The sequence below is a fragment of the Astatotilapia calliptera genome, chromosome 18, assembly GCF_900246225.1.
Source record: "Astatotilapia calliptera chromosome 18, fAstCal1.2, whole genome shotgun sequence".
NCBI lineage: Eukaryota > Metazoa > Chordata > Actinopteri > Cichliformes > Cichlidae > Astatotilapia > Astatotilapia calliptera.
Genome location: NC_039319.1, coordinates 1,810,441 through 1,930,392, shown reverse-complemented (window position 1 = coordinate 1,930,392; position 119,952 = coordinate 1,810,441). Strand labels below are relative to the sequence as shown.

At 46.1% G+C, this 119,952-nt stretch overlaps 1 protein-coding gene and 1 long non-coding RNA gene across 8 annotated transcripts; one reads left to right on the top strand and one right to left on the bottom strand.

Moving 5' to 3' along the window:
* Positions 1-4,315: 4,315 nt before the first annotated feature.
* LOC113010398 (uncharacterized) lies at positions 4,316-8,259 on the bottom strand. The gene is made up of 3 exons (XR_003270338.1): positions 8,113-8,259; positions 7,215-7,321; positions 4,316-4,451 (listed from the first exon to the last, which is right to left on the bottom strand). It is a non-coding gene; the product is annotated as an uncharacterized LOC113010398 (long non-coding RNA).
* Positions 8,260-18,866: 10,607 nt separating this feature from the next.
* On the top strand, positions 18,867-119,202 carry dlg1b (discs large MAGUK scaffold protein 1b). 7 transcript variants are annotated; one of them, XM_026149166.1, is made up of 27 exons: positions 18,867-19,675; positions 23,111-23,242; positions 40,773-40,936; positions 45,397-45,468; positions 79,763-79,927; positions 85,078-85,224; positions 101,914-102,009; positions 102,646-102,699; positions 103,415-103,465; positions 104,485-104,609; positions 105,292-105,461; positions 105,931-106,067; positions 107,071-107,215; positions 108,835-108,964; positions 109,175-109,331; positions 109,553-109,655; positions 110,044-110,158; positions 110,242-110,418; positions 110,812-110,878; positions 113,082-113,178; positions 115,155-115,196; positions 116,306-116,356; positions 116,467-116,568; positions 116,650-116,822; positions 116,915-117,024; positions 117,101-117,192; positions 117,849-119,202. In XM_026149166.1, the coding sequence occupies exons 1-27, from the start codon at positions 19,657-19,659 to the stop codon at positions 117,953-117,955; spliced, it is 3,000 nt and encodes a 999-aa protein (XP_026004951.1). In that variant the 5' UTR covers positions 18,867-19,656; the 3' UTR covers positions 117,956-119,202. The 7 variants fall into 7 exon arrangements, with proteins under 7 accessions (XP_026004951.1, XP_026004946.1, XP_026004952.1 ...); XM_026149161.1 differs by lacking the exon at positions 113,082-113,178 and adding an exon at positions 113,478-113,511 and having other exon boundaries at positions 18,868-19,675; XM_026149167.1 differs by lacking the exons at positions 45,397-45,468; positions 85,078-85,224 and having other exon boundaries at positions 18,869-19,675.
* Positions 119,203-119,952: the final 750 nt, after the last annotated feature.

The window sequence follows — 119,952 nt, the reverse complement described above, 5'->3', positions numbered from 1 at the left end:
ATAACCAATAAATAAATTGCATTATCCTAAAGTTGTCATGTTTCGGCTGTGTGCAGGCAAGAGAGCAGGACCCAAACGCAAACTTGCAGAGACGAAACGTAAACTCAAAAACACAGCTTTATTGCTGGCGTAAGGTGAGACACGAAAAACAGTACAAAACTAAACTGGGAAGACTAAAGCACAAGGAGCCACAGGGAAAAATCACACAGCTATGAGGGAGACTACGACACTGACAAAGAGAAACATAGAGCTTAAATACACAGAGGGATAACGAGGGAATGAGACACAGAAGGGGAGCACAGCTGGGAGTAATCAGGCTGGACGAGACAGGGACGCAAAACTAGAAACACTGACATGAGACACGGACCTTCAAAGTAAAACAGGAAACACACTGACTGAACTCTAGACATGTAAACTTAACAGCAACTGGGGAGACAGAACATGGGAACCTGAAACATGGTACAAAACATCACAGTGGACATAACATGGAACACAGGGAAGCCATATGACAAAGCCAAAGAGCAAAACCTAAGATAACCATAACTGAGATCTAGGGAAACAAGAAACAGTACAACAAAGGACTCAAAACATAATCCATAATATAAAAACACGAGATCTCTCCAAAATGAAACAGGAAACATGAGAGGCAGACATGACAACATAAGACAACAGACATGAAACACACGAAGGGCAAGGGAGACTTCACAGGGGTTGGAAACACAAGGGGGAGCTAATAAGCAAATGAACATAGGAAACCTAATAAGCTTAAACATACACTATGAACATCAAAAGAACTAAAACTCAAAACACTGGGTCATAAGACCCAGGATCGTGACAAAAGTGTTATCGTCTGTTTTTGCCTCTAACTGTGAACGTCATTATAAATTGTTGTGGTAGAAACAGAGGTGGGAGGGTTGTTGTTCGATGTGAACTGTCTCATTGAAGACCTTTTACACTCCTTTTTTAAAATATTTTTTGGCCTTTTTCAGCTTTATTTGATAGACACAGTGACGAGACGATAGGAAAGCGGGGGCAGAGAGAGAGGGGGGCAGACATGCGGCAAAGGGCCACAGGTTGGACTTGAACCCGGGCCGGCCGCTCTCAGCCGTATGGCATGTGGTCGCCTGAGTTAAACCGGCGCCCTTTTCACACTCTCATAGACATACATGCCAGCCCTCGTGATTTTTCCAGGAGAATCCCGAATTTCAATGCCCCTCCCGAAAATCTCCCGGAGCCTCCATTCTCCCAAAAATGAAAAACCATATCCCAGAATTCATGGCGTCTCAATTCCAGTTTCCAAAAATGGCGGCAGCTATTTAGTTTTAATATTACTCTTATTACTCTTTCTGATCGCAAAATAAACTTTTAACATATTTTCAGGCGAGAATGTAGCTGTGTAAACTTTAAATATCTGAGCCAGCGAGAACAGCAAACTCCCAGCACATCGTTTTCAAACCCCCGCAGTGTTTCGCTACTCGGGTTAAACATGATATATAAGTCACTTTGATAACTTAAAATGTTCTTGTTTGGCTTTTCCAGTGTTTTACTTGTTCGTGAGTAAATCGGTTTGGCTGAGATTAAAGTTATTAGATTAGCTTAGATTAAATAAAGCTTTATAAATCATCGGGTGGGTTCCTCCGGGATTTTCACACAGCTGAATAAACGTCAAACACAAAACTGATTAAACAGAAGTGTGAGACGGTCGAGAATCTACGCCAGCGTCCGGTTATATTTTAGATAGCGAGGAGCAGACGGCCGAGTTTCACTCCACCGAGACAGCTCGTGACGTAATTCTGAAGGCGAGATCATCACAGTCGCTCACTTCCAGCCTGGCTTTCGGAGGACCCGGCCCACTTAAAATTATTTATTTAAAGTAAGTTAAAGTAAATAAACACTGTAAAATTGTGTCTGTAAGGTCGGGGGGGGTCCCATTCCACTGCAGGGCAACCTGCATGTGGCGAATAAAGCTTTGATTGATTATAATTCCACTATTCATTCACTCTCACATTCTCACACACTGGTGGAGGCAGCTACAGTTGTAGCCCTGGGGTAGACTGACAGATCGTGCCATCGGCCCCTCTGGCCAACACCAGTAGGCGGTAGGTTGCCCAAGGACACAACACAATGACCAGGACAGAGCCCGGGGATCGAACCGGCGACCTTCCGGTTACAGATGCGCTTAGAGACTGTATCACTGTTCCTCCGCCGCGATCCACTCTGACTATTTTCTGAAGGATTTGCTAGATTGTTTGGAGGATGTTAAGGCATGTATGGCTTTTAACTTCCTTAACCTAAATGAACAGAAAACAGAGGTGATTGTGTTTGGTCCCTGTGACCGCTGTGACTTTGGCCCCTTAGAAATTTATTTAAAAAAAAAAAAAACCTTTCGCGAGGAACCTACGAGTGATTTTTGACTCTAATCTAACGTTTGATAAACAGATTAATGCTGTAATCAAGACCAGGTTCTTTCATCTTTAGCTACTTGTTAAAGTGAAGCCATTTCTCTGTTTTAGAGACTTTGAGAGAGCTATCCACGTCTTCATTTCATCTTTGCCTCGACTACTGTAATAGTCTTTACTCTGGTGTTAGTGTCATCAGTTAGCCACCTGCAGCTGGTCCAAAACGCTGCAGCACGGTTACTAACTGGCACATGCAAGCGAGAGAACACATCTCCCATACTGGCATCATTACACTGGCTGCCAATTAGCTTTAGAATTAATTTTAAGATTTAATTATTTGTTTTCAAGGCGTTGCACGGGTTAGCACCCTCATACCTTTCGGATCTTTTAAATTGTTCACTCCTGCAAGATCACTGAGGTCTGTGGATCAAATGCTCCAGGCTGTCCTGAGGTCCAGATTAAAGCACAGAGGAGATCGGGCCTTTGCTGTAACTGCTCCTAAACTGTGGAACAAACTGCCCGTTCACATCAGGACCTCCCCAACACTGGACACTTTTAAAACCTGTCTGAAAACACACTTTTACTCCATGACTTTTAAATCAGAATGAGTTTGTATTCTGCATCTTAAGGTCAAAGGTCACTCTTTCGAGGATGCCAATGTTCACATTTTGGACAGAGAGGACAGATGGTTTGAAAGAGGAGTGAAAGAAGCATCTATGTCCACTGTGAGCGACCATCTTTGAACAGAGGCGGGGCTTACGACACCAACTCTCTGCCATCTATAATCCAGTTTTGAGATCCTTCCCAGACGCCTTAACGCCCACTCACATCCTGGGCCATCTGATCTCAGGAATTCGCATGATAAGGTGGGGCCAGGTTTCACAATGAACTCACCCGAAACCCTGGCTGATTGGGACCCACACCCAGTTTAACACCTTGGCTCAGGCGATTAGAGGATCATCAGGGGTCCTTTTGTCCCTCTGTGGGGGGAAACTCCCACTAGGTTTAAATCTGGGACTCTCCACCATTTGACCTTAGAACTGAAGAAGCTTCTCGGATGAGAGGTGAAACGTCTTCAAGCAACTTAAAGAAGTCCAGACGCTTTTCTTTGCAAGCTCCTTTGACCATGTCTCCCTATGTTTTTATTTCTTTTGATCATCTTAATTGTCAGCACCTTGGTCAACATTTGTCGTTTTAAATGTGCTATATTAATAAATTTGACTTTGACTTGTTGACTTACTCCCAGGTTTTGTTGTATTCTGTCTCTTGATGTTGACTGCGGCCTGTCTCTTTTAATTTAAATATTATTAAAATGTGAGTCATGCCGACTTGTCTGCTTTTTTCCCCCCATTCTTTTTTGTCATTTCTTCACATCACTGATCTTTTAAATGAGTGTAACAGTACCTTAGACTTCCTAAGGATATCATCTGATGTGATGTCCATGAAAGCAGACACCCACGAATCCACAAAAATCACCGTATAAAAAAAACACTTGAAAGACAGCAAATATTTTACGTTTTTTTTGCTGTAGTTTTGCTTTTGGACCAGCAGAGGGTGCTCTTGAATACAAATCCTCTGTTGGTCTGTGAGTTACCTGACCGCATCGATAGAACTGTAGCTGTAGAGTACAAGGACGCAGGATGCTACTACTCTCCAACCACAAAGACTCACCTGATGATATATCTGATAATATCATAGATCCCTGCAGGTGATGCACAGAAACACTCCAAAGCCAGCAGCTCAAACAGAAAGAGTCCTGGAAAATCATCAGTCTGTGTTTGGCTTGTGTCTCTAAAGCCATATGGATGTTTTTCCCCATACAACATAAATATAAGAATTAAGCATGAAACCAGGTTAAAAAAAAAAAAAAAGCAGTAAGTATCATAAAGGTTTTATAAAACCATAACAGTCGGTGGCTGTGTTTCCATCAGTCAGCGTAACGGGCACGTTGTACACGTCCTCATATGAAGCGACAGGAGGTCAGGACGTCTTCAGGCGTCCCAGATGCTGACTGAAGGTCTTTCTGCCTCTTTCAGGCTTTTTCATGTTATTCTGAAACCAGAATTATAGCACAAGTGTCCATTAAAAGTTAGTAAAACTCTGGATCTTCAGATTGTGATGTTTCAGCTCAGTTTATAAAAAAATGTAACCTAAAAATGTAAAACTTACTTTAATTATGTGAATTAATTAAGACCTGTAGGAATCTAACCAACCTAGCTAATTACCTCCTGGTTATTATAATAACTTCCATCACTCTATACATTGTAATCAGAGACAGTACATTATCTAATGGATTTAAGTTACAGAGAAATGTAAATGTAAGACATCCAACCATCAAACAACACATGCTGCTCATGTCTGAACGAACAGGTAAAGACTTTGACCTCCATTCAGAGGTCAAAGTAGGTAAAAAGTCTGATTCGGATCACTCAGCTGCACAAAGGACGAGGTCAGAGGTCAAAATATTTCAATAAAATACATTTTTGCTTAGTGCAAGGGCAGAAATAACAGAGCTCCTAAACGCAAGCTAACACTGACTCATTGCATTAACTGTATATGGCTGAGCTTGAAATAACAACACATTCATTATTTATAACCAATGTTTCAAGGTCAAATTAATCACAGCTGTTTACTTTGTTAAACAACACAACTCGTTTCATTGAAAACACCTTTTTCATTCACAATAAAATAATATCTTCATACCGTCATCCTGTGTCCAGCTGCTCTCCTGCTGCTACATCTGCTCGTTTCATTCATCCAAATAAAGTTGATCGATCACCAGCAGACTTGCAGCCTGACTGTGTGGCTCCCCCTGGTGTATATACTATATGTATATATATATATATATATATATATATAATGTTCTTCCTCTACACCCCCCCCCCCCCCCCCAATTTTTGCACATGTCGAGGAGCGTGTCAGGCTACATTTCACTGTGTGTTATACTTGTATAACTATGCATGTGACAAATAAAGAACCTTGAACCTTGAACCTTGGTGGTTGTGTCCTCAAACAACCACAGGGAGTTTATACCTGCTGCTGACCCGTCCCCTTTCATTAAGGTCACAGTTTCGTGTCACCTCGCAGGTTTTCTCCCACTTTAGCTGATGAGGGTGATACGATACTGATGGATCAATGAGGCAAAAATGTGAACTGACAGCGTTTGATTAATGTGGCAGAAAATCAGGTGAACGAGACGCTTTTGAGTAAATCGCTGAGAGCAGAGCTCGATGCTGCAGTACAGTTAATATTAATCATGTATCCTGCTGTCTGGAGACAGTTTGGAGGATTTGAAGAATCACAGTTAGAAGATATTTTTTAAACTGAAATTTTAAAGCTATATTTAAATCGTTTGTTCCTGCAAACCTGTGAAAAATCAAAGGTTTTAAACGCTGAGCAGCTTTTTGTCCTTGAAGCCGTCACATTTAAAAACATCCAGGAACAGCTCGAGTTTGTGGAAGTTGACCTGATGACCTGCTGGTTGGTGTGAGCTGTGAGTCATGGTGCTGATCTGGGTCCTGGTCCTGGGGTTTGGTGGTTTTTGGTCCCAACCTTCTGTTTTAAATTCATATTTTTAACGTGCCTTCCACAGATGATCCGTACGGTCTGAGACTCACCTGCAGGTCCATCAGATGGTTTCGTTCCTCGTGTATGCAGTCTGTGTTCTTCTCTCACTCTTCACAAACATCTTCTGAGCCGAGCGTCCTGAAACTGCCCGACGCTTCAGCGTAACAACATCGGTGTAGTCTGAGGATTAAGGCTGGTGACGACCGTCGCTGGGACTGAAGTTTATTTTAAGGTGTTTCTTTTTTCTTCTCCTTCACATCTCTGAAGTCTGTTTGTGTTTGTGAGACTTCCTGGAGCAGCAGAGGGAGCTCGGAGCCTCCACATCTCCTCCGGCCTGCAGGCCTGAACTTTATTAAATTGCTGTTATTTGGTGCAGGAATTTCCTGCGATATCACCCAGTTTCCCAGACCTGGATTCAGACTGGTCCCAGACCAAAGGAAGTTCACTGAGGATGTCCGAGGTAAAAAGACTTCTGCCTCTGAAACAGGTTTAAATGTTTACGTGCTGGATTTGCAGAAATCAGCTGAATGAGATGAAATTCATGGCACAGAAATAAAATCTAATGAATCAGGTTCAATGATGGAAACAGAACTAAACTGATGAAAGATGGAAACGAGGATTCAAACTTGTAAAACTAGACTCAAGTTTAGATCTTTAGAATCAAATCTGGTTTCTTTTAAAAGTGAAATCAAACATGTTTATACTTCTGTCTCCAAACAGTTTGTAAAGTTGTGAACGTGTTGTTGTTTCAAACACTCAAAGCAGAAACTGATCCTCTTCTTCCTGCACGAGCAGATAATGACCGACAAACAAAACGCCGCCATCGCCACACAGCTGCCTGACCCCCACGCCCCGCGGTGTGACAGAGGTTTGTGGCGTTCAGGTGACAATGGGATTAACGGACGATGCTCTCAGCGAATCTGCAGCCCCGGCGAGAGAGACACAGAGAGCGAGCGAGCATGGTGATTCTAGGCGGCTGTTCGTGTCGTCAGCGGTGACAAAAGCGTCGTTGTTGATGCTCCAACACGCTGACACAGCGATCAGCTGACACAGCGATCAGCTGACACAGGCAGGGCTTGTTTAACAACACACACTCCATACCCACGACACACACACACAAAATCAAATCATTCGTATAACGGGCCAGTGTTGGTTTAGAATGTGTTGATTCATCTGAACCACAATGGTACAACAGTGTGTGTGTGTGTGTGTGTGTGTGTGTGTGTGTGTGTGTGTGTTCACACTGACCTGGTGCTCTGCTCGACATCCAGCCAACGTGAGACTTTCCTCGACAAAAATCCACCACAGCTCCTCACAGGTGAGCCGTACGTCCGACGTTCCCACGGTGAGAACGTCTGATGTCAAAATACACACAACGAGCTTTAAGTAAAAATACTTTGATTACTGTGACTTTTACTGCAAACTATTCCACTGATCTCCAGTCACACTGAACCAAATGCACAGACATGTGACTCCATCAGTTTTTGGACTGTGACACGTTTTGTTTCATTTCTGTTCAAGATCAAATATGCTGTTCAGAAATTTACTTTCAAAACAAATAACTTAATAATAAAAATGAATAATGACAACGAACAGCAGAGGAGACATTCAGGTAGTAAATGCAGTAATACCACAATATAGAAAATACTCCAGTACAGATAAAAGTCCTGCATTAATGTACTTTTAACTTTTTGTATGTTGCTGCTGAACACGTTGCAGGTCATTCTCCTTGTAAACGCACTGTTGTGTGCTCTGATTTACAGCCTCGGGTTCAATATTTACACATTCTCATGTAACTAAAGTAAATGCAGTGCAGCACAAACTGAATTTATTCCTCAGGCCGAGTCAATAAAAGTTACTTTCACTCTGCAGTACTTGAGTAAATGTACTTGTAGTGTTATTACAGTGAGCTCAATGAAAATCCAAACTATGTAGAGCTGATGGGTTTTGGTCAACCCTGAGGTCACAGTCACAGCGAGGGGTGCGTTTGTTTCCTGACACTGGGACGTGATAAAGTGATGAAGAGAGTGAAACTAGCAAAGCTGAACTGAAAACTGCAAGTAAACCTGCTGAAAAGCCCTCTGCAAACCCGCTGCACCTGCTACACACCACAGAAACAAACTACGATAACTGTGATGCTCATTACCTGCAGTGATGACGCGATGAAGCTGTGTCCCGCGGACTCCTCTGTATCATAATTCATTAAAATTATAAACTATAATCAGCCCAAACTCAGCAGCAGCCTCGCGTTTCTGCGCATGCGTGTAAGAATTATAACCGATCTCATTAAGTGGAAGCGCGTTTGTGCAAATGCTTGCGTTTGATGCATTGCTTTTTGCGTTTTGCCACTAGGACCCGGCATGCAATGCGCGAAAGTCACGTGGTCTGTCTATGCAGCTACCGTTCCAACCTCAGGGAATTATCCACAGTGCGCATGTGTAGAAAATTCAAAAACTGCTCCTCCGCTCTTTTTCTCAGCTCCAGTCTTTGCTAAGGGGACAGTGGCCACGCCCACAAATTAAACGTAGTGCAGAGCCGTAACGGTATGGGATCAGAATGATGCCGCCTTGAAATGAAACTGAAAAAAAATTTACTGAAAAATCTTGTATTGAAAGTGAAAAAAAAATTGATAGTGAAAAACGATTAATTCAAACTGTAATTTTTTTGTTTTTGCTTACAATTTTTTTTCAGTTTCATTTTAAGGCGGCGTCGTTCTGATATCGTATAACCGCTAGTAGGCTAGTTTTCAGAGACCGCTAACATACTGCCACAAGAGGGCAGCACGCTCCAACATGGACATAACCAGAAACACTTACGGGAGAATCATGTGACAGGGAAGCACGTGATATAACTACACCATGACATCATTGTACACACCTGTGCTCCACAGCCAGTTGAATCAAATAAAAACTGTTTCAAAGTTTTGGCAGCTTTGTCCCAAAATAAAGTTTAAACATTAGAAAAGAAGCTGACAATAAACCAGTGATCTGAGAAGTAATGAAGACTTCAAAAAATCAGTGTTTAAAATTTCAGCTCAGCTAACAGGTACTGGCACAAGATGGTGCTGCACATGTTCTCACAACTGATTTTAAATACTTTTTGAAATCCAGCTTCACAAACAGCGAAATCTGTGACAGTTTTGAGAGCAGGCTGGTAAAAGTTTACCCGTATATGTATTTCATGCCCACTTTAATATATTTCAATGATAAGAAGCAAAGCATAGTCCCGGGCATTTCTTCTCTCCAGGCTTTGAATATTTAAAGACATTTGCACAGCAGCAGTGAAACAGGCGCTCCTCACCAACCACATCATCTCTGAAGCATCCAGCTCGATGTCGAGGAGCCAACGCTGTCCTGCTGCTGCTTCCAATCACATTTCATTCTTGGTTTGTTTATGTTTTTACCAACAGTTATTTGTTGATTTAACCATTAAACTCCAACAAATCTTCACAGCATTTCCTCATCATCAAAGTTCATCTGTGGCTTAAATCTGCTGTCAAATATCAGACGGGCTGTGTTTGACTCATTCTGTAGCCCTGAGTCACTGATGGGGTTCTTCTTAATTCTAATTCAGGCTTTTTATTGATTCATCACCTCATGCAAAGTTTCTTCTATTAGGATTATTTGTTGTGAAAATATAAGTGAAAATATGTAACCATGTCATGTAACAACATGTTTTTATGTTATGAGTAAAGGCGATGGCGTGATGATGTAAGTGGGAGCCAGACTGGCGGCATCAGTGATTATCAGGAGTGTCTGAGCTGCATGCTGTGTGCGTATTTGTATTACTCATGGTGTTAGCACTTCACTTTCATTTGAGAACAAAATGTATCCATGATGTAAAAATGTCATATAAAATATTTCAGTTTAAACTTTGGTGTTGAAATCTCCAGGAGATGAATGTAAGTCAACGTGTCGTCCTCAGAGGTGCTGAAACCCTGTGTGTGTGTGTGTGTGTGTGTGTGTGTGTGTGTGTGTGTGTGTGTGTGTGTGTGTGTGTGTGTGTGTGTGTGTGTGTGTGTGTGTGCGCGCGCGCCAGGCTCAGGCTGCCAAAGTCCCGATTTATGCCAAGATTAATTATGAGCATGTTGTCCAGATCGGGATGAAAACTGACATGACATGTGCAGTAATCACATTACAGTTCACACACGGCTGTGTGTGGTGCAGATGGGAGGATAAATCCTGCTCGCCACATGTTTTACACGAAGCATCTGAGCCGCCGCCGCTGAAGGTCTGAAGGCTCGTATGTGTTTCAGTCGTGGTGTCGAACTGAGAACATTCCTGCAAACATGCAGGAGGAATTCTGGAAAAATGCTTCATGTCCTTCACAGAGGAGATGAGGATATTTTCCCCTCCACATCCATCCTAAACATTCACACAGCGTTCAGAGAGATGTGTAGTTGCTGGAGGGAGCATTTTATTAAGTGTGCAGCTGCTCATTTCCATACAAAGTCAGTCCAAAACCAGTTTGAAGTGGAACATGAACTACAGCTCCCGATTTACCCATGTCGGTCCTGTCGTAAGTCAAAATCAGTATTTTTGTACATTTCTCTGAGTTTTTTACAACAGTATTTTCATTTGTTGTCATTTGTGTTTGATAAAAATGGCTTTGCTTTTGTTTCTCTGTGTTTGAAGTCATCAGGAACTCATCCTAATAACCCGTCACATGATCGCTGTAAGGCTGCAGTGGAACATTTCACAAGCTTATTGATCATCTTCCCAGAGTGGAAAATATTCCATTGATTACTCTGATGATGCTGTGCTGTTTCTTTCTAATCCACTTCACAGCTCTCTTTGATCCCTCATGTATACATTTCCTGACACTAAACGATTTGCAAATCAAAACATCACAGACACTCACAGACATCTTGACTCTATCTCATCTACACATATTCATAATATATCAAGGAAACTCGACCAGAAACGGTTTAAATCAAGTTCATACTATGAATGACAAACATATTTTTAAGCATCCATCCATCCATCTTCATCCGCTTTATCCGAGGCCGGGTCGCAGCAGCCTAAGCAGAGAGGCCCAGACCTCCCTCTCCCCAGCCACCTCCTCCAGCTTATCTGGGGGAACACCAAGGCGTTCCCAGGCCAGCCGAGAGATATAATCTCTCCAGCGTGTCCTGGGTCTGCCCCGGGGCCTCCTCCCGGTGGGACATGCCTGGAACACCTCTCCCAGGAGGCGCCCAGGGGGCATCCTTGTCAGCTGGCTCCTTTCGATGTGGAGCAGCAGCTGCTCTACTCTGAGCCCCTCCCGGATGGCCGAACTTCTCACCCTATCTCTAAGGGAGAGGCCAGCCACCCTTCGGAGGAAGCTCATTTCTGCCGCTTGTATCCGCGATCTCGTTCTTTCGGTCACTACCCACAGCTCGTGGCCATAGGTGAGGGTAGGGACGTAGATCGACCGGTAAATTGAGAGCTTCGCTTTTACACTCAGCTCCCTCTTCACCACGACGGACCGGTGCAGCGTCCGCATTACTGCAGCTGCAGCCCCAATCCGTCTGTCGATCTCCGGCTCCTTTCTCCCATCACTCGCGAACAAGACCCCGAGATACTTGAACTCCTCCACTTGGGGCAGGAACTCATCCCCGACCCGGATGAGAATCTTTTTAAGCAAAGATTCTTTAAAAATGTCTCATTATCTGCTGTCGTGGTTTCTCACCATTAGATTGTTTAACTTAAAACAAGATTATGTGGCTTCACATCACAGTGCTGCACCTCCACATGTTCGGACTTTTCCTGTATTTTTCAAAATCTGAAAGAAACATTCAAAATCAACAAACTTTGCACTATAAAAAATTACATCTACTTAATCATCAGACTGGCTGGAGGTTGATTTTTCGTCATTTGATGAATCAGATAAGAGTTTGTTTCATGTCTGAGGCTCGCCCTGGTTTCTGGATACCTCAGCAGCCACCTGAGCTCAGACGTTTGCTTTGGATCCCTGTGTGGGTTAGCCTGGCCGTGCCTTTCACTCATGTGGTTTCCTCTCAGAAGGTTTGCTTGACATGGACTTTAATCACTGAAAAATGATTATGGAAGCAAACAGATGTGTGTTTTTATACACATCAGTAATGTTATGGTCGTATTTGTGGAGGATCCTGAAACAAACTGTGCAGAAGTGATGCTCTGGGTGACGACTTTGAGATATCAGAAGTGGACTTAGTGCTGCTCAGTGTTGTAAACATCAGGTCATCACAGGTGATTCATCGGCTTCTGCTGCTGCTTGAAAGAAAAATGTGATGATGATGAAGAAGACTGTACAGTAACAGTGTGGTCCAGAGGATATGATTCATGGTTCCTCTGCTCTCTAACGTCATTAACAATAAGCTGACCCAAAGTCATGGGCGCTGAGGATAAGTCATATTATAGAAATCAAAGAGAGGAACCTGGTTTGAGTGGAGGCAGACGGGAAACAGATCTTCAAAAAAAAGTGAAAATTTATGGAAATGAAATGAACTCCTGCAGATCGTATCATCGCCTCGCTGACAGGAACATCTGCTGTGTAAAAATCAACACAAACAACGTTACGTCAGTTTAACATGGAGCAGCTCAGAAATGATGGACAGGCACAAATCAGCATCAACAAAGGAGGGAAACACACCTGCAGCCTGTTTCCTCCACTGTCTGCAGTTTCATTTTCTCTGACCTTCTTCACTGTTTCAGCTTCTTTATTCTTTAAACTGAACTTTAATCTCAGCGAGTCAGAACAAAAATGCAACCAGAGCCGGAAATCATTTCTACCCACTACAGAACAACATTTATAAACTTCTCATTTCTGATGTTTTCATATGATACAGACTTTAATTTGGTTAATGGTCAGCCTGCAAACTGAAGTATCCACACCAGGGGGCGCTGCAGAGAGAGAGGTTAACCAGGTGCAGGTGTTAACTTTCACTGCTACAAGGACACTGATCCATAAGAAGCGCAACTTTTTATCTTCAGTACATGTTATAAGCTTTTTATTATTATTTGCAGGAGCAATACAAGGAATAAAAGTGATGCAGTCAAAATGAAATGATGTCTTTTGTCCAGTGATCGTGGAGTTTGTTAATCTGCTGTTATAATCAGCTCTACAGTTCTGCTGGAGATTATTTCTAACTGATAAGAACGTCTAAAAGTCGCATTAGATAAGGTTCCAGAGAAATGAATATTTATTTATTTTAAATGTTTTTTAAATATTTAGTTTGATTTAGAAACACGAACTAACAGCTGCTGGTTTTACTGAGTCAAAGACAGACTTTGCTTTGTTTAAAGAAAGAAATCTTTGTGTGGATCTTTCCCTCTGCTGCAGTAAAGAAACCTTACACTGAGTTTTAAACGAACATATTAAATATAATATAAAATTATAAACATATCTTGCTTTAGCTCAATTTAAACGGTTATATGGCAGCAAACAGGCCTGCTGGGCCACAGTCCTGGATCACAAACACAAAACAATCTCAGCCGTCTGTCCCCCAGCGCATCATTTTTCAACGTCAGTGTTAATGTAAGAGAGACGAAACCTTTATTATCCCGGACCAAACACCTCTAAGAAAACTAAGTAAAATGTGGAAGTGATGACGCAGTGAGATCAAAACAGTGATTTTAGTTTAAACTAAACAGTTCAAAAGTGAAACCAAACAACAATGATCCAAAAGATGCTGGATGATAACCCTCCATGTCCAAGTGCTCCAAAAGCACAAAGTGCTGTTATGTGACCTCATCGTTGCTGCTCCTGTGAACTCTGAACATCATTTCTGACCAAGCTGGAAACACGAGTGTTCAGACAGGCTGGTATCCAATTAGCATCTCCAGAGACAGATACACGCAGAGACTTTCAGGTGCTGGAGAGGAGCTGATGAGATGTTCGCAGAAAACTCAGCGACTGCTTTGTGTCTGTTTGGACGGCTTTTGTTCCCTCATCAGAGCTGATGCAACGTTTGCTCCAATTTTATCATCGTCACTGTTTATAGTTCAGAAGACGACTGTGCTAGAGGGCCGTGAAGATGTGCACAACAACCAATAACTGGATGGACAGATGCACAAAACGATCACACAGACACTGAAATCAATCACAAAACGACCGTAAATTTCAGGTCTTATTAACAAACGAGCAGACATAAATACTGAGCTGCTCTCAGGATGCCAAATAATCATTTTGGAAGTTTCTCAGATATGTCAGGGCGTTGTTTGAAGGTTACAACATGATTTAACCCAAAACATCTGTTTTAACCCTGGTTGGGTCATTTTGAGCAGCTAAAACAAACCAACAGGGTGAAAGTGGAAGTAAAAAAGGAAAAATGAACCACAGGCTCATTGTGTGGACTTTGTGTCTCGCTCTGATATGTGCTGTTATTGTATTTATTGGTGGTCAGTAATGTCGTGGCTGTGGGTCAGAGCGCACAATGAGACACAAAAAACATCTAAAAGATGTAAAAATAAAATTACCAGAAGAGGCTCAGGAACCCTGCAGCTCATTCATAATGAAGGACGCTGTTAGAATAACGTGACTCCCACATCAGAATCACGTGATCTGCTCCTCTCTTCATCACAACAGTCTGAAGGTATCGGACCACGAGTCTCTCTGATTGGCTGGAGATCAGCAGCTTCTCTGGTTTCGGGTCATCGCTCCGTCTCGTCGTGTTTGAGGCGTGTGGATTGGCGGTGAGAGCACAGCGGGCTCTCCTTCTGTACTTTCATACGGCGAGCCCAGGACTCGCGGCGAGGTCATTCATTAAACATGACCGTCTAAAAATAAAGGCCTCCTCCTTTCACCAGAACGGCGCTCTTTAATCTGGGCCAGAGCTTCGAGTGGTTTGCATCAGCACACGAGAGGCGACACGAGAGACAAAGAGAGACAAAGAGGGATGTTTCACAGCGGGAGGCGGAGGAGGAGGAGGGTGTTTCATCTTCACAGTGACCGGCCGCTGGATTTGTACTTCAATGGGGACGCAGCGCGACCTCTGACCTTACTGTGTGGAAATCAAAGGCTTCATTATTCAGCTGTCGGCTCTGTTTTCAGTCTTTATGCTGAAACATCTTAAATACCTGCTGAGGACTAAATCAGACCAAATCAGACCAAATCAGACTCAATCAGACTAAATCAGACTAAATCAGACCAAATCAGACTAAATCAGACCAAATCAGACTAAATCAGACCAAATCAGACCAAATCAGACCAAATCAGACTCAATCAGACTAAATCAGACTCAATCAGACTAAATCAGACTAAATCAGACCAAATCAGACTAAATCAGACTAAATCAGACTAAATCAGACCAAATCAGACTCAATCAGACTCAATCAGACGCTCACAGAGGGAAAATCTTTGTGTATTTCACTTAATGACAAACTGCTTTCCCTTTACTTAAAAACATGTTTGCATGATAACAGATGGAGGTCCGTGAGAGAGCGCAAACTTCCACAACACCAGCGGTCCCACCGGCAGCGTCATCGGGACTGTCAGGATCCTGTAATCAGCACAAATACTGTAAAATGCATTTGTGGCAAAAATGCACCTGAGTCCAGTTTCAGGTTGGGGCTGCTGCCCAGGGCCGTGACACAGAACTCTGGGGCCATGGTCACAGAGTCTCTGTGGGCCCCCTTCACCTCGTTCATCCAGCTGTGCGGACAGCTGCACTGATTATTAGGACATGAACTGTTAACTGCTGACAGATCTGTAGCGCGTCCATGAGTCTCAGCACATTTTGACCTCCTCTGTTTTTACCATAGAGCCGTTCACAGCTTAACCACGGTTACACGTGTTTTACTTGGATTATTGAGCTGAAGAATGAATTCTTTTCTTTGTTTTCATTGATTTTTTTATGATTCCTGTGAGATAAAAAGCTCTAAAAATGTGAAGTCTGTTTTCTAAACCTTTCCTAACACTCAGTCCTCATCCTTCCCATCAGCCTCAGAGCAACCTTCACTGTCCCTGCTTCCATCATCCTGCAGCACTCAGACATCCAGATCATCACGGCACATCAGAATAACTGTAAACAGGGACATCTCAGGCCCTCCAAGGTATGGAGGCCCATCTCCACCACCACTTCCCCTGCCAGTGGCGGACTCCCTCAGACATCGGTGCATTGGTGGTTCTTTGTGTCTGGGGATGGGTGTCCGGGTACACACCGGATCACTCTGCTTGTCGGGGCCTGGAGCCTGGGGCTCGCTCGGGCCACTTCGGAGGTGGGGTGCCCCCGGCCTCTCGGCCTGGGGCTCGGTCACTCAGGCGCAGCTGGCTGCCGGCGGAGCTCACGGGCGCGTCACTGCAACTCCCCCTGGCTTCTGCTCCGCGGCTGCTGAGTGAGCCCTCATCTGAGACTCTCCTCAGCTCTTTCTGGGACAGTGGCGCGGCTGCCCCTCTGTTGGTCTTCCTTGGTCTCTTGTGTTCTGGGGGCCTCTGGATGTCTGGAGTTTTGATCTCCTCCATACCTGCTTCATGCCCTGGAGGACGGGGCTGTGCCCCCCCCACACCCTCTAGCAGATTATTACATGAAGGAACCTTTTAAAAACAAGCGCGTCCATGCTCACAGGTGTACACACGGGTGATCACACCCACAAACTACACCCTTTTTGGCTCCTACCTCAAAGCACACTGTGTTCTGTTGATCTTATGTGCTGCACAATAATGTTTAACATTTAGTATTTACTGTCATATTCCCATATATCATTGTGATGCTGTTTATTCTGTTGCTCTTGTTCTTTGCTTGTTTTCTCTTTTTTCTTTCTCAACAGGTGACCCAGGTTTTGTTGGTTTTTGCACTTTATCCCCGTCCCTCTTCCTCGCTCTTTTTCTTTCCCTCTTTCTTTCTCCTGTTTCTTTTCCCCAGTCAAGTCTGTCCCGTGTTCAGCAAATGAAAATAAAATAAACAGTAAAAGGTGAATCATTTGGTCCATTTGGTAAAGTAAATCCGTTGGGCATCTTTCTTTACCTTTAGACAATAATTCTGATGAAAAAGAGCCAAACGGGACAGGCAAAAAATAAACAACTGTAAACAATGTCATTATCTTTATATGGAGTGAATTTTAAATATGTATCCAGATATTTTTATGTTTCTGAAACCGTAGCAGCAGAGTTCCCGCGCTGTGGGCGAGCAGGTGTATCTGCAGCGATGTGATTGATGTTTTTTATTGTTTCTGGGACGATATCGAACCCACGAGTTGCAGACGTCACACGGAGCAGTGTGATGGTCCTGCAGATGTAAGCTGCTGATTCACTGATGCAGAGAGTGTACACGGGTACGCCAGTGTGCTGCCTGTGCTTCATCACAGTGAACTAAAGCTAAGGAAACACATGTGACTCCCTGCACACATTCCTCTTTGCTTCTTATTGAATCAGGAAGTGCTGTCGCTGTGATGTTAAATGTCCCGTTACCTCAGAGCAGGTCTGGAGACAGTGAAGCTGAAGGCTGCCTGATGTCAGCAGATCTCACAGCTGCTGATAGCCAGACCATCCTTAGCCTGTTCGCTGTTCTTCCTTCAGAAAGCCTTCCATCACGTTGCCTTCTCTCCTTTCTCCCTTTTCTTTTTTGATGCTCTCTTTGGGAAAGCCGTGACTCACAGTGTCCATTAGCACTCAGAGAATAAATGAGCTGTGCTGTAAAGGTCAGTGTGAGTGCGGTGCAGTAAGCCACTGTATGAGCTCAAAGTGGGGTCAGCCTGATGCGTTCAGGTTATTTAGGACAAATTACTGAGAAATAAAATAATACAAACAACAGCAAAGTGGGACTTACACTTGACCTCCTCGCCACTGGCGCTACAACCACATTAAATATGGACGTAACCCTCTCGGCGTCGTCCACCGGGTTGTTTTGGCAGCTGCCGTGTTGTTTGTTTGGACTCAGCAGTGATCGTGTTTGGATCACTGCTGCTGCTGAGCGCCGTGTCAACACCTGCAGTTCCTCTAACGTCCACCAGAGGCTCCAACAGTGAGTCCGCATGGAGTCATGTTAAAAACTTAGAGCAGAAATAAACGTGTTTACAGCCTGATACAAAACGGTTTCAGTACTTCCGCTTCGTAACACCTGTACTGCCATAACTCACCTGTTTAAATTGTATTAAGTCATAAACCTGCATTGTTGGGGGCGTGGTCTCTTTGATTGACAGCTGGATGGCGACACAGGCTTGACCTCAGCTCACCCCTGACCTGGACCTGTGGACTGTGTTTGGGCAGTTGGAGCATCCATCCACTGTTTTAACAGCTTCATCAGCTGCGGGAGGGTGGAGCCCATCATGTGAAGCACAGGCTGGCTAACGGAGCCTGATGGGGTTGTTAACATGTATGTAAGTGAGCGCACATGTTAGGGAGAACATGCCATCTGCACACAGCATCCGTTCATCCTTCTTCTCTGAACTCAGTGAGAACTGAGTGAAACACAGAAGCCTGAAGCAGCCGCTGCAGATGCTTCAGGCTCTCTGAGCATCAGTGAGTTCACAGATGCAGGTAAATGGGTCGTCCAATAAGAAGCTGCCCAAACCAAGGTGTGCCACGCCTTCAGAGACTCGTGCTAATACAGGAGTGGCTCGATGGACAAAACGCCAGTTTTACCAGGTTATAATTAAACCTTGAACACAAAGGAGACACAGTGAGAGTCCTCGGGGCGTTTTGAATTCTCGCCTCTTATTTCAGCTGATTTATTTTTAATCCTTCCTATGATCTACATTTTCTTTATCTCATTGTTTTCCACGTGTGTTTGTTTTCGTTTCTATTTGGTTTAAATAAAAACAGAAGCCTGACTCTGTGTTTTCATCCATCTGTCCCGCTTTCACCTCCATCTCCTGTCACCTCTCTCTGCTTTCCTCAACTTTCACTCCTCTTCCTTCCTCTCACTTTCCCCCCCTTCACAAAGTTTATCCCCCCCGCTGCCTCTTCCCTGCCTCCTTCCCTCCTCTTCCTCCTCCTTGGCCTTGTAGGTGAGCTGCATGATTGGGCGGCAGGTCGGAGGGGTAGGCTTTTGGAAATCACATGGTTTACGTTTCCAGCTCCCTGAGTCGCCATTTTGGAGGAAAGTTTGGGAATTTGTAGACCTGGGGAGGTGCTGGAGAGGGAGAGGAGAAGGAGAAGAAGAAGAAAAGAGGAAAAAGGAGGGAGGAGGGATTTCACAGAAGTTTGACACGAGTGCACGTCGCAGGCGGGGACACGGCGGAGCGGTGCGGACCAGTGCGGGATAAGTGAGTGTAGGTGTGCCGCCAGCCTGGCTTTGAAGTTTTTTTTTTATTTCTGGACGAACCCGCAGAGCTCCGGAGCCGCTCCTCCTCCACCCAGCAGCAGCGGGCAGCTCATGCATGCGCCGCCTGCACAGCAGCGGGTGTTTCCCGGACTTTGGCACACTGCAGGTCCCGCTCGGTCCGAGCCAGATCTGCACTTTTCGGAGCCAGCTCCAGAGTCAGCCTGCGCGGTGCACGCCGGCGCACACAGCCTCTCCGGCGGGGAACTACATCTGTGAGAGTCGGCAGCTCAGCGGAGCTTCACTTGTTAGCGGGACTGCTGGCTGAGCCGTCCCCGGAGGCTCGCTGTTGTTGTGCCAGTCTGCCCCCCGACGCTCCGTCCGGAGGGCTTTTGGCTCGGAGGGATTTTCTTCAGCCCTGACTTGGAGCGGTGACAGCGGCGGGTTTATCCGGCGGAACCGCGAACAAAAACCGTCCTGTGTGAGGACTGCATGCGGCTGAGGCGGATCTAGCCGAGCCAGACCACCACCATGCCAGTGAGAAAGAAAGGTAAGCCGCTTTCACTTCACATATTAACTAGCAAGCTAGCAGGCTAGCCGTTCAAACTCCGGCTGCTCCTTCGTTTTTAAAGACACACAGGACTCGAACAAACACGGGACACGCAGCGGCTCACACGCCACACGAGCCGAACACGGCCCACACGGCTCGCTTTGGCCCTGCTGAGCTGAGCGGAGCCGTGCCAAGTCAGGTGAAGTCAGTTAAAGTAGGAGCTAGCCGGTTAGCCACTGCTGCTAACCAAGTTGTAAATGGGGCACCTTGTGTGGAGAACTAAAAATAAACTCTAATATGAATAAAATATTCACCTCGTCCTCAGCAGTCAGCGCGCGATTTAGGAATATAATGAACTGTAAAAATTTAGAAAAATATTCTGAGTTAGTTTACACGTTATTAACCGTGTATAACTGTACTTTTATCCCGGGAAAAATAAAGATTGTGCCCGGGGCGGTGGAGGCAGTGAGTTAAAGAAAATCCACTTATTTAAGTCAATGAAAGATTCACCTCGTTCCCAGCGCTAAGTGCACATTTCATGAACTAGATGAACTGTAAAAATTTAGAAAAATGTTCTCATTTAGTGAACTCATTCATAAGTACGGAGACCTCCACTTTAATCCCAGGAAAAATAAAGATAATTTCAAAAGCCTTGCAAATGGTGCGTCAAATGCCTCCTTTATTATCTATAGTAATTATGTTTAGCCTCCCTCAGTATGAAAAGACAAGAAACATTTTAATGATCGTTTTTTTTCTGCAAACTGCAAAAACAAACCTAAACTGTGCCATCAGTGTGGATGAGTCACTGCACAAAGTATTCAGTGTTTCAGTGATTGCAGTTCAGGTACAGCCCAGTCTGAGCTCAGGTGGGCTGCACCAGCAAAACCACTGCAGTTTAAAAAACGTTGCTTTTATTCAGTGTAAAAGCCTGAACTACGAAGACATCACTGCTGTATTTGTCCCTCTGCATTAAAAACCTTCACCGGTGGAGATTTTCTAACTAAACAGCAGCATTTTGTGCCTTTAACAAATATTTAAATATAGAAATATTAAATCCACACACACCCACTCCTGAGTGAAACGACACGGACATAAAACGTGTGTTTTATTGGAAAGTGTGAGCTGTTAATCACTGTCTTGAATAGGACCGTGTCCATTCTGGTCCTCGGGCCACATATTTGACAAACCTCATGCAGCTGAAGGACGGAGAAAGACATCAGCTGATACTTAAATGAAGTCTTTTAAAGTTGGCAGCTTCCATTGTAGCTCACACCACATAACGTACCAGCGTTCACCATCGTGTATTTAAGCTCCACGTTTTAGCGCTCACAGCGACGCGCGCAGATATGTTGATCTGGGTCAAACCTCAAAAACCGACACTAACGGAGAGAATTTAATTTAAAGCTGTTAATTGGCTGAGGTAATTTTCTGCTGTTTAGAAACTGACATGTGGGCTGTGAGGTCAGCTGTGAGGTCAGCGTATCAGGCTGAAGCATCAGGTCAGCTGAGGGTTTGTAGGCCGTCACAATCTGTCTCAAACTTTCACTTCCTAATAAACCAGAAGACGGAGGAGTGTGATATTAAATGTCTTCTGCGCTGTGACACAAATCGCCTGGTTTATGTTTTGTTGTATTTCAAGTTCATACTTTCAATTAATGTGGCTTTTAAAATGAGATCTGTGGCTTTCCACCTCAGCTACAGTGTTACACCTTCTAACTCGGGCGTGTGTGCAGGTTTTCAGCAGCCCTTGAAAAGCTTTATTTCTTAAAGCTCTCGACCATAAAGTTATTAAAGTTGGTGTCTTTGATTCGAGAGGTCTTCATTCAGTGAAACATTCGCTCTGAGCTTGAGTTAGACAGTTTTTGGCGCTTTGTGAACGTAGACTTGGTTCCTTCCTGGATGTTATCAGTGAACAGGACCCCGAGGCTTTGTGTTTCGGGCAGTTTAATGCTGGCAGAGTCTCTGAGACACACTTTGGCAGATATCAGGATCGTTACAGACACTCGAACATTCGTGAGCGAGGGGACATTTATCGACATCGTGTTCCTTTCATCACGTCACTTTCGTGATGGCTGAATGTTCAAACGCGTATCGATAAAACCGTTCAGTCACACAGGCCTGGAGACGGGAAAAATAGTATTCCTAAACTGACCAATCCAACGTGACGAAGCAACCACAACCATGTTTCCGGTGCAGCGTCCTCTCTGTGACCGACTGCGACACCAGCAGCCTGCCGCCAGCACTTCCAGCTCCACGTTGTTTTATGGTTTTGATGGTTTTATGTCTTAGTCGGAGTTTTCTCTGCTGGTTCCAGCGTGAGCCGAAGGATTCAGGCTTCTTGCCTAAATTAGGCTTGAAACAACAATAATGAAACCAAGACCAGAAGCAGGACGCAGCGAACTGCCAATTCATCTAAATCAGTGCTGACGGAGGCGAGAGGCCCAACGCGCCGCCTCCTCGGGCTTTGTGTGTTTTATTTACAGGCGAGACTCACAGCCAATCAGCAGCAGGCATGAATCAAAGTGAGAGAGCAGGTTAATGATGGTAGAAACAACAATGTGATGGTAAATGTGTCGCTGTGTGCATAACTGTCCAGGAAGCTGTCTGTGTGAGGTTCTTCTGTCCTGTAAATGATCCAGTTAATTAGAAGTCGTAAGAGTCACATGACATCGCTCAACAATAACGACCTCGGTAGATTCCTTCGGGTTCTGACTTCCTGAAACTCTGCGCCGAGCCGACGCTCTCGCTGCCGTGCTGCAGTCACGCACTGACCTTTATTTAAAGCTGATTCACCAACAAGTAAACCAGCAGAAATGTGACCATCCAACAGGGTTACAGTCAAAGTCCTGAATCTTCTCCACGTCCAGCTGCAGCGATGTTACGCTGTTTGCATGTCTGTGATCGATCGGTGTTATTGGACGATGATCTGCATTAAAATGATCTTTAGTTGAAGCCTCGAATTTAAAACAAAGCTCTGAATGAAGCCTTCGGGTCATGATTTGAGGCGACTTTCTATTTACTACTTTCAGCTTAATCATTTTATCAGATTTGCTTTGGTCTGAATGTGACTGTCAGCAGCAGAGATGTAGTAAATCTGTCCTTAATGCTTCCCTCTGAGCCGAGCCTGATACTCTGACCTTTATACTTATCCGCTGGGGAGAGGCCTCTTTAACTCATTTATACTCCTTTAAAACCTGCCCGCAGTCTTAAATGCATGCATGTTTGGATTTTTAAAGTATTATTTCCCTCTCCCGGTGCGTGCTGGCTGCCAGTGCAGCTCAGCGTTTCAGCACAGAGGGATTATTTGTGCCCGTCTGACGGTTTGAAGCAGCCCTCTGCTGCCATCTTGTCTCAGATCAGTCCTCGTTAGTCGCTGAGCCTCGGCTCTGTCGTATCCCCGGCTCACCTCTCTCGCTGCTTCCTCCTTTTGCACAGACGCACAGCGAGCGCTGCAGCTGCTGGAGCAGTACCGGGCCAAGCTGAACCACACCGAGGACCGGCAGCTCCGACACTCCATCCAGAGGGTCATCGACATCTTCCAGAGCAATCTCTTCCAGGCTCTCATAGGTACGGTCGCCTCTCTGACCACAGAACACCTCACACGGTTACCACACATCCTGGAAACAGGACGTCTCTAGTCCTGGAACATAACCCTGGAAAATAAGGACCTGGCCTGATAAAGGTTTCTCATCACAAGAAGCAGTCTTTGTACTTCAGCAGTTTGTCACAGTCTTGACATGAGAACACTGAGCTTATCTGTAGGTGACACAACCACAGAGTTATTTAACCCTTTAAGCCCATCGAAGCGCGCACGCTCCCATTTGTGTACACAGCACATAAGCTAGCGCAATCATTTTTTTTTTTTTTTTTTGCATATGAAACCGGAGGAGTTGTACTTGCATAACATGCATTCAACTTGTCCCAGGTCGCAGTTTCCTTTTACATATGGCTTTGCAAAAATCGCATAAAAAGCGCTTGTGACATCAAAAACATCACAATCCAGAAGCGCGCTGCTGATCCCATCAGCTGTTCATTGTTTTTTTTTTTGGTTTATTTTGATGCACATGCTGTTTTTCTTTTTTCTTTGCAAATTGTGCACAATAATGTTCATTTTAGTTTTTGCTGCAGTTTATAAAAATGAGTTTGCCTCAAAAATGAAACTGAAGATGCTCAAAATAAATTTCCTGTTGTTGGAAACTATTTTGTGCAACGTTTGCATTTACAGGTTTGAGGGATAAACCTCTGAAGTTTCTGTAAGGACAACGATTTTCAATTTTGTTGTAGTTTATTGCACTTTTTTGCAATTTATCTAGTTACTGGTGGACTTAATCGTTACATCTTATTAAAATTTCCGATATAACGGTTGTAGTAATGTATAACATTACTCCCAAAAATGTCTCTACAGCATCTAAAAATATTAAGATGAGCTCTGGTGGACCTGGGTCTATGGTGGGCTTCCAAACCTGGGAAGAGTTTTGGGGTATTTTTGGTATTTCTTGTTCACATGTTGTGTAAAAATGTGTGTTTACATCATGGATCTGAAGATGTTTCAGTGTCTGTTTACCATCTGATGTGTCATCAATCCTTATTATTGTTGTCATTATTATGATGATGATGTTATGGAGGCACTTTTGCCACGTTCATTGTCCTCCTCAGTGTCAGAGCTGTTTGATGAGTCACGCTGAGGTTTCCACTAACAAAGAGCTTTTAAAGGATTTGTTGTTTTGTGTTTTATTAAGTGAACAAATATCAAACAGCTGAGTCTGTCTGTGAGGACCTGACATCATGTCTCTGTATGTTTTTGGCGGCGCAGACCGTTATTGACGGTGACGTTTCCCTGAGCTCTGATTCAGCTCTGCGGGTGAAAGTCAGAGACAGAACGACACGGACGGGAGGAGCAAAGCAACAATGCAGATCAGTGTTGGGTCCTCGCAGCATCGTTTGCACATGTGCAGCTCGTTCGTGTCCAAGTCAGCTGGCCTGCAGTTAAATGAACGCGCTGCGGCCGCTCGCTGAGGAAAGTAGATCCAAAACATTACACACGAATGAAATGTGAGCCACACATGAACAGCATCCCTCACACACCGCGTCTGATTGGACCGCTCTGACCACGTCCACGTAACCGGAGTTGATTTTTGAGCTCTAATGTGGAGAAAACCACTAATTAAATCCTTTATTTAAAGTCAAATATCACATGATAATTATCACTGAAGCGATAATGTGCTTCCACCTGCAGGTGACCTCTGACCTCGTCACGTTTGTGGGTCTGTAGGGTAGAAACGGCCTCGTGACTCGTGGCTGCCTCTGCTGTGAGGCGTCACAGTGGGGCGAGAGGCCGTGAAGTTTGTGTTCGTGTGCAGAGCTGTTTTCTGTAGACTCGCACAGTTTTACTGGATCAGGGTCATCATATATCAGCTCTGCATTGTTGCTAATTTACCACCTTAACAAGCCGACCTGCAACAATTTAGCTGCGACTAAACCCTGAAAACTGAGTGCTGACAGCCGAGTGCAGTCTGAGACGTGTCCACATTCATTTCATCCTGACATTATGCAAAGCGATGAAATCAAACAGACTGATGCTGCACTGAAACCTTGTCGGCTGATAAGATGTTTATGCTTATTGTGTCGAATCCACTTAACGGCTACCCTGAGGTACCCCTGAGCAAGGTACCGTCCCTACACACTGCTCCCCGGGCGCCTGCTTAGTGGGCTGCCCACTGCTTCACTGAGTGAATGGGTCAAATGCAGAGAAAAACAAGTAATTTCCCCATGGGGATCAATAAAGTATCCATTATTATTATTATTATTATTATTATTATTATTATTATTATTATTATTATTATTATTATTATCAGCTTTGTGCTGATACATCTTCAACTGTGTGATGAAGAGCTTAACGACTGATTTCAGTCCTCTGATGACCCGTGTGAAAGAATCGCGGTGACATCGTCGCTTTTGGCTCCAAAACAATAACTCTCTGTGCTGCGGGAACATTTTTTATTTTTTGTTACAAAACTCGTATTTTGCCTCGTTTGAAAGGCACCTCTGTCCATCACAGAGCCGCTCCTTCACCTCTCCCAAAAAGTCCACGTGCACTCGTGGTTCAGTTTGGCTCGAGATGATGAAAATAGCCTTTGATTAAAAAAAGAAAATCCGTGTAGAGCGAAAGCTGTGAAATGTGCCCGACTCCCTGCGTCCTGCCCTCAGGGTCACCTGGGTTCCCTCTAATTTTCGAGGAGATCCTGTTAAACTAAACCAAACCTGCTTTTTGTCCGTCGGTTTTCCACGGAGTCACATCCTGATACTCTGAGCCAACTCGGCCGGAGCAGCAGGAGCTCAGCTCTGAGTGACCGAGCCCAGACACACAACACAGATCACAGTTAATACAACGTGGGTTTGGTTCTTGAGCAGCTTCTGTTCGCAGTCCGAACATCAAAGTTTAGATTGACCGTGTCACACCGACGCCTCCTCCGTCCATCCAGCATGGATGAACCCAAAGTGTCACGTCTTTCACAGGGACGCCAGGTTGACGTGACTCACGAGCTTCACATAATCAGCTGTCAGGCTGTGATAATGAGACGGCTGAGCTCCTGGCCGTGGACGTGTTTCTCCACAGTGCACCAGCGTGTCAGCCTCTGCTGTGAATATCGATTAGTTTTTCCTGCAGACGGTCGTTTCATTGAGAAAAACAACAAATCTGTTATTTAACTGTTCGCCTCTCCTCTGTAATTACGGCGAAGCAGAAGTCGCCCTGCAGGTTTGCAGATGTCTGCGTTTCTCTGATGTTCTGCCAGCGTCATGTTTCTCTGATTGGCTGTCGCCTCGCTGCCGGCTAACGGGACTCTCCGAGTAAACGCAGAAGCAGCTGCAGGGTTAACGGACGCCGAGCAGCAGGAATGTGGTCCGATGTGTTTGAGTTTCCCAGGAACGACTCGCTGAAAGACTCAAACACTGAGTGTGTTTGTGCCCCGGGACTCGGCAACAACAGGAAGTCTTTCTGGACGTTCGCTTTAACTTTTTAAACTTTCAGGCTTCGGTGCTGCCTTTCTGTCGGCTCACACGGCTCTGAGTGGGCAGGAGCAAGCTGTTTGTAGAGGTCACCCTCAGTGTCCTGCTGCTGCATCAGTTTGGACAGCACTTTCACCTCCTTATCATAAAGCAGCAGACAAAAGCGTTCAGTTTGAAGCCGAGCATCACCATCTTTGTGTCACGAGGAAAGAAAACTGTCACAGATTAGTCTATCGTTCCTCCTCCGTGTTTCCTCCTTTCATCAGCAGGAAGCTGAAATGCTGTCGTGTGATTGGTGTAAATATTCCTCAAGTATAATTCGAGCACGGCGGCTCGTTTCCCTCAGTCCTGCGTGTCCTGCAGCGCCGCTCTGTCTTCATCACTAATACATGAGTGGAGATCATCACTGGCCTGGATCCTGCCTTCCTGCGTCCTCCGCCTGCACGTTTGCTCTGCAGCTTACAGCCGAGTCACGCCACGCTCACGACTTTCTCATTCAGTGGGTGGAGGTGGTCTCGTCGCTGCTGGGTGCTCAACGTGCGATCACCTCCAGCTCCTCTGAGGATGTTTGTGTTCAGGTGTGAAGCAGAGGCCGAGTCTGTGGTCGTGGTTTCAGTCTGAAAAGGGTGGAGTCCCTGCTCCAGGGCGGGGATGAGCTGCTGCCTCAGGTAGAGGCGGGTTGGTGGACGCTCTCCTGATCCGCTGTGATTAAGACAGAGCTGAGTGTGAAGGCAGAGGTGCTGATTTCCTGGTCGATGTTCCTAAAGAGGAGGAAATAATGGCCGGTGTTAGAGGCAGAAATGAGCTCGTGTTCTTAGAGAGATGAGCTGAACAGGAGCCTGTTAAGGTGGACTGACAGAGATCATGTGTCCTGTATGTCGCTCTGCACGTCCAGAGGAGCTGGAAGATGTGGCTGATTAGATGATGTTTGAGTCTTTATGGCATCAGAAGAGTTTTCCTCGTCTTCATGTGTCTCGTTTGAAACCCGCCTCATCTTGTGATGAACTCCAGCTCCTCCGTCATGCAGCTGGGGGTCCTCGTTCTGGTCGATGTAGCGGCTCACCAACCAGTGCCTGCTGCAGGCAGAGAAGAAGAGAGGGTAATGGTCCCAGTCCAAGGTGGAGCTGAGCACGCCCAACCATGGAGCGAGACTCTGAAGAGGAACCTGAATCACATCGAGGATCAACCAACCAGAGACCGGCTGAGACTGCTGGGACAGGCAAACACTAGACAGGAAGTGCAGGGCTAGAATGACTAAGGGCTGAACTTTCAAAATAAGAGTGAGGAGATGACATCATTCTGTTGCTTGGATATAAAAATAGGAAGTGAAATGTAAACTGTGGTAGACGATGGCTGGACGAGCAGCCCGAGTAAAGTCTGTTTTTACGAAACATCTTTTTTTAATTTATTAATTTACAGTATGAGAATACAAAACTTTAGGTCAGCATGGAAGACATACACAGTCTCAACATTAGTATCTACTTACATCATGGTAATATTTAATTGTTCAGTACAAAAGGACTACACAATAAATTTTTCCCAGAGCTTCTTGAATTTCTCAAGCTCAAGTCTAAGGACAAAAGTAAGTCTTTCCATTCCAAAAATTTCTTCCACTATCCCAAACCACTGGGCCCGAGTTGGAGGGTCAGCCTTTAGCCATCTTCGGGTTTTGGCCTTTCTGCTGCTAGCCAAAAGTATTTTCAATAAATAATTATCTTTATGTGGAAGCGCCGTAGGTAAATTGCCAAGATACAACGTATCAAATGAATAGTCTATTTTTATCCCGACTATTTTGTGGCCACCTCCCCCCAATATGGCTGGATCCTTGGGCAGGCCCAGAAGACATGACAATGGTTTGCCATGGGGGTACCACAACCTCTCCAACATAGGCCCTGGCTCTGTGAGCCTGTTTGCCGAGCTGTGAATTTAGGAGTGATAAAAAATATCACAACATTTTTCCAACCAAACTCTCTTAAGGACCTTGAATTTGCAGTGGTAGCCTGAGACTCACATATTCCCCACCAGCTGTCCTCTGATATTTGTGAGCCTGATTCTCTCTCCCAGTTTTGCTTAATATACAACGTAGAGTGATTTTTAGAGGCTTGTATACTTCCGTATATTTTTGAGACCAACTTTTTAGAGTACTTTTTTTTGTATGCCTCTTGAAAGATATGAATTAGGTTGTATTCGTTTTCATCTCTGATTAGTAACGTCTTGTTGTAATAGTCTCTAACTTGCAAGTATCTATAGAAGTCATGCTTTGCCAATCCGTATGTATCTGAAATAGTTTTATAGCTTTGAAATCCCCCGTTTGTTGCTAGTGAACAAAAAGAAGTAATTCCTCTCAGTTTAAAGGTTCTGTTTAAAGGTCCCATCCAGCCTGGCAGGCACAAACTCCGGGTCATAAGCTATCCAATTCAAGGTCCTAGCCTGTTCTTCTATTTGTAGTTTCCTCACTACCCTGAACCGTAGTTTCAGGGTGAACCGGGTCAAATGGTTCAAATTTTTGTAAAAATTTTCAGCTTGGTTTTTATTTCCTAAAAGAGACTGTAATGGGAAGTCTAATTGAGTAATTTCCATGGTTTTCCATTTAGCTTCATGATTCGGGGAACACCAGTTTACCAGGGGTTTCAGTTGTGCAGCATAATAGTAATCTTGTAAGCACGGCAAAGCTCTCCCTCCCGTCTCTTTTTTCAGTTGCAACGTTCTGTACTGGACCCTCGGTCTTCTGCTGTTCCAGATGAACCGTGAGATCCATCTATCCCATTCGTCAAATTGTTTTTGGGGTATCTCCGGGGCAGTGACTGGAAGAGAGAGAGAATTTGTGGCAGAATGTTCATTTTAATTATTTCTATTCTATTACTCATATCCATGGGGAGGAGAGACCACCGAGTCAGATCTTTGTTGAGGGGCCATAATTGATTTCATAGAGTTTAGACATTTTATGAAACATCTTATCTGTGACACAAAGTGAGCTGCTGAGTATTTGAGGATTAAACCTGTGACGTGTTTTTGTTAGTCCTCCGTCACACTTCCTCTAATCTTAGCTCTTTGTTTTGGCTCATAGAAATAATTCCTGCCGGCTTTCTCCACACTCACGGGTCTTTGTGGGGTCTTGGTCACGCACACAAGCACCAAAGGTTTCCACATATTCAAGTCTGTGTTATCGTACTTCAAAGGAAATTAATTAATTTTTTCTTATTTATGGTAAAAATGTGATTCCTGCTGCAGTAAACGAAGCCCTGCTTTGAGTGATTAAAATATTTCCCGCTGATTTTCCTGTTGGGGGAACGCCGACGTTTCCCCCGACGACGGCTCGGTTTTGATCTGGTTTCAGGTCGATAAGCTCGGAGCCGAACGGATGGCGTGTTGCTGACAGACGTTCTCCGTCTCCGCTCTTTATCTTCATCAGATTATGGCAGCTGCAGCTTATTAATGTTGATTCTCCGAGTTTCATGCAAAGCGCCTGTTTAATGAGCTTTCTGCAAGCCGCACTGATCAAAGTTAATTTGTAATTTTAAAGACGAAACATTTTGTTTGGAGAAGTCTTCACCACTGAGACCATCGTGCAAAAATAATTGGACCCAGCTGTATTCATTACGTTTCTTTCTGACTGACATTAATATTTAGGTGGTGTGGAAGGATACTGGTGTAGTAGATGCGTAGAAAAACGTCGAGTCAGTTTATATCAGGACAAAAGCCTCAAATCCTGGTTTTAATCGTTTTAATAGTTTGTTTTTTAGTATTTATTTATCTATTTATGTGTGTTTTATGAAGGGGGCTGTGAAGAGTTCCTTTTGGGACATCGGGGCTGACGTGAGATGCTCTGTGGGTCGGTGTGTGTCTGTGTTTTGTCCATCTTTCCTCTGATTGGCTGCCCCTCGTAAACAAAGCATTTGAAGAGCGGGTTGGTGGGGCGACTTAAAGGGGTCGTCACCTGTTCATTTGCAGCTTCATATTTGTCTTCTTGGACACTCCTAGGGTAGCTTTGCATGTTTGTCTTATACTGGGCAGCCAATCAGTTCATCCCTACATTTAAGCTAACTTTATTCTCATTGGCTGCCCCTCGTAAGAATGTGGATGGGGCTTCTGAGGTGAGCTTTGCTCGTACTTTCACTCGCCTCATCATTAGAAGCTTGAACATTCCCACGAGAACAGCAGATACGTGACGGGAAGACGAGAAAACTGCGTCGACAAAAGGCTGCAGCTTTGCTCAGCGCATGAATCCCAGTATAGAAGACGTACGCCTGCGGTTTTAAATTACAGCGGCTCGAGCAGAATTATAACCCGGTATGATCTTATAATCCACAGAGAGGTCAAATGCTAGATCAGGAGCTGCAGTGTTGGATTAACACTCTCTGTGCTGCTGAATGAGTTTTCTAACGTGGCTCTTTACAGGGAATTTCCTCAACTTATAAATAAATAAATGAGTGGAGAACAATGGGGCGGGTGGTGGGGGGCACGGGGATGTCTGGCAGGGAGTTTTGGGTCCTGTGCAGGGAAGGATCTCACTAACCGACCCCCACTGAAGACCTGCAGGCATCACGTCCTCCACAGACAGAGTTGTACTTCCTCTTTGGGACGTCTAGACCAAAATACTTCATTTTGCTCTACAAGGGCCTGATATCCACTTCCAAGGACATTATGCTGCCACTGTGCTATCAAAATTTAAAACCAATGTCCTCATATGTGGATCTCAGGTAATTCTTTGTTTTGACATTCATCAGGTCCCAATCAGCCCAAATAGCAAAGGAAAACTAAATATGCATGCCATGAACGAGTTCGGGTCTTAGGAGGTTAAAGCTCTGTCATCCACAGCAGCGAGTGAGTTTGGACAGAGTCGAAGCTGCTGCAAAGAGGTGCGTTTGATTCATAACACAGCACAAAGGAAACGAGCAAGAAAATAAGTCAGTTTGTCCGGATTGTTTTGCTAATCTTCAGAAGGAAAATAGTCATTGCATGTAGCAGTCATGTTTGTGGAAGTAACGTTAGCATGTGTCACGTGACCTCGGCATCATACAGACTTCCTGTGACGTCGTCTGTGCAGCGCGATGAGGAAACCTCGTGTTAATGAATAAAACTACCGCCGTGGGTTTCAGTTGTTCTCCACTCTTCACGCCGTTTCCCGTTTTCCTGCGGTGCTTTAGCATCGGTCAGAGAATCGGCTCCACCTGCCGTTTGCCTTCATCAACCAATCACCTCTCATTCAAGCAGCTGCGGGCCAATGAAACGAGTGCCTGCATTTGAGCTGGAGTTTACATTTAGAAGCTGAACTCTGCCGTCGTGACTCATGACTTTAAGTAATAATCACCTTCATCCGTCTGACTGACGCTGCCGAGCTTCTTCCCAAACTCCTTCCTCTGGCTCTGCGTGCCCGAGGCCTGGGCGTGTTTGTCACGCTCACCCTGACGTCCCAGCATCCCTGATGAAAAATAGATTTCTGCCACACAGTTTTCCAATCTGCCAACCCCCCCTTCACCAAAAGGAGACGTGTGCAGCAGGCCGAGCATGGTGTAATCCCTCTGTGGACACGACGATTACCCCCGGTTCATAATCCACCCCCCACCCCTGCCGCCGCTGATTTGCAGAGAGCGCGAGCCGCCAGCTTCAGTCTGTTTTCCTTCTCATTCTTTCTGTTCAGACCGGCTTGATTCCTCCGTCAGAAACAGATGGCGTCCCGCGAATCTTTTCAATTTAATAAATCAACATCGGGTTTTCAGCCCAGAAGATTTGGATGTTATTCTGCTAATTGCTGCCGCTCTGAACTCGGCTGCTTTTGGCTGCCCCAGAATTTAGGTTTCCAGCGCTGAAGGTCAAAACTGCGACTCATAATTATTATAATTAAACCAAGATATTCCCGCCTCAGAAAGGCTCAGGTGGAAGGAAAAGCATCCAACTTGTGTCACGTTATAAGATGTAAACTGTGGATTTTCTGAGTATTTCACAAACTGGAAAATGGAGCTTTGACAGACCAAAACTAAAGTAACTTAACCTACCAACCACTGTAGGTGAACCATGACAGTAGGACGGGGCAGCGAGATGTGCTGTAGTTTTTTAAAGTCACTCGGACTCTAACATCAACATCACGTTCCCAACAACACTGCACAGAGTTTTGTTTCCTGGACTTTGAGTGGAAACATTTTAAATGCATCTTCTGTGTTTTATAACTGATGTGAGTTAACCCTTTAAGACCTTAAGAGCTTATCTTTATATTCTTTATATTCTTACATGCTGTGGAGCCATTTGTGGGAGTATTTTAAGTAGCTACACAGCAACACAACCGTTATAGCCCAAATTTTGATAATATGTCTGCATTAAGTCTATAATAACTACATAAATTGCAAGAAAGAGCAATAAACTACAGAAAAGTTAAAATCTTTTTTTTTTGTTTTGGTTTTTTTACACATATATTTCTATTTAGAGAAATTTTATCCCTCAAAACTGTAAATACAAAAAAGTTGCACAAAATAGTTTCTAACAACAGCAAGTTTATTTTGAGTGTTTTCATAGTTTTATTTTTGAGATACACCAATTTTTATAGACTGCAGGAAAAATAAATATTATAATGCAAATTTGCCAAAAAACAGCAACACAAATAAACTATTTCCAGCAGCGCAATGTGAGTTCTAAGCATCCCAGAAAATCATGAAGTCAACATGAGTTTTAAAAACACCAGTACAGGCTTATAAGGCCTCGAAGGTTAAAAAAACTGCGTCACTTCCGGTTCAGCCAGGTCATGGCGGACATGGGATAGTTCGGGCTGACGTCTGTTCCAACGTAGGAAATGTTTTGAACAGCTGATCGGATCAGCAAAGCGTGTTTCTGGAGTATTATGTTTTTGTTGCTAGAAGGGCTTTTTATGCTGTTTTTACAAAACTATATGTGGAAGGAAACCGTGACCGAGGACAAGCTGATGGCATAAGATGTAAGTACAACTCCTCCGGTTTCATATGCAACAAAATTTATTGCACTAGCTTACGTGGTTGCAGAGCTACTGGGATTTAAAAATAGTTACACAAAACGGAGCGTGCTGCTCCGACCGGCTTTAAAGGGTTAATGTCGGTTTGCTTTCATCTTTGCATTGATGATATTTTAGGTTCCCTCCAGGAAAAAGTGTTTATACGTTTGGTTTGATGTGCTGCTGTTTGTTAGCAGGAATAATGGAAACGATCGGAGTCATTGATCCGGGAATGTTTGGACAGATTGTGCCGTAGCAGGATTTGGCAACATCGGAGACCAGATGCAAAACAGCCTGAAATACGAAATGTTTGTACAACTTTGAGTGAATGTGGAGCTGCTGAGCTGCTCCCGATCGCGTCGTTAGAAACACAGAGGAAACGTTTGCATCACCTCTCAGTTTATTGTGTGATAATTCTGCCCCTCCTTTGTTAAAGCCGTGAGGACCACACACTGAACACAGGAAATCTCCACGTCTTCATCTCCTCACACAGCTGCACATTTAACGTGTACGGTCACGTCTGTGAGTGCGTGAGTTTGTCCAAACCACGCCTTTATCGAAACCAGCTCGAGTCTGCTGATGTTTCTCAGCAGTCCGTTTGCAGGACCAGGTCTGCCTCAAGGATCCAGGCTCCTCTGATTGTGGTTGTTGTTGTTTGTGATTTGGGGAATAATTATGATGATGACGATGATGATGAAGCTTTATTTGTCACTTGCAGTTTGCTGCAGTGAAATCGGACCTCTTCAAACCAAACGTACATTACACAAACATCACGTCGGGTAGACGGGTCAGAACAGGTAGCATCAAGAAACACAATGAAATGTTCAACACAACAAATTCTGACTGAAGCTGTGATAATTCAGCAGGTTTAAGAGGCCTCGGGCTGCACAGAGACGTGGGAATAACACGGCGCCGGCTTCTGAAGATGTGACGATATGTTGAGTCAGATCAGTTTTAAGTGAAGCTTTTGATGTTGCATTTATAATCTGGACCTCTGCGATCCTCCCGACGTCACTCACAGAGGCCGCGGTCAGCGAGTCAGAGTTCATGGGATGAAGCACACGAACACCCAACGACGTTATTCGGAGCATCGTTATGAAACATGAATCTGATTATTTCTCCTCAAAATCGAGCCCAGTTTCATCCTCTGGAAGCTGAGTGTTGTCGTTCCACTTGTAGCTGCACCGTGGTCACGAGGCAGCGCTCTTATTCTGAAACTACAGGAAGGTGTTTCTCCAGGTGAAATGTGAGTGTGGAGGTGCGTTTCTGTGTGCGATGGGAGAATCGAGTAGACGCACAGATTCACATCACGATGTAACATGCTCGCAGTGTCATGTTCAGGCTTGTGAAACAGGTTGTTGTGGGTCGTTTTAAGAGTCGTGGTGTCGTTCCTGCAATCAGGAAACTTTTATGTGGCGTGTTTACTGTGCGTGGAACAGCTGAGAGACGCTCGCACACTGAACTACACGTTTGACGTGAGTCGTGTTTCACACACGTCCTCACACGTGCACGGCTTTGACTTTCAGCTGAGCAGCAAACCTGTTTGTTAGGCAGATGTGTGACACATTAAAGGAAAAACACCTGCCCACTCCACTGACACTGAGTGTTCGTATCACAGACAGGCTCAAACCCCAAAATGTTTGTATGTTTATCAGTAAACACGAGCGGCTGCGGGAGAACAAAGGGATTTCTCATGATGTTAAAGCTGAAACGTATACGAGTGAGTTTTCAGGAGCACCTGAGACAAACAGTTTGACTCCAGCGATCAGTCGTCGTCAGTATTTCATCAGGTTCATCTAATATTTATTTTCTCGTCTTTCTGTTTCTGCTGCGACAAAGCCGACCCTGGATCGGCGACTCTAAATCTGCATGTTGGTCTGCGGCTGTTTCCGGGCTCAGAGTGAGATTCATAAACCTGGAGATGAGTTAAAGCTCAGCTTTGGCGAGAAGGTTGCGAGGAAGGCGAGCGATGCCGTCACCAACAGCGGCGGCTGAGAGACTCGTGTAAACGTTTCCTTTGTTCTTCGTCGTTTTCAAAAAGACTTTCCAGCGTTCTGCTTTTGTTTGTAGTCGTCGGTGGGATTTAGATTAATCCGCGTCTGATCTGCACTGCTGACCTCTGCGAGCTCTGGGTGTGGCCAGTTCATGCCGCTGCAGTGTGGTCGTGCTGATGGCGACTGCAGTCTAAACAGGCGTGGTCTTTTCTTAGAGCGGACAACAGACGCTGCTGTGTCCGACTCGCTCTAACTGGCTAATGTGATCACAGTCACTGGGCCAGTTATCTGTCAGCTGGTTTTAATTAAATCCCAGTCCTGCAGGTCAGAAACGAGAGCTGAAGACGTCTGAGGAAACGTCCCACTGTGGAAATCTCAGACCTGTGGATTATGCACCGTGTACACGATTTATTAAACCTGATTAATAGATCAGTTTTTGCATTTAGGCCGATGATGTGCTGCTCTGCTTCCCAGTCACCCAGAGTTCCTCTGCCGTCCTGCAGCCGTCGAGCATTTTGGTCTCGGTCAATAATTAAATGTGGAGAGAAAGTCTCGGGTAAAAACAAAACTAAGCATCATCTTTGTGGTTAAGCTGCTCGGGTTTGAAAAGTTTCATGTTTGACTGAAATCAGGGAGTCTCTGCTGTGTTTTACTCTTTTATTTAAAGTAAATGATTTGGTGTTTGAATTCTGAACCTTTCTTTGATTCCTGCTTTTAAAAAATCCCAGATTGCTGCCGTGTTTCCAGCTTCAGGGTCTCTGCGGTTCCTTCGTCTTGCAGACTGTTTGACAGCCTCTGCTGTGACCGCAGAGGCTGTCAAACAGAAAGCTCTAAGTTGGGAAGCAGCTCGCTGGTTTCACTGTAAAACGATCTCTGAGTCTCCCACAATTCCACAGAGGTCTCTCTGTTATTGGGCATCAATTCAGCGCCGTGTTTAAGGTCGTCCCCCGAGGACAGACGGACTGACAGCAGGGAAACCAGCGCTCTCACGGTCAGGTGACCCCGGATCCTTTCATTTACTCGGGCTCAGTTTGCACTGCTTAAGTTTAAAGAATAAAAAAGCTGCATTAAACCCTTCAGTGAAAGAAGCAGCTTAAGCTGGTTTAAAGTGCAGGTCAGTGTGTGCTCTCGATTAGACCTGTTAGTCTCCTCAGTTTAACAGTTTGGTTCATTTACAGAAGTCTGGAAACTAAATACTCAGTGAACATCCGTGTATTCAGTGACGTGACCTCGATTACTTCTGGCTGTTAAATTGTCGCACGCTCTCCACCACTTTGTTGGACTATATAAACCAGCTCTTCTCCTGCTGTGTGCGTTTGCTTCCACTAACCTCTGCCCACCAAAGCCATGTTCACCAGAGAAGTCTTTGAAAGAGTCCCGAAGGTAAATATTTGGTGTTTGGAGCATAACTGTCAGGAAAAAGTGTTTTAAAACCATTTTTGAGACATAATCAGAAACTTTTAAAAGAATTTTCCCTGAAAATCTGATCAGTGACTGCACATGCTGTTTACATCCCGGCACCAATGAAATTAAAGTTGCTGAGTGTGTGCTGCATGTCACAGCCTCTAGGGGGCGCTGGCTGGGAAAACAAAAGCAGACTTGACATTGAGCATCATTTCTGGTTTTTATTTCTCGTCATTCGTCTCCACATTTCATCGTTTAATCCTCTAGCCTGCTCATGGTGACCTCCACCTCCCTGTAATCCAACTTTGTCTTTCTATCTGTGTCTGTATTTGTTTAAATCTACGCTTTGTGCAGCATCTGGTCTCTGCAGGAGGAACTGCAACATGCTGCACACAGTGATGCAGGCCGGCGTTAAAATGTTATGATATCCTTCACTTTGTCGTCTTTAAAGGAACGGTCAGTAAATGTTATTTAGGTTAATAGAAAAAGTGAGTATGCTCATAAAAACAGATGCAACAGCATGTAGTTAAATCTGCCATTAAACTAATGCATCCACTAACAACTTATAATGAATCTGTTAAAAACACCGTCATGTTCCTCAGTCAGACTGGAGTACCTCAGCCTGGAGGAACACAGTGCTACGGCCTCTCCCAGAGGAAAGAAAGCTGGATTTTTATCAGCCGGCAGTCTGCTGGTGGAGGTTTTATCCTCTAACTTTAACTTCTCTCATTTCCAGCTCATGATTTTGATTCTTGAACTTGAGCTTTGCATGATTTTTTCCGCTAAGAATAATCCTTCTTTGTCTCAGTTCATTCCTCCTCCGACTGAAACAAGCTCCCTCTGCTCCACTCTGTGAGGAGGTGCACATCTGCTGCACTCTTCAGGATTATTTCACTCATCAATAACTTCTGTGTATTGGTCTGTTATCTTGTAACGATGTAACCTACCCCGGTGTTGATGCCGGTGTGTGGTGGTCGCGTCCTGGTGGTTTAGAAACAAACCAAACGCTGCAGCTTCGTCCCTCTGGCGTCCTCGCTGTTTGTCGTGGTTTCCTCACATCCTTTCTGATAGTTCCCAAGAATTACTGAGCAGGCCCGTCACAGGCGCTGCGTTGAGACGACGTGTAGTTATTCTTCCAGGGAGGTGTCGGCCTGCGGCTAATGACGTGTCCGCAGCGTGGATTTATCACAGAGTGTCAATCGCACAGCTTATGACTGTGGGGCTCAGTATCAGCAGATATCCAAAGCTAAAGTGTCTGTACGCTAGCTGAGCTTAAAGTCTGGATGGATCTCCACCGTCAAGTCTTTCACTAAGTGCCAAAGGTGTCACTGGTAAAACGGTCAGTGGGCTTCACCCTGTGGGGTCATGAGTGTGGGAGCCTGATGGGATCCAGCTGCTGCTGAGACTCTTCAGTTCGGGGCCAGGATGCTGCAGACGAACAGAGTTCACACAGTTGTGGAAACAAAGAGGCGACTTTGTATTTTTAGTTCTTGCATCAGCTTCTGCGCTGATATCTGAGGCTATTTTCAGTCATCAAAGGCTTTTACAGAAGCTGCAGTCAGAGAAAATCACAGCGCTCTCCTGCACTGATGTTGGCTCCATGTTGTTCTCAGTCATGTGACCGACCGGCCCACGAAGCACACCTGATGATAAATGTGATAATTCAGCCCGGTTCAGGGTGAGTCTGCAGGTTAGAGACGTTGCAGCTCCACGTGGCACTGCTGGTAGCCATGGTAGAGGCTTTTATTGTGAAAGAGCAGAGCATAGGAAGCCCCTGAGTGCTCAGAAAGAACGTAGTTTAGTTTGGACTGTTACAAAGCAGATAACACCGTCATTAAAGGCTGCAGAGGCAAAGAGCCCAGAGGCTGAGAAAACAGTGGGCAGGTTGAAAGAATAAAAGTTTTGATGTTTGTCTGTGAAAAGCAGTCGTGTTTCTTTGTGCTGGGAAAGCAGAGAAAGGTCTATGGGGGTGGGTCAGGATGCAGGTGGGTTGCAGTGGGTAAGATGGCGAGCAGAGCTGGAAGTTTGAAGGTGATCCGCTGCCTGTCGACAGGCGACGGTCTGCAGAGGTGGAGCCGGAGCAGCTTTTATTTGATTGGTTCGGATTGTAAATGTGGACCCAATGAAAGTTTCCAGTGGGTGTAAAAGTAGGAGACTTTATGGCGGAGCGGCTTTTTGTTTTATTTATAGCACTCGATGTGCCAAAGCTCCAAAATAGAGGCTGTAAAGCCTCCAGGAGCCCGGAGGATGTTTGGGATTCCTCATTAGTCATGATTCTGCTTCCTCGGATCGATCCAGGCGCTGCACTCGTTTTACATTTTTACTGAGCTCGGTACTTTCTGAGGTCGTTAGAAATCTGTGTGGAAAGGGTTAACAGGCAGCGAGACGCCGCTGCGGGCTGACGGCGGGGAGTGCCAGAGATTTAAAGGCCAGTGGTCATCCCGAGGAGCTGTTGAAGTGGTGATCTGACGGTTTAGGGGGAAACATCTGTGCCGGCTGGGCGGTCAGCTGCCACGGCGAGCCAAAGAAAGCCCGCTTATTTTAGATCCGCTCGCTGTGAGCGCGTTTCGGGATGTAAAAAAAGCTCGCTGGATGCGGCTGCCAGGGCGAAGCTTTTTATAATAACAGCCTACTGTAAACATCTGAACGTGGAGTCATGATATCAATCACGCCGTCAGTCGCTGTTAGTCCCTCGCTGCAGCAGTTTGACCTGCTGAGCTCAAACCGAGGAGGTCAAAGCTTCATTATTTGAGCGACGTGCTTCAGCTTGTGGCCTCATCAGGAACGTCTGCATATAATAAAACAACCAATCATAAGCATCCATACAGTGTGGCAGAAGCATGTACGGCTGAGTATGATAGCTCAGGTTAAAGTCAGCCATCGTCCCTGGAGACGATTCATAGTTCTTTAAAAACAGGACAGACCTGCTCGAACACTCACAGAGATGCAGGTGCTTTATTTTGAAAAGCTCTGCTTTAAAACTCCTGATCTGTCTGATTCTTTTACTCCTGCTTTAACAGTGAAATGAGTCACTGTGCAGGAAGATTTCCATCTGAGATTCAGTGTTTTTTGTTTGCTTTATTCTTCATTTCTCTGAATGTGACAGGTGTGTATCAGGTGACTCACCTGTGGAAACCTGATCCTGACCTATAAATGAAAGCGTGAGCAGCATTTCTTTAATCTGTTTTAAAAGTTTTTAATGGCAGAGGAAAACCTCCAAACGTGTCACGTGCTGTACTTTTACTGAACGTTAATGTCGGCCTGATGAAGCCGTTTCCTGTGTGTCGCCTCCGCCTCGAACAAAACCCGCGGTCGTGACCCCGACGAGTGTCAGGTCGGTGTTTGTCCTCCACTCTGGCCTCCCTCGCCTGCTCCGTGAGCTCTGAGCTCAGCGAATTAGATTTTTAAGTGAAGAAATACTCAAATCTAAAATGTTTTATGAGACGGGAACCTTTCACTTCTTATCAAAGCTTTTATTGTGAAAAATTAGTAATGGAAACTGATCAGATTTCAGCTTAATTCTGATTAAATAAAATATATTTCTACTCTAATTACAGCTGCGACCTGCGCCAGGGAGAGCAAAGGACGTGCAAGCTGTTAGACAGGAAATGACAAAATAGACGGAGCCTTCAAAATAAGAGCGAGGGAGGAGTCTACCAGTCAAAGACAAATAAAATAAATGAAGCTGAAAACGACTCCATTACCAATTGCGTGTCTCTCTGTGTCCTCGCAGATATCCAGGAGTTTTACGAAGTGACCTTATTGGACAGTCAGAGATGGGTGGAGTCTTCCAAGGGGGCGGACCCCATGGCGCCCGTCAACCTATGGGACTTCTCCAGCCTTCAAAGTACAACGGTGACCTCGGACACGCTGCCCAGCCTTAGCACCAGCATCGAGGTAAGAACTCCAGCTGCTGACAGCTGCCGCTCCGCCTGTCAGGACAGGAAGTGCCACCAACACTCGGGTTCTTTTTCCTGCTTCCTGCTGCTCTGTAGCAGAGACGCCGACCGTTGGTTAAAAATAGAAAACGGTAAAAATAGATCAAACCTTTCAGACCTCGCAGGATGAAAAATGAAGCTGCATTTGATTTGCAAAGCAGCTCGATGGACAAACTGACGCCATCTGTTCCCCGCTCGCACTAAACGAGGAAAAGCAGGATTCCCGCCAGCGCCGGCTCCTCGACGGGTACAAACGGGTCGAACTCCTGGTCACAGCGTGTTTGGTTTGATTAGTTTGGGCTGATGAGCAACTCGTTTCACTGCAGCAATAATATTTCTGCTTGGAGCCTCATTAAGTGTCGGTTTTCTTCCTTCAAAAGAAAATTCACAAAAACTGTGATGAGACTGTTTTATCCAGAACGTTAAAATTACAGGAGCTGAAATACATTTTTGTGCTTCTGATTTCCAAAACCCTGAAACGCATAAATGCATCTTTAGCTCACGCTACGCTGAGCGGTTGTGGTCGGTCGTCTCCTAAAGGCCAAGAAAACCCCTCAGTCAGTGTGTGGATGCCATCTGTTATCACTCCTCCTGCTCTTATTTTGAAATAAGAGCTGGATCTTCCTGTCTTGTTTACCAGTTACAGCAGCCATGTCTTGGTATTTCCTGGCAGTGACAGAAACAGTCATCACTCATACATGAGAGATTTAAAAATAGAGAATGACACGGTGGTGTTTTGGCGTTCGTAACTGGAGAAGCCAAAATGAAACCTTTTCTTTCCTGTTTACTTTTCTGGGCTTTTTTAAAATATAGACGTAACCACAGTGATGTCACCCTTTGGTTTTGTCCTCAGTCTTAGCAGTTTGGCTGCCACCATGTTGGTGTGTTTGGAGCCAGTAGTGAACATCTAGGTAGTTAAATGCTCAGTTATCTGGTAATGCTAGCAAGCATGCATTCAGAGACATGGAGTGGTGCTAATTAATGCTAACATCCAATTTAAATTGTTACATTTCATTAAATCTGGAAGTCAGACTTCTTGGACGGTCTGTTAGTGCCGTAACCTCACTGTTGGTCAGATGATGTCATTAAAACAGTCCAGAATACCAGCTCAAGCCTGGGAGCCAGCTAGCAGCTACAACCACCTGTGTCGCCATTCACCTGTCAAAGAGGCCACGCCCCTGAAACTACAAACTGTAAACCCTTAAACGGCTCTGGAGACCAAAGCGGTTTCCGTATCCGGCTGTGAACTTTTTATTTAAAAAGTCTGTGGGAACTCACTCGCTGCCGGAGCCTCTGGTGGACATTGGAGGAACTGCAGGTTTTCTTTTGATCATGAATTAAATGTTAACTTAATTTTTCATGTTTCAAATGAACTTTTAGTAATTATGTTCTGCAGAATTCGTTCGGCAGCACTTTCCTAGTTTGTGCTGTTTTTAACATTTGGCATTTCTTCTTAGCTGCTCTCACATGTTAACTAAAAACATGTAATCACTGCGCCATCTGGTGGTACAAATTGGTATTGAACAAAATGAAAGTCGCGATTCAGCCTGAGCTTCTGTTTCACGCTGTGCACAGGTGTGTTGGACATAAATCTGGAGCGGCGTTTCTTCACCTTGAGTTTAAATGATGTTAAAACAGAAACTCTACCAAAGTGCTTTTAAATGTTTGACTGGGTCTGATTTTCAGCCATGAGAGCAACTGTTCAGTTTCTCTCGTCTGTACGTGACCGTGCGCCTCCGCAGCAGCTTTGAGCTAAAACACGACGTTTGTGTTGGAGGACACGATGGCGTCAGATGTCCTTCACTAGTCCACAGGACAGTGATGATGATGATGAAGATTTAGATCAGCAGCCTGAGGAAGAACAAACTTCATGAGTTGTGCAGTTAAAGCGAGGAAAGTGAAAATGAGACGAGTGATGTTTCCTTCTGCAACGACAGTCAAGCGTGTGAGCGCTCGTGGAGCTCATCCAAAGTTATTAAAGGCGGAGCTGCTGGTTTCTGTGTGTGTGTGTGTGTGTGTGTGGGCGCGTGTGTTCCACTCGCTGAGGTTGTGTTTAACCTCAGGTGTGGTTTTGTGCTTCTGACTTCCTGATGACATGTTTGAGGGGCCGTGTGTGTGTGTGTGTGTGTGTGAGTGAAGGGAAAGCAAAGATCAACTGTTTCCCTCCACCTGATTTTTATCTAAACTGTCATCAGTTACACTTCATCACCATCTGGCAGTTTGGTTACGTCAGTAATTTATTGATTGTTTGGTTATAAAACGACCAGAAAACATTAAAACTGATCCCTCGTTAGTCCCTGAATCAAAGCGAACGCATTAATGTTCGAAAATCCAAACGACGTTCAGTTTCAGGGAAAAAACAAACGATTGTTGTTGTCTGATGTTTTTAAACACGCATCTCAACAAGAAAACAAACAGAAATAATGTTGAACATCAAACTGTTATTGATTGGAAATCCACAGATTTAAGTTACACTTTCTATAATATAAGAAGAACAAATCTCCTCCAGTTTCCAGTTTTTTGCTGATCTGATGTAAACCTTTGTGAGGACGTTTAAACTTCTCACTTGAAAAACAGTCCGAGGTCACCGACGCTGAGATTTCACTCTCGTGTTGATCTCACAGTTGATCAAAGACATCATTGATCAGTTTATTATTGGAGTTATTTTACCTGCAGAATGAATCTGTGTGTGTGCAGACCTGCTGCTCAACCCTCAAACTACAACTTGGTTTATTCCAGATGTTGTGAAGTTCCAGAGTCAATGCAGCACATCAACAGTCTGTAACAAACATCAGAAATACAACAGAGCAGCTCGATAAAATGTAACGTCACAGAACAGAAGATAAAATCGCACAAAACCAAATCAAATGGGACAAAAAGTCAAATAAAATAAAGACTCGCTGAAAGTAGAACTCATGGAAAATGTTCAGTTTAGTAGAAAAAGTGACTCTGCAGGTAAAACGGGGGAAAAAGACAGAGTGAAAGTGGTGACTGATGTTTTAGTTTTCTGACGTCTTATAATTTGAAACAATCGATTGATTATTGGTAAAAGTGAGAGATTAATGCCAGCGATCTCCATCAGTCTGCACGCTTCACATGCTTTTAAAGTTATTTTCAGTAAAGTTTCTGTTTTCTCTTCCTGAAAAACGAGAGCAGAGGCGGCAGGTTGTTTGTTTGGCGCTTTAAATCCTGAGACGTCGGTGTTTGTGCGTCTGCGTTCAGCTCAGCTGAGCTTCCGTCTGCGGCACAAACACGTCTCCAAGATGTGATTCGCGACGTCGTGGTGAACGCCAACATGTGAAACGTGAAAGCCGGCGATTCTGTTAGTGAAACGAAAACGGAGCAGTCTGCCTCCTCTGCTTCTTTCATTCGCTCTAATCCCGTGTTTTCATAATAGCAGATGGGATCAGCCAGAAATTGGAGTATAATCCAGAAAATGTTATTTTGTGTCTTTGTATGAGATTGTTTTTTTGGGAGGGGGTTAAAGCTAAAGTCTGCAGAGGTTGCCGTGGCAAACAGCTGGAGTCTGGATGTAATGCATCATTATTCCCGTGCTGTGCACTCGGGCAGGTGGACGGAGACGTTCATCCGCTCGCGGCTGGCCTGAGGTTAGCGTTCAGGGTTGCGGGGCAGCTGATGCACGCTCAGGATTTACTCTGACGCTCGCTATGTGAGTGAGCGGCACATCCAGGTTAAGTGGAGGTTACGGTTCTCATCCGATGGAGCTGGCCAACCGTTCCTCTCTTCAGGCAAAGCTAAGCCTGCACTTCCTGAGTGAGGCATCGGGCTTCTCGCTTTGAGGAAGACAAAGGAAAATGTCTGAATTTAAAAATGACACGAGAAGCTTCTCCAGAACGTCTTTCACCTGCTTGTCTGTTTGCTCCCGCCTGATCCAGTCCGTTTGTTGTGTGAGGAGCTTTTCCAGAGCCGGACTGAGCTCGTTCATCCTGGTTTTTCAGTCCTGTGCTTTCAGCTGTCCAGGACCCGGGTTTGGGTCACATGGGTGTAAAGGTGAGCTGGTTGTTTGACCAGGCGATCAGTACTCCATCTGTATCCTCTGGAGCCAATAAACTGGCTCCTTATTTTCAGAACAGGTCGAACGTGACAGCCATAATGACCCCGGGAGTTTTCTGCCAGCCACCATAACACGCTGCTGCAGGTGGGGACTCGTGTCAGTGAGAGCACAGCTGGTTGGGTTTCAGTCCTTTGCAGATGCATGAACGGAGGCAAACATGCGTCAGTGTGAGGTGGACATATTTCAGCAGTCAGAGATGGAGGGCGGGACGTACGCATCATGTTTAGATCGGAGCACAAACCTGACGTTGGCTGAGATGTTTCAACCTGCTGTGTTGTTTGATTGAATGCTTTTCTTCTTCTTTCCTCTTTTTCCCGACTGTAAATGCTCATGCTCCCCCGTAGGACTCCCCCCTCCTAAACGAAATCCTCCACACGTTGGCGCAGGCCAAGCGCCCGCCTGGCCGTGACGGACAAGTAAGTACTGCCTGCTGTTGGTGGGAGGGGCTGTCGGTGTCGTCCACCTTCGCCGCATGTCCCATCCAGTCCTCGTGTGCTTTTTTTGGGCCATCGGAGGGGTGGGGGTCAGGGGTCAGGTTCGCCCAGACGGCCTCAACGTGTCGCTTTGAGTCGTTCTGATCTGAGTTTGGATGAAAGTGGAACCAGAGCTGAAGTCTGAGGGTTGTTTTTAACACTGATCAATAAAACAAACTCGCAGCTCTCACCGAGGAGCCGTGGCTTCATGGTCGGCGTGTGAGCTGAACTCTGACCTGACGCTGCGCTCCTCCAGTTTTCATCCTCCATCTTCACGTCTGGTCTCAGTGTTTAAATATTTCTGTCAGCAGGAACGCGGCGGCACGTCGAGGCTGTCTGTGCTGTGTTCAGGGGTCGTGGGTTCATCGTGCTTCATTCGTTTTGGTTCATGTTGTCGGGTCTGAACGGTACACCTCCGGTCCTCAGAGCTGCGCACACACACACACACACACACAGCTGTCACTGATGTGGTAAAAACTTTATTAACTGATTTACACGAACGACTTTTCGTCGAGTGAGTCTTCAGTCGTTTAGAGTTTACGCATCGAATCAGGTGTGACGAGCTTTTCTTTTCACGCTGTGACCATAAATGGAAAACGAGACACCATGTTTCACATGAAAACATCACAGCTAGCTAATAGATGCATGTGAGCTGTTATTCTGCAGTTATGAGCTTTGAGAACAGTTGGTGCTCAAAGGCTTCACTTTACTGGAACAACAAACCTAAAATGTAACCAGTGTTTCCAAAACAAGCTGTAAATCAAAGTTAAAGTGATATTAAAATCATTTAAAGTGTTAAACGTGGATTAAAACTGGCCGAGGGTCTCAAACTGAAGCCAGATGAAATAGATTCATTTACCCACAGCACAATAGAAACACAGTAGATTTAATAGAGCTGTTCACAGCAGCAGTAAATGTGTTTAAGAACATTTTACTGATGCTTTTAATCTCTTTAAATGATGCAGATTAAAAATTCACTTTAAGCTCAGGATACGGCAGCAGAAGTTTGTTCGTTAGCGCCGTGCAGATGTTAGTTCCTGATTTCAGCTCTGCAGCACGGTTTCATTTACATTCAAGTCCAAATGAGTCTGAAATTGAAGTGAAACTCTTCGATCAGTTCATGTTTATTGTTTTTGATTGAATTTCACTTCCTTATTTTATCCAAACTGAGCAAATAGACGTTCAAACTTCACTCAATTCATGTCAGCATGTCTCAGATATCAGCTGATAAAAAGTAGTGTTTGAAATGGGTCAACTTTACATTTTGAGCTGTTAGTGAGAGAGTCTGTTAAAAAACACCGGGTATGACCCTGCAGCCAGGCTGAGAGCCTGCCTGCTCCTGACCCCTGAGTCTGCATGTGTGGAGCTTTTATTGTGAAGGAGCCTTGCGAGGCCTCCCCCGGACAGACTGGAGCTGTACTGGCGTTCAGCACCTTCGTGGTGGTGGTTCGTGTGGATTTCAGTTCAGGTTTCCGTGAGGCTTCGGTCCTGCGCCGCCTCTTCAGGCTCCTGTGTGTCTCGTGTTGCTTTCAAATACCATCCTCATGTGTTTCTCAGTGTTGTACGTTTCTGAGCGTCGCAGCTCGTCCGGGGGACTTTCTGACCTCACATTGCTGTGACCCACTTATGCAAAATCTACCTGCGAAGCTTCATCCATAAGCAAACATTATTCACCACAAGGCAGCAGCGGCTCAGAGCCTCGGCCTGGAAAGAGTTAATAATTCACACAACATGAAGCTGTGGTCTGAGGCTGCTGCTGCTCAGTGAGTCAAACCATCTATCAAGGCTCAGCTCCCTTTTTATCCCACATTGTTTCACTGTCGTCAGGCTGCAGGTGGAGAACACCTGCTGACAGGTGAGGCTCCTCAGCTGCAGTGGAAACAGACTGTATAAAACAGATGGACGTAGCGTCGTCACCTGTTTGTTAGTGAAGTCACTGAAGGGTACTGTATGCTCATTGGTGAATGACTTTCAGTCACAAGTTGTTAGCCAATGAGCATCTCCCTCTTTGTCTTTTTTTACAAACTCTAATGGGAACAACACAATCAACACTGTTGCGTTTAATGACACCTGAAAGCAGCGACTGAGACCATGAACTCATCAGGATCAGATGATCAGGCTGGAGGGTCAGAGGAGGCGCCACCTGCTGGACATTCAGAAGAATGCACTGGCTTCATTTTGCACAGCTGGAAACTGCATCCATCTTTTATTTACAGTCTGTAGTCGGAACCCACAGAGCCGCAGCATCATCGCAGGAAGAGGCGGAGACTTGGACACGGACGAACTGTGAACGCGTCCTGTAAGATGCTCATCGACCAATTAAAAAACCTGCTGTGTACCTGGTGAGCAGGTGGTGAACAAGTAGTGTTTCAGAGGCGCTCACATCATCTCGACTTTACCTGAAATGTTTCCACAGTGCTGAAGCTGCTTGGGCAGCCGTGCAGAGAGCAGAACAACCAGCAAAGCTTTTCACTCTGACTTTAACTGATAACGCTCGTGATGTGTGACGACCACGGCGCTGTGAGCGGTTTGAGATGTCCACACCTGAGGCAGGTGCTGCTTCTCTGCAGCTTCTCTGCAGGGTTAAACTGTTCTTTTCATGTTACTGTGAAACAAAAGTCCAGTGCTAAACACAGTTGTGGGTCACAGCAGCTCGATAAAGGTTTTTTAAACTTTTCTGCAGTGAATTATCAGAAACGGGTCAAACATGCAGGCATGCTTTTCCCTGCTGCTGCGCGCAGACGTTAAACTGCTGCAGCTCATTTAAACTCCGATCGATCGCTCTGATGCTCTCAGCTGCTTGGAGAACAAGTACAAAAGCACTAATAACTATTTCTCTTCAGGGCAAACGAGCTCATCACTTTAATGTAAAGCCCGGCAAACTGTTCTGTGGAAAACGCCACTCGCATCACTTCCTGTTCTGTGTTAATGTCGAGGTGTGAAACACGCCATATGATGATGATGACACGCATGAGACGCGACGCAGCTACATGACGGATTCATGGAGCTGTGAAAGATTCCCACCTGCCAAACGCCCACGCTGCCCCATCTCCTCCTCCCCCTGCTCCTGCTGAGAGGGACACTGCTCCTCCTCCTCCACCTCCACGAGCATTTGGCGTTGAGTCATACATGTCATCAGCAGCAGTTAGCGTGTTTTCAAACCTCAAGAGGAAAAGCCGAGGCACAGTCTGACTCAGACAAGATGAGTTTGTGGTCTCTTATCGAGTAGGACGTCACAGCGCTTCAGGGACACTTTAAAACACACTGATGGTTACAGCGCAGCCACCAGTCCGTAATCCAGTTAGCCGATTGATAGAAAAATTACTCATGAATCCTTTTTATGTAAAAATGTCAGACATACTGCTGTTTCAGCTGTTTGTTTAATGTAGAAAATATCAGGGAATAGTCACATATCATATCAGTCACTATTTCACATGATTATTTGAAGAAATAACTGTTTTATTCTATCAAGTTGAAATTTATCTATAATCAAGTCTTTTTAGAGTCATGTTGCACTTGTAATAAAACAGTATTATTCACTGATAAGTACAAACTAATTTCAGCCCAGATCGTCATCTGCAGATATCATTCATGCCTGAGTGCTCAGAACCTGCCATTTAGAACCTGCAGGGGAGAAAAATAATAATTGTAATGATTTCAATCACATGACATTTACGTCATATTTGCATCAAAACTGTTTTGGTTTTGGTTAAAAGTACAATACCTGATGGCAAATGTAATTACTGAAAGGTAAAAATAAATTCATATTTTAATTAGTGTAAATTTATAATATGATAAATAATTAACTACATAATTTAAGCTGCTCCAAAATGTATTATTTAATGTCTTTGTTTATTTTTTTAAGTGTTAATAAATACGCTGGTCTGCAATTACGCAATCATTACAGTACAGGTATTTAGTGTTGCATTCAGATACACTCTGAAACTATTTTTCCAGTCAAAACGCGTTTGATTGATCGGTTTAAAGTGAAAACTTGACTGGATAAAATTATATTAATAATTTCTATCTCCTGTAACCTCGCTAACAAACAATACAATACACTGGTTTTAATAGTCCCGTGTTAATCTTTTAACCTCATAACTTGGAGGGAGTGGGTTTTTCCCAAAGCGCCTGAACGCAGCTTGTGTGTGTGGAGGAGCCGGGTTCGCTGAGCGCTGCTCCTGCTGAGCTCCGGATACGGTATGAAGGAGGACCGGGGGAGGGATGAGGTGGCTCTCCGGTGAGCGCACTCTCTCTCTTGGGCAGATTTATGACCGCAGTCGGTCGGTTTGTGAGTGAATGTGAAGCATTTATGAAGAGTGGCGCCTCGCTGGAGTTCGCTCAGCAGGAAGGACGGACGGAGATGAGATGCTGATGTTCCCGGGCTTCACTCCCGGCTCGGAACGATGGACTGCATTTGTATTGTCACCACTAAGGTAACGCTTGAAGAAAGCTCATAAAATACCGACACACGCACACACTGGAGGGCGAGTTTAGTTAAGAGTGAGTCGGTGTTAAATTCGGCTTTCATTACATCATTCAAACGGCTTTTTAATTAGGTGAAAATTCACTTTTTTCAAGGGTCCGCGCCTCATTCCCGCCGTTGGTCCCCATTAAAACAGCACCGCTGATGAAGTGGTTAGTATCGATTTGTGACGATACATTTATAAAAGTGAGATTTCGACCAAAAATAGTGCTACCTCCTAATAGGTGGTATGTTGTCATTAATTGTGAGTCGATGGTCAATTCGGCTAGTATATTATAATAAAGACGACTTTTTATTCAGTAAAAAACTTACTTTTCTGAAGGGTTCGCGCCTCATTCCAGCCTGTTATACCCATTAAAGCAGCATCGCTAATGAACGGAGGTTGGTAACCGGTTTGGATGATATGAAGCGATGATTGTAGGGAAAGTAAAACCATTCATTTTACTGTATCATTGCCGAATTGAAGAAAAGTCGATGGACATATACAGCCCCAAGCCTTTTATTCTTACTCATCGGTTTCTTTTCTAAAAAATAAGGATTAGAAATAAATTTGACTTTTCCTAATGCGAGTTTGGCGTGACATTTTCTTTGCTCTTTATCTTATTGTATGGTCTTTACCTTACAATATAACACACCTTAAGGCAACAGTTGTTGTGATTTGAGGCTATATGGATTAAATTTAATTGAAATTTTCACGCCTTTGGTTTATTAAGCCTCTTCTCTTTTTAAAGTCATACTTATTTTTGGGATTCAGTTCAATCCATTTATTGATTACTGATCAGGATAGTTACCAGCTGACTGTTTTCACTTTATGCTGGCAGTGTGTGGGGTCTGACTTTGAACTGAACACAGGCTTCTTGGTGTTTTTAGAGCTGTGAATGAAATTTGAAAGCATCCGGAACATATTGACATTTTGATTGTTCATTTTTATCACATTATTAACATGTAATAATGTGACAGAGCTAATAATGCTGCGTGTGATCTGCTCTCTGCTTCCTGTGGCGTCACTGTAGTTGCTGAACGAGACAGAGCTGATTTTTGCGCTTTCACGTTTTTTTTTTCTCCACACCAGTTGGAAGTCTGAAGCCGTCACCTTACTGAAGCTATTTTGAGCTCTTTGTGTTCCTGGACAGTCTGTAAGTTGTAGTTTCGTAGGTCAGGGAAAGATTGATAACTGAACATTGTCTGTTGAGATCCATGGAGCGTTTTAAATTCATTATGAGTGTTTTTAGGTGACACATGTCTACCTGTGTCCTTGAGCATCATGGTCAACCTGAAGAATCCCAGGTTTACTCCGTGATGCACTTTCTCTTTGTGTCATAGTGTTTGGTTGTTTTATCGGGTTTATAAAAGCTACTAGGGCAAAAACATTTATTCAGTTATTTATTGGTACTTTCAAACTGTAAAAAAAAAACCCTTTATGATGTTGTTTTAAACAACAAGCATGAGTTTAAAAACCAAACGTGAACCATGACGTTCAATAACAGAACATATCGCTGCATGTATCTGGTTATGATGACGACTTCTCAACCTGTCGTGTGATTTAAGGTTTGGGTGGCCTGCAGCAGTGGTGCTGGTGTTTCCTGAAGTTCAGATTTGGCTTTTTGAGGCACTGTCAGACTTCAGCCAGTCGCCATCTTTGTGCGCTGAAGTTGCTGCTCCTATCCTGGAAGTTCAGAAATAAGTTTCAGGTTCAGCGCGTATCCATGACTTGAGCTTCTCGAGGTGAAACGGTCTAATGGGGGTTTTAAAACATCTGCTGTAAAGGTGACAGAGGACAGGAAGATGTTGTAGAAATGAGAGAGACGCCTCTAAAACCAACGATAGAGCAGAAATGAAAGCAATAAAACAGAAGCTGAGGTTAGAACAGGAGGTCGGGTCAGTGTCCATGTTCTGTCTGTGGGAAGCGTTAAAGGAGCAACTTTGTCCTGAAAGATGAGTTTCAGTCTCTTAAATGTGTTTGCTGGGCTGAATCGTTAGTGGCTGTATGTAAACGAGGTTAACGTCCCGATGCGGCGTCTCCAGCTGGTCTGGGATCAGTGTCCCTGCAGGCCGTCATCTCTTCTCTGAAATCCCATTTCTGTGATCCGTGTCTCTCCACTGATCTGAACCCCCGCCGCCTCGTCCTTAAAAACTCCCTCCGTGTGACATTAAACTTAAAGGACATTTTTCTCCCTGCACCCGCTGAGCACTGATGAAGAGTCCTCAGTGGATTTGAACCAGCAACCTCCGTGTTCCTGTTGGTTTCAGGCGTCTCCTCCCCGCACAGGAAAGGTGTCAGAGCCTCAGGTGTGTGTTTGTAGGGCAGCGCCTCGGCGTTGGCGCTATTTTCAGCTCCTTATTAACGACGAGCTGCAGCTCGGTGATTCAGCAGGACAAAGCACAGTCAGCTCGGTCTAAATACAGGAACACCAACAGATCAGCACTCGAGGAACACCTGAGGACACGGCTACAGGACGCACGCTGCCCGGGTGACTAAATATGTTACTTAAGAACCAAAACCAGCGTTTACAGTTTGAAATATGGTGAAAATTATCCACAGAGACCAAAACTGATGTGGGTTCAGCCTGTAAACATTTCAATGTAGGAACTGAGTCACTGCTGGAGCCTCCGATTGGAGGTCGGTGCTCGGATCAGAACCTGGCCGGGAGTTCAGGTCCTGGTGGCTCATCACTGATAGAAAGTTTGCTGGTTTCAGGCAGTTGTGTTTTTAGATGTTTCACGAGGACCTGTTGTTGTTCCTGGCCCCTCTTAGAGCTGCTTTGCATGATCCACAATTCAAAACAATCCTTCTTTGTCTTCCTCCAGGCCTCGATGCAGCCCCTCAGTTCATCCAGCCTGATTAGCTTTGATTAGGTTTGAACACCTAGTGGGAGTGGTGGCTGTATCCCCTCTCTGTGACATCATTCAGGTCCAAGAGTAGAAAAAACCCTGATAAACTGAGAGCTTTAGAGCAGTCTGACGCCTGATCATTGGAACACAACGTGAATGACAGGAAATGAGGAAAAAAAAACATCTTTTTTGTTTATAAAGAGATGCAAAAAATGACATAAATTGATTGATGTGTATAAAATCTCTCTGCTGTGTTTCTCGCCACGCTGAAACCAGCAGTGCAGGCGCTCTCACGCAGATTCAGACACTTCCTGTCAGAAGTCTATTTATGTCGACGTCCTCACCCCCCGGAGCGAAAATTCAAGCACGAGATGATGTTTAATTTAATTATGACTCTGTGACAGGACGCGGCGTTTCAGCGTCTCCGTTACGGTGCAGTCATGTCCTGTTACTGTCCATTTCCTTGTTGATGTGAGTCTGTGCGTCCTCACAGCTCTAACACAGCACTGAACCTGTAACGAGTGTGTGGGTGGGAAAGAAGTTATCCAATCACAAATCAGCTCGTTACTGTGGGTTTAAACACGGAGTCGTCCTCACAAACGCAGAAACATTCAGAGCCGCAGTCTGCTGCAGCCGGAGGTCGGAGGTCAAATCGGCCGTCTCCACTCCTTCCAGAAAACAACCGCAGTAGCAAGGGCTGATGGGAAGGCTGATCGGCCGCTACCTGCAGAGAAGCGTAACGAGCTCGTGCTGTCGGACTGTTGATGCTTCGATCAGCAGCTCGCCGCTGCGCCTGGAAACAGCCGCCTGAATTATTGATGATGGTTACGGGCAGAGCGAGGAGAGTGAACCTGCGAGCACGAAGAGTTAGAAACATGGAATCATTCCTAGATTGACTTTTGTCTGTTGGTCGTTACCTTTGTTTTTACCTGTGTTCAACTTAAAATACTTTAATTTACTTTCATTTAAAGCTTTTTATGACCTTGATGGCATTTTGTTATTTAGGTTTTCACGAGTTTACTCGACAGTTTTCTCTGATTTGATATATACTTAATGCTTAATGTCGTCAATAACATTCATACTTTTAAAGTTTGCATTTTTAATTTATTACTTTTTTGCTAAATAATTTTAATACTAAAGTAATTTTATATTTATTTTAATAACTTTATATATCTGGTATTTTTTTATATGTAAGTTCTTTTAAAGTATAATTTCATTTTAATACTGTCTTAAGTACTTTCAGAGCCCGTATTGCAGTACTTCATGGCCCAGAGATGAACACCTGCATTGAAGCTATTAGTGATGATTATGTGCATAAACTACATCCTGAGCTGCTCGGAAACACTAAACCTTCTGACCCCAAACCTTTATCGGTAAAGCCGGTCACATGACTCTCTGCGGTCACATCTGTCGCACGGTCGTGAGATGCGGTTTATTTTCTCTTTGCTGTAGTTTGACAGGACGGCAGCAAATATCCACACAGATGTGCTGATGTTCAAGCGATGCCCGGAGGAGGAAACAAACCCTCGATGAAAGCCCTGCGACAGACTGGCGACCTGTCCAGGGTGTACCCCGCCTCTCGCCCTATGACAGCTGGGATAGGCTCCAGCACCGCCCGCGACCCTGGACAGGATAAGCGGAAGCGAATGGATAAAGTTGAGGAGTTGTAAAGCGTTTTGTCTGGTGTCAATTATATCGTCAGTTATATCGTTATCGCAAATTTTCAAATGTATATCGTGATAAATATTTTTGGTCCTATCGCCCTGCTCTACTGGTTTCACCTGTTCTGCTCTAAGCTGGTGGTGTTAACCCAGCAGATAAACCGCGCGACACGTCGTGTCGAGTCCAGCTGTGGCGGCCGAAGCTCGGCACAGGAAGCTCAACAGCTATCTCTCCCCTCGCTGTAACGGCGCTCCTGCTGTGAGTGACGTCGAGGCGCCGTGAGGAATTTTTAATGGCTGTGTTTGCACTGCAAGAGGCTGATGGGCCCTGAAGGAGGACACAAGCCGAGAGGAGCAGCCATGCAGTTTAATAAGACACACACACACACACACACACACACACACACTCACACTCAGCAAGCTGCCAGCAGTCTGCAGGGAGGTGAGGAGAACAGAAGGAGAGGTTGGAGAGGAGGAGGAACAGAGAGGATGCTGGGAAGCGTGGGCAGGGCGCTGAGATGAAAACAGAGGCAGAAGACTGGCTCTCACTTCTGTTTGCTTTCTGTGCGCTCTGACCCTTGACCTCTGCTGATGATGCCATAATCGCGTGGCACCACTGGGAGTTAAATTGGCAGGTTTCTTAAGAAGCTTCTCTGTGAGTGAGTGGAAGGTTCACACTGACGCTGTTTAATAAACGAATCTTCAGGTCAACATTTTAATTTGTCTGTTGTTTCAGTCTGTGGCTGGATACCTGCAGAGCACCTGGCCTCATTCAGGACTGTGTCCAACCCTAAAAACAGCTGTGCGACACATTTATCGCAAAACTTCAAGTATAAGGTGTCATCTTTTTAAGAAAATGTGTAGCTTTCATTCTGTTACTGTTACACACTGGAGCTGATGCCTCACGCCTCCATACTGCTGCAGGGGGTTGAATAGTTTTGAAAGGCGTCTGGTAACACAGGTGTGTGTTGGCTGTTTGAGTCGGTTTCTTCTGTTGCTGTTTAACTGATCAACTTTCTGTGTGCTGACTCTAAAAACGTTTTGTGTAAAATCAGACTGTATATAACATTTGTTATGTTTAGTTGTTTATGAATCCTTACTAAGATGATATGACAGTGCCTGAAAATAATTTGCTTTATTGGCAGCTACTCGTCTTATGCTCTGCTCGACTCGGATCAGCCGATTGCTGTTTGTGACGTTGCTGACAGGGACGTTGCCCCCTGGTGGACAAACTCACAGCATTGGACTGGGAAAGGTGCAAGCTATCCACCTGTCAGTGCTGCAGGGCAGGTGGACCAAAAGTCACGAGCTTGACTGGGATCACAGCAACGAGGTGTTTGTTTTGGTTTAACCACACCACCCCTGACACCATCCGCTGGGCTGGGGCACCCAGATTCACCTCATCCTGCCAGATGTTGTTCAGGTTGTTTCAGACGTGACCTCCGCTGGTTGTGTTACTCCGGGCATCAGTGCTGACTCTACCCTCTGTCACCAAAGACAGAAGCTGGGCATTTGTGGATTTTCAGTTTAAATTCTCACTTGGTTAATGTTGTGCTATCCACCCACCATAACACTGAGCGCTAGCAGCCGCGGTGGAGCAACTCAGTCGTTTACACATAGCAATGAGTGATATCGCCTGCTTTGAGTAGTGGACATAAGGTGATATCAGCTATCTGCTAAAAAGCCATTCATTCACATAACGAGACAAAAAGGCTGCAACAGCATCAGATTTTATTTTAAAAATCTATTTTTGTCAGTTTTTCTGTTCCTGTGTGAAACTTTGCTGTTTTCTCTCTGATGAACAGACGGAAGTCAAACAGATGATAAACACCCGTCATTAACTGTGACGTTTGTGGGTCGCTGTCATCCACGTCTTTTATCACTTTGATGGAAATAATCTCTATTCTTCTAATTTATTCTCACGAGTCTGCGGCACTTTCTCTGGATCTCTGTGTTTCTCTGCTTCAGTCGAGTTTCTGCTTCTCGTCTCTGTCGTGTTGAAGTCTTCATTAGGCTGTGGTTAAACATGCTGTTATTGTGCTTAAGAGCTTGATGCTTTGCTCTGCAGGCGTTTTTACAGCAGAGGAAGATTTCCTCCTCCTCCTCCTCTCTGATCCTCTGCTCCCCCCGGGCTTCCCCCCTCTTTCCCCCTCTCCCTCCATTTGTATGCATGCTGATGGAGAATCTCTGTGGTTTCCCTGCATATTAAACCGAGCTGTCATATCTCTGCTGCGCTGAATAATAGATTTTCCCTCTTTGTTTTAGAGAGAGGGAAAGATGAAGGAATAGAGAAGGATGAAAACACAGAGAGCAGAAGGAAAAGAAATGTGCAATATGTTAACATGATTCATTTCCATTATTAAACAGATCCTTTTATAGTAGCAAAATCACAGGACAAATGTTGAATTTGGAGAGTAAATGTTTGATTAAAGCCACAGAGCTGCAGCTGTTCCCTTCATAACCACAAGAAAGGAGGAGGAAAATTAATCAAGTAATCGTTTGACTTATTTATGGCTCCAAAATGGAAAATTAATCACTTGGTCCAGTCTTTCCAGTGTGAGGTCTTTGATTTGTGCTTGATTTCTGTTATTTGGGCAAAGAAGGACATTTTAAGGGTGGGCTAACTTTTAGACCAAAAGAACTAACAGATTAATCAAAAACTCTTCGGCCAAACTTAATTTTTACCAGCTGTGGTTGGTAGACACTGCAAAATCTCTTAATGCTCTCTGCAAATGTATTTTTTCAAATGAAGGAGAATCAATCATAAGAACTAAATATACTACACTGTAAGTAAAGTAAAAAAGCTCTACTTCAGTCTGCTTTTAATATATTTGGAGCTAATGCACTCAGACACGTTATAATAAATAAGCTTCGTATGAATAGATTTTTGTTAATGTTAAGATAAGATAAGATTAGATAGAACTTTATTAATCCCTCGGGTGGGTTCCTCTGGGAAATTCGACTTCCAAAAAAAGCACAGCAACGACCAAAGTTACAGTTACAGAACTGTTATATATATACATACACACACACACACACACACACACACACACACACACACACACATATATAAATACAGAGACAAATATAAATAAAATATACAAAGGGGATAAATAGAATAAATAGGAATAAAAAATAAAAATACAAGTGAATTGCACATTTCAAGTATTGAGTCTATTGCACTGTTGACTATTTACAAAAAGTATTGCACAAGGTATTGTACAGTGAGGTGAAGAGGCACTACAGCTTAGTTGTTCCCCCCTCCTTTGTCCTCCTGTTTCCCCTCCCTCTCCCCTCCAGAGAGGAGTTAAACAGTTTGATGGCGTGTGGGACAAAGGAGTTTTTAAGTCTGTTAGTTCTTGTCTTGGGGAGAAGCAACCTGTCACTGAACAGACTCTTCTGGTTGTTTATGGCCGTGTGCAGAGGATGTTGGATCTGTAGAAGAATATATTTTGTTCCTGTGCCCCATACACCGCACGGCTGCATGAAAACGGGCTCCGCCGTCACTCAAACAATAAAAACACTAGAACTAAAGTAGAAGCACAACTATGTGACGTCTTCAGGTTTCTTGTTTGATTCATTTTATGTGAAAAAAAATGTTCCGTAACAGAAACTTGTTTAGGAAGCTAGGTTTATGTTGTTCGTTTTTTAAATTAAACTGAAGTCAGTTTTATGTATGCAGCACCAAATCACACCAGCAGTCGCCTGAGGTTGCTTTATATACTGTGAGGACCTGACAATGCTGTTAAAAACATGACATGCACGCTGTTTTGAGAGACAGCTGTGGGGTTTTTGTTAAATGTCGGTGCCCCATACACCGCACAGTCGCACACTCTGGTTGTATTAACATTTGTTGTCAGTTCTTGGGTTTCCTTTCATTAAAGTGTATTTTTAGGTTGCAGCAGACTGATAAATGCAGGCACTGATGAGCAGAACTCAGTTAATGTTGGTAGATAAATTAAATTGGAAGTGCATGACAAATTAGTGAAAACATTTGCTTCAAATGGCAGGAAGCAGAGATTCCTTCCTGTGCGGAGCAGGGAGGAGATTTTCGGTGATAAGAGTCCCGCGGGGATCAGAGATCGTGATGTTGGACGGCAGGAGGACCCGAGCTGCAGACTCCGAGGGGAATCGCCTCTCAGTGCAGTCTGGTAGTTTGTCTTTGTTTTCACGCCGCCTCTGACTCTCTCAGTGTTTGTCGCGGCCGCTGTTGAAACAGGAAGTGGCGGCCTTATTGACTCACTCCAGGGCTTTCCCATAGAGAGCAGATCACAGAGCTCCGGCTTCCTTTGCCTGCACTGCGCTGAAAGATTTTCCAGCTGCCACTTTCTCCGAGCCTCGGCCTCGCTGCGTGTCTGCAGCCCGAGCTGATCTCAGGTCAGACTTCTCCCTACCTGAGTCTCTCCTGCAGCTGTGTGACACCTGGAGGACTTCCTGTGGTCCGTTCAGTCTGCTAATTATGGTCATTGAGTTAAACTTCAGTTATTATTCGACGAGAATGGATTGGCGTCTGCTTTATATTCTTTTGGGTTTGACCTGCTGGTCAGACAGAAAGTGAAACAATGAGGTCACTGCGTGGAAACGGTGGACGACTGGAGACGATAATCACGGACTCCTGGGCTGCTAAAGCTTTCAAAGCTGTTGGGCAATTATTACAATTATGGTTTTGTCAGTTTCTTTAAATAACGGTGAGAAATCAGGTGATTGAAGTAGAACTGCAGCTAATCTGCCCGCTGTGTTCCCGGCCTCCTTAATTTCACTGTGACGTCTTCAGTTGTTGACCTGCACAGTTACAGGAGAAGAATTAAAAGCATAAACATTTAAAACTTTAAAGTTTCTTTACAGGCTTTAAAGAGTCTTTATAGTCATGCTTTTAGGTAAAAACTAAACATTGCAGATCCAGAATAATCTTTATTATAATTATGTGATAATCTGGAGCAGCTGCTGGTTTTGTCTTCACACGGTCCTCTGACGTCTGTTATTTACGCAACATCTTGACTGTAAACCGATTGAAAGTATTTGGCTTCATAAAAAGATGACGTGGGTGTCTTTAATGGAATTGTCGATGATCTCACTGGGAAGCTAAACATTGGCTTCTTTTTTCAGGAATAAATCCGCTTTAGAAAACTCTTCTGTCTGCGATTGTTTATGCTGATTTACTTTTGTCTCCTCAGGTTTGCTCAGATGATTCAGACTTGTTTGACTACAAAGTCTTTGACTCACCACAGCAGACTTCTAGAGTTTAGCGGGTTGGTCATCACGGACCGCTCGCAGGAAACGTCTCTGATTTGTTCTTATCTGTAAATGATTCCAGTTTATCTTCTTCTTCTTCAGTTTATCTTCTTCCTCCTGTGTGCTCGGGTTTTGACAGACATGGGAAAATCCGTCTCACTGACGTCCTTGGACCAGGAAGTGTTTCCAGATGTTAGATGTGAACTTCATTATAAGTGTCGCTGTTTGCTTTTTAACATGTTACGGGCATAACTGTTAAACGTGCGTGGAGCTGATTGATAATCTTTACTGATCAGCTGGATTACAGTGAATAATACATATGTTTAGATTTGACGTCACAAACACGAGTGAGCGTGTTTGATGTGTTTATTGTTGCTTCGCTGCTTGTTGACCACAAATGGACCCAATCGATCGTTTGATAATTAAGGACGTGTTTTTAAAGCAGTACTTCTTGCGGCTTTACTGCAATCTAAACTAAAAATAGTTTGGGTTGGCGGCGTTTCATGATCAATATTTATTGGTGCACTAATGCAGAGGCGTTTTGTGTGCACGTGTGACCCGACGGCCAGTAACTTCAGGTTGGTTTGCACATCTGTTCTCTGGAGAGAGCTGAGGAGTCTTCATTTTAAAACCTGCCTCTCTCTGCTGCAGCGTGGGAGCACAGAGGATTGTGGGTAGGGAGTGGCGCTGAGCCGCTGCAGATACGACAGGGACGCTAAGATGCGACCTCGAATGGCTCCGACGTCCCCCCCTCCTCCTCCCTCGCCTCAGGGCGACTCCTCGCCATCTGGGTCGGCACAGGCACAAGAAGTCACTGCCAAACTGTCATTTGGGACAAAAACACTCACAGGCAGACGTCTTAGAAACACTGAACGAGGGGGCGTGGCCTCTGAGGTACAGGTGAGACAGAAAACCTGGATGGTGATCATAGTTTATGAGCGGATGAAACACGGCACTTTGTTGGAGTTTGTCTTGGAGGAATAAGGAGAACACAGGAAGCTTCACAGGAAGTTATCAAACGTGTGGACTTTTATTTATGAAGGAGCACGTCAGCCCCAACGCCATCAGCTGTCATTGGATGATTATTGGTCAGCTGATACGTGGGGAGTACGTGTTTTTCATCTATAATTAGTTTGTGTGCTTTCAGTGCATATTAAATTATTAACAGTGTGTTATCTCTGATACTTCTGGGAAATGAAGGCTGGATCACGCTGTGCGAAAGCTTTCCATTCAGTTTGGTGCATCAGTGTCTGTTCAGCTGCAGCGCAGGAAAGGAAACTTTGGTGTGGCTGAGGCTGTGCTGCCCCCTGCTGCTGGTCTGTGGCGGTGCTCGTTTCCTGCACATTGATCGGTCTGTTCCAGCCGGTGTTTAAAGTTGGCAGAGATTTGTAAGATTTCAGTCCTGGTTGCTTAGCACCAGCCGCTGCCAGCAGCTCTTATTAATATATTTGGGGGGTTTAATGTTTGTGGTTGAGGACTACGAACAAAAACAGTGAGCACACAGCACAGCAACGATCTTCTCCTGTTTATTCTCGGGGTCGTCTGCTGGCAGAAGATCAGCTGATCGGTGAGGTTTGTCATTTGTTCTGATCTGAGATCTGCTGGAGTCGTGTTTTAGGAGTGTTCAGGTGTTCAGCTCTCCGTTTCTCAGTGTGTTTGACAAAAACGAAGCCCTCGGCTGCTGTCAGCTGGTCTCCTCTGGACCGTGAGGTCGGCTGGTTTCGTCTTTCTTTGGTGGATTTTGGATGTTTGGGATCTTCGGCAGGTTGTTTGGTTAGCTCGGAGCGTCCTCACTCTGACAGAGGAGCACATCTCTCTGTTTGGATGGTTTCATTCAGCTCTAATTGAGGTCCAGCAGGGGGCGCCACCTCTACAGCTGTTCACCTGACTGTGCAGGTCAGATACAGGCAGCAGTTTGTTCTGACTGGAACTGATAAAAAGTTTAATTTACAGATTTTGTTTTTCATGTGGCATGACAAACTATGTGTGCCTTATGTAAACCCAAAGTCTTAGTCAAACCAGCTGTGTGTGAACAGCTGCAAACACCTGGATCAGACTTTTCTGTAGTTTTGTTTCAGAGTTTAGCTTCTCTAATCAACATCACCAGTTTTAATGAACTGATGAATGTGCAGACATGTGAAGACCATCTCTGAGTTTAGGGCTTTTGATTGGTCAAAATGAGGATTTATACACATGTGACTTTGAGTGAAATGTTTCCTTATTAAAGTTCCAACAAATCAGTTTTCAAAGAGCTTTGAAAGGTGAAACATCTGCTGCGGCCAGCGATGAGAAGAAAGCCGTGAACCCCACAGCTCGCTGTTGTTTCTGTTTCCGTATTTTTATCGTGTCGAGTGTACGGCGTCTGTCGTAATGAGAGCTGAAGGCGTGAAGCAGCAGCTGAGATCACAGGTGTGCGGAGGTGAGCTGCTGGATCGGGCTGTAGGTCGCTGGGTTGCACGACTGACCTGAGGTTTGCATGAAGCTTCTGTGAGAAACTGGGAAGAATATCTGTGTTTGCAGGTGTTATGTTACCTGTTTCTTTCTTTATTTTTACTAAAATACTTCAAGATAAATTCCTGAAGAAAATACATTTTTATTCCAGCCCAAAAGGAGACAAATGTGCAACTTAAGTAGAACATAGATCAGCTGGAAATGTTGATATCTGCCACCACTAGGGGGAGCTGTCCTGCAGCAGGCATTCACCTGACTCAGGTGTTGCTGCAGGTTTGATCGGGTCTTTTGTTTCCTGACTGATTTCCAGCTGGCGTTTCAGAGGGCTCGTTTGTTTTGCAGGCGTCTAAAATGCCTCCCACTCTTCTGTTTTTTTTGTTTGTTTGTTTGTTTAAAAAAATAAATTAAAGCAACACTCACGTTATTTTAACACCTGTATTCCAGGAAATTGGCCTAAAACCAGCATGAACAGCAGCGATGGAGCCTGTTATACTCCTGTTTTCTGTCTGAACTCCCTGAGAGGACTGAGACTACCTGATCCCGCTCACGTGCTCCTGAAACGACCCTGCGTCTCTCTGCAAGCTCCTCGGTGTGGCGGCCGGTCGCCGAGTGGCGTGTAAAAAGCAGCAAGGTCGCTGTCACTGCACACGCTCAGTCTGCTCTCCCGTCTCTGAGCATGTGCAGGCTTCTTGTTTGTCTGCACGTGTGCGAGCCTGACTCAGACTTCCATAACAAAGCGCTCAGACAGACGCACGCCCAGATGGAAGCTGATTGGTTGAAGTGTCTAAAGTGTAATGAGAGCCTGAGCGTCTTGCTCCAGTCTGTCTGTGCTCGGTTTAAGGCGTCTGAATCAAGCGCCGTGATTGGTGTGTGTCTTTTTTCTTTTTTTCTTTTTGAAGGGCAGTAAGTTTGGTGACCTGAGTCCTAAAACTACACTACCCATGATCCTCAGTCGCTGCTAAACCTGGGTCCAGTGTGATGGTAGTAAAGCACAGTTCACCCAGTCTGAAGCCTGAACTTGATGGTTGTTATTACCTTTAAAAACATCTTGTGATTATTGAACTTTTTAGTGGGGAGCGATGTTTCAGTCGAGTTGGACTTAAGAAGCCGGGGTGGGATCGACTCGTCAGCAGAAAGGCGAAGCCGAGGAGCTCCTGCCTCCAGCAGCAGCACAAGCTCTCTCTGAACAGCTGAAAATAATACAGAGGTCATCGATGAGTAAACGGACTTCTCCTCTGCACACTGCTGTTTGTGGTAACCGCTCACTACCCATGATCCTTAGCTGCTGTTGGGGGATTGGGTTTGGATGATGCGCTGCTGGTTTTCAGGTTGCAGGTACTGGGACTTGGGAGCTGTGTCTGCTGTTCTTTAGGCCCGCAGCTGTGGGATAAACAAGTTTTATTTGGATGTTTTGAGTCGTTTACCAGAAATATTGGAGCTCAAACTGTTGGTGGATTTATTGATTGGACACTAAATGGAAAATAATGTTAAACTAAATGAATATTTTCAGTATTGATGAAGTAAAATAATGAAAAACTCAAAAACTATTTGCCGACTCCAGCCTGTAAAATTACAAATGTAAACATTTAAAGCTGATGTCTTTTGTAGTTTCCTGATGTGGGCTGAGTGATTGATTTTAGAAATAATCAACAGATTAGTCGTCAATAAGCCCGATCGGCTCATTCCTCTGATGTGAAGCAGCTTCCTCAGAATCTGGTTTAATGGTACAGAGCTCCTTTCTTCTCACTTCTCACATTTTCTCTCTTCACCCTGAATGACTAACACACACCGAGGAGGCGAGTGGCAGACAGTGGGTGGACGTGTGTCTGAGAGTGTGTGTGTGTGTGTGTGTGTGTGTGTGTGTGTGTGTCTGAGAGTGTGTGTGTGAGAGTGTGAGAGACGGAGATAAAGCGGCAGATTTCGGGTGGAGCAGAAGGTACAGAGTGAATCCGACCGACTGTCTGTTTGTCTTTCTGTGCTGGTTCTTAATTGGAGCGTTACTCTGCAACACACACACACACACACACACACACACACACACACACACACACACACACACACACACACACAGGATGAGATTGGGGGGGTTGTTTATGTTGATGTATTCAAGATTCTCTTCGGTATCAACATATTTTAGAAGAGACCAAGAAAGGAAGTGACTTAAACAGAAAGCCCCTCAGACGTGCTGCAGTCACAAACACGTCGCTGCTGTTACAGGAGGAATAAAGGGTTAATAGGAGGCTTAATTGATTAGAATTAAGGCTTTTGAGAAGTGGAACGAAAATCATACATGATTCCAAACATTTTTTACAAATAAATAACTGCAAAGTGGGGTGTGTGTAATTATTCAGCCCCCTGAGTCAATACTTTGTAGAACCACCTTTTGCTGCAGTTACAGCTGCCAGTCTTTTAGGGTCTGTCTCTACCAGCTTTGCACATCTACAGACTGAAATCTTTGCCCATTCTTCTTTGCAAAGCAGCTCCAGCTCAGTCAGATTAGATGGACAGCGTTTGTGAACAGCAGTTTTCAGATCTTGCCACAGATTCTGGATTGGATTTAGATCTGGACTTTGACTGGGCCGTTCTAACACATGGATATGTTTTGTTTTAAACCATCCCATTGTTGGCTTTATGTTCAGGGTCATTGTCCTGCTGGAAGCTGAACCTCCGCCCCAGTCTCAAGTCTTTTGCAGACTCCAAGAGGTTTTCTTCCAAGCTTGCTCTGTATTTGGCTCCATCCATCTTCCCATCAACTCTGACCAGCTTCCCTGTCCCTGCTGAAGAGAAGCCCCCCCAGAGCATGATGCTCCCACCACCATATCTGACAGTGGGGATGGTGTGTTCAGAGTGATGAGCAGTGTTAGTTTTCCACACATAGCGTTTTGCATTTTGGTCTCATCTGACCAGAGCAGCTTCTTCCACATGTTTGCTGTGTCCCCACATGGCTTGTGGCAAACTGCAAACGGGACTTCTTCTGGTTTTCTGTTAACAATGGCTTTCTTCTTGCCACTCTGCCATAAAGGCCAACTTTGTGCAGTGCACGACTAATAGTTGTCCTGTGGACAGATTCCCCCACCTGAGCTGTAGATCTCTGCAGCTCGTCCAGAGTCACCATGGGCCTCTTGGCTGCATTTCTGATCAGCGCTCTCCTCGTTCGGCCTGTGAGTTTAGGTGGACGGCCTTGTCTTGGTAGGTTTGCAGTTGTGCCATACTCCTTCCATTTCTGAATGATGGCTTGAACAGTGCTCCGTGGGATGTTCAAGGCTTGGGAAATCTTTTTGTAGCCTAAGCCTGCTTTACATTTCTCAGTAACTTTATCCCTGACCTGTCTGCTGTGTTCTTTGGACTTCATGGTGTTGTTGCTCCCAATGTTCTCTTAGACAACCTCTGAGGCCGTCGCAGAGCAGCTGTATTTGTACTGACATTAGATCACACACAGGTGACTCTATTTAGTCATTAGCACTCATCAGGCAACGTCTATGTGCAACTGACTGCACTCAGACCAAAGGGGCTGAATAATTACGCACACCCCACTTTGCAGTTATTTATTTGTAAAAAATGTTTGGATTTTCGTTCCACTTCTCACGTGTGCACCACTTTGTGTTGGTCTTTCACCTGGAATTCCAATAACATTGATTCATGTTTGTGGCTGTAATGTGACAAAATGTGGGAAACTTCAAGGGGGCCCAATACTTTTGCAAACCACTGTAACTTGTGCGTTGTGGTTTCAGAGCTGATGGGAGACGCACAAAAGCTCGTGATCCCGCCGCGTGCTCAGATCCTCCTGAACTGTAACCAGAGACTAAACGAGAATCAAAGGACACAAACGGCAGTCTGCACTGATGCTGCCAAACCTCCTACTGTAATATCAGTTAAAGCGTTAGGTAATGTTAGTCACAGTGTTTAAATTGTTAAACATTATTAAACATGTACTGTGTCAGCCAACATCAGCAGCAGCTTTACTGCAGAAACCAGCTAATGTTCACAAATCAGGTTAAAAAGCTGCTATTTTTATTTTTCCTGATTTAGTGGTGATGAGGGTCGATGTGTTTACAAAGAGACTCAGTGTCTGAGACTAGTTTCTACATTTCTGCCATTAGTTTTAAGTTATTAACGAGGTTGAAGGACCTGGTTTATGTCGGTTGCTGTTTTTGTTGTAGCTCGTCTGTAGTGAGATGAAGTGTGATTCAGTCAGATGATTAATGAATATTAAAAATACGAATAAACGGTGATCAGTGAAACTTTAGAGCAGTTATATCAACTTTACTGTCCAGAACTGGTGCAAAGAAACAAAAACCAGCCGAGCAGTAAAAGTGACGAAAGTTAAAAGTCGTTGTCATGAAATGAATTTAACACTGTCGCGCTAAACGACAGGAGAGAGAGAGAAATAAAAATGATCTGGGCTGATCGGATGGTTCGTCTTCCGTTTGCTCGTTCCCGTCAGATTTCCATGAAACGTGGGGCTTAGTCCGTCCTGGAAGAGACTTTTGGACAGATCCAGGATCGTTTTCTTCATCAGAAGCACGGGCTAATGCTCTCAGCAGGAAGTTGTGCCCCCTGGTGGCTGTTAGAAAGGCGGCAGGTTTGAGGCATCTGTGCGCCGGTTCACTTTTCAAACCCGGAAGCTTCGTCCATCTTTTATGTAACGCCGCCGTCAGCCCAGCCGACCAATCGCCTGTCGTATCTTCTTCTTCGCTGTCAGATTAAAACGCACCTCTCTGATGGAGGGAGCGCTCGCTGCTGTGTGTGGGCTCGCTCTTCCTCCTCAGTGTCCTCCTCTTCCTCCTCTCCTCCACATCACTGACTCTGTCCTACATCACTCTACCTTCCCTGAGGATACACCCCCACTCTCTCGCTCTCTCTCTCTCTCTCGCTCTCTCTCTCTCTCGCTCTCTCTCTCTCTCTCTCTCGTTCAACCCTCCTCGTTTCCGATGAGTCATGTGACCAACCTCTCTCGCCTCCCCCCGCTCCCCAGAGACCAATCACACCCCCACAGAGGGACGCTTTACGAACACACAGCAGCCCTCGCTCTCTCTCGTCATCATCGCGGGAGAGAGAGAGAGAAAGATAGAGGAGGAAAACAAGCGTGAGGACGAGGGAGAGAGGAGTCCGGGCGTGCGCCTGAGAGGAGGTCAAGAGGGAGAGGAAAACATTCAACCAGCAGAAGAAGAAGAAGGAGGAGGGGTCAGCAGGGAGGAGGAGGGGGAGGTTCTCCCTGAATGAAGGAAGAGCTCTGGGAGTCGTTTCCTCCCCGCCGTGATGGAGCGATGCGAGGAATGAGGGCGGATGGTGAGAGCAGGGAGCAGCAGCAGCAGCAGCAGTGGAGGAGGTGGAGAGGCAGGAGGTGGAGGCGGAGGAGGAGGAGGTGCTGCTGGGGGAGCCGCAGCCGGAGGCGGACGGCGCGGGAGGAGCCGGCAGCGCTCCCGGAGGAGGCGGCTGTCGGCAAACTGCCCCGGCGTCGACAAGATGTCCCCCAGCAAGAAGGTGGAGTGCTTCTCGCCCATGCTGTGCCACTGCAAGGTGGCCTGCACCAACAGCACCATCTCCCTCATGTTCGGCTGCAAGGTGGGTGTAGGAGGGGGCGGGGTCGTCGGTGAAGTGGGGTCACGGCGAGGGGGCTGGGTTGGTTTGTGGTAGGTTAAAAAGTAGAAACCCAAAATAAAGTTTGAGGAAAAGTCTCCCGATCATCGTTAAATGACGCCAGAACGTCACAAGTTACAAAAACGAGTTCGGAGAAATGTTTCTGAACGCTTGGCGACGAATCCTCCTGCAGACGCCGAGCTGCTCAACGTCTGAACGCGAAAGCCTGACAGGCGGGTCACATGACTGTCGTTTACCAGTTAACTACGATTTCTTTTGCTGTTTTGTTGTTTTGTTTTTGTTGACTGTCTAAATCTTTGTGAATCTTGAAAAGCGCCGAATTTATGATTCTAAAAACAAAACCTCAGGTTGGGTCGTCGAGCCGACCCCCAAACGATCCTCGGCTGAGTTTAATACAGTTGAAGATGTCCCGTCTTTGAGCAGCGGCTTCAACGGAAGGTAAACATTTTCATCCCAACAAAACTGAAACTGATCCCAGGTTCAGTGCAGATTTTTAAACTCGTTGGGAATCGCTGTCCTCACGTTTGCATCAGCAGAGGCCAGATTGGCCCTGATCAGGTCATCCTGATCCAGTCAGAGCGATAAGTGCTGAGACTTCAGCGTTTCATCATGGGATCACAGGATTTGTCCGTTTATTTCCAGAAATAAGAAACGAACAGAAACTACACGACGTTTTTGATGACGATGGTCGCCGTGCTGGATGAGGAGAATTTAACCTTTTTATGTCACACCTCCATGGTCGTTCTGGGCGTTATAAATCAGGAGGCGCTGGCCAGCAATGATTTCTGGGTAAAAAATTTAAAACCATGAGCGGCGCTGTTCGTGGTTCTGACTACATTTCAGTGTCACTGAGCTACAGCAGCGAAAATCTTTCCTCTGGAAGAAAAACGTCAGCTCTCCGTTTGTTCATCGGTCTTTCTGGCGCACTCGTCCGTCTGCTAGGATGCTGCGGGCGTCTCGTAGGTAGCATCAGTTTTATAATGCTCGCCGTACACGATGCCGTCTTTCATCTCCAGCTCCGGAAACACACTCTTAGATTTCCCATAATCCACCTCCACAGCTGCATTTGTGAGGATTCTTCAGGGTTGTGTTTTAAATGGATGAAAACGACATGATTTCCTATTTAAATCAAACACTTTGTTGCATTTAAACGTCAGCGTGATTTCAAACACAGGATAAAGTTGCTGTATGTGTGTATTTATGCTGTTTACACTTCAGTGCATGTACACGTGTGGAGTAATCAGAGTAAATCGAGCTCATCTTCATTGAGATGGAGCTCCAAAGCTTGATGATGTGCCGTCAGGTTCCTCGGTGACGAGCTGGTATTAAATGAAAGTGTTTACACCGGCCTGCTGAAGAGTGCAGCCCAGATTATTCTGATCTTTAAAATGAGCCGGCGGTCTCACAGAGAAGTCGTTAACATTTGCTCCTGTGATAAAATGGAATAAATCTTTGATGGTGATCATCGCCGCTGCAGTCACACGGGTCTAAATTTACTTCTACAACTCAAACCAATCAGTAGCTGCTGATGTTTTCTTACATAAAGCTGTGCAGGAGCAGCGATGGCTGGACTGTGAGCGTAATCAGAAGTGTGTGGGTGAGACAGAAAAGCTGCAGGGCACGTTGTCAAACGCACACTCAGACGAGCTGCGAATCACAACCCTGAAAACGATGAACATATAAACCTGCTCCTGCTGTGTCCTCCCGCTCTGCTCCTGTCAGGCGACTGCTGAGGGGGAAATAACCCGTGTTCGCTGGCTGTCACCGAGCGGCTGTGTTTACCGTTGTGACCTGACGCCATGCCATTGGCCGCCCGAGCTGCCCGTCGCGCCCCGCTCTCCGTACCGTCCAATCGGAGGCTGGGTTTGAAGCGTCGCTGAGGCGCGATTGGCTGGCGGGGAGCGTCAGCGGCAGGCTGGAGGGCACGTGCGTGTGTGGTCATCATGTGCTGTGCAGGGAAACGCCAGCGAACCGAAAGCTCGCTCCCTCGTGAGCTCTGCTGTCAGCCGAGAGACGTCAGGGCACGGCGTGCACACAGAGACTCTGCAGAACTCATGAAATATTCACACGTTTTAACAGATTTACTGTCTCAGTACTGAAGAAAAAACCCATAAATGCACAAATATGGAGACAAATGAACCTGAAAAGGATCCAAAGTAAAGACGCACTTACAGTTAACAGATTTCATCATGTTGCTTTCTGTTCACCACCTCTGCATGTTTGACTTTGATCAATCTGTAGAAGCCAAGAAAGTTTCCCACGAGCTGCACGGTTACAGAGGTGATATCACGACTGCAACAATAAAACAGAACCTTCAGGGAGTAAAATTATGATAATTATGACGTCATGTCAGAGAGTAGACTGAGTATTTGAATTACAATGATCATGGCAGCGTGGTGGCCTCACAGCAGGCAGTCCAGAGAGATGCCAGTCAGGTCTCTGGGAGCGAGTTTGTGCATGATCTCTGCATTTATTACAAACTGTAGTGTTGTGAGAATAAGGCAGAGTAACTACGCAGTTTAATGTCTCAGTGGGGATTACACTCTGGAGATCACTGATTGGAGGAGACAGATCAGGTGTCTTTTTAAACTCAGCCAGTCGTCAGAGGGGCACCAGCAGACCCGAGGATGTACAAAGTGATCGTATAAACTACTTTAACAACCTTTCATTTAAAGAACTTGCTGTGAGCAGCTTCACACGTCTTCAGAAAAACAATAAATCTGTTTTTCCACGTTTCAAATCATGTTTTAGTAAATTTGGATTAAACTTATTATGACAAACAAGTTAATTCAGGAAGATGTCCCGATTTAAACCCCAGTTGCTCTTTAATGCTCCATGTGTATGAGATGGGGTGTCTTTAAACCTGTGGTGGCTCAGCCTCTCCTGATCGTGTCCGCCGGCCTGCTCGGCTGTTTCCTGTTGTGCGGCTGTGTCTGAGCGTCTTTGAGGAAACGATGAGCGTAAAAACTTTGCTGTTCAACAAACGGCTCCATTTTTCATGTCTCGCAGCTCGTTTCCGTAATTGCTCTTCTCTTCGTGCCGGCCCTTGAACGACCCCTCTTAATGTGATTTCTGTGTAAGTGAGCAACACGTCACAGTCGTCCTCCTTTACTTGATTCAACTCCGAGGCTTCAGATGTCTCTGTTGGTCAGATCAAGTCGACTTCTTCCAACGATCTGGCATGAAATTACAGCCGAGGAAAACAAAGAAGGAATTCTTTACTGAAGCGGGAAAAACTGGAAGATTTTCTCTTGATTTGAGATGCTCAGACTACTGAAGCCCGGATTAGCTTCACAGGAAGTTTAAAGGAGACGGCTCACCCCAAAAGCTCTCATTTTCCATCTGCCCTGTTGAGCCGTTGTTTTTCCTGAGTGTTTTGAACTAAATCAAGTGCTTAAACTCGGAAAACTTGCACCGATTCTCAGCTGGAAAACATGGATTGGCAGCTCCAGGTTGTTGAAGTTAACTCAAAGTCTTTTTCTCTTGATGAAAACCAGAGTTGGAGATTGGCAGACGGATTGGTAGTGAGGGCTCAGCTGTTGATCTGCAGGTGGACTGATGTTCCTGTCCTCGCCTGTGACCACGAGCTGGTGGTGACTGAAAGGTGGTCCGACCGATAACGCGATGTTTTCTGAATGGGATGTTTTTAACGTTCCTAAGAGCATCTGATTGTTCTGGAAACTCCTTTAACCAAACTCTCGGAGCTCATTGATCCCAACCCTTCGTCTCTTTAAAGTTGGTGCTTTTAATTTGGCGGTGTCCTCCCGTTTATGACCTGACTGGCTCTCAGGTGATGTCACAGCAGAAGTAGGGGAAGCTATTCAGACTCAGAGCAGCGTCTGTCCCAGTTGACCTCTTGGCCCTCTGGGCTTTGATTGGGCAATAACCCATCGCCTGGAGGAGGAGGGGGAGGGGTTTGTGGTATCATGTGGAGCAGCGTGTTGACCTCTGAGCTGTGGTTCAGGAGCCGCTCGGATTACTCCCGTGTGGATCAGGGTTTGATTGGAATCTGGTGTTAATCTGTCGGGATCGGGATGCTCATAAATCAGGAGCTTAGACGTTCACACGGAGACGGTCGGAGTGCGAGCTGCCGCCGCCGCCGACACTTCTGCTCTGCTCACAGAGCTAGACTCACAGACTCACATTGATCGGCTGCCATCGACCGCTCTCACAGCCACTCACTCGATACATTGTGCCGGAAGTTATCAATCATTGTGGCGTCGAGTATTTAGGGAGCTGCTGTCTTTTTCTGAACCCATTTTCAGACTTTTGAACGGCCGTCTCTCTGGGTTTGTGAGATCATCTCGATTCACAGATCAGACCGACGGCTGTCAGATTCAAACGAGAGCGACGTATGAGGACCTTCTGCTCTTCACAGAGCGCATGTTAATGAGCTCATTTCACATGTTATTAATAAAGCTGGAAGAAGAGACGAATTTAAAATTCCAGCCCTGAAAAACTGCAGATTTAGAGTCTGGAGCCTCAGGCCCGTCGATACACTGCACCAGTTTAACGTCTGTGGCACAGACGAGCAGGAACAAGACCAGGACCTGGATGTTTTTAGCATCGCTCACTGGAGGAAACTTCAAAAAGTTCAGGTGAACTTTACAGAGTTGTCACCCTGTGGGTCAGACGCTGCTTGAAACCAGTTACAGCTCATGAACACTGTGGTTTTTACCATCTCGTGTCGTCGCAGGCTTGTTTAATTTAGTCATCTCACTTTGATCACACAGCCCTGTGGGTCCTGATGAAGGGCCTGAATCACAGAGCTTCTCTTTGGCCTATCAGTGACTGTAACATGTAGATTGCAGCCAAACAGTGTACCTAATAAACTGTCCTTTGAGTTTTTACCTCACTCGTGTAGAAAGCATGTTTAAAAGCTAAATAAATGGGCAGTAAATCTGATCTCAGACCAGCAGCGTGTGCTTAGCGTGTTTTTCTGTTCTGCTCTGCGGCTTTTAACGACACAAACAGCAAAGTCCTCCAGTTAGGTGGTGGTGAGTGAGTCCTCCGTCGGTTGTTTCTATCTTTCTCTTTGCATTCCTCTTCATCACCCCCTGAATCATCCAGCAGCCCTCCTCCTCCTCCTCGTCCTGAACATCCTGCTACATCCTCTCTGCGGTGATGCTCCTATTTATAGCAGCTTTTGGCAGGCAGGAGTCGGCGCTGTGCCGCCTCCTCCTCCTCGACAGCTCTCAGAGAAATGAGGAGGAGGAGGAGGAGAGGAGGAAGCTCTCTTCATGCAGAGAGTGTCATCAGTGGAAACCTCCCCGTTGCCTCCCACGTCCACACTTCCATTTGTGCCGCGGTCCACGGTGAGTGGGCTCGGCGTCTCGCTGATGGACCCTCTGACGTTACGCCGCATCGCTGCTTCAAACCTTTATTTCTCTTTGAATGTGGCCCATGTGGGCCCGGGCAGAGGGATTCGAACCTGTGACCTGATGCTTGGTTTGCGTGTGAGCGTCGCAGCGCTTCGATCTGCTTGCAGCTGCCTGATGCTTCGCCGACTGCCGCTTCACATCCAGCTCGAACTGCTCGAACATGCAGCACCTGGATGATTAACCAGAGCAGAAGCTTCTCGTGTTCAGTCACAGGTCAGGTCAGAGCAGCGCCTGCAGTGGAAACTGAATCTTTGACCAATAAAACAAAAAAACAACCCTGATGATGACTTTAAAATGTTTGTAGGAGAGATGGCTGAAAACTATGAATAATTAGTAACTAAACTTTAACCTCAGAGGAGTCGAGCTGTGGCGACCTTTAGACTCCCCGTGCTGCTCTCTGCCAGATAGTTTATATGTAAGCTGACAGGTTTCACACACAGCTGTGGTTTCAGTGGATTACAGTCTGTGGATGGAGCAGGCTCTGAAAAAGGTAACAGGATCGATGATCAGCGTTTCTGAGGACAGGAAGAGCCGTTAGCGTTTGTGTTTTCTAAGCAGAGAAAACACAAACGCTCACTCTGCTGGATTCTCACTGTTTGCTGGTGTAACTCGACTTGATGACTGTTAACAACGAGAAAATCGGCGGCACTGTCGTGCAGACTTTACGTGCTTGTAGTTCACAGCTCTAACGGAGAGATTTTCTTATTTTAGGTTTAGGAATCTCGCTGAACCCACTCAAAAACAAAAGCCTGTTTCCTGCCAGGACGAGTGATGAGTAACCTCGCTGTTCCTCGAGTGCTGCGGCGCCTTGGTGAAGCCTTCGATCTGAGCTGCAGAGGAGCGTTTCTCTACGCTGACCTCAGCTGCTGCCGCCCTCACTTTTATCTGCTCTTCAGCACCATATGCCCCGACAGCGGCGGCGGGCGACCCGACCTCGCCTTAGCTGCAAGTCATCGCGTCCCCTGGGCTCCTGGTCATGTGACCTGGCCCCTTCCGTCCGGTCCCTTCCCAGCTGTCTCAGCTGATTTTTCAGTTCTGTGCAGGAAGCAGGAGGCTGAAGATGCTGAACCGTCAGCGGTGCTTCCCCTCGGTCACGTAATCTGTGTTAATCTGTGGAGGGAATCCCAGCAGTTACTCCAGTAATTAAAGCAGGAATTAATCAGCCCGCACACCAGCGTTCAGCTTCACTTCCTGCTTTCAAATACTCAAACGACATAATCAGGCCACAGCGCTACAGAGCGCGCTCACCACGATGTGTTTTCCTTCTCTGGCTTCGCTGAGCCCAATGCGATCAATCGGGCTGAGAGGTCACACGAAGCGGTTATCAACTGGATAAGTTGCCCGGGGTTTATCCTAGCTGTGGAGGAGTCGGAGATTACAGCAGATACTCCGTTAAGTGAAAGTTCAGACGCGTGTGAGACGGTTTAATTCTTCCAGCTGAAGCTCTGATTACAAATATCTGATATCAGGTCAGTTCCAGGATCACACATGAAGCAAAACCACACAAGAGAAAGCTGGAGTAAAGTTGCTTCTGAGAGTCTGTAGGATGTGGTTCCACACCTGCTCATCTGTTACCATAACAACATAATGTTCTGTGGAGCAGGTTCGGTTTCCATGGTGAAAACACTTCTTCGTGGACATGTTCGCCTTACTGTTCGCGCGACTGTTGACCTCGCGAGCAGCTGCTGTCACAGAAGCTCATGAAAATGTAAATCTAAAAGTTTTCATCTCAGCGGTGGTCTCCCGTCGCCGGGGTTCCGGCTGTTCGGGGACGTAGGTACAGAGGCCGTGCAGCTGTAGGTGATCGGTGGACGTTCTGCAGAAGCAGAGTCAGACGATGTGATTGGCAGCATGCAATTAACACGAGTCTCGTCCAGCTGCACGGTAATCATGCACCCGTGAAATTATTCCTCCTCTTAATCGAGGTTATCTGCGTTTCAGATTTCTGCAGCGAATCATTATTTTTAATGATTAACTGAAGTGAAAGTGTTCGTATTAGTGATGATCTTCAGGCTGAAGCAGCAAGATTCAGTTTTACTGTGAGGTGTGACAGCAAACCGTCATCTGAAGAGAGGTCAAAAACACGTCAGCAGACATGTTTGAGTTACAGCACAAGGCCTGCTCGCCGCTCAGCGTAACGTTTGTACCGCTGACCTGAAACCGTGCAGAGCCCAAAACAGTAAAAAGTTACTAATAAGTTAAAACCTTTTAGCTTGTGATGGTCATGTCTGTATGATGTGCTGGCTGTAAGTCATAAGTGAGCAAACTAAAGTGACCCAGAAAGACTGATCCAAACACTGGGTGACAGTTCCTCTAATGACCACTAGAGGCTCCAGCAGAAATAAAGATGTTTACAGCCTGGTCTCTGGAGCTGACGCCTCCCTCATCACTGTATTCATAAGCAGCCAGGCTGTGCAGGTTTAGAAGAGTTGAGCTAATCCACTTATTTATCCACTTATTCTGAAGTTTACACAGGTTTGTTTTAAATATAGTCCTTCGAGCGACCTTACTCTGAACCTTCAGAGCTTCAGCGAGTCGACGGGTGACTCATGGCGGCATCATCCATGTTTTCAGTGGACGAGGAGAAAACTGTTTCGTTTCCATAGAATAAGCTACAGTGGTCGTGACATCACACACAGTCCTCTGTGTGGTGCTGTCATTAACAGCTGAGCGGTGTCTTGCATTGTTTAGCAGTTAAAGCAGGCGTGGAGGCAGAAATCGCAGCTTCAGTTTGATAAAATAACAGAGAGGTTTGGTGGAAGCAGTCAAGAGTGCTGAACACGACTCGGAGACAGAAACTACTCCAGTGTTTTTCCAGGACGATCATCTCAGACTGGACAGTTCGAGCTCCTTCTCACGGCCGGATGTCTGAGCTTCCTGAGCTTCCTGCGACCTTCCTCTGTGTTTGTCCCAGCTGGGCTAATCATGTGTCTCTCCTCTCAGACCGGCTTCATGATGCAGAGATCGGAGCTCTGTGGGGACCACGCCATCTGCTGCTAGTTTTTGCATCTTTGTTTTGGTCTTCCTCTGATCAGAATTGTGTGTCCTGCCATCCTCAGCCTGTGTGTGACAGTGAGAGAAAAGCTGACGCCTCCACAGCCGGTTCCTCCATAAAGAGCCAGCAGTCGGGTTAGGTCAGCATCAGACTCCATGTCTGTGCAGATCCGACTGCTGCCGACGCAGCCTCGACCTCATTTCCATTTGGACTTCCTGCTGGATCTGAGAAACATCAGCTCACAGTCAGGCTTCCTGCAGCCTCACAGACCTACACGGGTTTTGTAACAGCAGCTCAGCTGTAATTCAGCCAGTCTGACAGGATGAAGGTGTGATGGAGGCACCTGCACCGACATCAGGGGGACTGCTGTAGTTTGAAACATGAATCTGACGATGCTGCTGAGAGCTGCATCAGAGACATTTCAAATGAGACTGAGGTTTTTGAAGAATGTGATGGCACTCAGCAGCTGGAAGTCATGGTGTGGATGTTTTAGACCAGGCCGTGTTGACACCAGAGTTTTGGTGCTGTTATGAAGTTGAAATGAGTCGCTGTGCCTCAGACTTGTTCAGATTCACACTCTACATCTGTGGGTGTCGTCTGCGTGCCGCTGCCGCCTCTGTGCCAGCTGTCGTCGTCCTTCTTGAATTCACCAAACGCTGGCCGGCTGGCGCCTCTCAGCCTGATGAACGGAGGTGTTGCCCTTCGCGCTGTTTGCTGGCTCTGCGCCGGTCAGCAGAGGGATCGGGAGGACGGAGGCGTTAAAGGTTCAGGCCCTCAGCGATGATGGGAGGTCTGCAGTTTGAGGCGCTGCTCATCCAACAGCTCAGCTTCTGACCTGCCGGCTGATCCGGCCCACAGCCACTCAGGCGTGGGATAATCCCGTTCAGCCGCAGCTTAGCATCTCTTTGAAGTTGCTGCTGAAAGTTTCCGAGGTTCTTAGAGCGCCGTCAGGGTTTCACCAATCTGCCTCACGGCAAAACCTCCGACTGCAGCAAAGCAGGATCAGTGTTTGAGACCCTGATCGAGAAAAAGCCAAAACACTGGAGCCAACACCCGGCTCTGAAATCATCCCGAGATCCTGTCAGCACGTTATAAATGTACTCAGGTTACTCCTGATTTTTTTTCCCCTCCTTTTTAACCCATTAAAGTTGAATAATTCCCCCTCTTTAAAATCCCTGAGTGAAAACAGCCCCTGAAAGCCGAGGATTTCCTCAGAAACACTCACAAACCCCCATTTCTCCGACTCTGAAGCAGGCAGAATGAAAACCAGCAGAGAGCTCAAACCCTTGGATTTTCTCTGCATTATTCTCTTTGCTCCGATATTAAAACCAAACAATAAGACTTTGACGCTGAGAAATGCCGATCCAGCTGTGAGTGAAGAGGATGTAAGCGTTGGAGTAGCTCGGCAGTTATAAAGAAACTGTTTAGTGTTACAGCACAAATGAAACTGTGGCTAAACTGTGATCATACGTGTCTGTTTGTGTCATGTGACCTGAAAGCCTCGTCCAACGCGCTTCCTGTGCTGCTGTGTGTATACGAGCCTAACCAAGACACTGCCCGGCGTCGGTAACCCTCCAAAGCTGCGCTGGTGTTGTCTCCATTCATCAGCCACACTCATCATTATGTTGGAGCTGAGCACAGTTTGACTTTCTTTAGAACTGAAACAAACACTGTTTTAGTCTCTGAGGTCGGGATTCACACGTATCGAGTCTTTTAAATCGACTTCTGTTGGTCTCACTCTCATTTCTGAATTTAGTTCTTGTCCTTTGGGGCTCGTTTAACGCTCCTCGTGTTCAATTAGAAACACTCGCATTTTTCTTTTCAGACTCCTCAAAGACTCTTCGAAGTGTTGAGATGAAATAATAATAAAAACGCGCTGATGTTTCTTTAGCCGAGCCTCAGATGGTGGACTGAGTGTTTTTACTTTCGCAGCACTTACTGGAGCTGCATTAACTTCTATTTTCCTGAGCGTGGGCGAGCTGCCTGCATGTTCTCACAGTTTGTCTCAGCTGTTTAATTCTCAGTGGACTGGAGACGAATTTAGTCCATAAAAGTGTTTCTTAAAGTCAGGCCGACACAGACGGAAGGTTGCAACAATGTTACCACTGCCCTCAAATCGAGCAACGTGATTGGCTGCTGAAGCGTTTAAGTCCGTAGCTCCTTCACTGGGTTTTTTTTTTCTTCTTTTTTTAATAGGGAAAAGAAAGACTTACTTTCATAAAGAAACTTTATGATTTTAGGAAACAAATAAATCCTGCGATCTTAGTTTTTGGTTGAAATGTTTTCAGTCGGTTGAATTCCTGTTACACCTCCGTGATGTTCAGGTTTCTGATGTCCTCCTCCCGCTCAGCGAGTTGGCGCTCTGAAAAGTGCCCATCACTCGGTTTGGTTACGTAACCGCGTCTGTGCAGGACCGTCGAGTCGTTCACCTGTCACACTGAGCGTCTCTCCTCCCAAAGCCAGAAAACAGATGAGTAAGACTGGAGAGCTCTGACTCATCAAAATGTGAAGGCTGCCGATCAACGGACGAGGCCTCCGAGGAGGACTTCTGCTCGTTTTTATTTTATAAACTACACCGACTGGAGCTCTGACCACAACAGAGACCCAAGCTGTGATTGGATGTTTGTTGGAGAGGTGCACTCTGGGACTTGAGTTTCTTCTCTTGCACAGGTTTTCTTCACCTGCACCGATGATTCAGTCACAAGGGTTTGGTGCTGACGAGCAGTGAGTCACCTCCTTTTGTTGAGAAAAGCAGTCAGAGGATCAGAGAAGGATTATCCTTTAAATGGACTGGTTCTTATATAGCGCTTCTCTACTCTGAGCACTCAAAGCGCTTTATACAACTAATTCATTCACCCATTCACACAAGCACTTCCAAGCTTAAGTATCTAACATTCACACACATTCACACTCCGATGGCTGCATCGGAGAGCAACATGGGTTAGTATCTTGCCCAAGTATATTTGGCATGCAGACTGGAGCAGCCTGGGATCGAACCACCGACCTTCCGGTTAGTGGCTGATCGGCTCTGCCACGCTGGCGTTCTTTCTGAATTCCTTCCTGGGAATAACAAACTCACTTGGTGACACCTCCAGCTCACCAAGGCCAATCAGAGCCCCCAGAATTTTGGCTCTGTGGACCCGTGGGTCACATTACTGACCAAAAACTGCCCGTTTAGAAAGCTGAAACACAGAAAAGCAGGTTAGCTCATGTTTGGGTTTAAAATTTATTACAAAAAAGGTTTTAAATATGAGGTCTCTGCTGGTTTGTTTGTCTTTTATCGCTTTGTTTTCCCTTCTTTACGTTGAGGTTTTTGTTTTGTTAGTTTGTTGCGTTTTCTTCTCTGTAAATAATGAACCCGTAATTACTGATTCTCGCCACATGGTGGAGCCGCCTGCACTGTTGTTGTGCTCGAGTGGAGAGTTTCATGAAGATGTGTCGTGTATAATCGTGACAGCTGCTCCTCCCCGAGCCTGATTCTTTTGGTGGTTCTTCCTCCCCGCTGTCGCTGCTCATAGCGGTTCAACTCATTGAACTAGAGTTGTTGTCACATTGCTGTTGGCCCCGTTTTGCTGATTTTTGTGTTTTCCTGTTGCAGAAGTACAGGCACCACGATGAGGACTCGTCCCCCCAGGACCAGAGCTCCCCCCAGCTGACGGAGGAGGCGGGGGGCCCAGAGCTGGTCCAGGTAGCAGAGAAGAACCTTTCCCTGATCGAGAATGTGCACGGCTACGTCACCCACGCTCACATCTCACCGATGAAGGTAGGAGATGGCATTGTCTCAGCCTCCCGTCTCTCTCATTGGTCCAAACGGCGACTTTACTGGCTTCTCTTTCAAACAGTCAGCGAGCCACAGCCTTCATTTCAGACGTCCGTCACAGTCAGATCATTGATGAGCGGTGCATCATTATGTTCTGTAGCTGCAGCAAATAAAAAGCTTGCTCTCAGTTTCAGTGAAAACCTGCTTCTGGAGGTTTTTAATGTAATGTTTTTAAGTCCAACGGTCCTTCTGAAAAGACCTGGCTGAGCCAACATTCAGGCAAAATCCAAAATTTCAGCTCATAAAATATTCATGTAACGGGAACGTTTCATGGTGCACGAACGAGCCTGATATTCTGACCAGAGTTTGTTAAAATGCCAGTGAAGTTAAATGTTTTCATGTGTTTCTCATGTCTTTACATTTGTTTCCTGATGGCGACTTTTCGTGTTTATGTGTGCACACCAATCAGAGTCGCCGCATTCCACTTTAATCAGTCGATCAATCGACGAAGCAGGTTTTTGTCATAAAATGAGTATAAATGTCTTAATCTTAATCTGTTTTAGTCTCACACACACACACACACACAGACACACACACACACACACAGACACACACACACACACACAGACACACACACACACACACAGACACACACACACACACACACACACACACACACACACACACACACACACACACACACACACACACGTGGAGGCTGAGGCTTGTTGCTTGTATGTGTTGCATCATGTGACCCATTAAAATGCTGACGCTGCTCTGAAGCTCACACCTGTTTCCTGTCATCGCGCCATCACACACCTTTCAAATTCCTCTGGTCCACGTTTCAGTGTTACAGCTGCAGCAGGTAAAAGTCCAGGTGAGATCACCGCATGGTATTGTGGGCGGAGCCTGAGAATTCCCCCTGAGGTAAACCTACAGGATTAGATGTTTGGGGTCTCGATGTTGAGGCCGTCCAGGAGTTCCCGCTAGTGGACGCTTCCTAAAGTTTTCCATGAACAGAATCAAAGCTGTGCGATCATAAATGTGAAAGGACAGAAATTCTGTCAAACATGGATTCATCCAGCTCCTGATGTTTCATCCAAACATTGAGAGGGAAGTAGCAGCCCTGGCTGCTGGAACGCCCTGTTAGAGCTTCCTACTAGTTTCCCGGATTTTCCCAGTCTGAAAATAATTTAGGTGACTCAAACGCTTCAGGACAAAAGCACGAGCTGATATTTAAACACTTTCCTCGTGTGATGTGAGCAGCTTCTCTCACAGCCGGGCCTCGGTTTGGAAACCAGATCGCGCTCGGTCTGTTTCTCGCCGTCCTGGAAGCTCGACCAGGGGAATTTGGCGTGCTCCCAGTCACGTGACTCTGCCTCCTGTTCGTGCTGCTTCTGTCAGCGCCCGCTGTGTTTGTGTCTGTCGCCGCTCGGGCCTCCACGTTACTCTCATAACGACTGTGTGTGCCGTTAAAGGAGCATTTCACCAACTCCACACGTCCACGTTAATGTGTGTGCCCATCGTCTGTGGAGAAGAGCTGTCACGGTGCATTATGGGAAGTGTAGGATCCAGTGTTTTTGTAGCTTGGCCGATTAATTAGGGACAAGTGGACAGTATTTAGAAAGATGCTTTTTTCTGACGAGCTGTTAAAGTAAGACTGAAAATCTCTTTAACGCTTTCAAAACGTTTGAAATTATCTTTAAGTTTGTAAAAATAAAATGGATACAGAAAATAACCTTCAGTTTAAGCCGTTCTTGACAAAGAAGGTGATGAATTATAAATAGTCATTAAAATGACTTTTTCTTCCCACGTTTGATGAATAAATCGTTTAATAAAAGATCAGTTTAAATAAAAACAAAGGCTGCTTCGGTGAGATGTCGCTGTATTTCCAGCTGATTGTCACATAAATGTGTTTCCTCATCAGTGTGCAGCGGCGCCAGAGAACAAACGGAAAGGCCTCCTGCCTGAAATCTGCCTCCGTGTTTCGTGCTCAGAGCTGATTAATCCGATCTCCGATTAGCTGAGATGTGATATTTCACGGAGGTTTGACCCGTTTCACGCTGCACTGCTCGTGGTAACGGAGAACATGGGATCAGATCAAAGCTGGGTGGCTGTGACTCGCAGATGGAGCTCTGCTGCCATCGTGTGGAGATCAGATCATCTGCAGCACGAGGCCAAAGCGCCCTCACAGAGGGTGTTGATGCCGCACCAGGTGGATCTAACCCGACTTTCTTTGAGGCTTCAGTCTCTTATTTAAACCTTATTTAACAGAAATCTCAAAAATGTCTCTAATTTCTTTTTAATGTCTCGTGCTTTAAATATGAGACCTGTATGAAATCTGTAGGTGACTGCCTCCCAGTGTTTGTGAAGGGTATTACATCATAAATCACATGAACGAGGGAAATGAACGAGTCATGTTTTATAATCTCTCTTAATATAGAAAGATTTGTGTTCATTCTAAAGACTTTCGAGATCTGTCAGATTTTTGATGCTTTGTTCTTTGAAACAGAATAAAAAGCTCGTTAATTTTAAAGATAAGGCACGTCCACATAGTTCAGACAGCGGCTGACATAATTATGTCAAAGTAACGCTTAACATCGGCGTCCACAGCGTCAAAACTGGGAATCTGCTCGTGCTGAAAACACGGCTCACGCCAACACAGGTTCACGTGAACATCTGGAACTCCTGGAATAAAAATGCACCACAGTAAATGTGGAGAGCTGAGAGGAGCACTGTGTTTGGTGTAAAGATTTGAGATGATGTGAGAAGAAACTCCTCTAAACTTTGTTTCTATGCAGGAAACAATTACCGTTAAAAAGAAAAGGAAAGAAAAAACAGCCGAACATGAAACAGTCGAGCTGCAAACGGTTCAAACGCTCCGTCGATCGAAGGGAAGGACGCGCATTCTCACATCTGACCAGCCAAACTCGCTGAAACAGTCGGACCAGCATCAGATAAGCCTCAGAGAGCAGAAGGCATGAATAAAAAACTCTGTTCACGTGACTGAGTGAGTCCATCGTGGTCCGAGGGTTGGAGAAAGATCCGCTCAGTGCAGACGATAAAGTTTTAGTTGATCTAAAGAGAGAAACTGATCTCGATGAGGCTTTTTTGGGCCAGATGTTAAACACTGGATGAGGAGAATGAAGTCAAAGCTGTTTTGGTTTGTGTGTGAGCTAACGTCGGCCTCTGGGCTGCAGTTCTGTGGTGTAGTTGGAGGTTTATTGTGATGTGTTGTAGCCTTCACCTGTTCACTGTGTGTGTCCCCCTGTTGTATGTGGTTTTCCACACGTGTGTTGCAGCAGCGTTCACGCCTGATTCGGACTTGTGTGTTCGGTCCTGACAGTGTGACGGACTCGTCTCTGAGAGGGTTCAGCCTGCCGTCCAGTAAAAGCCTCAAAGTAACAGAAATGAACCAAAAAGTGCTGCAGAATCAATCAAGTCATAAATGTTTGACCCATTTTTGTTTCTACTGAATAAATCGACATGAATAAAAAAGACAAACCTCAGCAGGCTCATTGATCACTGATCTCCTGACCTGTGGTCACGCCGTTAACCATCAAAGCTCCTCCTCCTCTTTGTCCTCCTCATCAGTTTATCGCTCGCTCACCTGTGAACGCTCAGGTTTCTGTGATTCCTCTCCCTCAGATTTCTTCTTAAAGCAGATCTGACCTCATTTGTAATGATGTTCAGACTCTGATGATATTCTGTTATTCTTCTCGTCAGGTCTCATCTACAGATTCAAACCATCGAGGCGCTCTGTGTGCGTAAACATCGGTATGCGAGATGATGTCCAGTTCTGAGTTTAACTCTGGCGAGATGTTCAAATCGTCCCTTTTAACAATAATTTTTCTTTGTTTGGTGGAAATTAACCAAAAATTCAATAAATGGAATCAGTTATCAGCCTAGAGTTGTATATTTCCTGCAGCTCATCGAGAGTTTGTCATGAATATTAAGATAAAAATAATACGGCTTATTCTCTGTATTAGCAGCCAGGCTTTAAGTGCCTAAAGTCCCTCAGTCTCTCAGCTGGGCCCAACTGTCTAAAAGCACTAAATTGTCTTTAGGCAGTGACTTCTGATTGGTCGGGGTTAGCCAAAGATAGTAGCGTGCATGAAAACATCCCGTTTTACAGCATTAACCTTTCAGGCTGGTGAAAAATCGAAACAGCAAAGCATTGCAATATTTTGTGTACAGTCTGAATACTACAAACGAGAGGGCAACCTCTCTGCAAACAGTGGCAGTCTGACTCTGACTGCACTCGTTGTCAAAGGTTTGCAAATGAGTGCATCTACTTTACAAACGCAGACAGCCGGTTGGCATCAGTCTGAGTCTGTCAGGCAGCTGCAGGCATCCTGCTTAGATTCATGTAGAACAGACAAACTCGTGTAACAACTACATGTGAACCTCTGTGTGGACAGACGGCAACAGAGATGTGATTTTCTATGATTTCTCACAGTAAATTGTTGGTTAAGGTTAAACTGACTGTGCTACGTTCATTGTGTCCATGTCTGTCAGTCTCATTTTGCAGTGAGAACCATTATGCTGTTAGATGAAGTTATTGTAGTGGAGTCTGCCTTACAGTCTAAAGGACCTGCAGGTGACTGTTGCTGTGATTTGGCGCCGTATAAATAAATAAAACTGAATTGACAAAGTTTAACTTCAGTTTAAAATAGTGATAAATCACAGTATGTTTTTGCACAATAGTACAAATTGTTCAGAAAATGTTAAATTGCAGTAACATCACATGATGGGGTGAATCTGCCCTCTGACAGGAAGTGGACTCAGAGGAAGTTGATGTAAATTACAGAGTGTCGGTTTGAATCTGTAGATGAACGAAGGTAAAAGGTCCTGCTGACCGAAAGTCTTGGATCAGGTCTCGCATGTGTGCGGCCCCCGGGGGTGGAGGTGTCTGCGACTATCGTTAAAGCAGAAAGGTGGTGGAGACGAGTGCACTAGCCAATCAGAGGGAACCATGTTTGTCTGTCCAGTGTTTGCTGTGTTGTTTTGGTCGTTCAGTGTAGAAACATGTCACCTTCATCCGTACGGAGACGCCTCCCTGAGCGCTCCTCCGTGTCTGTCTGTCTGTGACGCTCCTCCTGCCGTGTCTGAGCGAGCCGCCGTGTCTCCTCCTCTGCTCCTCTGTCCTTTAGGTAGCGTCTCTGGAGTGCATCTTTGACGGCTCAACTTTAGGACAGCATCACCCGGAGCTCCCCTCCCCTACGTCCTCCACTCTCTACCCCCACGGAGAGGAAAGCCCCCTCCCCTCCTGCTCCTCCAACCCTTACCCCCCGATCCAGGTAAACCCCCACCCCTCACCTTCCCATCCCGCCGGGTTGTTTTCTTGGTACTGCTGTATTATTTCACATCGCCATCATGTTTCACACCTATCTGAAGCACGACGTGCTCTGATTACAAATGATTTGCTCTGTGGTAAAAACTCACATGTTTAAACTGTAATAAATTAGCATTTTTAGTGGTGTGGCCTCTTTGGCTGACAGGTGGATGGTGACACAGGCGGCTGTAGCTGCTGTGCGTGTTTGTGCTGTGGGAGTGTTTTGGAGCGTGTTTAGTGACATTAGCTGACAGTAATATGGCTGCTGTGAGGTTAGTGTACCGACAGGCCGTCCAAGAAGTCTGAGCGCGAGCGCTGGGGAACTGTTAGGATTGTATTTGGAGGTTACTGAGCGTCAGTGAGCCGGTGTCTGTGTGATGCACCCGTACAGCTTGCTAACATGCTAATTCTGGTGTTTAACCCTGCCATAGAACCAAGTCTGCCAGAGCTTACTTTATATTTTTACATGCTGTGGAGCCATTTGTGGGAGCATTTCAAGTTGCTATACATCAATACAACTGTTATAGCCCAAATTTTAGTAATATGTCTGCATTAAGTCCACAGTAACTACATAAATTGCAAAAAAGTGCAATACACATATTTTACACATATTTCTACTTAGAGAAAAGTTGCAAAAAATAGTTTACAGCAACAGCAAATTTATTTTGAGTGTCTTTATCGTTCTATTTTTTAGATACACCAATTTTTATATACTGCAGAAAAAACAAAATTAAATATTATAATGCAAATTTGCAAAGAAAACAGCAGGTGCATCAAAATAAACTATTTAAAGCAGTGCAATTTCTGTTCTAAGCATCCCAGCAACTATTCAGAAAAGCATGAAGTCCAGCATGACTTTTAAAAACACCAGTATAGGCTTATAAGGCCCATAAGTAAATTAAAAAAAAAAAAAAAAACAACTACATTTCGGTTTCGGCCAGGAAATGGCGGACATGCGATAGTTCGCGCTGACGTCTATTCCAACCTAGGAAGTGTTACAAACAGCTGATCGGCAAAGCGTGTTTCTGGAATATTATGTTTTTGTTACTGTGGTTTTTATGTAATTTTTGCAAAGCTTTATGTGGAAGGAAACCGTGACCGAGGACAAGCTGATGGCATCAGATGTAAGTACAACTCCTCCGGTTTCATATGCAAAAAAAAAAAAAATTATTGAGCTAGCTACGTGGTTCTGGTTCTACAGGGATTTAAAAATAGTTACCAAAACGTAGCGTGCTGCTCCGACCGGCTTTAAAGGGTTAAAGGGTGATGGTGTAATAGCTGACTGTCTCAGTGACTCAGTGCAGATGAAGTCCTGCATGTTTTGAGTCACACAAGTGATCTCAGGCCGTTTTCTCACCTGTGGGTCGTTTGCTCTGCTCTGATCCGGTCGATGAGTTTGTAAACCTGTAGCTTTGACTGCGGTTCGGTTTGTTTTCAATCACACCTGCACAAACGACCCGCACCAAGCTCTAACCCGAGGTCGATTTAAAAGGACTAAACATCGTCTTCAGCGTGGAGACGTTTCTGTTTTCAGTGTGTGCATTAACAGGTATTCATTCTACAAGCTCACACCTGTGAATCTGTAAGTCTTCATGTCGCACATGCAAAGAGCCGCACACATCTCGACTCCTCACTGGTTGCTGTGGTACGTTTGGTGGTGAAGCTGGAGCTGAGAGTGAAATGTGCAGAGTGCAGGAAACGTGAGCAACGGTAGACCAAACCGCAAACTTGGCTGTGTGCACAACTTATCTGTAGTGAAGTTTGAGGGTCTTGCAAACTGCAGGAGTTTCCTGTGTTGGCAGGCGTGCCGATGAGTCAGCAGCAGGTCTCTGTTCGATTCCCGCTGACCCGCAGCTTTACTGAATGTCACTGATTTGTTTTTCACATGTTTTACCTGCAACTGTCCAAAGATAAAGAACAGAGGTGGGGGGGTTTTGGCCCTGATCCGTGCAGCTGTTTGTGCCTCAGACTCTTCAGCACCTCCAACACTCTTTGGAGGAATCTCTTCATCCAGCTCTTCATTGTTTCTTAAACGTTTGATCTGCAGCGGCCGCCCTGCCTGACGTCAGCAGGTGGATGCTATCTCCACCGCCTCCACGGCGATAACGCAGCAAATGGACTGTCACATCCCACAAAGACGGCGAGGGCCGCGAGGACGTACTGTACGCCCCTGTGTTTATTGTCCCTTTCATTTTTTTTTTCATCTCGTTTTCTCCACCTCTCACTCGACTTGCTGTCCTCAGCAGCGCCATGGCAACACAGGAGATGAATGTCGACAAAGAAAATCCAGACGGCAGGAAAATGGAGGAGGAGGAGGAGGGGTGAACCTGCACGGAAGGACAAGGAACGATTTAGTGAGGCTTTCAGTAACACTGTGAGGGGGTGATGATAAAATGGAGAGCTGCCCTCCTCTTCGTCCCCAACAGAAAGATTTACAGCTGCTCTCAAGTATATTTAGCAGCAGAGCTCATGAAACGAGGGCTCCTTCATCGTCTCCGCTGCACGTCGGTCCGGGGAGGACGGGCCAGCTCTATTTAAAGCTTTATGAAGTTTCAGGGAAACCGTTCAATGTCGGTGCGGACGTCTTCATGAGCGGGAAACTCGTGGATGGCGGGGAAAACGTGTTCATTTAAGCATTTATGATAGGTTCGTACACTGTAAGAAGAAACACGAGTGGCCGATCTCACAGCAGACAGAAACTTACATGAGTTTAAAGTTTATGTGCCAGGTTTTCTTCTTCATCACATCAGTGAGATAATTTATTAATTTATTTAAAAAAATGCATTTCTAACATGTTTTACTGAGGTTTTCTCTCCTGAAACTAAGGTTTCTGCTGCAAACAGGCTTCAATGTTTCCCTTAAACACTATGTTCTGCATCTGGACCAAACGTGCTCCTCCTTTTGCCCCGTTTGTACCGATTCAGTTTTCAGGAACTTTGGTTCATTAGTTTTCGTGTAATCGAGAAACGGTGAAAGTGTGCAACAAACTGAGTAACAAAGAAAAATCCAAACCTCGGTACAACTCAGAGTCTTGACCTCAGAACTTCTACTCAACATATTTACTCTTAAATTCATCTTAAAATCAAATAAATGTGAAGCTTTTGACTCATCGCTCTCTTCTCTTTGTATAAAATGAAGTTTGGTCTTTGGGGTTCATCCACAGCCTGGTTTAAAGGACACGGTGGCCTCAGGTCATCAGTATCAGCTGCTACGTAAAGCGGGGTGTCATCATCGTACAGGTGTGTTTCCTCTGGCTTATGGATCAGGTAACTGTTTGAAAGGCGTGTCCTGGGCAGAGCCTGGTGGGACACCATGTCAGAGGTTTAGTGTCTGTAAGAGAAGCTTTTAATCACTGTTTTCATCAGTGACCTCAGGCCCAACATGGCGCTTACAGCAGAAAACCTTTAAAGGACTAAAATTGAGACAAACATGATTCACCAGAAAGTCTTGTTTTATTAAGAATATGACCACAACTTTAGATTCTTGATATCAATCTAGTAAAAATTATACAAATTAAAGCTGTTTGACAGTTTTAACCCTTTAAGACCTACCATAGAACCAAGTTCGCCAGAGCTTATATTATATTTTTACATGCTGTGGAGCCATTTTTGGGAGCATTTCAAGTTGCTATACATCAATACAACCATTATAGCCCAAACTTTAATAATATGTCTGCATTAGGTGCATAGTAATTACATAAATTGCAAAAAAGTGCAATAAACTACAAAAAAATTGAAAATCGTTTTTGTTTTTTTAACATATATTTCTAGTTAGAGAAATTTAAGAGGCTTATCCCTCAAAACTGTAAATACAAAAAAGTTACACAAACTAGTTTCCCACCACAGGAAATTTATTTTGAGTGTCTTCATAGTTTTATTTTTGAAATACACCAATTTTTATACACTGCAGGAAAAACGAAAATAAATATTATAGTGCAAATTTGCAAAATAACAGCATATGCATCAAAATAAACTATTTCCAGCAGTGCAATATGAGTCCTCAGCATCCCAGAAACGACACAGAAAGTCATAAAGTCAAACATAACTTTTTAAAACACATAACAAGTAAAACACAAGCTCATAAGGCCCCGATCGTAAAAAACTACATTTCCGCAAAATTACGTCACTTCCGGTTTCGGGCAGGTCATGCGGTCATGTGATAGTTCACGCTGATGGACGTAGGAAGTGTTACAAACAGCTGATGGATCGGCGAAGCGTGTTTCTGGAATATCATGTTTTTGTTGCTGCAAGTGATTTTTATGCAGTTTTTGCAAAGCTATATGTGGAAGGAAACTGTGACCGAGGACAAACTGATGGCATAAGATGTACGTACAACTCCTCCAGTTTCATATGCAAAAAAAATTATTGCGCTAGCTTACTTGGTTGCAGAGCTACCGGGATTTAAAAATAGTTACGCAAAACAGAGCGTGCCCGCTCCGACCGGCTGTAAAGGGTTAAATGCAGTATATGCACCATACTTTAATAAGAAAACATTTATTTCGTTTGGACAAAAGGAAGCAGGCGAGCAGGTGGATAAAACCAGACTGACATTTTGGCCCAGCCTTCAGACTAGCACCACTTACATACGGATATATTTTTTTAGCAGGCAGTAAAGAACGAAGAGCTGACGTAGAGTGATGTGACTCTGATGCTGACGGTGCATGTTAATGAAACGGACACTTTGCTTCATCATGTGACAGACTTGGACTCATCTGTACTTCCTGTTCTCAGGTTTATGACCTTAAAAGGAAAATGTACAAAATCACGTAATGAAGTGAAAATTGCAGAATAATAACAGCCATTTAAAAACAAATGATGAGTGCAGGTTACAGCTGCGTGTTATAAATCATAGTTTTTAATCTATAACATTTAAATGACTAAAGAAAAATGTTGTATTCTAGATTTATCAAAATTATATCAATGCTGCGCTACAGAAATAAAAAGTGGTCTCCTTGAGACGTGCAGACGTCCATTGATCTCTGATGTTCCTGTGGGCCGGATTTGGACCCTGGGTGGCCTGTTTCTGGCCCCAGCACCACATGTTTGCCACCATTGCTCTAAATGAACTCACTGTGCTGTCGTGACCGCCACTCCTGTGATCTCCACACCGGGAAAACTCGGAGTCTTCCCTGCTGACTCATTTTCGGAGTCTGAAGTAGGACAAAGGTCAGCTGGACCAACCCCGCTGAGAGGGAGGAGGAGGAGGAGGAAGACTGTGTGAGGTTTCCAGACTGCAGAGAGAAGAGATCAGAGGACCAACTTCCTCCCTGCCTGCGCTCTCTTTAAACGCGCACACACACACACACACACGCACGCACACACACACGCGCACACACACACACGCACACGCTCTCTCTCTCGCTCGTCCTCTCGTCAGCCCTGCAGTCTGCTGTTGCTGTCTGCTCCACACAGACGGAGGCTCGCCGACCGGCTGCCGAGCGATGCTCTCTCACCCCGTCGCCACGTTAATCCCCCCCCAGAGGCTCCGCGCTTTCTCCCCCCGTCACCCCCGCGCCACGACGAGCGTTTATCCCCGCTGACAGGAAGAGGACGACCGCGGTTCGGCTCATCTCCCGGTCACCTCCGTCGGCTCCTCTGCAGCCTCCCTGTTTGTGTCTGAGAGGAAGAAGACGAGGAGGTGGGGTGGGGGGGGGGGACCCAAGGTGGAGTGAAGCCCCCTCCCATCGTCTGTTCTCCAGCCAGCACCACCTCTGCCACCCCGCAGCCTGCAGCAGGAGCAAGGAGGCGCAGAGGAGGCGACACACCACCTTCAGCGCAGCAGCAGTGGCGGCATCAACATGCTCAACTCTGTGTGGTACGCCAAAAAGATGGGCCGCCGCATCATGGGCACCCTGAGGAGAACCAAGCGGCTCCACCGGCGCCTACTGGTAGGTCGCCCCCCCCCCCCTCCTCCAGCTCCTCCACCTCCCACCTATGAGGAAAATAAATCCTCCCAAAGGTTAGGAGGTAGGGGGAGGTGCTGCAGCGTGCAGCGTGACTCATTTCCTAGCACGTGTGTTCATACGGTCATGCACTCCCCCGTGTGTGTGTGTGTGGTGAACGTATTGATCGGGCCGTCTGCTGCGTGACGCTGCTGGCTGATGTGTAAAAGTTGCAACAGGAGATCTGCTGCTGCTGCGTCATGTGTCGGCTCGCGCACAAACGCTCACATCTGGTCCAGAAACGCCCTCGATCCGCATCCAGCAGATTTACGTCGTGATAAAGAACATGCGGCAGCGCGTGTGTGTGTCACTGAGGTGATTTGTTGATAAGGCTGCAGCGGCCGTGAGCGGGTTTTTACATTAACGTGTCGTCTCAATGTGTGAATGTTCCAGAGCTGTGCTTTGAATCTGACGGCGAGGACGAGGTGGCGCTCGGAGTCTCGGGGGTCCGTGTTGGTGTCGTACCTGTGCAGGTTTCCCTGACCCGCTCTCTGCCTCTGTGTGGCTACGCTGAACAGGTTTACCTGCATAAACAGCAGCATCATGTTCTGGGCAGATGTGAGGAACCCCTGCAGTAGCACATGCCTTCCCTGGCGTTGCCTAGCAACCTCTAGGCTCCTGACACACAGCGCTACCCGACCACCTCCCCCCGTTTACTGACACACACACACACTCATACGTTAACATACATGCTCGTCTGCAGCTGTATTTTTATCACAGCGAGGTTGTAACGGGTGGCGTCATGGTTACAGCGGGCTATGACGCGACGCCTGGACGACGTGGAAGGCGTTTTCGGTGGCAACGAACCAGCTGAGGATCGTTTAGCAGCTAAAGAGGCGATAATTCCCCTCAGGTGCTTTCACGCCTCCCGAGTCGGATCATATGTTGTTGTTCAGTTTATTCGTGCTGCCTCCGGGTGGAGGATCAGACTCTGTTACAAACGGGAACACACTGGACTTCCCAGGGACGCACTGATCCAACTTTTCCATCTCTGATGCCGTTCCTACGACACCTGACAACGTAGCATCGTTAATATTACTCTGTAATCCTCACTGTGAGAAAGAGACTGGAAGTCATCCTTTTATTTTCCAGTAAAACGCTGAGCAGTGGGTGAAATGTTTGCCACTGTGGGCTCTGTCCACAGGCCGATTCACCTGTGACCCAAATATCTCATCAGTGTCTGCTTCATCGTTCCTGCTGTTCTCATCGGTCACATCAGGAGGTCCTGGCAGGATTCAACTCTTAAACATGTTAACATGAGTCTGAAGTCAGACTCGTGGTCATTGTGGGTTAGCATTGTTCTTCGACTACACACAGAAAGGAATGATGTGAAATGCACAGGTGTGGTCCTTCAGGGGGCGAGCAGCACATCATCGGTGCGTAGTCCGAATGCTGATTGGCTGAAATGTTGTCATGAGGTTGGTGACATAAAGTTGTGGAAATGGTAGACTGAGATAAACCACTTACAGATGGACGTCTGAGTTTAGTTATAATTAGGTAAATGAAGTCAGCGGACAACATTTTCATGGAAAATAATACGAGTGGTGATAATCCAGCTGTTGACACGAACGTCACAGCCCAACAATCACGCCGACGAGCGAGCTCACAGCTGGAATCAAACCTCGGGTAGTTTTGTAGTTTCAGAGCTGATTGTGACGACTCCTGGATCAGAGGCCACGCAGGAGGTGAGATGAGGACTGGAGCTGATGATGGGAAAGTTTGATTGTTTATAGTTTGTGAGTCATCGTGAGATTGCAGCTGTCAGACGATCATTAACTGCTTTTCTTCAGAGAGAGATATGACACCCAGCAGGCAAACAGAGCTAAAAGCACCATTAATGACTGTTGTACATGAGCACAGTGTGAGGAAAGAGTAATAATGTGACGTGAAGACTGAAGTGCTGTGTTTGGTGCGGGGCTGTTGAAATGCACGGTTTAATTTACCCCGAGCAGCAGACGTTACTTTGTTTGGCAGGCGAACCTGATGAAGGTCTGTGTTCATGTCAAAGTTACTCTAATTACATCCAGACATCACCGAAGTCCAAATCTTTCATCTTTCATTCTGACAGTTGAACTGTTAAATGGAAGATTTTACTGTCAGATCCAAAGTGACTCTCCTGGGTGGGTTGGTAGTTCTACTCCTCTGTTCCCTCGTGGGTTGTTTAGTGTTCGGGCAGAGCAGTCCAGACGTGACTCGGAGCTCTGATTCATGGCTGTAATCTGTTTCCTGTCCCGTCAGGTGTGACTCATGTCAACACAATTCTTTCATCTGTAATAAAACGATCAGCGTTGCTGCTTTAGCAGGTGTAACAATTAAGTTTAACATCCATGAAAACAGAATTTATTCAATTTAACGGAGTTAGAAGTTAACAGGAAGTACGCTCGCTAGTTTCCACCTAAACATGTTGTGCTACGTGATTGCTAGCGACACAGCTATGTTAGCATAACTTTAGCACAGTGAAGCTGGAGGATGAACGCCAACTTTTTTCCACTCATTAGAAGTTAACGTGAGGGATTCTGGTGGTTTGGGACAAATGAAATCGCATAGCAGGATGCTGTACACCGGGCAAACTTCAGTCAGGGGAACAACTGAGATAATCCATCCACAATACGAGGTTAGTTATTAATATACTGCAACAACATGGGAACAGAGCAGCTGCGAGAGAATTCAGCATTAATGAATCAATGTTACGGAAGTGGAGGAAGCGCGGTTTTTCGCTTTCCCCTTATTTTAAAAGTGCTTCATCTCTTTGCTGTGACTGTCAATCGCCATAATTTGCAGATGATAATGGTTTTAGCCGCTGCGATGCTTTCGATCAAAACAGGCGCAATTTGATGACATCATCAACATGCGCTATCGCGATAGAGCGGTATAGTCAAAATCTCTATCGTTGGCCAAATTTATATGGTTTCTATCGTTTCCATCGCCCACCCCTAGTTGAAGGTAAACCCTAACAACATGGGGTCAGCTACTTCAGTGATAACGCTGCAATCACCCATAAAACGGGGTTCTTCTCAGTCGTTGCCAAATATTTGCTAACGGGGGATTGTGGTGGTGTTGGGATTCTCTGATTCTCAAACTGAACCAACCTGAACAGAATTGAAATGATTTCGTTCTGAAGTAATTTTCTGGAATTTCAGTAAGCACGATTGACCCACCTGTAGTTAAGTCCGTGAATCTGTTTTAACTCACTGAACACAAATCTGCGGATTTTTTCTCTCTTAGTTTTTATAAAGAAAAGCAAACAGCAGAAATCGTGACAGAAATATCTCACATCCTCTGGCTGCTGCTGTTATGGAGTAACACAAACAGGCCGGAAACTATCGCTATATGCAGATGATGTCGTTTTGTAAAAGCACAAAATCAAATGGATCATTCCTAAAGCTGGTCGTAAAAGGCCTCCACGGTTCTGCTGATAACCTGCTGTGTTCCTGCAGTTTCCTGTGAAATGAGGTAGAGCTGGGCGATAGAACGATATGTGTTGCGAAATAACTTTTTCTCGATAGAAAAATTTAACTATTGCGATAGGCCTCATCTCTCTTGTCCTCTTAAAAAAACAAAAAAAACCCAGCCAATCCAAATTAAGTAACGCAGAGCCGAACCAATCACAGCCACAGCGTCACGTCACGTGACTTATTACATACAGCACAAGTCCCAAGCCGGTGTTCTGACAAACCATCCTACTTTGGCAAAACATGCTACTGTAAGTAGTTTATGCACATTTCTGCTGTCACAGAGCAATTCCAGCATCAATTTAAGTAGGTATGACGGTTTGCCACCCAACTTTGCCCATCAGAGTATGCTTGTTGCTCATATGCATACAGCCAGAATGGTTTTCCACTTCATTTTACCCGTTAAAGTATGCTTGTAGGTAACATTCACAAAGGTAGGTTGGTTTGGCAGTTAATTTTACCGGTCAGAGTATTTTTCTAGCTAATATTCACAAAGGTAGGACAATTTGCCACTGAATTTCGTGTTGTGCGCAGAAACAACGCGTAGGATGGTTTGCCAGGTAGGATGGATTCCCAGAACACTGGCGCCGCACGTATTTGTTTGGCAAGCAGCCAGCCGCCGTGCCGCCCGGGTAATGGAGGAAATGAGCGTGCCGACTAGAGAAAAATCAACTGAGAGCGTGACCGAAGGTTACCGAAGAGAAAACAGATGATGGTTCCAACGCCGGAGAGATTGTCGAGTGGAAGAGCCACAGAAGTTCCGTAGTGTGAAGGTATTTCTGCTATTTCAAGTCTGACAAAAAACAGAGCAGCTGCACTGTAAATGTGCCGAACGCAAGTCTGGAAATACAATAAAGCGGTGCAGCTCAGTCTCTGACTGGAAGCGCTAATTCTTCATTCGGCTTTTGTCAGACTAAAGTAACTGTTAAAACTGTTTGAAAAGCTCAGCTATACAACAAGGAGAGATCGAGAATTTCCTTTTAGTTCTCAGTTTATTTGATATTGACAAAAGTTAGTCAGTTTTGTCTGTTCTTCTGTAAAACAAACTAAGATTTATTTTTAGAATTAATATTTTGTTTCTAAGTGGAATTGACAATTTAGTCTGTTTCGTTTGTTCTATTTTGAAACTTAAACGCTTTAGCGGCTGCCTTTTGTGTAGTTTGCAATATTTGCCTTTATTTATCTGAAAAAGTCTCATGTTCCTTAAGTACATCTACCCTGTTGAACTTATTATGGGAAATAAATATTTAAATAAAAACAAGCTGCTGATTATTTCACATTTTACTTGTGAGCAACGGCACATTTAAATCTTACAAATATAGTTATTTGGCTTATATCGTGATAGATATCGTTATCGCCTGAAATGAAAAAAACATATCGTGATATAATAATAATAATAATAATGGATTGGATTTATATAGCGCTTTTCAAGGTAACCAAAACGCTTTACAATGCCACTATTCATTCACTCTCACATTCACACACTGGTGGAGGCAAACTACGGTTTTAGCCACAGCTGCCCTGGGGCAGACTGACAGAAGCGAGGCTGCCATATTGCGCCATCGGCCCCTCTGGCCACCACCAGTAGGCAAGTAGGGTAAAGTGTCTTGCCCAAGGACACAACGACCAGGACAGAGAGCCCAGGGATCGAACCGGCGACCTTCCGGTTACAGATGCGATTCCCAACCCCCTGAGCCACGGTCGCCCAATATGAAAAAATCTTATATCGCCCAGCTCTAAAATGGGGCCACTTTCGGTTTCTGTGATGTGGATAAAGATGTTTGCACTGTTCACACCTTCAGCCAGACTTTTATTTTGGAGGCCGGGTGTTGTGTTCTCACACCTGAGATTAATATTTTCTTTAGTGTTGGAGAACGGACGGCGAGAGAAGCTTTAGTCTGTATAAACCACTTTCCCTGCAGCAGACTTCAGAGCTCCTGCTGCATAAATTTGCACAGTAACGAGGAAGGAGGAAGACTACTTAGGTTAATCCTCCACAGCTCCTTTACATGACTAAAACCACCCATGTTGTGTAGAACAAGCAGTGCCATTGAAAAGCTGTTGGTATTTGTGAATCGCTGGTTTGTTTACAGTGCAGCCGTGTGCTGACGTGAGTGGCCTGTAGGTGGAGCTGCAGACACACAGCAGCAGTTTAATCCTAATCTCCAGCAGATCCTTGGTGCTTCTCCTCGGCCCTCACCGTGGAGTCGTGATGTGGCTGTAAACGCTGGGTGATGAAGGAGCAGAGAGATGAGCCCTGATGTGTTTGTTTACTGTGACACACTCGGTGCGTCGACTTTCTGCTGTTTGTGAATCATGTGGCTCAGCCTCCATGACGGCGTCGTATGAGCAGATTTGCACCAGTAGAAAGTCGAGGTGTCTCTCCATCGTCGTAAATGAAGGTGAGGCGTTCGGGGACTGTGGGGAGAACACACTGTTGGCTCTGGCCGCTCGGCTTTTTTACATCCATTTACGAAATCAAACCTCCGTCCAATGAACCCCACGCCGCCTCCTGTGCGATGGTTATTCTGTCGTATAATTAATTTGTCTGTTCACAACGAGCCTGAATGCTCTGAGTCCATATAATGAACCATCTGCCACAACAGGAAGTGCGTTCATAGCTTTGAGTTTTGGTACAGACTTGATTATTTTCAGTGAAACGCAGTTTTTGGATGTTGGTGTGGAAATGTCAGAGTATATGATGTGCAGGTATAAGTGTGAGATTTCAGTGTTAAACGTCTCTATCTGCTGCAGCTCGTTCTCCTCATGCACACTCAGGAAATCCCAGGAAACAAAATCTGCATTTATGATTTCTGAGCCAAGATCTTTTGTTTATGTAGCTTTGGGACAGTTTGGCATTTTTAAAAGTGTTTCCAACATAATCTGTGGGCAGTTTCAACAATATTTTGCTAAATGTGAATAATTTATCACCTCACTTGGAGGAAAACACAGTGTCAGAGCGACGTTCCTGCAGAGCTGCACCTGTAACCAGGCCGTGGAGGTCTGATGGAGTATATATCCACCAGGAGCGTCCACGCTGCTGTCACGGTGCAGATTTTATTTAAGTGAAAAGAGAGAAGGCCTGCATGTTTTTCACCTCCAGCTTCAGGTGGAGCTCTGTGGAGACGCAGCAGCCTGTGAGGATCGTCGGGTTTTTCTCTACAGCAGAGGCTTAAAGCGGCTTCCTGCCCGCCTGCCGCTAACCGGGAGTCCTCGTCGCACTCCCCCCTCGCTGCTGACACGCACGCCGCTGTGTCTGAATCCGGGGGCAGCATCGATTATTCATGCAGCGAGTGGAGCTGCCCGTCACCCCCCCCTCGCGCTGACATGTGCCTCGCTCGCTGGAGCCGATTAATTGGCAGGAGAACGAGAGAAGACGAGAGGGAGGGTGTCACAGAGAAAGAGCAGCCGGCAGGGAGGGGTGAGCCGGGAGAGAAGAGAGGGAGTGTTACTGCGCTGTGGTGCCGGAGGTGGAGTAACACGGCAGAGTTTGGAAGTATCGCCGTCTCGTCGTAGGCGTTGGACATTCTGGACTCGAAGGAAGCATCTTTCATTTACTCTTTATCCTCCTCCCCCAGCTCCTCCTCCTCCGTTTGGGAAGATGACCACTCATTACCTGCAGCAGGACTTCCTGTCTAAAGCTGTGAACGGCGAGAAGAAGCTGCCGCGGGTCAACGCCAGCTTACAAGAGTCCATCGCCCACCTGCACCCTCTGCAGAGGCAGCACGCCATCGAGCTCCACCGACAGCAGCAGCAACAGTCGTTCAATCACCCGCAGGTCCAGGCGTCGCTGTCGACCTTCACCGCCTGCACCGTGCCGGCGTCCTGTCGAGCTCGCAGTCGGTTCCTCAACCTGCGGGACAGCGTGAAGAAAAGCCCGACCAAGAGTACGGCCAAAGTCCTCAAGAGCGCCAGGAAGGAGATCTCCTGGGTGCCCTTCGCTTACAGCAAGGTAGCGACATCATGTGACCTGTTCAGAGATTTTTACTTTTTCCACTGCGGGAACTAAAACTTTGTCGATTGAGCGCCGTACGTTTAAAGAAGTAAAAGATCGCTTTGTTAGAAAGGAGAGTGGGAGCTAAAGGCTGTTCCACAGAAACGAGCAGCTGACGGTGGGCGGGTGAATGGATGGAGGTTGTTCCCCTTTAACCACTGATTGATTTCTAAAGGACACACAGATTGTAGCACAGAGTCAGATCAACAAGTGCTGATGTTTGTAGAGTTTCAGTAAAATCAGCTGAGACTAAAAACTACAGTCAGGTTTCAGGAGACTCAGTGTCGGAGTCTTTATATGAAACAGACTAAAACCTGCTGCTGCTCAAAACTCCTGTTTGCTGTGGTGAGTTCAAGGTCACATTGGAGAACTGGCTGTTTTGGTGATGGTGGTTGTGGTGACACGCAGAGCAGTTTGTACAGTGTTGTAGCAGGAGTGTGTGTGAATGAGACCTGCGGTCAGTCAGATCGAGTTACTACACGGAGAATCGATGGACTCTGTCCACGTGTGACAGCCACATCACCCTGCCATCACATTTAAATCCATACTTAAACACTCTCCAGCTGCTCGTCTTGTTTACGACCGAATACATGAGCAATGGTGTGATCCACGTGTTTTGGTTGGGGATTCATCTGCTGCACATTTCAAGCTCCCATCTTTAAGTGGTGGTCTGTGGTCACACCGTCGCTACGTTATGGCTTCATCACCGATTCGGTCCAAAGCGTCTGTGGCTCCTCCCACCAGCGGACATTCAGATCCATGTTATGGATGCAGTGAGCTAAGAAAAAACTGCAGCTACACTTTTAACGAGGGGCTCGAGTGGGGGGGGGTTGTTTGATCTGTGTGGCTTCGCTGGTACACTGAAGACTAAAGTGACACACGTGCCTCATTTACTGAAAGCAGGACATAGATTCTCTGTAATAAACCAGCAGGGGGAGACTCCTCTGACCTCTGACCTTGGTTAAGACTCCGCTGATGAGTTCATGGTTTCAGGCTCCAGTTTTGTGTCCTCGTGTTGGTGCTCGTGTTGGAGATGAAGGACCATTAAAGTTAAAAGGACTAAAACGGGACATTCAGGGCGGGGCTACCATGTCATTGACTGAAGGTCAAGATGGTGAAAATGGTCAGTTTGAGGCCGTCCATCTTTTATATACAGACTGCGATGATAAGTTTGGGGTCGTGTGGAAAAGATGTCATCAGGTAAAATCATCAACTGTAAAAGTCTCTGAGAGAAAAATTAAAAATACTAATTGTGTAATTTTATAAACTCCAGGTGGGCTCAGCTGTGTTAATGATATTTATATGAAGGACTGATGTTATGTCAGTGGTGTAAGTTCATCGGGGTCAAACATCAGCTTGGAAACCTGATCGGTCAATAAATCGATTGACGTATTGGGCGTCTGATTGGTTTTGGTTGTTGTTATGGATTTGATGGTGTATCGTCGATCGCTCTCTGATAGATGAAATCATAACCTCTGCCCTCTCTGTGTCGCTGCATTTGTTAAACCAGTTTTGTGTCTTTTGGGAGTAATTAAGCCTCGTTGTCAGCAGCTTTCTGGCGAGCGGAGCCGCAGAAGTAGGGCTGGCGGATCAATGCGGTCGATGTGCGGGGCTAATTTTAGCGGCTGTTGGTTTTCCACGGGCTCCGGGTTCTGCTGCTGCAGCACAACAATTAAGCCTCTTGGAAACGCAGCGGCGCTTCCTGCCAGCAGCTTCACGAGGTCCTGCTGTTGCATAACAGAGGTCACAGCGGTGAGGGCCGCCGCTCGCTCCTCTGTGATGTTTCATGTGCACGCAGGGGTGTTAAATTACACGTAGACGTGAAAGAAAATCTTTGACTGAAACAGGAAACAGAAAAAAGATCTAAAAAATCCTTTTTTAATTCATTTAATTCACGTGCATCACACACATTTATGGGTTGTGTCTGAACAGTTTACAAAGGTTTTATTTTGTGTATTTTCATTCTTAGTAGATGAATAAACAGCAGCATGGCTGCAGTAGAAAGACGATCCACTCTTTTAAAGGCTGTTTGTTTCTCGAGCTGAAACAAACGAGTGGAGCTGCTGCCGGTGTGGCGTTCATGGGCAGATTGTGCGGAGGCTGCTGCTGTCGGGGAGCTGGTGCTAGTTAAAGTTAGCTTGTTCTGCAGTGTTCAGGTCAAAAACACATCCGTCAGATGCTGTAGTTCCCCAGCAGCACGTAGCATTGCAACGAGACGTCTGACGTCTAATACGCAGCATGTGATTGGCCAGCTGCTGGCTCGTTCAGACCAGTGATGATGTTTCCACTAAAACCAGTTACCAAGTTCACCTTTGAATCAAACGCCGAGTGGGCCCATCATGAAATGAAGAGGCTGCTGTGGAGTGAAAAACACGGCCTGAAGGCGACGCTGGTTACGCTCGACAGCATTGTGAGAACAATAGAACCACAATAGAAACGCGTTCAGCAAAAAGTGTCGCCAGACTGAGTCGGAGCTGAAACTCGACAGCAGCGAGGACGATGCTATCGTAGTTTTAATGTGGAGCAAAGAGGCGTGTCTTAATTTGGCAGCTGTGCCGTGTTTAGGTACATTTATTTAACGTTGTTTGCAGATATTTACTTGTAAACCTGCCAGCTGATCGTGTTATTGGAGCTGAATGAAATCGGTCCTCGAGCTCTTCGTTTGATTTTTGGGAGTTGAAGGTGAAACGATCAGTGACGTCATGGTGAACATGTGGGTGTGCGGTTTGAGCGCTTCTTTAGCGTCAGTAGAAACTCGGACGTGAGGTCGCAGATACAGCTGTGACCTTTGACCTTTGAGGGTCTGTGCCAATGTCATCACTGGCTGTCGGGGTTAAAGCTCCCAGATTGAAATATCCGCTGCTTTTCAGTAATGACATAAAGGACATCGGCCCCCTGCTGAAGCTGTACCGAGGGACTGAGGATTTACCCCACACACACACACACACACACACACACACACACACACACACACACACACACACACACACACGAGAGATGGCTTTAATCCTCAGAACAGCAGATGGGCGAGTTTGACACATCAGGATCGTCAGGTGTCACTCACACAGTGACCTCCTGTGATTGGCCGACCTCTCTGACACTTGGCGGTCCTTCTCTGTCAAACTCCTCCCATCTGGCACCTCGGCTCGACCTAAACGAACGCCCCCTATCAGTCAGCATGCACATACACATATACATCCTCTCCTCCTCCTTCACCGGCTGTTCATCTGTGTCTAACCTTTGACCCCTCACCATGCTATTGTTCAGCAGGCCGAGGCCGCCCCGCCTTCCTCACCCATAATCCCCGTGATCCCAATCTTGCCAATCCCAGCCGAGACCACCGCCATCCCTCCAACGTCACAGGTCTCCTTTTTTTGTTCCTTTTTGACTTTCCTCCTCTCCTTCTTCTCTGCTCGATCCCTCCATCCCTCCCTCCTTCCATCCTCACTTCCCTCCTCGCTCATTTGGCTCTGCGGCTTTCTGTCGAGTTCGGTTTTCAGTGTCGGCCGTCCAGCTGTGGCGCTGATGAAGTGAGCAGATTAGAGATAGAAACAGCGGGAGGAATGCCACGCTCCCCCCGTTTGACTTTTCAGAGCCCATCTGTCTCCTCCCGGGCTAGCGAGCGAGAGTCAGAGTAGACGAGGAAGACGAGGTGAAGGAGCAGCTTCTCCCCTCCTGCACGACTGGATTTGATTGATTTTCTTGATTTGTTTCTTCATTTAAGGCTTCATGCTTCAGAACTGCATCTTCTGCAGCGTGAAGCGCCACCATGTACGTACCGCTCGTGCTCGCTAATCTGTGCTCAAATCCTCGGGCTTCCCGTTTTAGCATCATGAGGAGAGTTAGTCTTTTAGCAGCTGCGCGGCGGCCGACCCGGGCGCAGCGTGGGGTGTGATCGGAGGGGTGGAGGTTCAGGGGGGTTTCTTTATTGTGAGGGTGTTTGTAGGGTGGAGATGTTTTTCCTCTGTGATGTTCTAACGTGTCTCCTCGTCTCTGCAGGCCAATCCTCCGCCTGTGGTGGTCAACGCAGACAGCCTGGACACACCTCCATACGTGAGTGCTGCTCATTTCTGAATGGATGCATGAGTGATGGATAGATTGGAAGATGATGACAGATGCATGAAGGCACGATACCTGTGTTGATGATTTTATGGATAAAGATGGAGTCATGGGTGGATAGGTGGGTGGGTAGATCCACAGACAATGGCTAGGATGCAGGACTCTGTGGATCTGCAGATGTTTGGTAACTCCATCTTCACCGTCGGTCCAGCGGGAGCCTCACCTGCCTAGCACTGGACCCGTCTTTATTAAATTGATGTTTGCCTCCCGTGGACTCCGGCCGCTGTCAGCACGGCGTCGCTTCAGTTTCACCTGACGGGGAGAAATATTTGAAGAAGCATCTGCTTCGCTCTCCTCTCCCCACATCAGTTCAGAGTTCAGTGCTGCAGCACGTTTCTGTTAATTGGACGGTTTAAAGGAAATGTGTTAGATCAGAGTCGGTGAGTGGAGCCTGCAGGAGCTGTGGGCAGACGGCTGCATCGCACGAACCTTGAACTTCAGGCTTAAGAGGAGGAAATAAAAACTCTTCAGTTCTCCGAGGTTAGACGTGAGCCTGAGGAGCAGGAGGAGGCTCAGTTGAACCCTGGACTCAGTGAAGTGTTTCTAATGAAGTACAGTAGAGTCTGTGTTCTACTAACGTGTTTGCTTCCTATAAACTGCTGCTGGGAGGAGCCGACAGGTGAGCTGATACCTGTGTGTGTGTTTGCAGGTGAACGGGACGGAGGCTGATTATGAGTACGAGGAGATCACGCTGGAGCGGGTAAGCTGCCTTTACTGTTTACTTCCCTGTGAGTGACGGCCGTGCTGCTCGCCGCGAGAGCCGCCGTAACTCCGTCGCGTCTTTACGAGCCACATAAACGAGCCGCGGTCTATGACTCGCAGGATGGGCGACCCGCCGTCTGATGCTCTGTTTGACTTTGAGGCGCTGCTTTCATGGACCTCCGCTGCCTGCACCAAACCTCCCGACTGTCTGAGATTTCGGGGGAAACGAGGACGTAACGAATGAACCAGATTCTGTTAAACAAAGCAAAAGTTTCTGATCCTCTCACACAAACAGTTTCTCTTTAATCAGCTCTGTTTTAATCCTCCTCGCTGCCTCTGGTATTATCCTCCACATTGTTACCGTCTTCCTCCTTTTGTTCTTGTCCTAATTTTGCTCCTTTAAGTGCAAATTATTAGCACAGCTTTAAAAAAGTCTCACAGGGTCTGCCTGTCGTTCTGTCTGCGGTCTAACCGGCCTCGTGTTGTTTTTATCATCACAACCAAAATGTTTCCACACATGACACAAACTGAATCTGATGCCCGTCCACAGCAGTGGACACGCCGGACGCCCACCGCGGCAGGAACCAGCCATTCTACACAATAACTGCACATTTATAAAAGTTCAGTGCAGAACGGCATGCTGGGTAATTACAGCAGTGTATTTGAACCAGTGAAGGTAAAAACAAAATGTTTAACAGCGCCTCGGAGCCGGTGCACGCTCTCGGGTTCTGGATGTTTGCTGACGTTATCTGATTGGTGCAAACTCGTGCCGGGGGATTCGCGTAGCGGTACCTGCAGACGTGTTCATGCTTCGTTGTTCCAGCTGTCACTTCTGCTCCTCTTGGCTGCGGTTCGAGGTTTTCCAACACGGCGTCAAACTTCAGTCGTCACTGCTCAGCAGCATCGTCGCTCACCTGGAAGGCTTTTATTGTGAAACGCTGGCAGGAAGTGTGAATCCTGAGCATGCTCACAGACTCGGATCGTTATCATTACTACTGTGATCACTGTGGTTTCCAGGGAAACTCGGGGCTGGGCTTCAGCATCGCAGGCGGCACCGACAACCCTCACATCGGTGAAGACCCCAGCATCTTCATCACCAAGGTGATCCCTGGAGGAGCGGCGGCGCAGGATGGACGGCTCAGGTGAGGCAGCAGGAAACTGTTGGTTGGTGAAGGAGGTGTGACTGATGTCTGAGCGGCTCCTTCTATTTTTGATCCCTCTGTCACCTCATTAGAGGAGGGCTCAGATTTTCTTTTAAACTGAAAACCAGCATCTCCTACAACACCCAGAATGCTTTGCAGCAGTTCCTTCCAGGCTGCTGCTTTAGAGCGTAGCTGCTGTGGAGGACAGGCTGTTAAGCTGATCAGGGAGCAGTTAGTGGGACAGAGGGAACAACGTGTGACTCACACAGGTTTCTAACACTAACCTTTCTAAGATCACAAACTTTATGAGCTTTCACTTTTTACCGGCTCAGCTTGAAGCTGGCCTGACGGATTCAGCCTCGTATAAAAACATGTAGAGAGAGAAGGACCTCTGTCCCTCGGTCTGCGTGGTGGTGTCCTCACAGCCGGACCCCCGCTGTGCCCTGCAGCCTTTCATGGCTCATTCATAATGCAGAAAGTCTGTCACACCTGATCCAGGTGATGATGATGAGGACGAAGAGTACGGTCTCAGGTTTCCTTTAAACTGTTTGTAAGTTTGGATCCGTAGTTTGACTCTACTTCCTGCTTTAGCTCCAATAAATGAAAGAAAAGCTGTGACATCATCAGTTTCTATTGAAGCAGGTGACCTGACTGACAGCGCGGTGTTCACGCTCTGTTTCAGGGTCAATGACGTCATCCTGAGAGTCAACGAGGTGGATGTTCGGGACGTGACCCACAGCCGAGCCGTGGAGGCGCTGAAGGAGGCGGGATCTCTGGTCCGACTCTACGTCCGCAGGAGGAAACCCGTCTCGGAGAAAGTGATGGAGATCAAGCTGGTGAAAGGACCCAAAGGTAGCGTGAAGGCTTAAACTGTGCCTGCGCTCAGATCCGGCGCCCTGTCTGAGCGCAGGCTCATTATTAAACCTGTGAGTGTTCCTAATGTTTTGGCTCACGGCTGCAGCTCTGCGCAGATGGCGTGGATGTGTGCCGGCCGTGTTGCTGGATTGTCTCCGCTTGCTGAGGAGCTTTAGTGAAATCCCCGCGGGCCTCATGATTATTCAGACGAGGAGCCCGGCTCAAGAACAAAGCCTCGGTTTCCACGGAAACATCCTGAAATATGCTTCTGTGCATTTATGTGTCCTGATTCGTTCCCGTGTTAAACCAGCAGCGGCGCGTTTCGTGGGGTGGTTGTTCTTTAAAGTTTGTCCCTGTGAAGGACGCTCAGGCGTCGGAGCTAGACTCCAGAGTTTGAGGGTTTTTACCCAGAATGCTTTTCCCGTCTGATCACCCTGCACCCTCCTTCTGGTTCTTTGTGTTGCAGGTCTCGGCTTCAGTATAGCGGGCGGCGTGGGGAACCAGCACATCCCCGGCGACAACAGCATCTACGTCACCAAGATCATCGAAGGCGGAGCGGCTCATAAAGACGGGCGGCTGCAGATTGGAGACAAACTGCTGGCTGTAAGGATCAAACACGAGAAATCACATCAGACGAATTATTTATTTACACCACGGCTACAAACTAAAAGAGTAAACACGAGAAAGTCAAACAGAGTTACAAACATTCAGTGCAATAAAATAATTAAGAAAAGCTCTGATGAGATTATTTATGAGACCTAATAAAGACTCAAATTTGAAACCAGTAAAATTTGAAATAATAATTAAGACAAGCTTAAACTTATGACATGAAGTAACTGCAGGAAAGAAATAATAGAAGTAAAGACGACTAAAAGTAGAAAAATATAAATAAAAAACAAAAATAGACCCGTAAAAAAAAATCAATAGACACACAAGACAGAATACTGTATTTGAAAAAAGAAGCACAATTAGAAATTAATTAAAATAACAATAAAAACAGAAAATGGGCAGATTAAAGGAAAGAGCTGGAAGTTAACATAAAATAAATAAAATATTTAAAAAAAATTTAATTAAAACCTTTTAAATAATCAATAAACCAAAAAGAACTGTTAATGTTAATTAAAACCAATAAAGCCTGATTTAAATAATAAAAATAAAACAAACAAATTACATTATTTTAAAAAAGGAAAAAAATGAGACTAATAAAAGTTAAATATAATAAAAGCAGGTTAAAGGTCAGCGAGTTAATAAAATAAATTAAAATAAAGTAAAATATTTCTGATAAACAACCAACACGTGTATAAATAGTAGAAACAGGTTTCAGTGCTAACGAACAAATAAAGTTTTAGATCTGCAGTAAAAACAGGAAGTTGCTGAGTAGACGGTGAAGAACGAGCACCATGAATATTTCTGAGGTTTTAACAATAAGATAAAGTTTCACCCTTATAACATTTTATAATTATAAACGTATAAAATGTTTCATTAAGGGAAGACGCGCTGAATCTGCGGTGCAGGCGCACCTCACCACAAACTACCAAACAGCAGACCTTCAGAATAAAAGCACAGGCGTGTCTGACCGCTCCTCTCTTGGTGTGTCCGCGTTCAGGTGAACAGCTCCTGCCTGGAGGAGGTGAGCCACGAACACGCCGTCACTGCCTTGAAAAACACTCCCGACGTGGTCTACTTGAAAGTGGCTAAACCCAACAGTGTCTTCATGAACGACAGCTTCGCTCCGCCCGACCTCACCAACTGTGAGTGCAAACACACACACCTGTGACCTCACCACTAAAGTTTGCTTCTGTGTTTGCAGCTGAAGAGAGAAACGTTTTGATGCTGCGGTCGCGTTTCAGTTTGTTCTGGGTTCAGGCTTCCAGAAACAGTTGGAAAACCCATAGTTGAAAACTTCCCTGGACTTTTTATCCTGAATTGTTTTCCGTTTTAAGATCTTCCAGATAAATGAGGTCTCACATAAATCAGCTGACCTGGTTTTGAGTTAAAGGTTTCCCTGTGTGATTGTCGGTTTTCTGGAGTCCCGGCTGAAGGCTTGTTGGTTTGTCTTGAACACTGCGGTGGATTTTTGCTCTGACGTCGAGCAGATTAGAAGGTCCTGGCTCATGTGGTCAGGATGACATCCGACCCTGAGCCGGTGTGGACCGCCGCAGTCTCTGATGATCAAGTGGGGCGGGGATTCGTCAAACGACACGCCTCAAAGTGCAGACGAGGCCGGTTCCTTTAAAACATTTCTCTCTGAACCGGCAGCTTTAGCAGGGATGAAGACGGCCCAGCTCTGAACCTTGTTTTTACATCTCTCACTTCGCTGCAAATTACAGGAAGCGCTCTGAAACTGTAATACTGCAGGACAAACCTGCATCCCGGAGACTCGAAGCTGGCACCGAGCTGTTGAGGAGATGCCAAAGAAGGAAACACCCCTCAGAGATGCTGCGCGTCAGGCTCCTCGGCTATAGAGACCGAGGAGCTCCAAGCAGCTGTGGAGGATCCGGAGCCGAGGAGAGACTGATGGGAACGCACAGGAAGACACGGAGGCTGCAGGAAGTGTTGCACGTTATAATCTGAGTAATCATCATGAGTTGACATCCTTAAATCTAACACAGACTCTGAGCCGAGCAGGCTGGTGCTGGTTTGAAGCCAAACGAGGAACGAGCACAAAATATCCGATCCCGAGTCGCGGAAGAACGATGTTTGGCAGCTCGGCTCTCACAAACGCCACCAGGTGCCTCAACTCATCCATGTGAAACACAGACTCCCTAAAACCGAGTGCTTCCTACAGCCTTGTGCTGACAGCTATGATTATATCTGAAGTTTGGGCCACAGTCGATCAGCTGTTCAGCTTCTGAGTTTGTGTCTAAACCGAGTCGTGGACCAACGACGCCCTTCGTCTCCTGCAGTGGCAGGAAAACCATCGCTCTGTTAATTATGCAGGGACGTTATTTGTTTAACCTTAAGTCTCCGGGGGAGTGTCCTGTTCGTAGAGAGAACAGTTTCCGATCAGACGAACATCAAACTTTCAAATGTTTTTAAAAATGGAGACGAATGGAAACTATTTTCAGGTTTCATCCTCTCGGTGCTGCTGTCACAGATCATAATAAACTGACTGCGTGTTCGTCGTCTCTGTCGTCGCTCTGATGCTGCGGTTACAGCTGATCCTCAGCAGAAATGTGACAGGGTTGAGTTGGGAGGTGGTTGTTTCTCGCTCACCGGTGTCGTTTACGACCCCCCTCGACGGCTGCCGGCCTCGGCCAATCAGGTGGTTACAGGGGCCGGACAGGCGAGCAGATGCAGCAGCTCAGCGTCAGACACACAGCGGCTGTGATCAGACTGGTTTTAATGGTCTTCCCTCTTTCTCTTCCAGCGTACTCCCAGCGCATGGAGAACCATATCAGCCCCCCCAACTTCCTGGGTCAGCCCGTCCCTCCGCCAGCATCCTCGGGGCGTTACTCCCCGACCCCGAAGAGCACGCTGGGAGACGACGACGTCACCCGGTGAGAACAGAAACACTGTGCACGCGCACGCCTGCACTGAAACGTTTCAGTGTTTTTGTAGCTGAACCACAGCTGCTGCGCCCTCTGCTGGTGCACACCTGCAGTTACACCCTCCACCCTCCCGTCATAACACACACCTGCAGAGTCTGAGTGGGACCCTGCTCACATGACTTCAGATGATTGACGGCTGCAGTGTTTTTTTTCCTGCAGGGAGCCGAGGAAGGTGGTGCTTCACAGAGGAGCGACGGGACTAGGCTTCAACATCGTGGGCGGGGAGGACGGCGAGGGGATCTTCATCTCCTTCATCCTCGCCGGAGGACCTGCTGACCTCAGCGGAGAGCTGAGGAAAGGAGACCGACTCGTCTCCGTACGTAACAACGCGTTAAACTCTGAGATCAACAACTTAAACCAGAGTGTCTGTCTGAGTCAGTGATGAGTCGCTGCCGGTCGCTCGCCACACGCAGGCAAACACGCGGTTGACTTTCAAATTAAAAGCTGCACCTTTAGAGAAGTGCTGGATCAGACTGAGCCGCTCGTTTCCCCGATTGAGTCGTCGTTCCGCGTCTGACATTGTTTTTGTGTTTTCAGGTGAACGGCGTGGACCTCCGTAACGCCACCCACGAACAGGCCGCCGCCGCCCTGAAGAATGCCGGGCAGACAGTGACCATCGTCGCCCACTACAGACCAGAAGGTGGGACAGCAGCACGCACCTGCAGGATCACATGACTCCAGCAGCAGCTTAAATAAAAATAACTACATTTAAGTATATTTACAGTCGGGTGTGAGGAGGAAAGGGAACAAATCCTCTGCATTTAGCAGCTGGTATCAGAATATTTGGCTGTTTGATTATTTTCACTTTAAAATGATTGATTATTAATCCAGCTGTTCACAGATGTTTCAGCTCTGATCTCTGTGGGAAACTGAAACCAGCAGTTATCTCTGATTTTACCAGAGAAACAGTCCAGTTTAAAAAGTTTCAGATTCTGTTTGGCTTCATAAAAATCTTCTGTAGAGACTCTAACGTGTTTCTGTAATTTCCTGTGACCTCTGACCCCTGGATGGCCTCTGTGTCCGCTCAGAGTACAGCCGGTTTGAGGCAAAGATCCACGACCTGAGGGAGCAGATGATGAACAGCAGCATCAGCTCGGGCTCTGGGTCTCTGCGGACGAGTCAGAAGAGGTCGTTGTACGTCAGGTAGGCCTAAAGCGTGGAAGGCGCTCGCGTGCTGACGTCCTGTGTTCTGTTTTTAATCGGTTTGTTTGTCGTTCGTGTTTTAGAGCTCTGTTCGACTACGATAAGACGAGAGACTCCGGTCTGCCGAGTCAGGGCCTGAACTTTAAGTTCGGAGACATCCTTCACGTGGTGAACGCCTCCGACGACGAGTGGTGGCAGGCGAGGCAGCTGACGGCACAGGGAGAGGTGGAGGAGGTGGGGGTCATCCCCAGCAAGAGACGGTCAGTCCCAGTTACATCTGCTCCACCAATCAGGATTCAGAGCTCGAGAGGACGTTTGGCTGGAGTTTGTAACTTTATTTAAACAAACATCCGGGTCGCACCTGTACAGGTGTCACTGCGACGAACGAGAGCTTCACAGTGACGCTCTGAACATTTACCAGGTGACCTCCGAGGGTAAAGGCAGAGTTAGACTGTAAGGTCAGGATGTCGTCAGAGACTCGAAAGGCAAAACCTTCCAGTTTCTGGAGGAACGCTCGCGGAGTGGCGGCAAGCTGCCGACTCACTCGATTTGCCCTCGAGCTCTGAGGCGGAGCTCATCGCGAGTATCTGACAGATTCATGCATAAAGTCTGGTTCCCTTGTGATCTCTGCTGACCTTTGACCTTTCCCACAGGGTGGAGAAGAAGGAGAGGGCGAGGTTAAAGACGGTGAAGTTTAACGCCAAGTCTCGGGACAGAGGGGTGAGTGACGGCGTAGGCGGTCCCTGGAGTCAGAAACGTGTTTTAGTTCCAGTAACGCGACTTTATTTACACACAAAGACGTTTTTCTGTTCTTTGTATTTAAGCTGTAAAACATTTTTTATTGCTTTTATTGTCTGTTTGATTTCTGCGTCTTTAAAGATGCTCAGTTTTCCAGACTCGACCTGATAGAACGAGTCGGACTTGTTTAGACTTCAGTGACTCGTCCCATCTGATGCTCTCAGGATCAGCCGACTTTATTTTCCCCGCAGTGACGTGTAACGTGCAGGTTAGTGAAGCCATGCGCGGTGTTACCTTCGTACAGGCGGTTGAAGTGCACGCGTGTTTGGGCCGTTGTGACAGACTTCAGTCTGTTAGCTAACGACTCGGTTTTAGGGTTTTCATCAGTTACCGGACGTTACTGGATAAGTCCGTTTGCGCCGCCCGCCTTTTTTGAAACCCGGCAGTGAGGGAAATGGCTGCCCGCGGCGCCCGCCACCTCGAGTGTGACGGGTGCTTGTTTTTCTGACCTTCCCCGAGCGTCGGCGTGTCGCACTTTAAACTGCACCAGATTCATTCGTGTGAAGGTGAAACGTGTTTGAATAAAGTCGGCTGATTCTGAGCTGGTTGATGACACGTTTCAGGTGTTTGGCGCCAGCTGTGTGCATCATGTGACCTCTGTGTGTTTGAGCCACAGCCACCTGATCTCCACCTACTAATGAGTGTTTGACTAATGTTGAAGCAGCCGGCCGTTTAACAGCATGACGATCTCTGAGGCGTTTCTTCTTCTTCACCAAATCGCAGCAGCGCCTCCCCCTCCCTCCCCCGCCACCTTTAAACCGTGTGCCGCTTTAATACGTGTCTCCACGGCGTTGCTCGCCAGCCGCCACGCTAACACGGCAGACTGAGGGCGGGGAGGCAAACCGTAGAACGTGCATGGTGCCCGCGGTCTGCTCCCCGCCTCTTCGCGAAACGCTTGACATTGACGTCTGCTGCTCTCAAACCTTCCTCCTCCTCCTCACCACTCACCCTCCTCACCCTGTTTTCCGTCTCCTGCTCTGTAACATCAAAGTGCAGCATGTGAGCTAATGATGTCACAGGTCCCGCCTCCTGCTGATGAACGACACGCAGCGGTTCAAATGTCTGCTTGTTCTTCTCGTTGAGCCATTAAACCCATTTATAGTTGAACTAATCAATAACTTGAACACAGACCTTTTTAGGCCCTTTCAGCTCCTGGTTTTGGTTTTGTGTCATCGCACAAGCTTGAATGAACCCACTGAGACCAAGCTGTTACCATAGTAACAGACGGTTAAAGGAAAAGGGACACGACTCTGTTCTGTGTTTGGCTTCTATTTATACATAAATGTAGGTTTAGCGTTCGTAGCCTCAACTAATCAATATTTGCAGCCATGAGGTGGTGGAGACCAACAATGGAGCTGAAAGAAGGTGGATGCCGGACTCAGACGACTGCAGCTGCCGGCGCTTTTTAAATAAACCTAATATTTGTTGGTTGGTTGCCATGACATCAGCCGATATCGTTTTGTTATAGCCTCACATCTGGATGAGTTTATTTTAAATATCAGTGTTAACCCCACAGTAACCTTTACAGCCTGACTGGTGACGTCACGCTTTCATTTACACTTCAAGACAAACGAAATGCAAAAGCTTGAAGCTAAATTTAAGCTTCAGAAGTCCAAATGAAGAAACCACGTAAAGCTGAGAAGGCCTCTGAGCCCGACCCGCGGGACGTTTGTAATCCTGGGGTTTGTAGCACCAGTGTTTCCTCAGTGCTACACGAAGGAACATAAATGCTCTGTGGAACGACTTTTCCTGATGCACTTGAAGGCATCGCATCAGCACCATCTTCGAGCCGATTCGCCGAAATAACCAAACGGCTTCTCCCAGCTTGTCGCTGCTGTGTCTCTGCATGTCGTCAGCATGTTCACCTTCATCCTCCTCCTCCTCTCCGACCGACGCTGCCTTCACTGTCGGCGTGTGAAGCGGGGCGTCAGAGCAGGTTGCGTTCAGGGTCGGGGCCTCTGTGTCCGAGTGTTTTAGTTTAAACTTTGTGATTTTTGTGTTTAATGTTGAAACTGTGAGCCGGTCAGACGCAGACTCAGACACCCATCACACCCCCTCATCTCCCTCTCTTCCTCCTCTGTTTTTGTTTTACTCCATCACCCCTCCTCCTCCTCTTCCTCAGCAGTCTCTCAATGACAAGCGTAAAAAGAACCTCTTTTCCCGAAAGTTTCCGTTCTACAAGAGCAAAGAGGCGAGCGAGCAGGAGACCAGCGATGTCGACCGTAAGTACAAGCGCGGGGAGGCGGGGCGGGCGGTCTGAAAGGAGGTTGGCCGGCGACAGGAAGAGAGATCAGGTGGCGACGGCGTGCTGAGCGCGCGCTGGTCGTCACCGCTGCAGGGCGTGGCCGCGGTCGTGCGATCTGATTAGAAGCCGTTTCTAAAACCTGAAACCAGAGCCAACATGGCCGCCCTGCAGCGGCGCCCCGGCGGCGTTCCCTCTGCTCTCTCAGTCTGTCGCTCTGTCAGTAACTGTGTCTGTGGTTGTTTTCCCTCCTTCCTTCACTCGGCTCTGCTGCTGCAGGACAACAGCGAGGACGTGCTGTCCAAAGGACACAGTAAGTCTCTCCCCAACACCCCCTCCCCCAAAACTCCCATCAGCCTCTTCGGTCTCCACCAGTGTCCTCCCGAGAGCTCCACTAAATAACCAGAGCTCTACAAGCGAGTTTATGAGTTGTGAGCACGAGCATCCTTCCATCCTAAAACCTCTGGGGGCGGAGCTTTACGCCGCCCGATTTGTATTTGAGGTTTATTCTACTGGTTGTTTGTTTTGAATTAAAAGCAGCTTCGTGTTTTAGAGCAGACGACTTTATTTTGTTTGTTTTGTGAAGTAAAATCAGACGAAGCATCAACGACTCCTGATCAGCCTTTGATCAAAGTGATTATTCAGATTTTAAATGATGTTCATAAAACTGCATATGGGACCAAAACTATCAAATAAAACTCAGAAAACCACAAAAACCAGTCAAACACGTAACAGAGAACCAGCAGGTTCAAAGTTCCCGACTGACAGGAGCTCTGATCCGGATCAGTTTGTTATATTTCATCCAGAACATGAAGATAAAATCTCAGTTTCTCTTATGTCAGTGTGTCGAGTGTCAGTGAAGGCTGCTGTCGGCAGGCCCGGATCAGCGCGTTTAGTTTTAATGCCATAAAAGACGCTAAACTGAAGAGTCTGATGATGGTTCCTGGTGGAGTCTGAGACCCCTCCCCCTCCTCTTCCTCACCACAGACCCTCGTGGATCCTTCAGGCCGGCGCTCTTCACTCTGGCCACGAGTTTCCGCTCTTCATCTCTCACGAGACCTTTGTTTTTCTGTTTCATGGCAAACGTGTACAAGTTACAGGAAGCTCTAAAAGCTGAACACGGCGACCGACACGAGCAGATCTGAAGCCGAGCCGCTCGCTCAGTCATCGGGAAATAAACCCGCCCACAAACACGGCTGATCGATAAACCAGGGAACATTTTTAGTTTTGGTTAAATTACAGTTTAAAATGTGTGTATTCAGGTCTTGGTGGTGTTTCCAGATGTTTCCAGATGTTTGTCCAGCTGACGATCTAAAGAAAACGTTTAATATCCCAGAAAAAATCTGATTTTATTTTCTTATCTGAATATGATCATCAGCGAGCTGAAAACACAGACTGTATATAAAGGAGGGAAGCGTCTTAAAGCTGCGTTCTTTTTAATGGCCAGCAGGGGGCGATGCTGTCCTGGTGAGTTTGTGGTCTGAGTCTTTAGTTTTAAGTCTTACTGAGTTAAAAACGGGATATTTATTTAGTTAATTTTGGTCTAAGTAAAATGTTTAAAAGGTGATGGAGGGGAAGTCGCTGCCCACTGAGTGCACCGTGTCCCTCAGTTCCCTCCCTGGTTCAGCCTAAATCGCTCTGCTCGAAGCAAACGGATGATGTCACGGTGGCTGCTTCCATCGTTTATATACAGTCTGGTTTTATCCACATCGCCCAGTTTTCAGAGTCGAGTCTTTGAACGTGAAGCAGTTATATTTGGATCTGAGGTCAGGGAAGACTCCTGGAAGTTTGGGAAATGTTTTAAATGTGTCCATTATTGGGCTGAAAAGAGTCGGACGGTGGTTGTTGCTGTGATTGATCTGCCGCCTCGAGTCCCCCTGCGTGATCACGGCTCGGGGCAAAGCATTGTGGGACGGCGATGTGACCTGTCGTGTCCTGTTTGTGTTGTGATTCCAGAACACGTGACGTCTAACGCCAGCGATAGTGAGAGTAGCTACCGTAAGTGCCGCTCGATGACTCGCAGGAAACACTAACGATCGGCGCGACCTGTCACTGAACCCGCTAACTCCCTCACTGACGCCGTTAACAAGCACAGACTGCCGATTGGCCAGTAACAGCATGACCTCACACCCTCACAGTCTGCCCCTCCCCCCGCTGCTGCATGGACGCTGCCGCCTCGCAGAGAGCGACTCTTTCAGCCACACCGCACACCGAGCATGTCGGCACAGTTCACTGATTTCATGAAGCCACTATAAAAATATTTCACCTTAAAACTGGAAACCAGAAACGCACAGCATCACCTGTAACCCAGCGAGCGCTGCAGACTCGGGTGATGTTGTGAGAGCACTGTTATGAACCATTAACGGTTAAAAACGAGCTCAGCGAGCAAACCCGATCAGAGATAAAGGCTCCTTTAAACATGGAATCGGATCAATCTGAAGCAGCACAGCAGTGGGAGTGAAAGCCCGCAGGCTGAGCTGTGACTGCAGCAGAAAACCTCCGATACCCCGAAAATAAAGATGAGGCACAGGTGTAGAACGCCAGGCCTCGAGGTGTCCTGCAGGTTTTAGGTATCACCTGAATCCAGTGATTACTTCATGACAAGGCCTCTGGAGAACTTCAAGACATGTTGAGGAGGTCATTCAGCCATTTAGATCAGCTGTGATGGATCAAGGACACGTCTGAAACCTGCAGGACTCCGGCTCTCTGGGCCTGGAGTTCCCCGCCACTGACGTAAGGTGACCGCGGCTCACACAGCTCAGATTAAACAAGCATGAGTATGTGAGGAGTCGCGGCGTTTGTGCATGCTGAAAATTGGATCGTGAGCTGTTAGACGTGCAGACGTCAAAGTCGGCGTCGTCTCCGATTCCAGAGCCGTAACTGAAACTGTTTAAACGCTTTCTGCTCCCGTCGCCGTTCTCTAACGGGAGAATTTTAGTTCCTGAGCACACTGATGTAATCCCGCAGGTTCAGACTCCGCCTACTAACCAACCTCAGTAGATCCCATCCTCCCTCCTCTCCTCCGTCTCTCCTCCTCTTCACCTTCATCACACCTCACTCCCGTCTGAGCTCCGGACGCTGAAACTAACCGACCTCTGTGTCTCCAGGTGGGCAGGAGGAGTACGTGCTGTCCTACGAGCCCGTCGTTCAGCAGGAAGGTGAGACATCTCTGTGTTCGCTTAGCTTTCTTTTTTTAAAGTAATCTGATTACCACAGGCAGCACTCAGGTGTTCCTGCATATTCGACATGCTTCGATTCTGTCCCACAGTGAACTACACCCGCCCCGTCATCATCCTCGGCCCCATGAAGGACCGCATCAACGACGACCTGATCTCAGAGTTCCCCGACAAGTTCGGATCCTGCGTCCCTCGTAAGTCCGCCGAACGCCTGTAAACAGAGGCTGCGTTGTACGCTCGTGTCACCTGATGTTTAATGCTGACCCCGCCCGCAGACACGACCCGGCCGAAGCGGGACTACGAGGTGGACGGCAGAGACTATCACTTCGTGATCTCCAGAGAGCAGATGGAGAAGGACATCCAGGACCACAAGTTCATCGAGGCGGGGCAATACAACAACCACCTGTACGGGACCAGCGTGCAGTCGGTCCGGGAGGTGGCGGAGAAGGTAATGGCGACACGCCCCTTTGACCTTTAACCCCGCTCTGACCTCATTCAAGCGGCGGCGTGTGGTTTGAGATGTTCTCCTGCTGTTTTCAGGGCAAACACTGCATCCTGGACGTGTCAGGTAACGCCATCAAGAGACTCCAGCTGGCTCAGCTCCACCCCATCGCCATCTTCATCAAACCCAAATCTGTGGAGAACATCATGTGAGTCACTTCACAGGAAACGCCTCCACTCAGTTCTCCCACACGAGCGTGAAGGTGACGTGGTTTTTCTCTGCAGGGAGATGAACAAGCGTCTGACGGAGGAGCAGGGCAAGAAGACCTTCGACCGAGCGAACAAGCTGGAGCAGGAGTTCACCGAGCATTTCACAGGTGAGTGCCCTGGCTCCACCCGCCTCAGCTCAGGTGATTCTCCACCCGCGCCGTCGAAACCACGTTACAGTCTCGCATGTGGTTCCTCTCTGCCCCCTGCTGGTCACGTGCTGGAGCTGCACCTCAACATTAGTGCAGCAGACGGGAGGAAATGACGAGTCTTTGTTTGAGACGTGACGTTTTAAATTTGGCTGATCTCCTCTTCGAGGTCGTGTCCTCGTGCACCTCTGCGAGCGTGCATCCTGATGGAAGTTCCTCACGCAGACTGGCGCTATACCACCCTGCCGGGACCTTTAATAACGAGCAGAAATGGCGCCGCCTTATCAGAGAGCAGGAAGTCCGAGAAATGAGCTCGAAGGATCGATCAGCCAGGTTTAAATACGTTTGTAGTTTTATTTTTATGGGCGGAGCTTTTAAACTTCGAGATGAAAGGAGTGTTTTGATTGGTTTCAGACACAAGCAGCGCTCTGACACGTCCACAGCACTAATGACATCACAGCTGATGCAACAAGAGGCACCAATCATAACTTTATTTACAAACATTTAAAAACGATAATAAACGTCAGCGGAGTCGGGATGAGTGATGTACAGGTGGGCTGTGCCCGTCTTTGATGATGTCACGCGCTCGCCGCTGACTCTGCTCTGTGTGTGTGCAGCCATCGTGCAGGGCGACACGCTGGAGGAGATCTACGACCAGGTGAAGCAGATCATCGAGGAGCAGTCGGGTCCCTTCATCTGGGTTCAGTCCAAGGAGAAGTTATGAAGACGGCCGCTCCTCCTCCTCGTTTTGACGGACGAGTCGACCTGCAGACGTCCCCTCCCCCACGCCTCACCCTCCACTCGCCCCATCAGCGACGCAGCGGCCGACCCGAGTTCAGTTTAGCTTCTTTTCTTTCTTTTTTTGCCTGATAAGACTTCATGTTTGGGTTTCCTGACCAGCAGAGCAAAGCACACAGGAAGTTTGATGACATCACACTCACCGCGGTACAGCTCCTTAATGTTTAAGGGAGGAGAACTTTAGAGGAGACGAGGAAGGTACCTGGAAGTGACGAGAAGAAACGTACGAAGTGGATTTTATGTTTAGTTTTTTCTTTGTGGGTTTTTTTCCCCTTTTTTTGTCTTGTAAGGTAAGCTGGTGGGCGGAGTTTCAGTCTCAGGCAGCGTCTGTCGGTCCGGAGGAGGCGGAGACACAAAAAGCAAAACTTTGCACGTTTGAGCTTTAACAGCATGTCAGTTAATCCCGTTTATTTTCCCATCAGCCCCGTCGCCTCACGTCTGATGTCACCGCTTTTCTCTTCTGCTCGTTTTTTAGACTCTACTCACGTTTCGTTTGTTTTTTATTTTCGCTCCTCGCTGCTGCTGGATGTTCGTCAGGACGCTGCGAGGTTCCTGCTCTGCTGCTAGAGGGCGCCGCAAGGCTTAACGAAGGAAAACGACAGTTTCTTTACTTTGTTTTTAGAGGAAAAGGTTTTAACATTTATAATTTTCTGTCAATGAGAAAGAATCTGACAGATTTTCTGATTTCAGGGATGAAAAAATAAAAGCTCTGATGTTTCTGCAGACGTCGAATCGTTTCTCACCAAACCACCGAGACAAAGAGACAGAAAAATATAAATATTTTTATAGATGAAAATAAGCTGAGTGCAATCATCAAAAATTATAAATCATATCTATAAAAAATATTTTATTCATTAACGTGTTTAATTTCACTAAAACACCAAATGCAAGACAGAAATTTCCAAATATGTTTATTTTATTACCAGAAAAATCTCAATATTAGAAATAACAAAAGAATCTAATAAAATCAAACTATTTTAATTTACTAAAGAAAATTATCTCAGAATTTTATGAAACTGATTATGCCAAATATGGTTTATGATAAAATCTAATTTAAGATAATTAAATATTAAAATCAAGAAAAATGCTACAAACATTTTCCGCCTGTTAGAAAAACTGCTCATAATTAATAAAAAACAGATTTTTATGAAAGATCCAGAACAGCAAGGAAAAAATAATCTAATACAAAAAGAATTTGAATCACCAGAAAATGCAAAACAAATTAAAATTGTTTTAACATAAATGAATTTAGAAAAGCGTGAAACTTTTAAGTTTAGAATAACTTAAAATCCCAAATCCATATTTTATTTACAAACACACCAGAATCACAGGACAAAATAGATTTCTTAATATTTTATTATAACCCCTAAAACCTAAAAAGTAAAAGATTTTATTTTACCAAAATATAAAACTTCCTGTAAACAGTGAAACAAGAATTATATTAACTTTTATTACAACAATCTATTTTATTATAATGAAATTATAACTGTAACACTTATGAAAAATTAAAAATATTTAAAAGCACGTCAGAGCTGCAGGACAACACGAGGAAGTAACGCCGACGTCAACGAGTGTCTCGTGAGATCTGAACTCCTGATTTTAGATTCTCTTCAGCTGATTTTTTTTTTTTTTTTTAATTCTGGTCTCTTTTTTTTCTCACTTGGACGAGTCCACAGTCGCGTGATGCAGTGGCGCCCTCTGCAGTTAGAACCCCGCCGGTCGTCACGGTGACGTCCATCAGCGTCGCCAGTGTCTTACCACAAAAACGATGTCGATCATGCGATTCGCGCGGCGAGCCCGGAGACGAGCTGCCACCTCCGGGCGTCCACAGGTGTCGGAAACACGATTATTGTACAATGAGATTTTGACAGATATTTAACCCTCGGTAAACTGCCTATTTTGTTATAATAAAGTCTATATTGA

Excerpts from the sequence above, each read along its gene's own strand:
- dlg1b (XM_026149166.1), top strand. Across the intron at positions 102,700-103,414 it reads GCCTGGACACACCTCCATAC|GTGAACGGGACGGAGGCTGA; the intron begins GTGAGTGCTGCT and ends GTGTGTTTGCAG. Across the intron at positions 115,197-116,305 it reads CGATAGTGAGAGTAGCTACC|GTGGGCAGGAGGAGTACGTG; the intron begins GTAAGTGCCGCT and ends CTGTGTCTCCAG.